This window comes from Abramis brama, assembly GCF_963993115.1.
Source record: "Abramis brama genome assembly, chromosome: 20".
NCBI lineage: Eukaryota > Metazoa > Chordata > Actinopteri > Cypriniformes > Leuciscidae > Abramis > Abramis brama.
In genome coordinates, this window is record NC_139982.1 from 33,775,214 (window position 1) to 33,886,185 (window position 110,972).

The window sequence follows — 110,972 nt, forward strand, 5'->3', positions numbered from 1 at the left end:
AACTTCAGAGAAAATACAGCATCAGTTTCTGCTGGGAACACACACTATACAGCAGAAGAGCTTCAATCAGTCTGAATCATTTATTTAGTTTATTCATTTATTAGTTAAAGCCACATCGGCAGAAAAGGTTATTTTTCATGGCAAACTAAGAGTAAATTACACACACTTTTACAGCTACAATTTTCCCAGAAGAAATCGTTTTAGAAATGTCCATTAATGACGTTTCTGGATAAATCTGTTGCCTAAAATCATGTAAAGCAGGACAGTCCAATAAAATCTGCGTTATCATCCAAACTGAACCATCATGTGATTCTGACTTCAGTGAGCGTTATTGTGTTCTGGTGAATGTTTAAACAGGCTCAGAACTGAAGAGTTTTAGTTCTGATCAATGTAAATGGATTCCTATGGTGTCTGTATATCTTCAGCTGTGTGTGTGTGTGTGTGTGTGTGTGTAATTCAGCAGCTCTTCTGTCTGAGGAATAATCTGATTTCATCTGAAGAGAAACACTGACATCTGCTGCTGAGACTCACACACTACACACGTTCAAGCATCATCCAGAGGTAATCATTGGATCATAATTTAAGGGCTTTTTAGTTCACAAAAACGCCACGCATGTGTTTGGGCAACTGTTTCAGTGACTATATTTTGATGGACCAAAATGTTGACAGTCCTGTATCTGGTTTACAGACCAGATATCAGATGATTTCTCCAGTCATACACACACCTCAGGCTTATGCAGCGGGCCATTTAAGATTTTATTTTTATTTTAAGTTTAATTTGGTTTGCAGCAGTACACATACAGCAATGAAGAGAAGAATGACACCTCAGGTTAAAATGAAAGAGCATATATTATACATATTCAGAATGTATCTGTTACTATAAAGGCTCTACAAATATGAGAACTGAGCTGCGGAAAAAGTGAGACACAAGAAAAACATTTATGTGATGAATTTAATGATTCAGGCCAGAATAGATAACACAGTAAAACTGTTCAAAATTACTTGCGATTAAACTAAGGTTAGACTAAAGTCCCCCCTTCATGCATTATGTGATCATTTCTAGAATTATGAACAGGATATTCTGGCAAACACCATCCAAGTGTAATAACAGATCAGACCAGTTATATTTCTGAAGTCTAAGATCAAAGTCACATAAGCATTCTCAACAGTTATCACAGAAGTCAAAGCACATGTGTGTACATTTTTAAAGTAAGAGTACAAAACTAAAACTAACTTTACAGTGCTATATCTGTTTGACATACATGTGTGGATTATATTGTAAATACGAAATTGTGAATTTGATGTATAGTAAGTTATTTCTGCTGAGATCTGAGATCTGGGTGTTGTCACTTGTTTTTCATGAAAAATAAATCTATTCTTGACATCCCTTTAAAAACCACACAGCAGCAGAGTAATGCCACTCATCCCAGTTTACACTGAGGATCCTCCAGTATATGTGGAAGCTGCTTCACTCCTGAGTCTCTAAAGTAATTCTCACTCAGGTCCAGCTCTCTCAGATTTGATCTCAGAGCTGAACTCAGGTCAGCCCAACCTCCGTCACTGATACGACAAGATCTCAACCTGTTAGTGTCTGAGAAACAGATTAACCCTTTCAGTCAGAATACAGTGAGGATCAGATCATCAGACAATCACACACAGACATAAAGATGTACAGTCATTACATTAACAAGTCTTTATCAACTATCAGAGTATCCAAGCAAGTCTATGTGGTTTATTTCTTCCCATTTGTTATTAAATAGATACATATTATACATGTCCAGTCCTGTTTATATTTATTATACTTTATTACTGGATTATACTTTATTAGAACATTTACTTACACGTATGAATATGGAAACTTATGTAAAACAATCAACAAGCACATTTATTATGTATGTGTGTTCAGCGGGAATCACACCCATGATCTTAAGTGTTTAGCACTCTTCATTTGAATAATCTAATACTGGTGTAGACCCATGCAGCATTTCTTAAGACATTAATGTCATAATGTAATAAAATATAATATAATGTCTTTAGCTCATTTCAGTTGCATTCTTTATCTTTTACATGAACAAAAATACAAATACGTGCAAAAACACATGATTTTTACAATCTTGCTTAATTTTTATTTTTATTTTTCCAAATAAGCTTTGGTAGTGCAGCTTTAAAGCACAATTTAGGTATGATTTGACTATTGTAGGGTTAATTATTGGTCATCTACACCTTATAGAACACTTATCATAAATACTTTATCTGTAAAAAGCTGGTAAAGGGGGACTGAATCTCAGAGCTGATCTCAGAACAGCACAGCTACAGAAAATCAGACACAATGTGGTGAAGAATGTGTGTCAACATGCATGGATTTACAATGCCAGAATTAGAAACGTACCCCAATTTCTCCAGTTTACACAGAGGATCTTCCAGTAGAGCTGAAAGCTGCTTTATTCCTGAATCTGTAATGGCATTCCCACTCAGGTCCAGCTCTCTCAGATGAGACGGGTTTGATCTCAGAGCTGAACTCAGATCAGCACAACCTCGGTTACTGATATAACAAGATCTCAACCTGTGAGTGTGAAGAAAACACATTACATGATGACTAGAAAAATGTATGGGAAAAACTACTATAACTAAAGGTTAAAGTACTTCCAGTCTTTACTGAAACAAATATATGTAATAAAGCTAGTGACACTCACTCCAGTTTCTCCAGTTTACACTGAGGATGTTTCAGTAGAGCTGAAAGCTGCTTCACTCCTGAATCTGTAATGACATTCCCACTCAGGTCCAGCTCTCTCAGATGAGATGGGTTTGATCTCAGAGCTGAACTCAGATCAGCACAACCTCCATCACTGATATAACAAGATCTTATCCTGTGAGTGTGAAGAAAACACATTAAATCCTGATGTCTAGAAAAACTGTATGGGCTTTCCTGTAGCTCAAACAGTAGAGCGTTGGAGCTAGCAATGCCAAGGTCATGGGTTTGATTCCCAGGAAAAGCAAGAACTGACAAAATGTAAAATGTGTGCCTCGAATGCAGTCGGTTTGGATAAAAGTGTATGCCAAATGCATATATATGTATATGTAAAAACTATTATTACTAAAGATTATAGTATTTCCAGTCTTTACTAAAACTTATTTATGAAATAAAGCCAGTGACACTCACTCCAGTTTCTCCAGTTTACACTGAGGATGTTTCAGTAGATCTGAAAGCTGCTTCACTCCTAAATCTGTAATTTTATTCTTACTCAGGTCCAGCTCTCTCAGATGAGACGGGTTTGATCTCAGAGCTGAACTCAGGTCAGCACAACCTCCATCACTGATGTCACAAGATCTCAACCTGTGAGTGTGAAGAAAACACATTAAATACAGATGTCTAGGAAAGTATAGGGAAAAACCTTAACATAACTATAACTAAAAAATGAAGGCAATCCAGAATCATAATCCATACAACAGGCAAAGGGTCAAACACACAGGTAAACCATCCAAACATTAAAACAATGTCCAAGACACAGGCAAACAGGGAAATCCAGGAAGAAAAGAAGATCAAAACCAACACACAGGGAACCGGGATAACGCTCAGTATTGCAATGACATTAAACAAGACTTCGCAATTAATGACTGAGTGAACAGGGTTTAAACAGGCAAACATAAATTAGGTGGCAGTAATCAGAACATGAGTCCAGGCAGTGGATTATGGGAAGTGTAGTTCATGATGGGAAAGCACTACAGGAGACGGAAGGAGTGCCCTCTGGTGGTTATCCTGGGCGTAACACTTCCAGACTTTACTAAAACCAATATATCAAATAAAGCCAATATCACTCACCCCAGTTTCTCCAGTTTACACTGAGGATTTTTCAGTAGAGTTGAAAGATCATTCACTCCTGAATCTGTAATGATGTTCTCACTCAGGTCCAGCTCTCTCAGAGACAGGTTTGAACTCAGAGCATAACTCAGATCAAACTTCAGAAAATAACAACCTCTTTTATTGATATCACAAGATCTCAATCTGTGTGTGTGAGAGAAGCATGTGTTAATGTCCTGTGAGAGTCAAGATTCAAGTAATTATTAAGCTCTAATCTACAATAATGAGAATCAGGCAAGTTCACCTCAAACAAACTGTTTATCAGATTCATCATTAAACCTATTTTGTCTCTGTTGACATGTTGCTTTGATATAATGAACAAGGTGAATAAATCTGTCTATAATTATTGAAATTAGGGGTCAGCAACCTTTTTGTCATTAAGTGCCATTTTAGTTGTTTCTAGTTAATCGCTGGACACACACATTCTTCCTGCCTTATATCACATATACACATTTATAATTATATAAATATATTGTATACAACTATTTTTAAAGGTTAAAGTGTAATAGAAAAATCAACTAAATCTCAAACTTGCTTATTTGATTAGTAATGCAAGACTGACTATTATTTCTGAAGCAATTTTTGATGAAATGTTTAGTTACATTTATTCTAAAAACAGTTTTGCAGTATGGCCGTACTGAACCCCACCACATGCATTATTGCTGTAGTTTGTGCATCTCCTGACTTGTGTGTGGAATGCGAAGGACGTTATATACCTAGTTAAAAATCTCAAACATTGGTATCAGTAATTTATTTAGCTTTGAAAGCTCCAGCAGATCACACTGTCCTTCACTCAATCCCGCAGAGTGACTGAAGCGAATCAGACTTGTGTGATTCACACTTTAAGTACTGCTCTGCAACCTTGATCTGTGTCAGTTTCAGCGGCTCATGATGTGCAGCGCTCGTGCAAACGGTTCGTCAGTGTTTCCCAATCCTGGAGCCCCAACACTGTCCATGCTTCTCTAATCTGACACCCATCTGAGGCCTTTGAGTCTTTACTAATGAGTTGATCAGGTGTGTTTGATTTATGAGACATCAAAACTGTGCTGAGGGAACTCCAGGACCAGGATTGGGAAACACTCCCGGAACTGCTCGCTTCTGCTGACTAACAGGTTAATTCACACACTTTACAGATGATGACGATACATTTGATTTATATTGCACTTTTCTCAAACCCAGAGCGCTAAATAGTATTTATAGCTCACAAGTTGAGTTAGGATGTGTGTCTATGAGAAAAGATTAACTCTAAATGTATATCTAAATGAGTAAAGTTAACCCTGTGTGTGCTGATATTGGCATGTGTGCCACAGGTTGCCGACCCCGAGCTCTACATAAACAAATTGTTGATTCCATCTAGACCAGACAGGATCTTAATTACTCAACTCACACCAGTTTCTGTAGTTTACACTGAGGATCTGCCAGTAGAGGTGAAATCATCTTCAGTTTTGATTCTGTAAAGTTATTCCCACTCAGGTCCAGCTCTCTCAGAGACGTGTTTGATCTCAGAGCTGAACTCAGAACAGCATAATCTCCATCACTGATATCACAAGATCTCAACCTGTGTGTGTGAAGAAAGGGGGAAAAATGTTTTTCCATCTTCATGTGTATCTGACAAAAAATATACTTTCAAAGAAAATAACCTACTTGTTGAGCATAATTAACAGGTTCACTCTGTCTTCATTCAAACAGATATACAAATAAAGCCAGTAACACTCACCCCAGTTTCTCCAGTTTACACTTAGGATCTGCCAGTAGAGCTGAAAGCATCTTCACTCCCAATTCATTCTTATTCTCACTCAGGTCCAGCTCTCTCAGAGACGGGTTTGATCTCAGAGCTGAACTCAGAACAGCACAACCTCTGTCACTGACATCACAAGATCTCAACCTGTTTTAAGTGAATAAAGTGATAAGACAATGACAAACTCACTCAGAGAGCAAAGTGTGTGTGTGCTAGACTGCCAAGATATAATCATTTACACAATATAGTATCTGTGTTCAAATTGGTAACACCAGTATTAGTGCTGGCTGGACATTATCTGGTGTTATGAATTACAGTTTTTTTTTAAATTTGAACAAAAATTTTAAATTAAACTGAAACAATAAAGGAAATACAATGTTTCATTTACATACTTAAAGGACTTATTCAACCAAAAATAAAGGAAACATGAGCAGTGAGGTGTCAAAGTTTGTGGAAATATTAATGAACTGCTCGTGTCTCTACTTGTGTCCTTAAACCAAATCAGCAGTTCAATCATAAACAGCTATTAAATAATACAAACAAAGAGTAAATTCATATGCACTCAACTAGCAGCTCTTAAACAGGGCGTCTAAAGCCTGGAACACACCAAGCCGACACCGACGAACTAACGCTGATGAAAGCCGACTGTGTTGTTGCCTCGCGTCGGGGGAAAAAGCTGCACTTGAACACACCGAGAGAACTACAGCCGACTGTCAGCTAGAATGCGCGTTCTGCGCCTGCGTGTGAATGAGACAACTGTCTATTTCTGCAGATCTATTCGTCCATATTCGTCATTCAGAAAGGGAAACCGACGCTGCCGGCTGCAGATACACAAACCGTAAACAAAGCAGTGCGTGCATACCATTTTGAATATCAATCCTGCTAAACACTTTCTTTATTCCACTCCTCTCGTGTTAATATTGAAATATTCGCCAAGAACATTCAGGTAAGATGATGTAACATTAGAACAGCCTTCTATCTGTACCGTTTCGACTTTGCTCGCTGTTTTGCTATTATTTCCGTGCACTGACTCATTCACTAAGCTGAACAGCCAATCAGAGTTCCCTCTTTCACTGACAGCCCTAGTTTGAACGTCCCGTCGTGTAGATGGTGCGTGCCGAGTTTAGAGTGAATCAGACAAACGGCCTATGAGGAGTTCGAAAAAGTATATTTTTCTAAAAAAAATCCAAGATGGCAGAAAAAAATTGCATGACAGAAATGAAATTAGATAAATATTTTTTTCATATCTCCTGAACTCTAGGTGGCACTGTGCCAAAACTGGCCAGGTAGCCTCAGTTCATGGTTGTCATAACACACACCAAGTTTGGTCAGAATACACTAAAGCATTACTGAGATATACCTTCACATTTATTTTGGCGTGCTCTTCATCAAATTCTTTTGTGAGTTACCCAAGAAGGGTTTGACAAATTAACTTGAATTTCATTATATCTGTGAGCCAAATTTCATAACTTTGCCGCAAGCGGTTCGATGGGCTGCCATAGTATGGGATCAATTTCCCGCCTAAAGTATTGCAGTCACGACAATTTTTTTCTGCTTGAAAGTCTTTGTAAAGTTAAATTAAACTGTCGTCTTCCCCTGTACAAGTAAGCATCAGTAGCCACGAGTCGCATTGGTGTGACATCAACTCCCCTCTTCGATTGATTGGCATGAGGAGGAGCTGTCAATCTAGAACTAGTGGACCAATGGTGACGCTTAAGCCCGCCCTAATTTACATGAAACTGGAACTGCAACATTTGGGAAAGCAAGCACAGAACATAGAAGGAAGAGTGAAGAGAAAAACAGCACAAGCGTACAAAAGAGTCAAATATGAGCAGAGAATGTAAGAGAGCAAAAAGTACACAGTAATAAAACCAAGGAAAACATACTTTTTAAGAAAGCATGACCATAATTTTAAGTTTTGTGCAAAATAACTTTTAATGCGTTTAAAGTTTTTATTCATGCTTGTTATTTCTTGATTCACGCTTATTCTAATTTGATCCGTGACCACGTTGTTTGCTATTCTGATCATTTTGCGTTATTTTTTTCAGTTTGTGCAATTTATTTTTACATGCGTTTTTAAATCTTTGATTCACGCTTATTATTTTTTGATCTGTGGCTGCAATACTTTAGGCGGGAAATTGATCCCATACCATAGACTCCCAGAGCGGGAGAAGAAGAAACGGAAGAATAATAAGAACACAAGCGGATACAATAAGTACATACACATCTTCGGTTCTTGGCCCACATTTACAATAGGGTTTCAGCATTTCATTCTTGAACCCCTAAAAATACATTGAACAGTGACAGATTGTGTTATTTTGTATTAACAAATATGCACAACACCACTCACCCCAGTTTCTCCAGTTTACACTGAGGATGTTCCAGTAGATCTGAAAGCTGCATCACTCCTGATTCTGTAATGTTATTCTCACTCAGGTCCAGCTCTCTCAGATGAGACGGGTTTGATCTCAGAGCTGAACTCAGAACAGCACAACCTCCATCACTGATGTTACACGATCTCAACCTGAGAGTGCGAGAAATACAAATATGAAGTCAGAATACAATGAGAACCAGGTAATTATTAAAAACAATTGTTGAAAGGTATTTTAGAGACATAAGTTCACTAAATATGAAATGGTCAATTTCAGACCAATGCATTATGAAGAAATTAAAACAGCTGTTTCAAATATACTAATAATTTATTGTTACGGCTTTAATTTTTTAAAAACCTATTTGTTCAGAATTTTCTGATTTGTATGGTGAGGTGTTTTGACTGTGTATATATATATATATACATATATACAGTCAAAACACCTCACCATACAAATCAGAAAATTCTGAACAAATACATTTTTAAAAAAATTAAAGCCGTAACAATAAATTATTAGTATATTTGAAACAGCTGTTTTATATATATATGCAGATTTACACTCTCAGACCAGTTTTTAGCAGCTGATATCCACTCCAGTGGAATTAAAAAACAAAAATGCAAACAAATGTATCCATATTCCTAATATACTCAGCCAAAAAATAAATGTCCTCTCATTTTCAACTGCTTTTAATTCCAGCAAATTTCTTAAAACCTTTTACAGACATTTGACAAACAGATATGGAAAAATGAGTCCCTGAACAGGGATTTAAACCAGTATATCATTTCATACTAGTATCATCTATTATACCAAGCATAACTTGTATTACCGTATACCATGGCAAGCTTAGTGACCCCCACTCACAACCACTGTCCTTCCACTTTTTACTTTTTTGTTGTTTTTCACAGCAAAATATAAACAACAAAAGTATTCCTTGTGAAAAATTCATGACCAAAAACAATACCACTCACCCCAGTTTCTCCAGTTTACACTGAGGATCTGCCAGTAGAGCTGAAAGCTGCTTCATTTCTGATTCTGTAATTTTATTCTCACTCAGGTCCAGCTCTCTCAGATGAGACGGGTTTGATCTCAGAGCTGAACTCAGATCAGCACAACCTCCATCACTGATATTACAAGATCTCAACCTGTGAGTGCGAAGAAACACATTAAGTACAAATGTCTACAAAAGTATAAAAGACAAATTACCTGTCGTCATCATTGCAAATCTGGATTATGGACTTCTCACTCATCTGCCATCCACCACCAGCCCGGTTGCCCATCGAGGTCCCTGCGTCACTCTCCTGCCCTGTGTGTCGTGTTTGTGTAGACCTGACCTTCACTGTTTATTTATAATAAACATCTTTTACCTGCATCTTGCTTCCTCCAGCATTCATGACAGATATATCCTTCATTCAGGTGTTAACAAAAATGTATTCCCCGCACCCCCAAATAGGTATCCCTATACTTATACAGGGCTGGATATAAATGAGTTTTGCGGAGGGACGGCGTTCCGGGGAACGGTTGCATGTATTCCGGTGTTTTGTGAATGGCCGGAATACATGCAACCAATGCTTTTCTATTGTCTCCATCAACTCATCCTTACAGAACCTTCGACTGACAAGAGTTACACCAGCTCAGTCACTAGGTGCTGACTTTTCAGCTGAAGATCTGAACGGATACCAAATGCATACTATAGGCTTTCCATATGGCTGATAGAACTAAATAAGAGCAATGTTTAAACACTGAATTAAAAATGTTCCTGCTGGGCTACAGTACATAATCAATTTCAAACATTTAGACAGTTAAAGGAAAGTTATTATTTTATGCATTACACAGCTCATATGTATTTACTCACTCATGTTCTCCAGATGTTTTGACGGCTGGTCGAAGCTTCAGTTCCTCTGATTGATGATATTTAATCTCATCCAGCTTCTCTTCTGGGTTCAGCAACACACTCATCAGAGCTGAAGACTCATCAGGAGAGAGTCTGAGTCCAGATTTCAGCTGTGTCTTTATCTCCTGGATTAGATAACGGTCATCCAGCTCTTTCAAACAGTCGAACAGGAGACTGCATTCGACTGCATTTTCTGAAGAGGAATTCATGATCATTGTTTTGATGTGTTGAATTATTTCTTGACTGGATGAAGAGCTTCTTCTCTGTGTCAGGAGATCGGACTCCAGTCTGAAACCCAGTAAGAAGCAGAAGAAGAGATCCATCTGTTTTTGTAAAGCGATGTTCATCACTTTCTGGAGTGAATCGTAGTCTGTGAAGCTCTTCTCTCCGAGCTCAAGCTTCAGACTGGAGAGATCTCTGAGCTGGAGTGTGTTTCCTCCATTAATGACATCAGCCGCATACAAAGCTGCCAGAAACTCCTGTGTTCGGTGATTCATGAAACAGAAGAACTTTCTTTTTTCATCTATCACTTTTATGATTGATGAGCTTGCTTTAACACGTTCAGCACTGAGTTCATAATCTTCATCACAGAAGAGAGAGTTGTCCTTTACCAACAGGTCAAACGCTATTTTCCCCAGAGCGATGATGGTCTCTCTTCTCTCTCGACTCTTGTTCATCTGAGCTAACAGGAGTTTGCTGTACATCTGAGTGAGAGTCTTGGGGAAATCTGAACCGCCTGTACTGATGATTTCCTCTGGAATCGCTGCGATGATTCTGCAGTAATCTGGTGAATAACACATGCTGTTGATGCGTGGAGATTTCTGGATATGACTAATGACTTTATTGGCCATTCTGTGATCACTGATGCTCTTTCTGAAATACTCCTCCTTCTGCTCATCATTAAAGCCCTGGATCTCTGTCACACGATCTATAAACCTTGCAGGAATCTGATTGGCTGCTGCCGGTCTGCTGGTGATCCAGATCTGAGCGTTTGGAAGCAGATTTCCCATCATGAGGTTTGTCAGTAGATCAGAGACTGAGGCTGGTTTGATTGGATCTGTAATCTTCTTTGTGGTTTGGAAATCTAGAGGAACTTTAAACTCATTTAGTCCATCAAAGATCAGCATGATCCTAGACTCAGGATTCAGATGTTCAGTGTTTTCCCAGCATCGCTGCAGAAGCTCCATGAAGCTACACTCCTTCACCGTCTCTATGATAATGTTCAGCTTCTGGAAAGGGATCAGAAATATATATTCAATATCATGGTTTGATTTCTCTTCAGCCCAGTCCAGGATGAACTTCTGCACAGCCACAGTTTTGCCAATGCCAGCTTCACCCTTCATCAAAACGGTCCTGATTTTCTGGCTTTCGAAAATGTTGTTGATTTCTTTATTATTATTGACAGGATCTTGTTCCTCTGTGATGTGCCGCTCAATGAAAACATCGTTCAGTAGTTGTCTTCGACCAGGTGATATTTCTTCACTCAGATACCGAAACTCCTCCATCAGTCTCAGTTTGAACGTCTCTGATATTACAGAGACACAAACACAGTTCAGCTACTTTCACCTCACATGCTTTTCATTTATCACATTTACATCAGTAACATGATCTAGTCTATATAAAGAACTTTTTTTCCTAAAGACTAGGGAACATAAAACACTGAACTACAACTTCTGTGCTACTAGAGTTTGGATAAAAGACTGGAACAGATGATAACAGCCAACATATTTAACGGAATGATCCATGTTTAAAACTGTATTACTTTCTTCTGTGAAACATGAAGACATTTTGAAAAATGACTCTAAAAAATGCCTTGCAATGAAAGTCAAAGTGGTTTGAGATTGTTTGGTTCCCAGTGCTCTTCAAAATATCATCTGTTGTGTTCTACAGAAGAATGTAAGTCATACAGGTTTGGCATGGGTGAGTAAATGATGACAGAATGAAAATTTTGGGGTGTACTTTCTCTTTAAGCTCTACTGACAGTATTTGTGGCATAATGTGAAGCCACAAGACGTAAACATCCTAGGTATCAACATAGTGCCATAGACCTATTCTGTGCAAAGTGATATCCAATCTATCAACTAATGTAATGCAATCTACCAAAGTAGCAGTGAACTAACCCACTGAAATTATGTTTGGAACATAAGTTTATTCACCTGGAACGGTAGTCTCACCCCAAAAATTACATTTTTATGAAAAAGAGGCACATACTCTGAAAAGATTTATGAGGTCCTGGAGACCAACAGCTCTCGGAGGTAGTAGAAGGGATCGAGTGACCCTCTCCTTTAAAGTCAATGCCTGCAACACACACAAATACAACTCTGTTGTTATTCACAGACCACCACAATTCAACAAAATGTAAAAAAAAAAGAAAAAAAAAAAAGAAGATGGCCAGGAAAAATATATGACTCACCGGTAATCAAACTGCCCTTTTCCTAGAAGAAATATTTGATAATAATTAAAAACCCAAATAAAAAGTTACCGTTTACTCATTCTCATAAAGCTTCTCATGTATTTTTTCTTCAGCTGATAAATTATCATCATACCTCTGTGACAACTTCAGTAACATCACTGTATACGGTGTAGTCGAGTTTCCCCAGCGCTGCACATCTGATCTCATACTCAGTTCCTGCTCTCAGATCAGTCAGAGTAACTGTGAGTTGATCCTTCAGCACAGGTTTAGATCTCCAGACTTTATCCTGCTTACGTTTGTACAGTATTCTGAGCTCCACTGTTTCAGGACATGATGGAGGAACCTTCAGATCCACACTATTACCTTTGACCTCTTCACTGATTGGACAGGCTGGTTTGGATGGAGGAATAAAGCAAACAGCTTCATCACATTCACTTTCATACAGCAGAATGCAGGAACCTGGATTATTCTTCATTTCCTTTGAGGACACAATGAACTTGGCTGGTTTACACTCTTGTGAATTGATAAATTTTTTAAAAATCTTCAAGTTGCTCCTCAGTGTCTTTTGGATCTCAGAAGTGAGCCAAGACTTCTGCTCTGGATCAGGGCTGTTCTCATTTTTTCCTTTTGTTAAAGGATTCAGATAGACCTTTTGTTGAAGAAGCAGCACATCTGAGCAGTTCAATGATGTGAATGCGTAACAGACCACATTTCCAACTTCCAGATCCAGCGAAATCAGATCTATGTTGTCTTCTACCTGTGCACCAGCATCCTTCAGCTGTCTGAGCATTAGTTTAATGACGTCAGACTCTCTTTCTCTTTCTTTCAGCCATTCTGCAAGGTCACTTTGGCTAAATGGAGATTGATAATTTTCTTGTAGAAGATCCTTCAGGTCAGTTTCCTTCATCACGTCTCCACGGATGTTTGGCAGCAGAGAGCTGAGTTTCTCCATGAGTCTCAGTTTGTACATGTCGCAGTTTTGCTTCATTTGCAGGATTTTATCATAAAATGCAGCAAAAGTCGAGGCAGGCGAGTCTTCCAGAAGGTCACTGCATTTCATCTCAGTTATATTCAAACTCTCAATCACTGATTCAATCGCCATGATTAGATCCATGCTGATGTCCTTCTGAAGCTTGGAAGATTTTGAGAGAAGTTTGTCCAGAGGAAAAAGCCAAACCCTCAGAGGAACCGCCAGCTCTTTCTTTTCTCCCAGCAGGTTTGGAAGATCAGGGAAAACCTTCAACGCATCTTCAAAAGAGGTCGGGTTAGACGGTAGCTGGAAGTCACCATAAAACAAGCATGTGAATTTTTGGACTGCGTTCTTCTGAGCGTCATTCATCTTCAGATTAACGTTTACGTCTACTGAAATTAGTTTGAGCTTCTCAAAGGCCACTTTTGCTTCTCCTTCTACTGTCTTTATTTCCTCATCTGAGGAAACTTCTCTATCAAACACAAAGCAGGCGTCTGCTCCATACAGCACTGCTGTCACCACGTGTGTCGCTGCGTCATTATCAAACACCTCGTGATGAACTATATTTTCAGGTGTCAAGTGGTTCATGCTCAGTTCTTCAAACCTGCTGGTTGAATGATAATGAAGCGTCAGTCTCTGCTGTTTGAAAGACTTCTTGGTGTCGTTGAGATATTTGGCTGCTCCAGTGACATTGACGAGTCCACCTAAAACACTTAGTTTCAGAGAGCCGTCAATGTTCAGTAAGCTTGATTTGTCCTTAATGGAGTCTGAAGCTGTGACTTTGAAATTTGTGTTAATTTGGGGACGGACTCGTAGACTCTTCTGTAGCTTTTCTTGATCCCACAGTGTGATTCCTGCAAAAGTATAAAGCGTTTAATACAGCTGAGTCAATATTTATGTCTATAAACACAATATTGATTAAATGATCCCACTCTAGGACTATGTGTATCTGTTGTGTAAAAAAAAAAAAAACCTTACTGAACTAACCCTGAACATAAAAAAATAAAAAACATTCATACACCACCAGCCCAGATCCATGCCCAAACTGCCGGAGGGGACTGACCCAACTTGGGCTCACGACCAAAGACAGGACCAGAGGGCTAGTGTCGCTCACATCCTCCTCTGAGGAGCAGGTCGCAGAGGAGGCGTGAGGTGAGGAAAAACATGATCTCAGGGAAGTGATTCAATGTAGATGCTCACAGCGCTCTAAAATTGTTGAGGATAAAAAAAAACCTGCCGACAACATCAGCCCTCATTCTTTAATTTAGTTTTTTTCCACTATTTAGCACTACTTGCTTTCAGTAACCCCCTCATAGGACGGCTTCCTTAAGAGTAGCGTAGTCATGCCTCCTCTCATTCTAGAGAAATATCCAGTTAAAAGGGGGGTGAAATGCTATTTCATGCATACTGAGTTCACATATCCAGATAAGGCCTTCACTATCTAGAGCTCTTTCTTAAAACAAGCCTGTTGTTAGTGTTGTTAGGCTTTCGCTCATCTATTGAGAGTTGTTTGGTTGAAGCCTCCACTCCCTTGAGCGAACCACTGGGATTGTGAATTCGAATAGCCTAGCTCTCTTTGCTAAAGGCCTCTGCTCTCTTAATGTTGGCAATATGGAGTGGCATGGCTCTCTGTGAGCTTCCTCGTTAAGCAGCCTCAGCATGAGGTAATATTACCTCCTCTTGTTTAGAGAGTCTTCCTGCAGAATTCAGCAATCCCTGACCTCCGCCTGGATAGCTTTGTCCAGTGGCATGATTCTCTGAGAGCTCTGTTTTTGGTAGGGCTGCCTCTAGTATAATACAGTTAGGCCTCCTCTTGTGCAAGTCATCCTGTTGAGTCCTCCGCCCATCAGAGACCCTCTTTTCCAGCTGAGCTCTCTTAGGCTGAACATGGGTGATACTGCCCTTTCCTGAGAAGGGCTGTTATACTAAGTACTCCTTAGAATTATGTGTACTTTTGTATCAAGTAACAACGCTCTCTGTAAGCCTCCCTGATAGGTTGATTCTAGTGTATTAGCTAGTAGTCCCATCAATTAGAGGGTCATTAAGTAGAGTACTTTGTTTCTTAGGGCTCCGCACAATCTGCAGTATAAAGTTGTTAGGCTGTGCATGAGCCTCCATAAGAAACTCCTGTAGGCTAAGATTGGCACTCTGCATACTGAGCCTCTAACAAGGCGAGTACCAAACTTAGCCTACAGAAGGATCTTAAGGAGGCTCACGGACAGCCTAACAACTTGCTCTCTACAGCCCATATAGCAGTATTGTCTAGTGATGGGCTTTCAGCCTCCTGGATGAACTGTTTTTTGGGCCGAGCCTGTGTAGTGCTCCCCTCATTTGAGAGGGTTGGTATAGCTGAGTGCTTCGCTCCCTGAGGATAGTTAATGGTAGGTCTGCTAGGGCTTCCTTTAACAACATAATTATGTCAAATTGAAGGACTTTCTGTAGGCCTCCTTGATAAACTTACAACAGTGAGTTGGTCAGTTCTCCCCTTCTTCTAGAGGCTGATCATGTAGAGTTCTCCTCTGCAAGTCAGAGCCGAGTTTCAGAGTTACTCCCCTCGCATGGAGGGTCGATATGCTAAGTCTCTGCTTTCTACAACAATCTGTCTCTGGAATCCATTGTGAAGTGGTTAATGCCTGTTGCAATACCTTCCAATTAGAGGACTCTGTGAAAGTGCTGAATCTAGAGATTCTGCTTAGGCAGACAGGTTGTAGGCTGAACAGGCTGATGGTGAATCTGGTGAATCTAGGGGTTGATGCTTTAAATCCCCCTGAAGTGACAGACCAGGTCTCTTTGCAAGCCAGTCCATATTCCTTGAAGGAATCTTTCAGTATGTACAACCCCAAATCAGAAAAAGTTAGGACAATGTACAAATTGTGAGTAAAAAGTAATGGAATAATTTACAAATCTCATAAACTTATATTTTATTCACAATAGAATATAGATAACATATCAAATTTGAAATGTCATGCTAAATATTGGCTCATTTAGGATTTCATGAGAGCTACACATTCCAAAATAGTTGGGACAGGTCGCAATAAGAGGCCGGAAAAGTTAAATGTACATATAAAGAACAATTTGCAACTTATGAGGTCAATTGGCAACATGATTGGGTATAAAAAGAGCCTCTCAGAGTGGCAGTGTATCTCAGAAGTCAAGATGGCCAGAGGATCACCAATTCCCCCAATGCTGCGGCGAAAAATAGTGGAGCAATATCAGAAAGGAGTTTCTCAGAGAAAAAATGCAAAGAGTTTGAAGTTATCATCATCTACAGTGCATAATTTCATCCAAAGATTCAGAGAATCTGGAACAATCTCTGTGCGTAAGGGTCAAGGCCGGAAAACCATACTGGATGCCCGTGATCTTCGGGCCCTTAGACGGCACTGCATCACATACAGGAATGCTACTGTAATGGAAATCACAACATGGGCTCAGGAATACTTCCAGAAAACATTGTTGGTGAACACAATCCATCGTGCCATTCGCTGTTGCCGGCTAAAACTCTATAGGTCAAAAAAGAAGCCATATCTAAACAGGATCCAGAAGCGCAGGCGTTTTCTCTGGGCCAAGGCTCATTTAAAATGGACTGTGGCAAAGTGGAAAACTGTTCTGTGGTCAGACGAATCAAAATTTGAAGTTCTTTTTGGAAAACTGGGACGCCATGTCATCCGGACTAAAGAGGACAAGGACAACCCAAGTTGTCATCAGCGCTCAGTTCAGAAGCCTGCATCTCTGATGGTATGGGGTTGCATGAGTGCGTGTGGCATGGGCAGCTTACACATCTGGAAAGGCCATCAATGCTGAAAGGTATATCCAAGTTCTAGAACAACATATGCTCCCATCCAGATGTCGTCTCTTTCAGGGAAGACCTTGCATTTTCCAACATGACAATGCCAGACCATATACTGCATCAATTACAACATCATGGCTGCGTAGAAGAAGGATCCGGGTCCTGAAATGGCCAGCCTGCAGTCCAGATCTTTCACCCATAGAAACATTTGGTGCATCATAAAGAGGAAGATGCGGCAAAGAAGACCTAAGACAGTTGAGCAACTAGAAGCCTGTATTAGACAAGAATGGGACAACATTCCTATTCCTAAACTTGAGCAACTTGTCTCCTCAGTCCCGAGACGTTTGCAGACTGTTATAAGAAGAAGAGGGGAGGCCATGAGATGTGTAGATGCCATGAAATTTAAAATCAACTTATTTTTCCCTTAAAATGATACATTTTCTCAGTTTAAACATTTGATATGTCATTATGTTTTATTCTGAATAAAATATTGAAATTTGAAACTTTCACATCATTGCATTCTTTTTTTATTCACAATTTGTACAGCGTCCCAACTTTTTCTGATTTGGGGTTGTAAATGACTCCAAGCCTCTGAGATCTGCCCTTGGGCCGAGTCCTACCATTTGGCCCTGCAAGGACTTTCCTCAATTAGGGTATGTAGGTTGGTCAATGACTACAGGGAATAGTGTCACTGACAGCTGGCTGGTGCGTACCTTTGGTGAGGTCACGAAAGTCATATTTTTTTAATGCTTCGTCACGGCCAATAGGGCATGTACTCCCTTTAGCATGGCAGAGTCGGTATTTGTTTCCCATAGATGTAGTGCGGGTTCCCATTCAAAGGGAACATCTCGTGTAATAAATGTAGCCTTTTTTCCCTAAGAAGGGGAACGAGACGCTGCGTCTCTTTTGGGCTGCCTGTCCCGTCTCCTTCAGATGAAGAAGGGAATGACGTGTTCCTCAGGAGCCCTTTTAGACTCACGGTCACACTGGTAGAGACGTCATAGGCTGTTGCCGGCCAATACAATTGTCGCTTCAGACATCAGTCACGCTGAAGCGTTCCCCATAGCATCTTGTTAGACATAGTGTCTGGTTCCCCTTCTCAGAGAACCTCATTTACATCTGTAACCCAAGATGTTTTTTGTACCTGGTATCAGAGCATCTTTCCTGCAGTCATACAGCATCCCCAGCTGGAAGGGTCTCCCTAGAGCCGCTGTTTCAATCACGTTCACTCCCACTGTAGCCATTCTAAACACACAAACACACACCAGTTATTGACCCTGAACACTTATTTTACCTCACTGACTACCAGTATAAACCATAGGCTACTGCTGCAACATTAGGCATAGAATTAAAAAATTACTTCAACATATCAGTTGCTGAATTGAGGTGGATGCAGAATTCCAATTCTAGCTTGAATTCAACGATGCAGAATCACAATAAACTGAAATTAAAAGAATTTTATAAAACTAAAGTAAGTGTATGTAAAAAATAGAAACATGTCAAGACAAATTTTGAAGAAAGGATTAATAAAGGCTTGTCTGAAAGTAAACAGAATTAGCCTATTAATACATGTTGAAGTTTTTGAGGCCTTACAGAAAGAACTGTTTGTTTGGCTGCTTCTATACACTGTAAAAAATTACTGTTTGTGATCTTAATGGTAAAAGACTGTAAAAATGCTACAGCAATTATATATATATATATATATATAGGGGTGTCGAAATTAATCGTTTCTATCGATGCAGACGAGGACGATTCGGTATCGGTTCAGTAATAGACCATAACCGATTATAATGTACTGACGCTTTTCTGACGTCATTTGTCGCAGTAGCATTCAATGGCAGAGGGAGGAGAGATGCTAGTGCAAGAAAATTAAAAATGCTCCAACTACTTTAAAAGCCGACATCTGGGCACATTTAGGCTTTCATGAACAACCTGGTGAGCAAAACCTGCAGAAGACGCGCTGTGTGCGCTCATGTCACGCATAAATAGAATATGCAGGAGGTAATACCACTAACTTGATAAACCACGTTAGCCGTTTTCACCGCGAGCTGTTAGTGCCTGGCAGAGTCTGACTGCTTTAGCGGATGAGCTCCAACGCCGAATCCGCAGCCAAAAACAAATCATCCACCCGCCCCAATAACTCTCTCTGATTTAAGGATCCGCACCCGATGGTCAAATTACAATTATTCTGTGTTGTTACGCGTGATTATAAATGGATGATCGTCACCTTCAACAGCGGATTTGGTGACGGTTGATGCGCGCATCTTTAATGGTAACATAATACACTGATTAATGAGCGCTGCTTTTAAATGAACATTTCTTTAAAACAAAATTTATTTGACAGATTTTCCTTTTCTTAATGGCATAAACAAGCTTTACTCCCTTGATACTTAAACTGGAATGTCACTGTTTCTGTCAATGCGTCTTCTCGAACAGGCGAGCACACACGCGCACACACACTCGTACACACACGCGCACCCACACATCACTTTTGAAGAAAAATTTAAAATTGAGGATGTGGTGCATCGTGACATTGAGTTGAACTGAATCGATGACATGATAATCGTAATCGAACCGAACCGTGAGACCAGTGGCAGCTAAACACTGGTACACCCCTGTGCTAAAGGCGCCTTTGACTTTACTCTTCTCTGATTCACTAGATGCACAAAAACTTGCCGCAGCACTTTCCTAAACTTTTTTCTTAAACGCTTTTCAAGATGCACGTGGAAATTTGGCTGATCTGTGACGTGATCGCGAGCAGCAGCGCAAAATAAAAAAATCTAATATTTTATGTTTTTTAAAAGTTGTAGATTTAAATAGCAAATGAGAATCTATAAATTTACATTTTGAGACAAAAGTCTTAATGGTTTTCAGTTTTATTCAAGGTAATTAAAGCAACAGTTTTTCAATAACAGAAGAATATGTAAAAGTATGGTATTTGGGGCAAAAGCACAATAATAAACATGATAATAAATATCTGACTGACTTTTCCAGTTGTGGACATGATTAGATTCAGATGGGAAAAATCATATATTAAGTTGGGTGTCCACCTTAGATATAATACCCATATTTATAATGAAACAATCATATTTTAACCCTTTCATGCATGAATTATGATAACCTCAGTCAGGATTTTTTTCCTATGTGTTTTTATTGCTCTTAGGGCATGAAAAACAAGAATTGATTTTTATTTTATTTTTTTTACAAATTTTTCAAAGAGATCTTCAGATGTCCACTTGAGTGGACAGCATGCGGTTATGGTTTAAACTTAAGATATACTATATTAAATATAAGAAAATAATCAAACAGATAAAGTATGTGAATTTAACAAACTAATCAATACAATTATATAAAATCATGTGAAAACTATAAAATATATTAAAAAAATAAATGCAAAATATTGCAAAGGCTTCATACAACTTCATACAAGTTGCACTTTGCGTATCTTTGATATCAGAACATGAGGACGTGATTCCATCAGAATTTTCTACAGTCTGTCAAGGTACAACTGTGGAAACCACTCAGATGCTCCCTCCAGTGCACCAGAGTATGGAGATTTACCCTTATTAGCTGATAATTCTGATTATGTTCAAGATGGACATGCACATTTCTATCATAGCCCTCCTCTGAGAAAACCTAGCGATACGTTTTTCATCTCATCTGAAATGATCAGTGTTGGGGGAAACGCATTACAAGTAACATGCATAACGCATTCAGATAACTTTTTTGATGTTACAAGTAAAGTAATGTGTTACAAGTAACATGCATTACCTAATCAGATTACTTTTTGATGTAACGAGTAAAGAAACGCACTACAAGTAACATGCATTACGTAATCAGATTACTTTTTGATGTTATTAGTAAAAAATCGCATTACAATAACATGCATTACGAAATCAGATTACTTTTTGTAATCTGATTACTTTTACTTTTTTTTTCATCTAACAAGTATAAGTAATGCATTACAAGTGTCATACATTATGTAATCACATGACTTTTTTCGATGTCAATGAAAATTACATTCTAATAATACAAGTACATTTATTTACAGTAAAAAAAGTCACTGCAGATTAAGTTAAGTTTTAAATTTCAAAAACAATATTCACATTATAATTATGAATTGTAGCTGAAATATAGCCATTGCATGCATGACGTCCACTACAGTGGACATGTGATTAATCAGAGTTTTCTCTCAATCTAAAATCAAAACTTGGAAAATTTTACTGTGATATGACTCATTAGATATTGCTTGATGCGGCAATATTTTTTTTACCTACAAGAGTCTCCTAGGATAGAAGGAATGGGTGGATATTCTGGTGCAACTTGGCATGTCTGACTGACCCATGGCCATCTTGGTTTGGAGGGGGAAATAATCGATACACAAAGGCTTGCCACTTGGTTGCAATTTATAGTATGATGCACCAGGGTCCAATGAAGAGATTGATGTGCAACTTTGCCATAAAAACCCGTGCAAATTCAAGAAAATGCTTTTTTAATAGCTGTCCACTGTAGTGACCACTATGCGTGAAAGGGTTAAAATATGACATTAATCATATCATATAATTCAAATACAATGTATTGTTACTACTGTAAATCTACAGGGTGGGCCATTTATATGGATACACCGTAATAACATGGGAATGGTTGGTGATATTAAAGTCCTGTTTGTGGCACATTAGTATATGTGAGGGGCAAACTCCTCAAGATGGGTGGTGACCATCACATACTAATGTGCCACAAACAGGACTTTAATATCACCAACCATTCCCATGTTATTACGGTGTATCCATATAAATGGCCCACCCTGTATATTAAATTATTATGGGATCTCCTTCAATGCTTTCAAAATCTACTTTTTAAAATATATAGTTATTAACATATTTTTATGATAGTATATTTACTGAACAAAAATGAATTAGCCTATTTTATGTATCCAAAAAACAAAACAGTACAAACTTTGCTAAAGTGATCGTTTTGAACAAATATTAACTTGGACATCATTAAAAACACATTATTTTAGCTACAGTATTTGTCTTAATAGGCTACTGTGTGTGTTTTGCCTCAGGCTGTTTTTTCCTGTGTGTCTGTGGAATAAAAGACAAACCTCGCCACCTCATACATTTATAAGTGTTTTTAAACTAAATTAATCACTATGATTTATTTTCACACAAAATCTGTTGCTCCATCAATGTTCAATACAAACATATTTTTTGTTCTGCATTTGGGAATAGTAAAAAGGCACATTTGTCTTAAGGTGTGGCTTTAGCCCCGTTGTACATTATTTCAGTGATTAATCTTTGAGCCAGTGTGTAATTCTCTCTGAAATTAAATCTTCTTTCATCATGTCTGTTCGCTTAACGTTACCCGTCCTCCTCTTCAGATCTTCAGAAAGTTTATCTCGTGTTTGACGCCTATTTCTTTTTATGATTTATTGGGGAAATTAGTTTACCTAAATCAGAAGATTAACAAATCGCATTACGTCTCTAAAGCCACAAATCCAAACACATATTATTATTGCGTACCTGAACTGTTTTCTTTCCGTGGTTGTTCTCTCCTCGGAGGCTCGGACTGTTTTCTAAAGTGTGTCTTTAATAGTGATGTGTCATGCGCAAAAGATGCGGCTCTGAGAGCCGATGCTTTGTAGTGAATCAGAAGAGCCGGCTCGCATCGAGTGAGAGCCGGCTCCCAGTTTTTTTCCTTTCTCTGCTTTCCTCAAGGCAGAACTTTGTTTTGATTGGTCAGCAATTGCATCGCGGCCAATCAGATGTGAGGATATGGGATCATACCATTATGTAAAAACAGAGAGGTGGGTGAAGCAAAGCAGCACTCCACTGCAAGTTAATGAGTCGTAACAACGTTAAAGGGTTAGTTCACCCAAAAATGAAAATTCTGTCAGTATTTACTCACCCTCATGTTTTTTCAACCCCGTAAGACCTTCGTTCATCTTCGGAACACAAATGACGATATTTTTGATTAAATTTGAGAGCTGGATCACTTCTCCATAGGCTTATAAGGGATTGAAACTTGCTGGCCCAGAAAAGTTATTAAAGAGATCGTTAATATAGTCTAAGTGACTACAGTGGCTCAATGTTAAGTATATCAAGCGACGAGAATACTTTTTGTGCGCAAAAACTAACAAAAATAACGACTTTATTCCACTATTCATTTCCTTCTCTCTGGGCCTCGAGTTAGTTCACGTAGTGTTTTTGCGCAGCGTGTCTGTGTTACACGTCACCACGTAGGCTCACTATTGGCCGACGCTGGTCATGTGTGTGATGCGTGTGTCGTACAACACTGACGCGCTGCGCAAAAACACTACGTGAAAAGACTCGAGGCCCAGAGAGAAGGAAATTAATAGTGGAATAAAGTCGTTATTTTTGTTTGTTTTTGCGCACAAAAAGTATTCTCGTCGCTTTATATAGGATCCCTAGGTTTAAAAAACTTGCATTCAATGACAACAGAGCTGTTTATTTGCTGTTTTGTTGTTAATTTGTGCAATAAATGCATAAAAACACTGCACATGAATGGGTTTTCAACACACAAACCATTAATTTTTGCAAAGTTATGGTAAAATAAAGGCCTACAAAAAATCCTAAATTAAGAGCCTTTCGGGAGTCGAAAGAGCCGGCTCTTCTTTGGGAGCTGAGCCAAAAGAGCCGGCTCTCTGAAAAGAGCCGAACTTCCCATCACTAGTCTTTAACACGTAACAGTAACAGCAGAAACAGAGGTGAAGTTTGACTCTCTCCGCTTCCCGTAGTGACACTCGCGCGGCGTTTGCTTTTTTTTTTTTTTTTTTTTTTTTTCGAACTTTTTTTATTATTATTGTACTTTGTTGTATTATTTTATTTTAATTTAATACTGTGAAGCTGCTTTGATACAATCTGTATTGTGAAAAGCGCTATACAAATATACTTTATTTGATTTGATTATTTTTTATTGCATTTTCAAAATTACAGAATTCAATATCAAGTTTATTTTTGGTAAGTATAACTTGAACCAATAATAAAATAAAATGAATAACCAAAAAAAAAAAAAAAAAAAAAAAGAAACTTAAAGGTGCTGTATGTAGGATCCAGCGGCCTCTAGCGGTGATGTTTCAGATTGCAACAACAGCGCTCGTGCTCGTGCGGGTGCTCAAACTCAAGAGCGCGTGCCGCACTCACTACCGGCCACACTGAGACTTTCAACACAACGGAGAAAGCATCACACAACATGCTGGAAACTCATGTAAACTCCCACTGCAACATTACCATAATAGGCTACTTTTATCAGCTTGACGTATAACTAATGCTCCATGCTCGTACCATGATAACGTTACATTGACTGTATTTTGCCGACATGTGGTGTTATCTAGCATAAGGCATTTCACTAACTATTCGTGTATCTTTCACAATTAGCAATGTCAACATAGGTCAATGAATGATAACGAAAACGGTTAGTCAACTAGACTGAACAATTTCAGTGCAACAATAAGACAGTAGGAAGTAATATTACTGTAGGCCTACTGAACGTGTCTGGAAATGTGTATTATAAACAATATGATCGTAGTGGGATGAGTGACGTTAGACAGTAGATCTAGTACATAAAATAAAAGTTACATCCTAAAGCACCTACTTTTTGTTATCATGGAACAGTCTTTTGTATTCATTTCATGTCTCATGTATGTTGTATTTTACCTTGCTATTTCATTACAGTTTACTATTATTTATTTCAGCATATCTGAAAACTTGTAATTTATCAGAAAAAAAGCCAACTCAGGGTCTGTTTTTATACCTAAAACAAAGCGGAGGTCTCTCCATAATTCAAATGCTCTGCCAATGTTGATCCGTGTTTTCGTCCTGAGTCGATCCGATTGACGTTTGGCCTGACGAGCTTCAGCAGATACATTTTTTTTTTTTTTTTTTGAGTTTGTGTTGGAGTCTGTGTTGTGCTGGAGGCAGGTCGCTTTTTGGTGTTATCAGGCTCCATGTCGTTAGCTGCAGTGCCGTCGCATAGACTGTATATAAAAAGGAGAGAGGCTCGGGAGCGCGCATGCACGTCACATCCGGTGGATTTCGCAGAAAATCCGACCCGGAGACTTCACATAAAAATAGGAATACTGGCCTTCAGAGGTAATAGCAAAACACGAAAAGTGGATCATTGTAATGTGTGATTACAACCCCTTCACAGACAGGCAATAAAAAAAGGATTCATTTTATAAAAAAAGTTACATACAGCACCTTTAAAAATAAAAGTAAGGGGCATCACAAACATAGGCTATGTTCCTAAATTAATTTAGCAGAGATAAAGATCTTTGGGCTTTTCGATTTTTTAAAAACTTTACAGACTCTAAATACATTTTATATGCCGCTTTAAAATGAGCAAACTTGGGTTTTGAGTTACTCCATTTAATTTGATGAATATAAAATTTTACTAATAACAAAAACAAATCGATATTTTTCTTTTGGAAAAGTTATATTTATTTGTATGAAGTAAGACAGATGGCAAATTTAAGACTAGGTTGCAGTTCATTTTAACACCTAGAAATAGAAGAACAGGGACATTAAAAAAATAAGTGCACAATAGACTCTCTTTCACAATTACAAAAACAGCAAATGATAATCAATATCCAGATGAACAAGCTCTAATGTGTCTTTCACAGGATATATTCTGTGAGCAATTTTAAAAGACACTTCTGTGGTTTTATTTGTTACACACCGACTAAGAACTCCACAGAAATATTCCCACTCAAATGAAGGAAACATATGAACCCAAAGGAGGAGAAGAGATATTGACAAAAGCAGATCTATTCCATTGGTTTCTGCATTTATCATTAATTAAATCAAGTTTATCTAAAAACAAATGTTTGTAGAGTTGGAGACTTTTCTTCCTGCAATGTTACACCAAGTGCCCTGATTTAATAGAGATACAATCTTTCAGTAATACTCAGAAACTGACCATCATAACTCCTCAACTGACCAACTCATAGCATATCAGACTCAAACCAATGCCTGAAAAATAAAGCTTTTCTTTGGTGTGTGATATACTTATTATTCCAGATAAAAAAGGAGTGAGGAGAGAAGTAATGTTTAAAAGCCAAACACCATATCAGAAAGACTTGCTTGTGAAAATTAGATAAAGAAAGAGGGATTTCGTTCATTGTCAAACACTATCTGTCTGTAATACTAGAAGCTCTTTCTCACAAATGCTGCAAATTCATCATTAACAAAAAGACTATTATCCAATTTATTTTTAAAGGACTCCATTAAGAAGTGCTGTATTTCAGAGCTAGAATACAACGTTTTATAAAATTCTATATGTTTTGAAATTGTAGATAAATCATCTGTGACAGAATTATTCATGCGTAATTTATTAATCGATAATCTTTCACCATTTCTTTTTTCCAAAGAATATCTTGTTTTCTTCCCCATGCTCGAGCCTCTTTCCTCTGGGACGTATGAAAGCAGATTTGGCCTTTTCCTCACAAAGTTTAATATAAATTCCCTTGTAATTTGATGAGATTTTGAGCTTGTTCCTCTAGATCTGCTCTATCACACACCAAACTCTTGTTCCTCTAGATCTGCTCTATCACACACCAAACTCTTGTTCCTCTAGATCTGCTCTATCACACACCAAACTCTTGTTCCTCTAGATCTGCTCTATCACACACCAAACTCTTGTTCCTCTAGATCTGCTCTATCACACACCAAACTCTTGTTCCTCTGCTAGATCTGCTCTATCACACACCAAACTCTTGTTCCTCTGCTAGATCTGATCTATCACACACCAAACTCTTGTTCCTCTAGATCTGCTCTATCACACACCAAACTCTTGTTCCTCTAGATCTGCTCTATCACACACCACACTCTTGTTCCTCTAGATCTGTCTATCACACACCACACTCTTGTTCCTCTAGATCTGCTCTATCACACACCAAACTCTTGTTCCTCTAGATCTGCTCTATCACACACCAAACTCTTGTTCCTCTGCTAGATCTGATCTATCACACACCAAACTCTTGTTCCTCTGCTAGATCTGCTCTATCACACACCAAACTCTTGTTCCTCTAGATCTGCTCTATCACACACCACACTCTTGTTCCTCTAGATCTGTCTATCACACACCACACTCTTGTTCCTCTAGATCTGCTCTATCACACACCAAACTCTTGTTCCTCTAGATCTGCTCTATCACACACCAAACTCTTGTTCCTCTAGATCTGCTCTATCACACACCAAACTCTTGTTCCTCTAGATCTGCTCTATCACACACCAAACTCTTGTTCCTCTAGATCTGTCTATCACACACCACACTCTTGTTCCTCTAGATCTGCTCTATCACACACCAAACTCTTGTTCCTCTAGATCTGCTCTATCACACACCAAACTCTTGTTCCTCTAGATCTGCTCTATCACACACCAAACTCTTGTTCCTCTAGATCTGCTCTATCACACACCAAACTCTTGTTCCTCTAGATCTGCTCTATCACACACCAAACTCTTGTTCCTCTAGATCTGCTCTATCACACACCAAACTCTTGTTCCTCTGCTAGATCTGCTCTATCACACACCAAACTCTTGTTCCTCTGCTAGATCTGCTCTATCACACACCAAACTCTTGTTCCTCTGCTAGATCTGCTCTATCACACACCAAACTCTTGTTCCTCTAGATCTGCTCTATCACACACCAAACTCTTGTTCCTCTAGATCTGTCTATCACACACCACACTCTTGTTCCTCTAGATCTGCTCTATCACACACCAAACTCTTGTTCCTCTAGATCTGCTCTATCACACACCAAACTCTTGTTCCTCTAGATCTGTCTATCACACACCAAACTCTTGTTCCTCTAGATCTGCTCTATCACACACCAAACTCTTGTTCCTCTAGATCTGCTCTATCACACACCAAACTCTTGTTCCTCTAGATCTGTCTATCACACACCAAACTCTTGTTCCTCTAGATCTGTCTATCACACACCACACTCTTGTTCCTCTAGATCTGTCTATCACACACCACACTCTTGTTCCTCTAGATCTGCTCTATCACACACCAAACTCTTGTTCCTCTAGATCTGTCTATCACACACCACACTCTTGTTCCTCTAGATCTGCTCTATCACACACCAAACTCTTGTTCCTCTGCTAGATCTGCTCTATCACACACCAAACTCTTGTTCCTCTAGATCTGCTCTATCACACACCAAACTCTTGTTCCTCTAGATCTGTCTATCACACACCACACTCTTGTTCCTCTAGATCTGCTCTATCACACACCAAACTCTTGTTCCTCTAGATCTGCTCTATCACACACCAAACTCTTGTTCCTCTAGATCTGCTCTATCACACACCAAACTCTTGTTCCTCTAGATCTGCTCTATCACACACCAAACTCTTGTTCCTCTAGATCTGCTCTATCACACACCAAACTCTTGTTCCTCTAGATCTGCTCTATCACACACCAAACTCTTGTTCCTCTAGATCTGTCTATCACACACCACACTCTTGTTCCTCTAGATCTGCTCTATCACACACCAAACTCTTGTTCCTCTAGATCTGCTCTATCACACACCAAACTCTTGTTCCTCTAGATCTGCTCTATCACACACCAAACTCTTGTTCCTCTAGATCTGTCTATCACACACCACACTCTTGTTCCTCTAGATCTGCTCTATCACACACCAAACTCTTGTTCCTCTAGATCTGCTCTATCACACACCAAACTCTTGTTCCTCTAGATCTGTCTATCACACACCAAACTCTTGTTCCTCTAGATCTGTCTATCACACACCACACTCTTGTTCCTCTAGATCTGTCTATCACACACCACACTCTTGTTCCTCTAGATCTGCTCTATCACACACCAAACTCTTGTTCCTCTAGATCTGTCTATCACACACCACACTCTTGTTCCTCTAGATCTGCTCTATCACACACCAAACTCTTGTTCCTCTAGATCTGCTCTATCACACACCAAACTCTTGTTCCTCTAGATCTGTCTATCACACACCAAACTCTTGTTCCTCTAGATCTGCTCTATCACACACCAAACTCTTGTTCCTCTAGATCTGCTCTATCACACACCACACTCTTGTTCCTCTAGATCTGTCTATCACACACCAAACTCTTGTTCCTCTAGATCTGTCTATCACACACCACACTCTTGTTCCTCTAGATCTGTCTATCACACACCACACTCTTGTTCCTCTAGATCTGCTCTATCACACACCAAACTCTTGTTCCTCTAGATCTGCTCTATCACACACCAAACTCTTGTTCCTCTAGATCTGCTCTATCACACACCAAACTCTTGTTCCTCTAGATCTGCTCTATCACACACCAAACTCTTGTTCCTCTAGATCTGTCTATCACACACCAAACTCTTGTTCCTCTAGATCTGCTCTATCACACACCAAACTCTTGTTCCTCTAGATCTGCTCTATCACACACCAAACTCTTGTTCCTCTAGATCTGCTCTATCACACACCAAACTCTTGTTCCTCTAGATCTGTCTATCACACACCAAACTCTTGTTCCTCTAGATCTGTCTATCACACACCACACTCTTGTTCCTCTAGATCTGCTCTATCACACACCAAACTCTTGTTCCTCTAGATCTGCTCTATCACACACCAAACTCTTGTTCCTCTAGATCTGTCTATCACACACCAAACTCTTGTTCCTCTAGATCTGCTCTATCACACACCAAACTCTTGTTCCTCTAGATCTGCTCTATCACACACCACACTCTTGTTCCTCTAGATCTGTCTATCACACACCAAACTCTTGTTCCTCTAGATCTGTCTATCACACACCACACTCTTGTTCCTCTAGATCTGTCTATCACACACCAAACTCTTGTTCCTCTAGATCTGCTCTATCGCACACCAAACTCTTGTTCCTCTAGATCTGTCTATCACACACCAAACTCTTGTTCCTCTAGATCTGTCTATCACACACCACACTCTTGTTCCTCTAGATCTGCTCTATCACACACCAAACTCTTGTTCCTCTAGATCTGTCTATCACACACCAAACTCTTGTTCCTCTAGATCTGCTCTATCACACACCAAACTCTTGTTCCTCTAGATCTGCTCTATCACACACCAAACTCTTGTTCCTCTAGATCTGCTCTATCACACACCAAACTCTTGTTCCTCTAGATCTGCTCTATCACACACCAAACTCTTGTTCCTCTGCTAGATCTGTCTATCGCACACCAAACTCTTGTTCCTCTAGATCTGCTCTATCACACACCAAACTCTTGTTCCTCTAGATCTGTCTATCACACACCAAACTCTTGTTCCTCTAGATCTGCTCTATCACACACCAAACTCTTGTTCCTCTAGATCTGTCTATCACACACCAAACTCTTGTTCCTCTAGATCTGTCTATCACACACCACACTCTTGTTCCTCTAGATCTGCTCTATCACACACCACACTCTTGTTCCTCTAGATCTGTCTATCACACACCAAACTCTTGTTCCTCTAGATCTGTCTATCACACACCACACTCTTGTTCCTCTAGATCTGCTCTATCACACACCAAACTCTTGTTCCTCTAGATCTGCTCTATCACACACCAAACTCTTGTTCCTCTAGATCTGCTCTATCACACACCAAACTCTTGTTCCTCTAGATCTGTCTATCACACACCAAACTCTTGTTCCTCTAGATCTGCTCTATCACACACCAAACTCTTGTTCCTCTAGATCTGTCTATCACACACCACACTCTTGTTCCTCTAGATCTGCTCTATCACACACCAAACTCTTGTTCCTCTAGATCTGCTCTATCACACACCAAACTCTTGTTCCTCTAGATCTGTCTATCACACACCAAACTCTTGTTCCTCTAGATCTGCTCTATCACACACCAAACTCTTGTTCCTCTAGATCTGTCTATCACACACCACACTCTTGTTCCTCTAGATCTGCTCTATCACACACCAAACTCTTGTTCCTCTAGATCTGCTCTATCACACACCAAACTCTTGTTCCTCTAGATCTGCTCTATCACACACCAAACTCTTGTTCCTCTAGATCTCTCTATCACACACCAAACTCTTGTTCCTCTAGATCTGTCTATCACACACCAAACTCTTGTTCCTCTAGATCTGCTCTATCACACACCAAACTCTTGTTCCTCTAGATCTGTCTATCACACACCAAACTCTTGTTCCTCTAGATCTGTCTATCACACACCAAACTCTTGTTCCTCTAGATCTGTCTATCACACACCAAACTCTTGTTCCTCTAGATCTGTCTATCACACACCAAACTCTTGTTCCTCTAGATCTGCTCTATCACACACCAAACTCTTGTTCCTCTAGATCTGTCTATCACACACCAAACTCTTGTTCCTCTAGATCTGCTCTATCACACACCAAACTCTTGTTCCTCTAGATCTGTCTATCACACACCAAACTCTTGTTCCTCTAGATCTGCTCTATCACACACCAAACTCTTGACGATGGCCTGCATTTTGGCCCGTTTATTTAAGCTAAACTCCTCACTTTATACTTCATAAAATCCCACGGCAGCCCATATTGGTTATTAATTACACCCTGTTTATAGTATTTATCAATTATTTTTAAGACCTCACACTTAAATTCATCATTTAATAATAAAGAATTGTTTAAAATCCAGTATCCACTTCTTTCTATTGTCATTAGTGGTGATAAAGATGTGATTTGTGGTCAGTAAAAGCTGCGGGATCAGTTGTTGCGTTGATGTCGACTCCTCTGATATTAACCATAAATCTATTGGAGACCGCAAAGATAAATCACTATTTTGCCGTGTATACATGAGTTTTCGGGGGTTCATTTTCCACCAGATATCAACAAGACCGAAGTTATAGACCCAGAGATAATCTGCTGTCATCTCTTACACTTTTGGGAGGTCATCTATCTGTTACTATCTGACTACATTAAAATCATCCTCAAGAATACATTTTGCATTCATGTATTTAGTTTTTCTGCAATTCGTTTTTGTAATTCATGAAGTAAAATCAGATTTGTAGATTTGCAATAGTACCATAAATATTAGCAATAATGTATTGATTTTGAGAGTCCTCTAATATGATCATCAGCCACCGTCCATTATTATTACTCTCCTTATGAAGGATTTTGCCCCTGAAATGCCCTCTGAGAATAGCGCCCCCTGCTGGTGTATTTGTACCATGACTCAACACATGTCCTGACCCCACTGACTCTTTATAATCAGAACAAAAACTGTCCATGGATCTGGTTTAACTGTTTAGCACCTCCCACATTGTATAACATTATATAACAGTCTAAACAAATGAGTTATTAACACAGAAATGTCATTAAGACGTTGCGTCAGCTGTCGAACTTCAAGGGAGAAATCTGTTTTCACTCCTTTCTCTCTTCTGCTGCTTGCTTTGGGTCTCTAAAACAATAAATTCATCAGATCTCCATCTTTTCATCGACTCCGTGTCTCCAGCGTTCCTGGCGCGCTCCACCTCTGGCCACCGCCGCTGCTCCATCAGCGGCGTCACATCTTCCTCGAACTGCAACTGGTTCCCAGCAAACACAGAGCGTTGGCACAACGTCCCCAACCTTCTAACAGCGTTTTAACAACATGGCCAAAAGGTTGCTATAACTACGTTGTGTGGTGAAGGTTGTCACAGCGTTGTCACAATGTTGACATTGAACCACCGTTCAGGGCCATTGCTTAAGGTTGTGCCGAGGGTGTCTGGACAACCACTGGACGACACATGCACTCATCACTGCCCTGAAGAGCCAATCAGCCTTTTAGATTTCAACTGACCATTGGGCCGTCTCTCATTCTTCATCCAGCAAGAATATGTGAGAATTGCGTTGAATTTACCTCAGCTAAATAAGATACGTAATTATTCAAACACAACCTACAACTTTCTTGTCTAATGTGACATTTATTTGAACATCTTCTGGTCAGGTATGACACATTTTTTAAAACTTTATGCCAAAAGTATGAAGCCAAAATGACTTTAATGATGATGGTATTGATTTCAGCGCGTAGTACTTGTTGCACGTTAATGCTTTTTTCCTTTTTTTTGGAAATGCACAGACAAAAAAAGGTTTGTAAATGATCGTGAGATGAATCGAACAATCACAGGCTCGCTGGTTCTCACTGTTGAAAATAGATAACTTGTGTCTTACTCTCGGGGATACTCGTTCCATCACTCTTACTTTTCTCAGCATTAGAGTTCTTTGCGTAGGAATAATGTACTTCACTTGTGCGCGCTTTTCTCCTTTCCCCGCATGACTAGCCCAACTCTGCACGGCTCAGGCAAACACTTCTTAGAATAACACGGCGGTTAATTGATTAAAAAAATTCAACACAAAGTTCATGTAAAATATTTTTTTTTGTCTTCAGTTCATAATAATCCACTTAGAAAAGCTTGTCTGCACCGCCATCTCGGCCCACCGCAGTCGAACTGGATTAGATGTGTAATATCTGTAAATGTAAAGTCTAGAATGATTAATGTCGAGTGCTGTTAAAGAGCAGCGTGTCTGATCATTTATGATCCACAAATCTGTGTTCAACAAAGAGAGTGAATAAATTAGTTTGGCTAATTTCACTGACATTCTTCTATTGTGATTTAAAATTACAGCCCTGGCAAAATTGTTCAATTATTTTTTCTTACAGTGTGGAAGGCTTTGCGTGACACACATTCAACAGGATAGAGTAAATCACGGGGAGAAGCAGCGCATGAACAATCGTCTCTTTTACTCACTCTCATCGCTGAGAAAAACACCAACTTACAGTTCAGCCCATAGATATCATATAAAGGCTAGATGTCTTAAGGCGGAGTCACTTCCGGCATCACCGGCGGCCATCTTACCACAGGGAAGAATTAAGGTGAGTGATCAGCACGCACACAAATCCTCTTATCTCGCTGAAATCTTGACGGATTTACAAACGGTTTGGTTTCTTACAAACGTCATTAACGTGGCTATAATTCTTTCATATGGAAGTCCATTGTTATCCACTGCCTTTAGGAAGTGAAATAGTTCCAATGCTCTTTCTGTTTGATTAGGACCATCACCCATCAGAGTTTTAACAGAGACTAAATCAACTCCCAGAACGTTTAGACCAATGAATAACAATCTCCTTTCTTCAGCATATCTCGGACAGAACATGATGACATGCTTGACACTTGCCGTCCATGTGCTTTCCCACCAGAAACAGCCCACTTGCCAATCCACAATGACCCAGTCTTAGTCAGGCCAACTTAATCTGCTCCGTCCGAGGCAGGATAATTGAATTCCCAGGGTTGACTAATGGTTTTATGTCATAGAACTTCCTCCCGCTAATGTCTTTACTAGGGATGCACCGATCCGATACTCAGTATCGGTATCGGCTCCGATACTGCCATTTTTGGCGGATCGGGTATCGGTCAGACAAGGCCGATCCAAATCCGATATTTTGCGTATACTATTCAGTGTTATTGTTAAGCCCCACAAAAGGCGCACAAACATTATAAAGCACCATAAGTTTTCGTGCACAATATTATAAGTGTTCTGAAGCCATTATATAGTATAATGTGAGATATAAATTAATATTTAAGTCGTTAAATTCAAGATCACGTAAACGTTTCCCTCAGCTGCGGCCGTCAATCATTCTTCATTCAGCATTCAAACGCGCGCGTCGCGATCGGTCAGGACAGTTAACACGATGAAACTCTCTCCAAGATGATTACTATTATTATACTTGATCTGTAGATAAAGGTCTATGGTTTTGCATAAAACAACTTTATCTTGCTGGACTTTATTGCTGTAGCCTACCTTAATCATGTTACTTTCTACCGGGTGTCTGTTAGATTATAACACTGGAGTAAAGTCAGGTAACTTACTATATGTTCTTCACGCGCACAGTAACTGAAATTTAAAACTGTTAAAAGAAAATGCTGAATAGACTATTGCATAGATAGATACTGTATAATACACTACCCATCAATATGTATTGTCTTTGTGCTTTAAACTTTTCATTTGCGGACTCGACGCGCTGCGCGCTGTGACTCATGTTGCTTCAAGCGCATCATTCTGCGCTCGGGATGCGCATAAGCGCTGTGTGCCGCACTGTATTGGAGCCTTTCATATCATAATACAGTGACGCAATGAAAGATTATTAATAGCCGTTCTTGTTCTGTCCTATCTATTATGTTGCTACCTCATTAAACAGCTGTGCTATACATTTAAAAAATGTCTCAATTTTATAGTAGGATATAAAATAATTGCTATTTTTGATTTTTATCTTGTTTTTCATGAATGTATTTTACAACAATACAAAGAGCAATGTGTAAAGTTTTACCAGATTTAGTGTTACACTTATTGTCTCTAATTTGTTCCCCACTAAACATTTTTTTTTCACAAAATGTTCAGATTTTATACAATTATTGTGCACTCGTGATTTTTCTAGACTAAATTTTACTGCTGAATTATCCACTAATCTAGTTTATAATAGCATTTATGTCAGATTATGATCATATATTTTTTGTTGTTGTTTTTCTTTTTTTCAGTTCTTATTATCAGTTTAACACAGAGTTATAGAAATTCTACTTGATTAAAAAAAAACTGCGCTGGTATCGGTACGGATCGGTATCGGCTGATACTCAGAATTTTTGGTATCGGATCGGATCGGTTCTGAAAAAATGGTATCGTTGCATCCCTAGTCTTTACTCCACTCGTGCTGCTATTGTTGTGTCAGTCTTTCCTTAATGATGCTACGGCACTCTAGTCTGTCAAATGGCACCTCCACCTCCACATTTCCCCTAACTAAACTTGCCCTAGCAGCCTCATCAGCAGCCTCATTCCCCTCAACCCCCACATGTGCTGGAACACACAAGAAACCCACACTACACCCCCGCCTCTCTAATATATAAACACTTGTTAAGATCTCCCCGACTAAATCTGACCTAGCCCCTCCTCTTTCTCCCCCTATCGCCATCAAGCCAGGTAAGTCCCGCCCCTTCCGCTAACCCCACTGGACCTCTAGGCTGAAAAATCGTCAATGCAAGTGAATGGGAGAAAATAATTAAAATAATCTGGTCCCGTTTAAATTTTGCCATGAATGTGAACATATGTTGTCTGTGAATTTTTAATATAATTTTTCGTGTGAAGAATGCTACAATTTAGCGGGTAGAAGTTTGATACGGTTAGACTTTGTGTGAGAGCACTTTATGGACTACAACTCTTCGCTGCTTTCGACGGGAATCTGAAGAAAGAACAGCCCATTTGGTTTGAATGGTGACATTTGGGTACAAAACACACAGGCATCTCGATCTGTCTCCATAGATTATCGCAGCATTTGCACCGTGATTTGACAAGTGGAGGGAAATGTGTTATGGGGTGACGTCACATAGGCGACATGTAGTCTTTCTCGTTATGTCTTTTCCACAACTGCTAGCCAAAGAAGCATACAATATACTGTCAATCTCGTAACATGAAAAATTATATAAAAAATTCATAGACAACATATGTTCACATTCATGGCACAATTAAAACAGGACCAGAAAATAATTATTTTCTCCCATTCACTTGCATTGACGATTTTTCAACCTAGAGGTCCAGTGGGGTTTTACGGATGGGCGGGACTTACCTGCTCTATAGCGAGTCAGAACAAATGATGGCTTTCTCCACCCCACCTTCTTCCACCCACCTCAGAGCCCATATGACTGCTACAAGTTCAGCTGTAAAGATTGAAAGACCATCAGGCAATCTATGACACTGTCTAACATGGAAATGCGAAACATATAAACCAAAGCCCACTTTCTTACTCTCAGGGTCTCTAGATCCATCGGTATAAATATCTATAGCTATTCCATAAATTCCTAAGATGCTCCTGTACATAGTAAGCAACATTTCCTACACTTCCTTCCTTTGTTCAGCCAATCAGAAAACACAAAAGACGAACACTGAAGTAAATCACGTTTTTTGAACAAGAACACAGATTCCACACTTTAACCCACTGTCTCCATTTATACATAAATCTCCCAATTATAATTTATAATACATATATTTAACCTTACACATCTCTAATACCACAGAAGAGAAAAGTGTTAATTAGTTCATCTGTGAGGCTGAAGACTTTAATGAACACCAGATGCATCTTTAGTCCCGCTTCATTCTCTGACACTAATTCTGCTGCATGAATCAGGACTCAGTGTTCGTCTGGTTAGTGTTGGTGCCCGAGGCCAGATATTAGATCTGCACACACAGATAATACAGTTCAAATCAATAAGTGCTGCTGTTAACATCCATATGAGCCATTCAAGCTGCTGTCATATAAAAGCATCTGCCCTTTGACCTCAGGATTTAATAAAAATGTGTCATGCAAATACAGTATAATGCAGATAATATGTAGGATGTATATATTTCTTGATATAATGCATATTTCTGTTGTGGTTGATACATTAATAAAGAACATGTTCATTTTACAAATAAATCATTTCAGTTTTCAATAAAAAATATATCACCATATCCATTTAAATATGAAGTTCATGAATTGAATTGTGTGAAATGACTTTACATTAGGATTGTGTTTGCTTTGCATGTTAATGTGTGTAAGCTCAGTGTAATCTACTGTAAACACACAAGAGAAAGGTGTTTAATTTGATGATCTGGTACTAGAACACTTAACTGAACACCACTATTACACGCTTCATTGTTCATTAGTGTTTTAGACCTATAAGAGGACTAAACACATACAGTATAATGTCATATATAATGTCACGCATGCACAAGTTTAAAACTCCAGCATAACATTACAGGACAACACACATATTGAAAGTAGAAACTGATTTACTGGCCAGATTGAGTGAAAGATTAACACTGAATGTCAGGATGAATGTGGCCCAGAATATCTGAGCATCTCCTGAAGCAGACGAAGAGATTTCACTGTCATGATGACGGTCTGGAGAATGACCAGTAGATGAAGCTGTTGCTCAGGAAAACACCGTCACACACACACACACACACACACACACACACACACACACACACACACACACACACACACACAAGCAGAGATTATATAGAGTTATCTAGAGCTACAGAAGCTGTGGAGCTGAACATGGGACTGTGAAATACTAAACTTTATACTTTCTGATGACCAGGACTCTCAGATATGAGGATCTCCACTTATAACCGTATATAGGCTTTAATATCTTTAGATATACAGTTGCGGTTCAGAACGGGTTGGAGGTTCAGCGCTCCATCAGGACCAGAATTGGATTGTTTGTAATGAACAGTAAACTCCTGTGATTTAAAGAGTTGAAGGTGAAGTTTCTCCGGGTGTAAAGCAGCGCTGAGTTCTTCTGCTCCTGATCTTCTTCTGCGTGAGAGAGTTTTAATGCATGGATGCCTTGAGCTTTAGCGGCCTGCAGTTACTCAGAGGCCAGATGCATGATGGGATTGAATGGACTGATCTTCACACTCATTGGTTCAGTTCAAGCACAGGTCAGACTCTTTAACTAGACTAACCTGTCAGTGAGTAATCTATCGGCCCATGTGTGTTAATGTCCATCTTCAGGAAACAAACACAGACAGTAACGGTTTAGGAACAGAGAAAGAGTTTTCAAATTATGAATCACAAGCTTTATTTAATGATCAGATGAAAGTTTCATTTCTTGCCTTGCCTGTTGAATCTGTTTTGTGTTTGAGAGACTCTGGAGATGATCGTCTCTGGTTGGTTTCTGTGTCTTCTGGATCTGAAAGAGGTTTTAGAGGAACTTGATCAAACCCAAAGACTCTTTACACACACACAATATATCTGACTAAATGACAGTGTCAGTAACGACTGTTGAACATCTTTACAATCTACAACTGCATTATATTCAGAGTCCACAGACCGAACACTGCTGAGTAACAGCAGAATATCACTATTAAATATCAGGAATTATAATACTGGAACATTAAGCACCAGTTATCAGTTATAAAATACAAGGTTCAGATTGCATCTAAATCTAAAAGAAAACCTTAATTTTTGACCCAACAGATTGAGGAAATATGGTGTCTGTCCAGTTCTAAGACAACTCCATTTGAACAAAGCATTAAATTACACAAAAATAAAGCCAAACAGGGAGAGATCACATGACATGAGCAATAAAACATGACTGAGAAATCTGAACTGAAAACATGAACAAATCTAGATGGACTGATACTTATGAAAGTGGACAAAACATAACAAAAGCTTCACTTTATTTTCCAAACAAACTTTGTTTTGGACTTTGTCCTACAGACTGCAGAGTTTGAGATCATGTGATAATAGCCGACGGACACAAGAACCACAGCAGAGATGAGGAACAAGCAGCAAGATGTTTATTTTTAAAAGCAGGGGCAAATAAATGGTGTCAAAGCATTAAGTTAAAATTAAACATTAAGTGCATTAAGTGAATTAAAAGTACAGAATATTAAAAACAGTCTAAAACTAATTGGAACATACCATTTTACTAAAACTCACTGCATCAATACATAATTACACTTAAACAAGAGGTAAAAAAAAAAAATGGATAAAACCAAACAATAATTTTAAATGGCTAAAATGAGCTTGCGCTTCTAAAACAGGGAATAAAACTAAACCCCATAATATAAAAACAGTTCAAAACAACAGTAAAAACAGTGGTGGGAGGAGATGGAGGAGGTGAAGGAGGTGGTGAAGGAGACAGACAAGGAGATGGAGGTGAAGGAGGCCGGACGAGGAGATGAAGGAGGTGAAGGAGGCCGGACGAGGAGATGGAGGTGAAGGAGGCCGGACGAGGAGATGGAGGTGAACGAGGTGAAGGAGACGGACAAGGAGATGGAGGAGGTGAAGGAGGCTGGACAAGGATATGGAGGAGGTGAAGGAGGCCGGACGAGGAGATGGAGGTGAACGAGGTGAAGGAGACGGACAAGGAGATGGAGGAGGTGAAGGAGGCTGGACAAGGATATGGAGGAGGTGAAGGAGGCCGGACGAGGAGATGGAGGTGAAGGAGGCCGGACGAGGAGATGGAGGTGAACAAGGTGAAGGAGACGGACAAGGAGATGGAGGAGGTGAAGGAGACGGACGAGGATATGGAGGTGGTGAAGGAGGCCGGACAAGTAGATGGAGGTGAAGGAGACGGACAAGGAGATGGAGGCCGGGCGAGGAGACGGAGGAGGTGAAGGAGGCCGGACGAGGAGATGGAGGAGGTGAAGGAGGCCTGACGAGGATATGGAGGTGGTGAAGGAGGCCGGACGAGGAGACGGAGGAGGTGAAGGAGGCCTGACGAGGATATGGAGGTGGTGAAGGAGGCCGGACAAGTAGATGGAGGTGAAGGAGACGGACAAGGAGATGGAGGCCGGGCGAGGAGATGGAGGTGAAGGAGACGGACAAGGAGATGGAGGTGAAGGAGGCCGGACGAGGAGATGGAGGTGAAGGAGGCCAGACGAGGAGATGGAGGTGAAGGAGGCCGGACGAGGAGATGGAGGTGAAGGAGGCCGGACGAGGAGATGGAGGTGATGGAGGCCGGACGAGGAGATGGAGGTGAAGGAGGCCGGGCGAGGAGATGGAGGTGAAGGAGGCCAGACGAGGAGATGGAGGTGAAGGAGGTGAAGGAGACGGACAAGGAGATGGAGGAGGTGAAGGAGGCTGGACAAGGAGATGGAGGTGAAGGAGGCCGGACGAGGAGATGAAAGAGGCTGGGCGAGGAGATGGAGGAGGTGAAGGAGACGGACGAGGATATGGAGGAGGTGGAGGAGGCCGGACAAGGAGATGGAGGTGGTGAAGGAGGCCGGACAAGGATATGGAGGTGAAGGAGGCTGGACAAGGAGATGGAGGTGATGGAGGCCGGACGAGGAGATGGAGGTGAAGGAGGCCGGTCAAGGAGATGGAGGTGAAGGAGGCCGGACGAGGAGATGGAGGTGAAGGAGGCCGGACGAGGAGATGGAGGTGAAGGAGGCCGGACGAGGAGATGAGGTGAAGGAGGTGAAGGAGGCCGGACGAGGAGATGAGGTGAAGGAGGTGAAGGAGACGGACAAGGAGATGGAGGAGGTGAAGGAGGCTGGACAAGGAGATGGAGGTGAAGGAGGCCGGACGAGGATATGGAGGTGAAGGAGGCCGGACGAGGAGATGGAGGAGGTGAAGAGGCCAGACGAGGAGATGGAGGTGAAGGAGGCCGGACGAGGAGATGGAGGTGAAGGAGGCCGGACGAGGAGACGGAGGAGGTGAAGGAGGCCGGACGAGGAGACGGAGGAGGTGAAGAGGCCAGACGAGGAGATGGAGGTGAAGGAGGCCGGACGAAAAGATGGAGGAGGTGAAGGAGGCCGGACGAGGAGACGGAGGAGGTGAAGGAGGTCTGACGAGGAGATGGAGGTGAAGGAGGCCGGACGAGGAGACGGAGGAGGTGAAGGAGGCCGGACGAGGAGATGGAGGTGAAGGAGGCCTGACGAGGAGATGGAGGAGGTGAAGAGGCTAGACGAGGAGATGGAGGCATTGAAGGACGCCGGACGAGGAGATGGAGGAGGTGAAGAGGCCAGACGAGGCATTGAAGGAGCTTCAGACCTGCCAACCTGTACGCATTGCGTAGCGAATACGCATTTTGACTTCAAAGTACGCTGGTACGATTTGTCACTCTAAACTGCGCAAAAACCTGGTGACGCCTCTGTGCACGCACTGTCCTCAAATCAAGCAACAGCTAAAGAAGAAGAGTTCGACCAATCATAGCGCTGGGTTCATTCCCCAAATAGCAAGCGGGGATGATTGACAGATGCGTAAGGCCTATAATTAAAAAGAGACTGAAAATCGACACCATTAAAGAATCCCGCTCGATCCCCCTTCCACTCCCGCGGCCGCCGTCTGACTGATGTCATAAGCGAAGACAGTACAGTACTCCTCAAGGTAAACGGCGTGGGGTCGATGTGGAAAGTTGATTGTTGAGTTAACTTAATCTTATAGATTCGATGATCACACAGAACGCATGGATTATCTTAAAATACTCTGTTAAGTTATTCATGGTCACTCAGAAAAGAGGAAGACATCATTCAGTCATGCAAATAATAAAATGCTCAAGTAATGCTGAACTATAAATCTTGAAATCGCTATGGCTTAACGTTAGTGATTATGAAAGTGCTGTGATTTGTGGATTAGCCTACTGAAAAGCGCGAGTCTGGAGAAACAGGCGTTTATTTATTCATTCTCAGTGTTGAGAAACATGTGTTTATGTTATTGTGTTAATTAAAAAGTATTGTTGTCTCAGTGCTGCGTGAGCTCTCACAAACACGGACACGCGCACACAGAGCGAGAAGATAATTGTCAAATGAAAATTGACGGGGCCGGGCTAAGTTTAAAATTTGTTCTTGCTTGTTTTTTGTCAAAAATAATTTTGGATTATCCATCCCTGCTTTTAAAATTCGTTAAATGACGGACGTTTTACTGTTAACACAGCCCTCATTTCATTATAGGCTATGTCGGATTCGGAACTTATACTTTATATTATTTTTAGAATAAGTGATTCGTTATGCTCTTATTGGACTCCTGTCTATTCATCGTCAACTGTTTTATATAAATATGTTTGTATTGGCTAACATTTATTCAGCCAATGCGTGTCCTGTTTAAAATGTGCAATGTTCAAATGCAAAGACAGCACGTCACAGATAGAAGCCCTTTTCCCTGTGGTATTTAGTATCATATTTGGATATTGGAAAATAAATGAATTAGCCTATCTGAATTGTACACAATGTTCCTATGCTTTTATCTTTTTTATCTTTTTTTACTGTGTTCTAGGGGTTTCTTAATTTTAGACTAGTTGACCAGCATATATATATATATTCCAAACCCATATTAAATGTGTTCCTTGTGTCTGTATACTGTATATCAGTTTGGTGTGTGTGTGTGTGTGTGTGTGTAATTCTGCAGCTCTTCTGTCTGAGGAATAAACTGAATGTGATTTCAGTGGAAGAGAAACACTGACATCTGCAGCTGAGACACACACACACACACACACACACACACACACACACACACACACACTCTCTCTCTGTGGTGAGATCTGGTATTTATCTCATTATCCTGAATAACCCCTAGTATCACAGTTGCTAGGTAGTCTTTTGCTGTCAGGTCAGAATAGGATGATATTCTCACTAGCTTGTTTAATTTATACCAGCTAATCTAGGAGTGTCCCTACACTCTCGTGAAACAATAATAATCATTGGCGACTAGACATATGGATCAAATTCATGCTTACCCTCCAACAGAATCGTTTCTGGAACCTTTGTTGTCCTTGGTCTTGCAAAGATTATTATAATGCTCTGTCTATCACTAATAGAACTGTATTTGTAAGCTGAAGTAAAACTTAACAGTCTTTAGAAATAAAAATTTATTTAAACAAAAGGTAAAATACTGGTAACACAAGGATTAATATTTGTAGCAAATCATAATATTTGTAGCAAATCATAATATTTGTAGCAAATCATAATATTTGTAGCAAATCATCAAAAAGTTACAGGTTATAAAACTTCAGCTTATTCAATCTCAACAGGGCAGTCCTGTATGAGTGAATATTACACAGGCTAATTACCTTGAAGCAGTTCAAGAAATAGATGTAAAAATAACTTGCTCTCATCCGAGGTTTCTCAAGTTATAATAATACAGCAGAGCAATTTAAACAAAAAGAATTTCAGTTAAAAAAACTGAGCTAGAAGAGAACTAATTTCTCACTGGGGATGCAAGCGACATCAAAAATGCAACAACTAACAGTCAAAAATGCAGTCATATATATATATATATGGAACTGGGTTACATATATATATTAACTCTCTCTCTCTCTCTCACACACTCACACACACACACTCTCTCTCTCTCTCTCACACACACACACACACACACACACACACACTCTCTCTCTCTCTCTCTCTCTCTTTCTCTCTCTCTCTCTCTCTCTCTCTCTCACACACACACACACACACTCTCTCTCTATCTCTCACACACACACACACACACACACACACGATTATCAGACGTGCTGCTCTTTAACACTCAGAAACCAGAGCTTGTCAAACTGAGCTCTACAATGAAGGATCAGAAGATTGTCAAAGGTTTCATAACAATATGATTCATGCATTATATTCCACATATGAAGTCAAATGAAAGCTCAATTCTGAGTGTGTGAATGAGTGTGTGTGTGTGTGTGTGTTTGAGTCAGTGTGTGTATGTTTATTCAGTCATAAACACAAGTCTGAGACTAATAATGTTTGGGTTTAATGTTCTCTTTTTTTTCGTAAAAGTTTCTACTTGTTTATGTCAATCTTGTTGGTTTCTATATTTTTCACATTAAAGATAAAAAATGTAAATCTATTTTTCTTGGATTATTTGTTAATGTGAAAAACAGATGTGTGCAGGTGTTTTACAGCCACTGTTCATCTAGAAACACAAGTAATCATGAGTGACATGCACAATCTAATTATTTTTATACATTTAGGAATATTTTAAAAGACTGTAGAGTTGAGTGTGTGGTTTAGATTCTTTATATTCCCGTGTTCTGTAGAATAAAGTTCCTGCGATCTCTGCAGGTCCAGATGAAGAAGACTCAGATTCGGTCACACAGGATGAGTTTATAAAGCCGCTCCTGACAACATCAACACACAAAACACTATCACAAAACACATCAAGGAAAAGAAAAGAAATGGCTCATATATGCTCAAGTTTAACATTGTATTTTTACAGCTGGTTATGGCATATAGCTGTGAACGATTTATGTGGGTCTGTTTTAAGTTTATTGTCAATATTTCACTGCAGAAAGCTTTCAGACTGAAGTACTGTGATACTCACACTGCTCTCCGTGTCTGTACAGGAGTAAACAGGCTTCTGAACTCCTGTGGAGAAACACACACTTTAAGATCTGCTCAGATATGAGCTCACAGAAACATTAATATCTGTCATGAACAAAGTCTCTAAAGCTGCTGTGATCAGAAATAAAACTGATACCCGTGTGTGGAGCTCTCGTTTCTGAAGACGCCGTTCAAGAAACTCTTCAAGGAAAAAATAACATGATGTAATTATATAAACTCACTTATGAAAGATTACATACACTAATACTCCAGTGACACAAAACTTGTGCATCATTTCCAAATATATATATATATATATACCTCTGATACACTGCGGTCATTAAATCGACGCCAGATTCCATCTTCACATCTGATGTCTGCATAATACTGTCCACAATGATATGAGCCAGAATGGTTTATTATGGCATAGAGTTCATACTTGTGGAGGGAAACCTGCAATATAACAGGAGAAACTCAGTCAAAAATAATGCAACTGTGTCAAATGTAATATTACAGCTTTTTTATTGTTTATAATTAAACCCATTACAGTATTTTAATCAAGTCAGACAGTTCTCAGTAACTGGGGGATGGATTCACAATCCCTCTCCTGGAACTATATAATGAATTGGAAATCATATTGTTACGAGTCTTTTTAGTTTCATTGTGTTTTGGTTTTCCCTGTTCCATCGGTTCAGTTTTCCCTGTGTTCCTGGCCATTATTAGTTTATCACACACATGTTTCTGCTCCAGTTAAGGGGATACTTCACCTCTGGAAAGATGAATGTGTATTTAAAATAGGTCATTTATGTAGAAGAAATGTGAAATTATTTTTTAATTTGGAGCTTTCTAGACTGAGAAAAGCCAGAAAATGTATTTTTGGCTCATGTGGATGAAAGACAACAACTCCCAGAATGCACTTGCTTCGCTGCCCTACAAGGCCACTCCCAAGCCACGCCCACCGGTAAGAGAGCGCAGTTAAACAACTAGGCTAGGCTACGAGTGAGTCTCCGTGACAAGTCTGCCCAGGATTTCGAGATCGCCAAAAATGTCCGGGATTCGGCTTTTGCGTTCTACAGTCGCCATTCATCATGTTTACTGTGGCGAGCAGGACGAGGCTGACGGCTGCGGGAGAACGGCGCGAGGCCGGTGGCGTCATTACTGATGAGCGACTGTGAGACGCATCGTCTCGTATCTCTCACAGAGGAGTGGGAATTTTCTTAGCAATGTTAAAACACACATCAATCAATCACTTGTTTAGTGTTCATGTAAACACTACATTCAGATTCACCAATCAGAATGAATTCAGTTAGATTTAAACAAAAGGTGTGCATGTAAACAATGAATGGCGACTGCAGAAAGCAAAAGCTGAATCCCGACATTTTGGACGATCTCGGCGGCCGGACATGTCCAGGAAAAAGAGGATGGTAACCCCTACTACTCAGCTTTCTCCACAGAACAAGAGCCTGCTAGCTTAGCTTCCAAATAAAAGACGGCTGACACTGTGTACATTCTGTGAGTGAGATCCCTCTATGGATGGGTTGAACACATGCGGGACAGCTCCTCCTACTGGCTGGAGTCTCTCGCCTTTGGCCAAAAAATCCTCAGATGATGCAAAATTACGATTTTTGCAGACAAAAAATACATAAATCTCTCGTCTCAGGGGGATATGAGGGAGGGAAGCACGGTAATTCGAAAATACTACAGGTTTTCTACTGATATAAAGCTTAATGCTTAATCCTGAAGTATCCCTTTAAGTAGCTGACTTGTTTCTCAATACCAAGTACGCAAAGTTTGGACTTGCCAAGTTCGTCTCAGGAGAACAAACTTCCAAGGACGGGAGGGTGAAAGTCCAGTAATTCTGCGAATGGAACAGCAGCGTTCTTGATAACGTCACACAGCTCGCACTGGCTACTCCGGTTATCTCTGTATGTAGCTATATTTTAGGCAACAATAAAACAAAATATGCTATAAAACACAACTCTATCTCTTTTCGTTTTCATTTTAAAAATCTTAAACAACTTTAATATGAGGTTCAGGCAATATGTGCATTATGATATGTCATAAAACACAACCCTGTCTCTTTCTGTTAAATGTCAGTTTTAATGATCAATAATAGCTATTATAAAAGTAAAAGTAAAAGGTATAAGCAGCTATATAATAAGAAATAAAGCAAACAATTCAGTCAAACAGACAAAGTCAGCGCTCTAGTAGGCTACAGCGGTAAAGTTAAATAGCCTAAATATATAAAGTTATGAAACTTCACTTTGCCCTCAGCAAAAACTATTGGCACAGAAACAAATGAGAGATTCAGAGAGACTAAAGATCGCTCCTTAGATATACACAAGACGAATTATATCGCATGTACTGTCACCTGCCCGTATACGGGCAAACTAAATTTACTTCACTATATTACTATTAAATCCTAATCTAGTCATGACAAACTATATATCGTTGGAAAGGTCTAAGGCTCCTTAATAGATATTTCAGCACTGTTTTTTGTTACAATTTATGCAGGAACATTAATAGATGAATTTATGACAAGAGCGCACCTCAAAAAAAACTACATCATAACAGGAGTTCTGACCTTTGTCACAAAAAGTCGACGCACACACTTTTAATAATTTAAACTTTGGTTTTCATGCTAAAAGTTCATAATAAAACATTTAATCTAGTATTTGTCAATAAAAAAATATAAAAAAATATTATTTTCTAAAAAGTATAATATATATATTATCCTGTAAAATATAATATTATCTTTTTTATCGCCTTTTTTATTACATTACATATTTTAGTAGTTATCATAAATTAGGTATCATTTGAAAGCTTCAAACGATCTCAGAATTCATCCTGTTAAAAGTGTTTTGAAATTGGACATTGTGTTACCATAGAAACGGTACTCTAAATTATTGTATTAGGCTCCTCCCCTTTTGGGCATCATTATGTTTCATAATTTATGATCAAAATATTTTCTAATCTTGACAAAACACATATTGTCAGAAAGGTCTGAGTCTCAAGGTTACATATTTTGTGACAGAAGTGATATTTGGACAGAAATTTATTAATTTGTAATGGTAGAATGCATACAGTTAAATTCAATGGAGTTCAATGACACCCGGTGGCTATTTTTGGTAATTCGCCTAAACAAAATCTCATGGGAACTTCAATTTTTGTGATATCAACTTCAAATTTGGAACACAACTTGGTTAGATATATGGCTTTGATTTGATAGTAATTTTTTTGTAAAACATATTTTGTAAAATATATATTTTATATAAAATTTAAATATGAAATAAATTATATTTGATTTAATGTAAATTTAAACTTCCATAACTTTTTCATACTTTAATTTTTTGAAGTGCTTTCACTTCTGCAATAATCTGCTATTTTTTCCCTTTAAAACAAGACCAAACTTAGGTCTATACTCCAAAGCATTCTTGAATTACAACCATTTAAGCTTGAATAGTGCATTTTAATGTCCATTCTCAAAAAGGGGGGTGACAGTTAAAGGGTTAACCACTACACTACAACCACCACTGTACTTACGTACACAGAACAACAAGTGTCTTTAAATGACCTCATTTGCGTAAAGAACAGAATACCATGTTCAGATGCTGCTAGAATTATATATACTGTTAACCTGTCAGGAACTGTAGAAATGACATTCACTGATTATCCATAGAACTATGAGTACTAGTGTTTCTGTATCCTAAGTTAGTTCGAGGCTGGATACTCTTCCTCGTTTTCTATGGCATATGAAAGTGTGGAGAACTTCAGTAAATTCTCTGTCAATTGATTGAACTTCAACTTTGACTCCAAGTCTTCATTGAGCACACTGGTCTAGTTATGGGGTCTAACTGTGATTCACTGCAGTGCAGGAGTAGTCAATCTGTTCCCCAGCACTGCACAGTGAGGGTGTTTCCTTTATTGGACACATGCAGCTCGGGTCATCGATCCCTCTACTGACCAGCCGATGAGTTCATTCAGCAGGGTCAATAAGGGAGACATCCAACACGTGCAGTGATGGCGAGGCTCCTAGAAAAGCTTGATACCTAAATCACAGGTGTCAGTCTCTGTTCCTGGAGGGTCACAGCCCTACAGAGTTTAGTTCCAGCCCTGCTCCAACACACACACACACACACACACACACACACACACACACACACACACACACACCTGTTGTTTTCTAATAAGACTGAAGGACTTGATTGGTTGGATCAGGTGTGTTTAATTAAGGTTGGAGCAAAACTTTGCAGGGCTGTGGCACACTTAACTAGGGCTGGGTATCGTTCAAAAAATTTCGATACCAATACCGATACCGATACCTTGATTTCGATACCGGTTCCTGAACGATACTTTTTTCGATACCAATTTTATGAAATCCATTTTAACAAGATTACATAACATATTACCTCAGAAAAACTTTGGTTTTATTTTTTCAGTTTGACTCATGCTCCTTTAGTCAGTGCACAAAGGAACAAAAAAAAAAAAAGCACAAAGGAACAAAATATTCCTTATACATATACATAAGGAACAAAATATTTTTTTTATAAAGAGCTCATGCTCACCAAAGCTGAATTTGTTTGATCAAAAATACAGTAAAACTTGTAATATTGTGGAATAGTATTACAATTTAAAAATCTTATTTGAATATATTTCAAAATGTAATTTATTCCTGTGATGTCAAAGCTGAATTTTCAAAAGCATTACTTCAGTGTCACGATCCTTCAGAAACATGAAAACGTGAAACATGAAACATGAAAATGATATGCTGATTCTTTGATGAATATAAATTTCAAAAGAACAGCATTTATTTGAAACAAAACATGTGTAATGTTACAAAAGATTTCTAAGGTCATTTTTGATCACTTTAATGCATCCTTACTGAAAAAAAATTCTGACCAACACATTTTTGAACGGCAGTGTACATTCAGTAGGTCATCATTATTGCAATATAAACACTGTCAGAGTGATCAACAAGGTATCTCTTCATTTACCAGTCAAAGACGGAGCAACTTTCTGCTCTTATGTTTACTCCGTGCACTGTCAAGGGCTTCATCATATCTGTCGCGGTACCGGTCTTTTCAGCAATTATTTTACCGCAAATACTGCATCGCGCGCTGTTGGCATCGAGCCTGGAGAAATGTAGCCACACTTTTGATCGACTTTTCCACATCTTTAGGGTATTGTGAGTGTGTGTGCTCGCGTCTCATTGAGTATGTGCGCGAGTTTGTGTATGTGTGCTCGCGTCTCACATGAGAATGTGCGTGGACAGTTTGAGTGCGCGCGGGCGTCTCATATGAGTATGTGCGCGGAGAGTTCCGCGCGTCTCGTGTGTGTAGAGTTTGCGTGTATGTGCGTGAGCGACTTTAGGCGTGTCGTTGTGCATTTCATATGTATTTGTTTGAGCACTGACGTTGACGAGTTAACCCCTTAGGTATCGAAATCTGGTACCGAAAAACAAGTCATTTTTCGATACTCGATAGTATCGATGCAATTCGGTCGGTACCTAAAAAGTATCGAACTCGGTACCCAGCCCTACACTTAACCCATACATTAGTTCAGTACCTTAATATGAGGACGAATGCTCACTTCCAGGTCACTTTTTCTGTAGCCATCTGAGGTGCTCTCAAACCTCCTTAACTGAATAATCAGTATTTCTGGAAAGCTGATCATCACACTTTTCTGTTGGGAAAACAATTTAGATCATAAGACATGGCAGTATTTAATATGAAAACAACCCAGCATGAATGAGTTGTGCTATCTTTCTTCAATATATTTATGAAGCAAACATAGCATTTAACAATTAAATGCGAAAACAAATTATTACAACAAACCAAAGCATATGTCACAACTACATGGACCTGTCACGGTTTTCAGGTTCTCTCTCTCTGTCTCTCTCTCTCTCTCTCTCTCTCTCTCTCTCTCTCTCTCCTGATTGAGTCATCTTTATCACCTGGTCCTCAATACCACTAATCTGTGCCTTTTCTGTTCTGTGTTGTGTTCCAGCTCCCAGTTGTTCCTCAGTCCTGTTCCAGTGTGGATGATTGCTAGTTCGGATCGGGTTTATGGACTGTCTGTTTGCGGCTCTAATTGTTGCCTGGATCCCCTCGACTCTCCTTACAAGTGTTTAACTGGCTTTGACCGCTGTTCCCATTTGTGTTTGGCTAATAAATTCACCTTACTGCATTGGGCAATTTCATCTGTCTCGTTCATCCCGTCTACCAGAGGACTTTGTAACAAATCAAAAGAGAAAAGGAGTATTTGCTTTATCATGAAATGGATGATTTTTTATAACTTGGCTCAGGATAGAAAATGCTATTGTGTATTTTCTTTTTTATTTAAAGTATGGAAAAGTTTATGTACTCCAGTTTTTAACCCAAATTAAAATGATTTACTTAAATGTGGATTAAATACAAACTATATTTCACAATTTATCTCACATTATAACAGATATTACATGTAGGAAATATACTTGCCTTTTCCCAGTCTGTCGTGTTTTTACAATCAAAACAATACAGCGGATACTCTCCACACATTTGATCAACATATTCCTTTAAAGCATTTTCCTACATTGGAAGAAATATTAAATAAATAAATAAGATAAAGCACAGTTACACTGTTCATTAAATTAATGTGATGTGCTTGTACATGAATATGCATTTAAATACAGACATTTATTCATCAGAGTCCCACTGAAGCCGTGTTTCAATAGAACTCTATAGTAGATACTGATACCTTTGATTAGCAACAGAGCAAAGATACATGTTGATTTGATAAGAAGCTCTAAATATGTCATTTTGAGTCACATCGGCTATGCAGCACCATACGCAACAAACTGCGATGCACTGTGTATTCATACACCTTTCTATCAGAACAAGCATTAACTTCTTTAGCAATTTGAGCTACAGTAGCTCGTCTGTTGGATCGGACCACACGGGCCAGCCTTCGCTCCCCACGTGCATCAATGAGCCTTGGCCACACATGTCCACTGTTCCTTCCTTGGACCACATCTGATAGATCCTGACCACTGCAGACCGGGAACATCCCACAAGACCTGCAGTTTTGGAGATGCTCTGACCCAGTCGTCTAGCCATCACCATTTTGCCCATGTCAAACTCGCTCAAATCCTAATGTTGCCCATTTGGCGAATACTTGCCACACAGATATGAGAGCAATGTCTGTAGAAAGCAGAAAGTGGCTATTTTTTGAAGACAGTCATTTCGAAAACAAATATTAAATATTAAATAGCCAACCTTTCATTGAATATTAGAATGTTTAGACCACCTGAATATCTGCTCAAACGTAGATGTTTATAATGTGCTAAACAATAATGTTTCATAGAGTAAATGGTCTCCGCGAGCACTGTGAGTTTGAGTACGATGTGCATTTGAAACATTACATGTTTTTATTCCACGTTTAACTCACTTCATAACTTCCATTTGCCTTATTTCAGTGACTTAAACAAATAATCACCAACCACGCATAAACATAATTTTGTCAAAACTACAAACTTTTACATTCATGCTGCACACATATTATTATAGCAGAGTTTGTGCTGAAAACAGTGTAATCAGATAATAACAGAAATGAGCACAAATGTGAGGGCATGTCAGAACACCTCAGACGTCAGAGGGTTAATGAGCGCAATTTGGGTAAGAAAAAGCGTTTAATTGTTTACTGGACGAAGTGTTTAAATTAACTAAATTAAATGTTATATTTATTCATGTTGTTGAATAAAATAATCACTTTATCAAACTTCTAGTTGCCAAGACATGCTATTAAGAACAAATGAGACAATATTTAGAATATGAATCTAACTTTCACTATTAGCTTCATCATGGGAATGACGAATCTCTCAGTCAAAAGTATAAACCACTGACAGTAAGCATTAGTTAATCAGATATATTTGATCAGACATATTCAGAAGAGCAAAGATATGCTCACCACTTCCGGAGAGTTTTGAAGAGACACTGGCAATGAGAGAAAATACTCCTCCGAGGTTTCTTCTGGTTTGTGTCTGCATGACCATTTTTTTGTGGTCTTCATAGCGCCCTTAAAAATCTACACAGATGTGAAGAAATCAGACTTTAGTGATGATCCACAGATATACGTGTGCTTTCACTGTTAAAATGATCATTCTCTGCAGTTCAGCCTCCAGCACATTAGACTGCTGATAAACCTTTAATTGTGTCTCATGCCAACAAATGATAGTCAAGGATCCGAGTGAAGTGCGTTTGTAGAGGAGATCTAAACCAGATATGAGGCAATAATGTCTCTGAGCGTTCTCTGAGAAACTCTTCCAGAGCTGAACTGCTGTGAGATGATGATAGATGGTCCTCATGAATGAGACAAAAGATGACAGTGTGGCATAATGAGCCAGAAGCCCATTTGTCTGTTCTAGTAAATTCTGTGACGTCATTAATCTGCGCTTGCATTTAGGCTTGAGCACGTCTTCGGTGAACTCTCGCCTCTATGTTTGCGTTTCTTGGTGCTGCGCGCTGCTGTGACTGACGCTCCGAGCGGGATACTGCTGCGACCCATCATGTTCCACTACAAACCTGGAGTTGACTTCCTCCATCTTTTACCGGATGGCTGCCGAGCGGGTGTCTGTGCCCTTCAGGTGCGGGTATGACCGGCTTTAATGCATTGTGGTTGCCTTGATAAAATGTAGCAACTGTTTAGATAGCAACTCTCCTGTAATGTTTTTTTTTTAGTTTGTGAATGACACTGCTGTGAACTATTAAAGGGATGTCTATTTATGTACCTGACCCGCAGCTATGTGACGAGGACTGTAGTTGTGCAGTGATGTCACCGCTGTTTTGACGATGTTCTGATACTATGTTCAAGTCAAGTCAAGTCATCCTCATTTATATAGCGCTTTTAACAATGTAGATTGTTTCAAAGCAGCTTTACATAAATAAACGTATAATTTAAGGTAACAGAGATTGTTTTGGCTTTATAGCGGTTCTTTAATAAAGTTATTTTCCAGCTAAAGTTAGTTTTGATTGATTCTTTTCCGTCGCAACGATCATTTTTTATTAAATTAGCGGCCGCTAAGACGACACCATTCTCTCTACACAGACTTTAAACGCAAACCTGTGAGAAACGCTGATGGCGTTCACATGCGCATTAAGAATATTACCTGCTTACACACGCTTCGATTACTTCACTTGGATGCTTTGCCCATATTTAAGATTTCAAACTGGCTTGTGCTCTGCTTAGTTTGCTAGGATTTTTCTTGCTTTGTCGTCTTGAGGTTTTGTTTTGCAAAAGGATTAAGTTCCATTTTTTTTTTTTTTTTTATAATTGTTCCCATGTTTTGAACTGTGTATTTTTGGTAAATATATTATTTGTGTGAATCTTGATTTATTTTGTATATTGTTAATTCATTTGAAATGTTTTTGATTTGTGTATGTGTATAACATACATACGTTTCTATTTTTTTTATGGGGGTTTGGTTAAAGATTATTGGATTTGGTTATTTTTATTATCAATTATTTTCGTTATTGGATTGGGCCTATCAAGGGTTGACATTACATTTTATACATTTTTTCCTCTTTGTGTGGCGTGTGTGTGAGGTGTGGAGAGTGTGTTTTCTTTTTTGCGGCCTTTTTTTGGCATAGGAAATTGATCGTTCTCCTCCTTTTGGTGGTGGTGGTGTCTACACCGTGTGCCGTGACTGATCACTTCACTGGGGCTCTTGTGCTGTGAGTGTGAGCGTGTGTGTGAGGGGAACATGTATATCTCTTGCAATGGCACAGCTTTCTTTCTGTTAACATTGTATTTGAATGTTTGGGGCTTGTCCCCTTTCTGTGTCTGTTTTTTTTTTTATAAATTATAATAAACTTTTGTAATTTTGCATGAATACCTGTGTCCCCATGTCTTCCTGTCTTTAGTGGGGAACCTATGCATGGATAATACTCTCTGGGTGAAATTCCCAGGGTGGCGTAGTCTAGATCAAAACATATGTAGTGTTCTCTTTCCCTCGTGGTTGCCACAACAGAATAACCCAGAAGAAACTAGTTACCTCAGAGGATCCAGGAGTCTTTTCAATGATCAAATGTAGAAGTTCTGCTGCGTCTTGTTGAATACCAACTTTGGGTTTGATGGAGAGAAACCAAATAACAATCAAACACTTGTATTGAGTAACTTTCATCAGCAGAAACACTGACTGAATGCTGGAAACAGCAATAAAGAGACCAACCACCTGTAATGCCGAGGCTCCTCATGACTCCAGCTGCTGAAACTGCAGTTCTCTGTTGTGTTTCTAATTCACTGAACAACTTCTTCAACTCTTCAGCCAAGTGTCCATCAGATGAACCGACTCGTCCGCCCAATCTACAGAAGACATTGAGTGTTTATCGATCGGCTGTTTGTCATGTTGTTTCCACTGCTGGAAGTGAAAGATGTTTCTTTACCTCTGGACATGTTTCCTGAATCCCTTCGTCATGAAGAGCGTCTGAAGAACTGCATTCAAGCAGGAGAAGGACCCTTGATTCTCCAGCCCACAGTATCCTGCTATGAGAAACACATTAACACTGGACTGACGTCCATCCAGCTGACCAGAGAAACTCCAGAAACACATCCGGCAGATCTTACAACATACAGAGCCATCAAGTGTCCATCGAGATCAGAAACTTCAAAGCAAATGTTGGCTAGGTTTAAAAGTAAGTAGGTCTGGATATAAGAAAGCATGTCCAGAAACATCGCCAAGCTCCGGAACATGATTCTGTTTCTGATGCAGAAAGTTAGTTCATGCTTTCATGACCTCTAGACTAGATTACTGTAATTACTAGCCGGTTGTCCTTCATCCTCGATAAACAAGCTACAATTAGTTCAGAATGCAGCCGCTAGAGTTCTTACCAGGTCAAGAAAATATGATCATCTCTACACTGGTTACCTATTAAGTTCCGTATCAATTATAAAGTATTGCTACTGACCTATAAAGCCCTAAATGGTTTAGCTCCTGTGTATTTAACTGATCTTCTATCGCCCTACAATCCATCACGCTCTTCAAGGTCACAAAACTCTGGGCTTCTGATAGTACCCAGAATATCTAAGTCCACTAAAGGAGGGAGAGCGTTTCCACATTTGGCTCCTAAACTCTGGAATAGCCTTCCTGATCATGTTCAGGGCTCAGACTCACTCTCCCAGTTTATACCTAGATTAAAGACACATCTCTTTAGCCTAGCATTCATATAATGCATCTCCTAACCTTATACAGTTATACCAGATCAAATGCACATGGTTATCCTTGATTAATGTTACGAACAGCAGCTACGTAATTATGTTCTATTTGCTTCTGTGTTTTATCTCGGGACGCCCATCAGAGGTAACTAGAGAGTATGTCAGCTCCAGTTTGGATCCAGCCTCTTATGAAGACTTCAGATGACACCAACTCTGAATCAACATCACCAATGCTGCATCTTTCTAAATTTCATAATCATTTGTTTACAAACAAGTATTCATTACTTCAATTAGCTCGTTGTTTCTGCCTTATTATTACATTGTTTAAATTAATAAATGTTTCGCTAACTGTGATTTGTATATGAACATTTCTGAAATCCATAACTAAGACAGTTACCGCTGATAACAGATCACTGTAAATTGTAATCTTTGGACTCGTGCATTTTCTGTAAAGCTGCTTTGAAATTATGTGTATTGTTAAAAGCGCTATACAAATAAATGTTAATTGATTTAAATTGAATATCAATCAATATTCATCAGCTTTGACAGCAATGAAATGAAATGTGAGAAAAGTAGTAATCTATGACTGTGTGTTAATAATGTCCATCTTCAGAAAACAATCCCAATATGAACGGTTGTGTGAACTGCAGAGAACAAACTCACTGAAGATCAGACTGTTTCTCACAGAAAACAAACCGGATCATTGTGACAAACACAGACAGTAACGTGAGATATCAGTAACGTGAGACGTGACGCTTTTCCACTACACAGTACCAGCTCGCCTCGACTCGACTCGGCTCTGTTTGCTTTTCCACTGTGTAAAAGTTGTACCTGTACCAGCTTCCAGGTACTTTTTTCGTACCACCTCCGGCGAGGTTCTAAGCGAGCTGAGGCGAGCTGAGGCGATACTAAAATGTGACGTGAAAACACGGCAGACTGCTGATTGGTCAGAGAGAATCATCACTATTCACTGCGTCATCATTGCATGCGCCAGACGGAGTATCCTGAATAAAAAACAGCAAAACAAAAACAAAAACATCCAAAAACAGCATACACTCGATTTCCTCCATTGTCCTGTGTGTGTGGGTAGCGGGTGTGTCTCGCGTAAAATATTTAGTCACAGCAGTTTCCTGCGGCATCGCTATGACGACCAGGTACTATTGTAAAGGTACTATCTGCAATGGAAAACGGAGCGAAAAGCGAGCCGAGCCGAGTCGAGCTGGTACTGGTAATGGAAAAGCGCCAGAATCTTCTCCACAGGGTTTCAGGGATGGAGAAAGTGTTTTCTTTCAGTACAGCTCTACTCTAATCATGATTCACACGCTCTTTACTGATGGAGATGTTCAGATCAGATGAAGGGATCATGTCTTACTTCTGTTCTCGGCTGTTGAGTCAGTCTTCTTTGTGTTTGAGAGACTCTGGAGATGATCACCTCTGGGTTCCTGTGTCTCCTGGCTCTGTAATATGTTTTAGAGGAACTTGATCAAACTCAAAGACTGTTTACACACACAATATATCTGACTAAATGACAGAGTCAACAATGACACTTGATTGAACATCTTTACAATCTACAACTGCATTATATTCTGTGTCCACAGACCCAACACTGCTGAATAATAGCAGTATAACAGAATATCACTATTAAATTAAATGTATAAAACGTATAGTTCCGGTCCTTGATTCTGATTGGTTGAGCCGCGTTCAAAGCCGTTGGGGCGGCAGTGGCTCAGTGGTTCATGTAGGCTGTCTACAAACTGAATCTCCCGACGAGCTGGATGGTGCCTTGCATGGCTGACACCGCCGTCGGTGTATGAGTGAATGGGTGAATGTGAGGCTATGTAAAGCGGTTTGGTGGCCATGGGTCTGTGAAAGCGCTATATAAATGCAGTCAATTTTTCCATTTGTAAATAACTCCACACACACACATACTGTGCCCTGGCCCTAAAAGCAGCCAGGGCTGCGCATCTCCGCAAACTAATAGAAAATAACCAAAATAATCCAAGGTTTTTATTTAACACCGTGGCTAGACTAACAAATAAACAGACGTCACCTGAGCAAAATTTTCCGATACAGTTTAGTTGTAATGATTTTATGAATTTCTTCACTGAGAAAATAGAAAGCATCAGAAACACAATTGTAAATGTACAATCTTTAATGGTGTCTCATGATTCAGCCTCAATTATCACCCCTCAAGAACAACTACAGTGCTTTACAACTATAGGACAGGAAGAGCTAAATAAACTTATCATTGCATCTAAACCAACAACATGTTTATTAGATCCTATACCCACTAAACTACTGAAAGAAGTGCTACCTGTAGTGGAAGAGCCTCTTCTCAATATTATTAACTCGTCTTTATCTTTAGGTCATGTTCCAAGAATATTCAAGTTGGCAGTTATAAAACCTCTTATTAAGAAACCACAATTAGATCATAATAATCTAGCAAATTATAGACCCATTTCAAATCTACCTTTTATGTCTAAAATACTAGAAAAAGTGGTGTCCGCTCAACTGGGCTCTTTCTTGCAAGAAAATTTTTGAAAAATTTCAGTCAGGATTCAGGCCGCATCATAGCACAGAAACTGCGCTCGTTAAAATTACAAATGATCTACTTCTAGCTTCTGACCAAGGCTGCATCTCAATACTAGTTTTACTCGATCTTAGTGCTGCGTTCGACACTATAGATCACACAATACTCTAAAAAACTACACTGGTGTTCATGGACAGGCATTAACCTGGTTTAGATCGTACTTATCAGACCGCTACCATTTTGTCTATTTAAATGGGGAAAAAGTCGAAGATAACGTCAGTAAACTATGGAGTGCCGCAAGGATCTGTGTTAGGCCCTCTGCTATTCTCAATATATATGCTGCCGCTTGGTAATATTATAAGAAAACTGTTATAATAAAGTTATGCTGATGACACTCAATTATATATTTCATCACAGCCAGATGAAAACACTAAATTATCTAAATTGACAGAGTGTGTTAAAGATATAAAATACTGGATAACGTGTAATTTTCTGCTTTTAAATTCAGATAAAATGGAGGTATTACTTACTGGTCAAAAAAACTGCCCACAAAACCTCTTACAATACAATTTTAATTAAGAAGGATGTCCTGTTACTTATACACTACACTACAGTAAAAGACCTGGGTGTTATATTAGACCTGTCTTTCGAAAATCATATTTCATGTTACAAGAACAGCCTTTTTCCAAACATCGCTAAGCTACGTAACATGCTATCTGTTTCTGATGCAGAAAAGTTAGTTCATGCATTCATGACCTCGAGACTAGATTACTGTAATGCTTTATTAGCTGGTTGTCCTGCATCCTCAATAAACAAGCTACAGTTAGTGCAAAATGCCGCTGCTAGAGTTCTTACTAGATCGAGGAAATATGATCATATAACACCAATTTTATCATCTCTACATTGGTTACCTATTAAGTTCCGTATCAATTACAAAGTATTGCTACTGACCTATAAAGCCCTAAATGGTTTAGCTCCTGGCAGTGGCGGTTCTAGGATTTTTCTGTAACAGGGGCCATTAAGGGGCCACATGATACATTCAGGGGCCAAATACAGGGTACATTCAAGCACACAAAATAATTTATTCAGTACGGTGCAAATACATTTCGGCAGTCATTCCTTTTTCAAACGCTCTAATAAAAAATTATGAGCCAGTTAAGTTCTTAATGATTTTTTTCATTTATTTATACTGTGCATAAAGGACACAATAATGCACTTCTTTCTGAATTCCACCTTTTAAGTTTCATAATCATGTCGTCGCTTATAAACAGTAAATTATTGTTAATTGTTTGGGGGTGGAATTGCATCTGTGATCGTTGTGAAGAATTATCCGGTTGCTCTTCTCGTCGACGACTGATGGGTGGGAATCTCTAGTCTAGGCACCTCAAGATTCGATTCGATTACGATTCAGAGGGTAACGATTATCGATTATTAACGATTTCTTTCTTTTTTTTACTACTTGGTACTTTTAAAGCAAAGTATTTATGATGACCCATAACGAACTTATTTCCAATAGTTCCTCTATTAATTTTATTAATAAAACAAATGGAAGTGATTTGGCAAGTCAACTGTAAGGTTACATTTGCCAGCATTTGTCCCAACATTACAAAGAACCAACAGGAAAATAAATGTGTGCCTGTACTGGCAGCATACTTGTAATAAATTAATACAAAATTCAGCATATTCTGAATCTCTAGCATTTAATAATAGACTTCTAACCAACATCCTCTTGTTATTTCCAATGAGCAATATAATCCTTCAGACAAAAAAAAACAAACATTTTGCTGTAGCAAATTCACAAACAGTTTTCGTTCAAAAATATAGAATTATGTACCAGCAGCTCTCATACTAACATAATGCTTGTGGACTAATGCATATTCTGAATAATTAGTAACATACAAAGCCGCTCTTATACACAACTAAATAATAAAGAGTTATGACTTGAAATGTTTGCTGTATACCACAATCAAAAACAGCTTATACAAAAAAAGTGAATGAACATCTGCAGAGAGTCAAAATGTAACTTTTTGTGACTGGCATTGCACATATTGCAGGGCACGTATTAAAAACGTATTAACAGATCGGTTTAAAGCATATTGATGTGAAAACTTAATACAGAAAGCAGCTCTCATACAAAAAATACTAAATAGGTAACAATGAAATTGCCAATTTTCCATACGTTAACTTTTAACGAAGAGGGTGCCGTTCAAATTTGGCGCTCAGCCATCATGCATCTGTTATGTGCGCGTCTCTGTTATGTGCACGCCACAGACTGTCCGCGCACTACACGTCCGCTTTAGAGTTCCGCCTTTTGCGTTCCGTCAATATTACGTTATTAGGAAAAAATATATATATTTTTTTTTAGAAAATCGATTTTTGACATTTGTGAATCGATTCTGAATCGTCCACGTCCGCATCGCGATGCATCTAAGAATCGATTTTTTCCCCCACCGCTAGGAACGGGGGCCAATCAGGGGCCAATCAGATTTCAGCAGGGGCCAGGGCCCCTGTGGCCCCGCCTCTAGAACCGCCAATGGCTCCTGGGTATTTAACGGATCTTCTATCGCCCTATAATCCATCGCGCTCTTTAAGATCACTAAATTCGAGGCTTCTGGTCATTCCTAGGATATCTAAGTCCAGTAAAGGAGGGAGGGCGTTTTCACATTTAGCTCCTAAACTCTGGAATGGCCTTCCTGATATTGTTCGAGGCTCAGACTCGCTGTCTCAGTTTAAAACTAGATTAAAGTCGCATCTCTTTAGCCAAGCATTCACATAATACTTACCTTTTATACTACAGTTGAATCAGATTGAATGCATTAATATTATGAACAGCAGCTACGCTAATTATTTCCCATCTGCTTTTCTGTTGTTATCTCGGGATGCTAGTCCAGAGGTAAATAGAGATCGTCAGCTCCAGTTTGTATCCAGCCTCCCATGGACACTACAGATGCCCCAACACCCGTGCAGAGACGACTAGAAGCATGTGAAGAGACGACTCGACGCTGGCGATATGTTTATGCCCTAAATTAATACATGATTAACTAACTGTATTTTTCTATGTACATTTCTGAAATGCACTTTCTGTAAAGCTGCTTTGAAACAATATGTATTGTGAAAAGCACTATACAAATAAATTTGAATTGAATTGAACTCTGAGCGCATTACATCAGTGTTACTGCACAACTGCCGTTCGTGACTCTCTGTTGCTGCATTAATATGAATTTTATGAATCAAATAAATATTAAAATTAATATTTTTTATGGAGTAACCATTTTATAAAAGCAATAAGCCTCTTGAAGTGTTTCATAGTGAATTTAGATTTATTTCTGCTTCTAACAACGGCCCTCAGCTGTTCTAAACTCACTGTAAAACACGGCTTCAAGGCTTATTGCTTTAAACTACTGTAACAGTAAAAAATAATGGCATGTCAAATACCAATTATCTGTAAAATATCTAATGTAAAATTATCTGTATAAAACAAGCACACGAAGCACAAACGATGTGTGTTCACAATGAAACCCCTAATAAAACACACACAACCTTTCCAGCAGCATCTGGGGTCACTTTACTAGCCATCATCAATCGCTGAACTTCACGTCTGTGGAGGAAAATAAAACACTCTTTTAAAATAGCAGTTGATAAAACGAGTAGTTTTATCCATAGTAGGAAAAAAAGTGGTCCAGTTAACCGTTTGGTTACTGACATTCTTCTAAATATCTTCCTTTCTGTTCAGCAGAAAAAAAATAAATTCATACAGGTTTGAAACAACTTGAGGGTGAGTGAATGATGACAGAATTTTCATTTTAAAGTGAAGTATCCCTTTAAACATTCCCTTCCCACTCTTCCCCCCATACTATAGCCTACATAAAATAAGTCAGCGCTCATAATAGTTCCACTCTCCCGGGAATTTTATCATTTTTGATCAAAATTCTCTCTGAAATGAAATATTTCATAATGTTGTTCGCTTACCTGTCGTCCTCTTCAGATCTTCCGCATCAGCTCATGTAGAACTAGAAATTTTTTTCTCGTGTTTGACGCCTATTTCTATCTAAAGATATTTTTATGATTTATTGGGGAAATAGTTTACCTAAATCAGAAGATTAACAGAAGATTAAACTCGCATTGCCGGCTGTAAAGCCACATCTCCAATCACGTATTATTATTACCTGAACTGTCTTTGCGTGATTTTTCTCTCCTCGGACTGTCTTGCTTTAGTCTTGCTTTCAGTCACTCTCTAAAGTGTGTCTTTAACACGTGACCAGAGTGCTCGTCGCCGCTTCGATCAGTGAAGTGGATACAGTGTTGTCTTGTGGCTCGCGCAGTCTTCACTCTTCACACGGACGCGCGCTTCAATCCGTTGTGGAGACATATGGGGTGAGATTTCGGACACAATTCTGCGCGCGCAAGATCACATTTTGACCGCGGTAAAGTTGGTTTTATATTGGACATTCGTTTGACATTCGGAATTTCCTTACCTTTACTTAAATAAACGTGCTGGAAGTGACCATCTCTACGTTGATATAATGGTATGATGTGATAGTTGTATTGTATATTGTTCTTTCTTGTTAAAATGCCTTTTAAACGTGTGAAGCCTAAAATAGTTATCTCCGCCTATTGAACAAGTAAGGGAGTGTGGCAAAAATGCAACACTGTCTAATAGACGTTTGTATTTTGTGACTTTAATTATAGCCTATGAAGAGTTCAGATGCCTCTAAGTGCCATCTGAAATTTTCTTCTAGAATTATCTCTTTTTTTCAAGCTTTTACGAGCTTGATAAAAATGATAATTAGAAAAAAATTCTAGGCCTATAGGCTATATATATTTATATACGTGTGTCTATTTCAGACAATGCTTTTCTTAACTTTCTGTTCATCAAATAATCAACACTGATAATAATCATATGTATTTCTTGAGCAGCAAATCACCATTTAGAATTTTTGAAGGATCATGTGACTGAAGGTTTCCCTGCTGTTAAACTTGCTTGTCTTCATTTTTTTTTTTTTTTTTTTGTAGATTCATCAAGGAGAGAAGAGAAATTCCCTTGTCATCACTAATTCCTTCAACATTGAAACAGATCAAATAAAACATTTTATATATTTGTTCTTTCTTTAAATATTGTAATTGCTTGTTGTTGTTTTTTTTTGTTTTTTTTTTTTTACTTTGAATAAAATTGTGTTTTAAATTGGTATGTTGTATTGTGGGAAATAAAGTAGGCCTTTTATGTAATGTTTTGTCTCTTTTTAAAGAATTTTAGGAAGACTTTTTGTATAAAGGTTGTCCTTTTTCTGTTTTATGAATTTTGAATTTCAGACAATTATGTAAATCTTGTGTTTCTCCAAATTATTCCATAAAATAAGTATATGTATATTGTATTTTTGTTTTTTAAAAAAGGTTGGTTTATAAATGGTCTTAATATGTTGTGCTGATTGCAGCCACCGGCATGGGAGCACACTAAACTCAACAGTTTGTCATTTGTTGGTCACAAGACAATCTAAAAGCAAATGAGGATTACCTTCAGGGTTTTCTGGCCTCAGTTATGGACCCCTACCCTTTCACGGCCTGGGATGATGTGTTTCAACATTACAGTAATATTTCCATTTAGTAAACAATCAATAGGCTATCCATCTTTTTTTTTTTGACACCATTTAGGCCTACTTCAGGGGTGAGGTGGGGTTGATGGTCAAGGATGGCCCCTATATGTTGTGTAAATTGTGTTGTATTACCTTTGCAGTATATCTAAAATAAACAACAAAAAATAAATAAACAAATGATAATGAGCCCCCCCCCCCCCCCCCCCCCCCCCCCCGCCAAATGTATGTGATTATAATATAAGGTTTTGATTGTACTTTATTGTACACTTTATTACTCTTTTTTGTTGTTGGTTAAATTAATGTATAAATTAAATAATTAAAAAATGTCAGAAAACAAAACAAAAAAATAGAAATAATAATAATCAAAATTACCGGTAAATGAATGAACAAAAAAATAAATAAAAGAAATCATTTAAATCTGTTAAAAATTACATCTTTGTTTTGCTCTATCTCCTCAAAAAGGACATTAATTTGATCTTTTTGACAGGTATATTTTCGGTTTTTTTTTTTTTTTCAGCCATTTTGTCAGTGCCGGTGCTTTATATATACTTGTCTTGATTGCTAATCCACACCAGATGACAATTATTAGGTTAAACGTTCAGAATACGATTCCATATAAGGTTATGTTTCAGCACTTCACGAATGGACAGCGACTCTTAAGTAGCACGTAGAGCGCGTTCTCATTAAGTGCATTTTTGGGAAACGCTCGTGGAATTGCTGCGAGCATTCGTAACTTTGCACGTAGAAAGCACTCTTAAGAGCTAAGATACGGCCCGGGTTTCCCCATAACGATGCATCTTAGCTCTTAAGCCCGTTCTCTACAATTCCACGCGCGTTTCACAAAAATGTAGCCTACTTAACATGAACGCGCAAGAACGCATTATAAGAGTTGCTGTCCATTCGTGAAGTGCTGAAATATAATCTTATATGGAATCGTATTCTAAACGTTAAACCTTCATTTTTTGTCGATTAGCAATCAAGACAATTAAATCTATAAGCACCTACAGGTGGAGGCACTGACAAAATGGCTGAAAAAAATTCAAAGAGATGGAATTAATGTCCTGTTAAAGGAGATAGTGAAACAAATATATATTTTAACAGATTTAAAGGACACCATACAAATAAGGAAAAACGAAACATCTGGGAGGACATTGCAAACTAATTAACTAAGGGTTCTTTTTGATCAGTCTTTGGAGCATATTTCCCACATTACTTCTTTTATGATTTTTTGTTTATTCATTTAATTTAGATGCCTATTTCTATTTTCTCCCCTTTTTAATTATTTAATTTATAAATTAATTTTAACAAAAATGGTTCAGTGTAGTGGTTCAGTGGTTCATGTAGGTTGTCTACAAACCGTAAGGTTGATTCAATACCCGGTTCCACCTGACCAAGTGTCGAGGTGTCCATGAGCAAGACACCTAACCCCAGCTGCTCCCGACGAGATGGATGGCGCCTTGCATGGCTGACACCGCCGTCGGTGTGTGAATGGGTGAATGTGAGGCTATATGTAAAGCGCTTTGCCGGCCATAGGTCTGTGAAAGCGCTATATGCAGTCCATTTACCATTTACAATAGGTTGAATGACGCGTCTGTTTATGTAAAAAAAAAAAAAAAAAAGTTGAGAATGGACTGAGTTGAGAATATGAACGCAACGCGTTGAAATAACGAATGTCGAAATAACTAATTATGTCTAGATAACTACTTATTATGTCAAAATAAGATATTATATCAAAATAACAAGATAGTTTTTTTGTTTTATTCACCGTGAGGTTCAGGGCTTCCATAGAATACAGCGTGGATATAATTGCTTGCAGAAATATCTATTTTTTTTGTGGTCTTATCAGGGTGTTTTGGTCTTTCTTGTGGGTGCTTATAGCACCTGCTAGACCCTCCCTATAGCCGCTCATGCTCCTATAAGGAGCTTACGAGTGAGAGACAGGTGGAGCAATTAACTGAACCAATAATCACCAAACACCAGAGGTTATATGAACGTTGTTTTTGTGGCCGACTTCATTTTGTGAAAATGTGTTTGGTAAGATGGGCAAGTAGACAATTAGGCTAGTCCAGTCATTTTAAGCCAAAATGGGGGTCAACCTTGAACAAACTGCAACAGAAGCAAACTCAACTGATTTTGTATCTTCAATATGTCCTGGGTAAGGGAGAAGAAAAAAAAGCCCAGAAGAATCCCATTAGGGAAAAGTTTAGAAAAAGACCCAAATATAGCCTATTCATACACCTATTCATTATTTTGCCTCATGTGATTAGAGTAAAAATTTGATTCTTTTTAGAAATCACCATAAAAATTACAGAGATGATTACTTGCATAAAGATAAACAAAAAAAATGTATTACAAGTTTTTTTTAAATTGTTTGTTAACATGGGCAAACGGAGCTGCTAATTTGCATTAATAGGGTAACATTGGGTATAGCATTGGTGAAAATGTCTTGTTGAATCTTGTTACCATATAACAGTAAAATACTTAATGTTAAGGTCTGAATGTAACCCATTTTGGCTACCCATCAGCATAGAGGCAGAAATACGTACTTTAAACCAGCCTTTATTAATAATTATTGCAGAGATGGGGTTTGGGGTTTGGGGCTGGGGCTGTGAGACTGTTTCTGGGGTTTCACTTTTTATTTTACCTATACCTTTTGTCTTCTGCATTCTCCTTACCCTTGTTCTTCCCTCAGACTCATCCCCTAAAAACAGTCCCACGGACCCATCACCAAATGCCATCTCTGCAATAAAAATACTGGTTTAATACACTCAATAATCAATACTGTTTTAAAGTACTTCTTCCTGCCTCTATGTATTTATGCTTATGGGTAGCCTAAATGGGTTCCATTCAGACCTTAACAATACATTAAGTCTTTTACTGTTATATGGTAAGATTCAACAAGACATTTCCACTTGGTTATATCCAATGTTTAGATTGTGCTATTTTTGCAAATTAGCACACAAGTAATTATAGATTATGCTCTTTTTGCCCATATTAACAAACTATTTAAAAAACTTGTAATACATTTTTTGTTTGTCTTGATGCAAGTAATCAACTCATTCATTTTCATGGTGATATCTAAAGATTAATTTTGACCTTATTCACATGAAAAAATAATGAATAGACGTATGAATATAGGCTATATTGTGGTCTTTTTCTAAACTTTCCCTAATGGAATTCTTCTGGGCTTTTTTCCCTTACTCAGGACATGTATGATACAAAATCAATTGAGTTTGCTTCTGTTGCAATTTGTTCAACCTTTTTTCAAAAATGACTGGACTAAATAGACAGAGAGCACATAGCTTGTCATGTGTTTCCTGGTGCCATGTGTTCACAACAAACATGACTAAAATAAGCATATGGCTTGTGATTGTTCTTACACAAAACAAGACATGAACAGAACTATGAGAAAACTCATAGTTTGCATAACGCATGCAGCCAGCGAAAAAAATCCAGCTGCATACTACATTGTACTAGATAAAAACACACCATTAAAAAAAATGCTTGCTACACAAAACACAACATTTTGACCTCTTGGCCTGGCCAAAAAAAAAAATAACCAAGTGCTCACAAAACACACAAGAACATTTTGGGTTAAATTTGGACCAACCCAACCATTGGTTTAAAATGTAATTTACAATTGTAACTCAACTGTTGGGTTTGTCCATATTTTACACCAGCATTTCTTTTTAGTTTAGCCTTGAGGTCACAGCTGATTTATGCCTTAGATATGCATAATGGTGACAGGGTGAGCGTAACCTGTTGCCACTTTTTTAGTTATTATTGCAGATGTTGAATGACCATCACCTTTAATATGCTACAGACCATTGCCACACCTGCTACAAATCTTTTCAAATTTTAGGCCGTGGGTTATAAAGGTGCCACATAGTGTTTCAGTTTTATTAAGTCAGCCACTAAATTGCATGTGCAATTGTTGTAGTCATGGCAAAAACGAAAAGGGGGAAAGGGGCTGCCAGAAAGGACTTGTGGACGGCAGCTGGCGGAAAAGAGGTAATGGTTAGGTTTTTCAAGACAGCAAACATAAATCAACAAGACACAAAACAAAATGCACCCATCTGGCATACACTTTCAACAAACATATTTGGACAAAACACTCAAAACAATAGACAGTGGCTTTATGTTGTGTGGAGATACAACAGGAGGAACATTAGAGAAGGTGTTCAAAAGGATGATTATTCTACGCCCTGTCATACAAGAGCAGATAAACCAGTGAAACCTATGGTGTGTGAAGCTGAAGATGATGTGCCTCTTCCCAGTGAGCTAAGTGTACGAAGTGAAACTGATGATGATGATGATGATGTGCCTCTTCCCAGTGAGCTAAGTGTACGAAGTGAAACTGATGATGATGATGATGATGTGCCTCTTCCCAGTGAGCTGAGTGTACGAAGTGAAACTGATGATGATGTGCCTCTTCCCAGTGGAGCTGATGTGCAATCCCCATTCGAGTTTCAGAGTGGTGAAAATAAAGGTACAAAGGTTGACTTTCGGAAAATATCAACCCCCCCACCAAAAACCTTTAAATTGGTCATAGAACCAAAAATTTGGAAAAGAATATCACCTTTGAAAGGGATGAATAAACTTAGACAGCCATGGACTCACTACATGTATCAAAAGTTTCGTAAAATCACTCCTTGTTGCCCACTCAAATTTACCTACCAACACGTTCGTGTGACAGGAAGCCGAAAAAGGAACTGTCCGTACATAACTGTGCGGGCCAAATGCACCTTCCCTTCATGTTGTGCTAATTACAAGTTCATCATCACACACAAACCCTTGCAACACCAGTTCGTTCCAGTGACCGTGTACCGTTCTGGTGAAATACTTCATCGAAAATCCCATAAGCGCTTCCGACAAGCAAGTAACATCAGGCGGGGGGCTATAGCCAGAAGTGTCATTCAAGGCGTCAGCAAAGAGTACTATAACCGATTGAAAAACACCCCAGTGGAGGAGCTTGTGGCAGGAAACATAACCCATAGCCTCAATAAAAACATCCTGAAGGGAATCTCATACGAAATAAAAAAAAACCTGAAACTTCATGACAACATTTTACTGGAGACACAGCTGACACAGTCCATCATTAGGGCAACGGATACAGAATTCTACCACACACCAGGATATGTTCACAATTTTCAAGCTGACCCATTTGGGGCCCACCTTTATACTGAAACTGGGATGACTATTTTAGCAAATTGCTTAAAAAAAAAATCAGAAGTAACTCTCTATTTAGATGCAACAGGGAATGTAATCTCCAGTCTCCCAAAACAAAAGAAGAAAATCCTGTACTATGCTCTGGCTTTACCAGGAAGAGGAAGAGGTGCTCCACCTTTGCCAGTGAGTGAGATGATTTCTTCAGAGCATTCTGTCCCGCCAATAACATTCTGGCTCATGCAATTTTTGCTGAAATTATCTGCTTTTACTACCGTAAAAGTACACCGTGTAGAGACGGACTACAGCTGGTCACTAATGCAAGCGGTTCTTCTATCTTTTAACAAGGAATCAGTGCTCGCATACCTCAAAAGTGTGCATGAGATCTGCCAAAAGCAGAAAAAATGGTCAGAAATCAAATCTAAGACCATTTTGCATCTCTGTGCAGCACATGTAATTAAAGCAGTGTCTTCTGCTTTTCACAAAAAGACCAGCGATAAAGACTTGGCAATATTTGCTACATTTGTCTTTGCGAGGTTGCAAAACACGGTGTGTGTTGATGATGGGCTGCACATTTTTAAAAACCTGTGCGTTGTGCTGCTTTCAAGGCATGTCACCGAAAGTGTGTCAAGCAGTGTAGGATTCTTGCAGGAGGTGATAAATCAAGAAGTAGGCCTACCCATGCTAGAAACAATCGAAGAGTCCCCAAACTGGGAAGTTGATGAAAAAACATCAAGAACTATCACTGGTGGTTCTCCATACAGTAGACTCTTCCGAAGCATCGTCGAAGGGGTACTGGACACTTTGATGGTCGAAAAACACGAGCAGTGTGAACCAAATCCGAGTTACTGCCCAGGTATGGTCACATTTCTTTTAGAGAATTACATGCCAATATTCCCACTTTGGAGCGGCATACTGTTGGGTGACCTAAAAAGGTATTCTGTGGATTTTTCTGTGACTCTGCCACCTCCTGAAGACCTATGCCAAACAAGAGACACCAACTGTCATGCAGAAAATTGGTTTGGGATTGTGAAAAATTCCATTCTCTGCAGAAAGCATAACCTCAGACCAGCAGAGTTCATTACCTCCATGTACACCTCACTGAAGGGACGATACAGGGAATACATCTTAAATAATAGTCTTCCCCAAGATGTACTTACCCGACCTAGGAAGTCATCTAAAGATGAATCGTTTGCTGAAGAGAGGTGGTCTAAAAGATCCAGGAAAAGAGGCAGACAAACCTCTCGCTATTTCAGTGTCCCATATGAAATGGCAAAGTCAAAATGGACCTCAAGGAAACCTTCACCTCAACCCCATAAAGATGCTGCTGAAAAAGTAATTGCAGTTATCCAAATATATTAGAATGCACAAAAAATGTTGTGTTTTAACTTGTATTGTTTTTTTTTTTAATCTTATTTATTTTATTTTTTTACAGGCCGCAACAGTCCAACTGCCTGCTACCAAATTACCACCCAAGCACATCGATCCATCGAAAGATGCAAATAAAACTGCTGCTCAAGAGGCAATGATAATAATAATAATAATAATAATAATAATAATACAGAATTATTTTATTCTGGGAATTAATTTAAGTTCCAACATTTTTTTCCAGATCGAAGCTGCCAAGGTTAAACTTAAGCATAAACAGAAAAAAACACAGACATCAGTGGAGTACACAGACCCAGCCACTGCGGGAGAAATGGAAGGACAAATTGCAGATGAGGTATAATAACTGTCATTTATAATAACTCTGACTGCAAATTGTGCTTAATTTAGTGTCCTGCATTATTATATAGCCACACACACACACACACACACACACACACACACACACACACGTGTATGTGTGCATTTTACAAAACAAAGAGTACTGTAAATGGCTTTACTGCATCGTATAGGAAATAAGAAAAAAATGTGAAAAGTAAATCCAATAATATTTACATTTTGTACAGCAAGTAGGTTTTCATTATGTAAAAAAAATAAAAAATAATTAAGCCTATGGTTCATTAATGCCAAATAATACATCTACAGGTTGAAGCCCTCTGGCGATGCAAAGCAAGCGAACAAGTTGTTGCTAAGGTAAAAGCTGTGCCTTACAAACTGACTATTGTTTTAAGGCACACAGACCTAGTTACCCTGCGACCACACGAACTTTTAAATGGTGAAGTAAGTGCATATTTATTATTCTATGGCTTTCAGAAAGAGTAGCTTGCAGATGTATATAATTATGTTATTAATATTCTGTAGGTTATGGAGAGTTACATTCGGGCAGTCCTCAACGAACACGATAAGACTGGGAGACTGTACCAGCTAAACCACTACACCACCGGTGTCATTCTGTATGGACCGAGACACCAGGTCGCTAGACAAGGGTTGAAAAGCGTAAGTAAATTATGGAAACAGACGTGTAATGTAAGCTATACATTTAATATAGTCATAAGTATAATATATATATATAAATATATTTTTATATAAAAAAAATCATGCTCCTGTCACATTATGCAGGTTAATTTTGAAAGCTTTGATGGTGCGATTTCGTTTGTGAATGTACGAAACAACCACTGGATGTTTGTGGTAAGTGAAGAAATCTTGTTTTGTATCTGTATATTTAGGCCCTTTCTAAATTGAATAAAATGTAGGTTTTATGTTACCCAAAAGCAAAAACATTCGGCTATGGAAGGCGCACCTGTGGTGATCGCTGGGTTTCTGTCCATGGTGCTGAATTGTGCAATGCCAATATGTTGCTAAAATTCTATTTTGCCCATGGACCCAAATCATTATGTCATTATAACATGATCACACATTATAATTAAGAGATTTGTTTTGCAGTGTAGACAGCATAATTTATTGTAAAGGAAATGTATGATTAAATTCAATTTAAATTTATTTAGTGCTTTTCACAATACATATTTTTTCAAAACAGCTTTACAGAAAATGCATTTCAGAAATGTACATAGAAAACAAGTTAGTTAATTATGTTAATTTAGGGCATAACATCGCCAGCGTTGAGAATAATCTGTATGAGTGTCAGCTTTTTGAAGGGACCGCTCTTTGGCAACTTTTAGGCAATATGTAATTGAAAAATGGAATAAAATAAGCTCTATGAAATATTAATAATCAATAACGGGTTACAATTGATTGTGAATATTTAGATCAGTTAATATTTAACTTAATGTTGTAAATTAATCAATTAAAACAACTAACCTGGGCCAGGTTTCCAGATAACAATGTATCTTCTTAGCTCTTTTAAGAGCGCTCTCTACATGCAAGGTTACGAACGCTCACAGCAATTCTACGCTTTCTCAAAACATGAACGCGCGAGAACGCTTTCTACGAAGAGAAGAGTCGCTGTCCATTCGTGACGTGCTGAAATTTAAACTTATATGGAATCGTATTCTGGACGTTTAACCTAATATGTTGTGGGTTAGCAATCAAGACAAGTCTATAAAGCACTTATCACTGGCGGGGGCACTAAAATGGCTAAAAACAACAAAGATCCCTTCAAAAAGAGATCAAGAAGAAATTTATAGAGAGCGAAATCTGTTATTTTTAACAGATTTAAAGGACACCAAATAAGGAAAAACAAAACATATGGGACTGTTTGCAGTTAGTTTGGTATTTCTGCAAACAGGGGTGTTCAAAGATCAGGGAAGGAGGTCAGCAAGAAATGCCCAATACATGTTTTCGAGCACGTCAGTCAGCAAGTCAGTGACATATATATATATATATATATATATATTTTTTTTTTTTTTTAATTCATCCCTAGTTTGGCCAGTCTTTGAAGCATATTTCCCACATTACTACTTTTATGATTTTTATTTTTGTAGGCCTACATTCATTTCATTTAGATGTGTATTTATATATTTTTTTCTTTCCTTTTTTAATTTCATTTATACATTCATCTAAACAAAAAACGAGTAGTAGGTAGGCTACAATAAAGTACAATCAAAACCTTATATTATAGCTACTCACGTTGCAGTGTAGTGTTATCTAGATAAAAGTGTAATCTGCCGGTTGTCAGGTGTTAAGGGTTGTCTCATAAATCTGTCTTCTTACGATGCACTTGGGAATTTACGATTACTCCAAAGCACTCGTAGTTCTACAAAGATTTTGAAAGCCTACTTAAGTTATACCGCTTTTGGGAAACAGACCATAATACTAAAATATCGTTTTTACGAATTTTGGGAAACGCAGCCCTGTTTGTCCCGATTACACTTATTAATTGTTTTTTTTTTTTTTTTTATTACATTTCCGGCGCATAGGACATGTCTTTCATACTTTACAGTACTACTAAGAGCAAGTAGTCAAATATTATTTAGGACTCCAGATATGAGCTTGAGACACGGACAACTTAGAAACTTCTAGTTCAGCATCATCTTCACATCAGGATTCCATGGACTAGAGAGCTAAGAGGAATGATCTTGTGATCAGTGATTTTTAAAGCGTGAAGGTGTCACACCCTCTGGAGGGTTGTGAGCCAAAAAGAAGGTGTTTAAGAAAAGAATTCAAGATTCAAAGTTGAATTTATAATTTAATCGATTCACTTAAATCACTTAAACTCTCTCATTAACTCACTCGTGTATATAACATGAATAGGACCTTACAATATATAAAATGTTATTCTTAACTATTCTTTTTTTTTAGTATCTTCATGTTCCTTCAAATTCAGTTTTTATTGTGGATCCTGCGAATGATGAACCCGATATGAAGCTCCTTACAGCTGCATCTCAAAAATTCAGGTAAAACCTTTTATTTTCAGGATTTCTGACACTCAAGTGAACACACACACATTAATATGAAATGCTTTGCACTAATTTTAATTTTCTTTTGGACACTTTAAAAACTGTGGTAATTGTTTTCACACATAGGCAGTATTTCAGGATGCGCCTGAACCAGCTGGGAAAGGAGGGATGGGTCAACATCCAATGGAATCTTGGACACATTTCCCACACGGTCCAAAATGATTCGACAAGCTGTGGAGTGTTTGTCTTGCAGGTATTGGTTTAATGAAAAGGTTAAGGTTTCAAAATTACAATTAAATAATTTGGGTCACTTTGGATAATTGACTTCTAAAAAGTGTTAAGACCGTGTTCTGTCTCTTTTCTTTTTTATGCTGATTGTTATAATAATAATAATATATCTTTTAAAGATGGCTAAAGAAACAATAAAACAGTTTCCTGATCTCCCAAAAAGATTCGAAATTGATCCATCAACAGACAATATAGAAAACCTAAGAAAGAAAATGGCGGTGAAAATTTTCCTTGCATCAGGTTAGTTGCTCCAAACTGTGAAACAATTTTTGTGTAATGGAAAAAAGTGTAAATTTCAGTTAACTGTTAAATTATTTCCAACTATCCATTTTAGAATCAAAAGAGGACTACTGTTCGATCTGTGCTTTGAAAGACCTCCCTCAAAGGACAAGCACAGACATCATAGACTGGGTAATTGTGGATGGCACGGGTGTGAGGGCCTTTTAATTACTGCTTGCAACTTTAATATTCCTGTATATTTCTGCTTACTAATTGTTGATATCTTATTCGTTAAATTAGAATAGGCCTAAACCATGACCCAAATGCATCAGCATGTGGGATAATCCTTCTAAACGGAATAATTTACATTTTCTTTGCTTATATATGTACTTTATTAACAACTAAAAAGAGCACAGAGTTTTTCTGTCCATCAGAGGTGAAATAGATATACATGTCTGCTAAAACTGTTCCTATTGTGCTGTAAAGAAGAGTCATTTGGTTATAAATGGACAATGGTGAATAATTTGGACAATTTGTGATTTTGGGGTTAAGTGGTATCCTAAAATGCTTATCGCACATTGTAACTTATCATAACTTGTATTATATTTTCACCAACTTTCATTCTCCTGCAGGTTCAGTGTGAAAAATGTGCACGATGGTTTCATAGTCCATGTGTTGGTTTCAATGCTACACAGACCTCGGGAATGGATTCACCATGGTTCTGTAAATTGTGCACCATTTGAAAGGTAATTGTGAAAGTCAATTCAGTCTCTCTCTCATATAAATTCATGCTGCTACATCATGTATAGATTGTATAGCCCATCTTACTGCATTTTCACATTGATTGAAATGTATAATGTCTTGTGGTTTAACATTTCCTCTTTTTTTTTTAATAGATAAGCTGAAGGTGTGTGATCTGACATCAATTATATTTTGTGCTCCGAGAAGATTTTATTTCATTCATATTTCTAAGTTGTTGGGCTGTCTGTGAGAAAACAGAATTTGATTTATAGTTATTATTATTATTATTTTTTTTTTTTTTTTTTAATAAAAAAATTGCTACTGTTTGAAAAATGATGCTGTTTGTTCATTTTGAACTGAATTTATATTGAAAGTTTTTCAACATCTGCAGAGATTAGTAAAATCTGCATTTCCTTAACTGTTATTGCACTTTCCAATTTGCTGGGTTCTACTCATTATTAAAATACATTAAATTCTCCATGCATTTGCTATCATTAACATAATTGTGTTTTTATATATAAATATATATTATTAGAACATACTAGAGAAAACCAAGTTTGAGACAAACTTTAAGTAGGCTTGAGAAAGACAAACTTTAAGTCGGCTTGAGAAAGCTGGACCAGAGAGTTTAAGTAGTTTAAAGTTGCTAGGGTGTTCTGGGTATGTTTTTTTGAGTAGTTACTAGAGCATTTCTAGACATTGCTAGGGTGTTCAGCGTGGATTGCTAAGGTATATTTAGTGGTTGCTATGGTGTTACTAGGTAGTTGTCACAGATTGTTACTATGGAGTTTCTTAAAATCTTTAATAAAGAGTGCATTTAGTACAGTTAGCTACCTATGACCGAATCACAGCAGTGCTGATATACAGTGCTATGCATAAGTTTAGACACCCATGCTAAAGTTGACTAAAAAGAGGAATAAAAAAATCATCTTTTGGAAATTGAACTTAATGCCTTAATTTAAAAAATTAGGAAAAATCCAACCTTTAAGGACACCAATTTTCTTTGTGAATGAATAATGTATCGTAAATAAATAAATGTTCTTCCTTAAAATACAGGGTGCATAAGTCTGGACACCCCTATGTTAAATTCCCATAGAGGCAGGCAGATTTTTATTTTTGAAGGCCAGTTACTTCATGGATCCAGGATACTATGAATCCTGATAAAGTTCCCTTGGCCTTTGGGATTAAAATAGCCCCACATCATCACATAGCCTTCACCATACCTAGAGATTGGCATGGGGTACTTTCCATAAGATCATCTCTCAATGCAAATCAAACCAGCTATTAGGCTAACTGAAATAAAACCATGCCAATCTCTAGGTATGGTGAAGGCTATGTGATGATGTGGGGCTATTTTAATCCCAAAGGCCAAGGGAACTTTATCAGGATGCATAGTATCCTGGATCCATGAAGTAACTGGCCTTCAAAAATAAAAATCTGCCTGCCTCTATGGGAATTTAACATAGGGATGTCAAGACTTATGCACCCTGTATTTTTTTATTTTTACCTGTATAGAACATTTATTTATTTACGATACATTATTCATTCACAAAGAAAATTGGTGTCCTTAAAGGTTGGATTTTTCCTAATTTTTTAAATTAAGGCATTAAGTTCAGTTTCCAAAAGATGATTTTTATTCCTCTTTTTAGTCAACTTTAGTATGGGTGTCTAAACTTATGCATAGCACTGTATTTGTCCAAGCCAAATGTTCTATTTTTCTACAAATCATTTTGCCTATAATGTAATGTTTAATACTTGCATTTGTATGGAAATGGGTATTTCATGTTGCTTGAATTATAGAATGAAAAAATGTCCTTATTCAGCAACACAGATCCACATCATTCAACCTCTTTTCACAGTCAAACACGCAACATTTAAAATAGGAAGAGGGGTATTATGTTATAAAAAAGTGAATGACTCCTAAGGTGTTTATATATTGTTGTGTTATAATGCAGTTTATTCTATGCTAATTGTGCCTTCTGATATATATAGGCTATACTTATGTTGTATTTAACCACAATTATAACTTTGTTGAGAAAGTTTTGTATAATGTAAGACACTTATAATGGTAATCATTTATTGAAGAAAATGTTTTATGAAGGAAAACACTGTAATTGTTGTTGTAAAATCATTTAAAGATGATACAGAAAAATAATAAAATACCCCACTGATGTTGTAAGCATTTATTAAGCAAAATAGTAGAGAGAAATTGACTATGTACTGTATTAAAGCATTTACTGAATATTAAGAAAAGGATGCCAGTATTGCAGACTGATGTGTTGCAGATGAGATGCAGGAGAAAGCCTAGAATCCGAGCCAGCAGAAAAAGGAAGAAAATATTAAGAGTTTTAAATTCTAAGGGTTTAAGGGTCTTTCCAGAACTAATGACAGTTCAAGACTTCGGATTGGACAGATTGTCTGTAAAGGACTGAATGTGTGTCGAGGGAATGTCCAAATGTCAAAAATTATGATGGACTATAAAAGAACTGTATAAAGGAATGTCAAAATTAGACCCAGCCGCATCGGTGTTAGATGTATTTGCTGTTGTGAACTCTGCAGTCGAAGTTTGTAAACTGTTTATTTTTTTATTTAATGCTTTATATATATATATATATATATATATATATATAGTGTTTCCAACAGAATTGTGTATACTTTACCTAACCTGAGAATAATTAAAATAAGGTAAAAGGTGTTTTATAATTAAGTATAGATGTTTAAATTACATTAACTTTATTTTAAAGGTGCAAAGAGCAAGTCTCTGAGTTTTTGCAGACTCTGAGTTTTTCCTCTGGCGACAAATGAAACTGCAACACTGCAACTGAACGCGCATGACGTCACGCCCAGCCTCAGATTCGGCCCGAATCCCTCTTATTTATTTTACTGTACAGGATTATAGAGGCAATCGCAGTGATCAGAGAAGGGCTCATTCAGCCCATCAGGCAATTGTTTAAGCATGTATGGGTTAGAAAAACAGGTATTTTTAACATGAAAAGTTGCTTAATGCACCTTTAAGGTGTCTATTTTAATGTTGTTACAGTTTATATATTTAAGTATAATTAACAGCATACTTCTTATCATAGGGTTAGGGTATGGATTAGGGTTTGGTTAAGGGTTAGTTGCATGTAATTATGCATAAATTACTGTTATTACTATGGTAACTACATGTAACGTGTAACAAGGACACTGTAAAATAAACTGTTACAAAAAAAATCTGTAATTACAACTGTTAAGGCTTCTGAGTCGTGTATGATGGACAGGAAATGCGTGTGAACAAAGTACAATAGCCGTGATGTCATCGGGTCACATGACCAGGAAGTGTAATAGCTTTGAACGGGGGAAAAAATTCTTAAAAATACAACGATTGTTCTTTTGACCATATGAGTCGTGTATGATGGACAGGAAATGCGTGTGAACAAAGTACAATAGCCGTGATGTCATCGGGTCACATGACCAGGAAGTGTAATAGCTTTGAACGGGGGAAAAAATTCTTAAAAATACAACGATTGTTCTTTTCACCATATGAGTCGTGTATGATGGACAGGAAATGCGTGTGAACAAAGTACAATAGCCGTGATGTCATCGGGTCACATGACCAGGAAGTGTAATAGCTTTGAACGGGGGAAAAAATTCTTAAAAATACAACGATTGTTCTTTTGACCATATGAGTCGTGTATGATGGACAGGAAATGCGTGTGAACAAAGTACAATAGCCGTGATGTCATCGGGTCACATGACCAGGAAGTGTAATAGCTTTGAATGGTGGAATTTATGTGACAAAATGTTGTGATATAGCTCAAACAGTAGAGCAATGGTGCTTGCACCTTCTAGGTTATGGGTTCGAAACCCAGACAAAGCAAAAACTAATTAGAATGTACATGTGCACCCTGAAATGCAATGTAGAAAAGTCCCTATTGAAAAAATGGTCTGTTAAATAAAAATATATATGTTTAAACAAGTTGAGTAGTGGTAGCGTGTTTGCCTTTAATCGGGAGACATCACAAGGACCCGAGTTCAAATCCAGCTATTAGGTCAATGTAGAATTAATGTCCTTGCTCTGACTCTATTTCCTGTTTACAATGTCCTATAAAATAAATATTGCAAATAAAAATATATTTTTTATAAACAAAGCTATCTAAGGTTTGTAACATGTGTGTGTATCTGTGCAATGTATTGCTGTTGTTCTTGCTTAAGATAGCCTACATAAAAAGAAATAAATAAAAATAAAATATAACTTGTTTTATGGTGTGTAATTTTAAACACCTTTTAGCTTATTTATTTTTTTATTCTCAGGTTAGGTAAAGTCAAATCTGTCCTAAATAATAGGCATATGATTTTCCACACTTATACAATATTTAGATCACAGAAAACTTCACCATGTTTAGTTCAGCTCAATTTTTATCAAATACAGGTAACAAGTTTACATGAAAGGTAAAAAGGTACAATTTTTATTATAAAATAATAATAATAATTTACAAGCTTTAAAATTCATTAGCCACAATCCAAGGCATATTAACACAGCTCTCGGTGAATCAGTGTCTGCCTGGACGTCATTCCAACTCTGTTTTAAAGTCCATCAACTTTTTGACATCTTCAGAAATGCCCTCCTGGACTTGTTGATTAGAGCCTTTGCCTCTTCGTCCTCCTTCTTCTGGACCCTTTCTTCGTCACACATTCTGAATCTCGTCCGCAACACAGGCGGTAGGCGCTTGCATTTTTCTTCTTTCTTTGGCAAAGCTCTTTCTAATACATTTTCAATTTCTTTCTACTCTGCAATATGCCTAAAAATGCTTAGCCTATAACATTCAGTGTGGTAAGTTTTTCTTTATAAACCATTTTCTCGATAAATTATTTTACAACAATAGCAGTGTTTTTCTTTATAAAACATCTTATCAATAAATAACTTAACAACTTTTGGTGTCTTGCTGTATAAAAACACTTTCATTAGGCTATAACGTTGTTGATTCAATACATAATTGCTTCATACACAAAAAGGAATATTGATCATAAAAAATAAATGTGCATGTACCCAAAACACATAGCCTACATGTTAGCTGCAGATACTAAATACTTTTACTTGTATATTTTTTTTGCTGTTTTTATCCGTTTCACACTTTAGAAACGCTCCCTAAGTTTTCAAGCCGAATGTCAAACGAATGTCCAATATAAAACCAACTTTACCGCGGTCACATTTTGAGCGTGGAAAAGGGCATTTCGCACGCGCGTGAACTGAGTTTTGCGGAGAAATGTTCGTCTCGCAGATAAGAAAATATTGCGAGCGAACGAAAATCAATTTTGCATTTAAAATAAGTATTTGGATGTGCGCGGACGTTCTCTTTCGCGTGTGCAAAGTTTCACTTTCTTGCTCCTTTCATACCAGCCGTGAGCGCTCTCTAAGCGCAGACGGTTCGCTTGCTCAACACAACCCAGCGTTACAATATGCCATAATTCCAGCCAATCAGAGATGAGACTGCTAAATTCTGATTGGCTGGCTTGAAAACCAATCACAAGACTCCCTGCATCACCGACTGCGGAAGAGAACTAGTTTTTTATTTTATTTTATTTTATTTTATTTAGTCAGTTCAAATACAAAAACATTTCAGTACAATGCAAAAAAAAAAAAAAATGGTTACAAAGTATTGACAATACAGCTCAAAATATTTTACCAAAAAAAATAAATAAATAATAATAATTATTATTATTATTATTATTATTATTATAAAATAAACATAAACATAAGAACAAATACAAAAATATAAGTATAAAATATCAGGGCATTTATATGTATTTGAAAAGCTTTAATATTTGTATTGTTTTTATAAGCTTTTTATTTTGTGATCTCATGTTTGAAAGAGTTTCAAAATATATTGTTAGATCAGTGTTATAGAAGGCAATATACCGTAGGAGGTTTTCTTTTGAGTTATTCTTGTCTTATGAATATAAAATTTCGCCAAAATGATAAAAAGATTAATTATATAATTTTGTTTTTCAGAAAAAAAGGGTTTTTGAAACAAAGTAAAATGTCATGAGGGTCTAAATCAAGACATCTGTTCAATTTTTTTGTCATATCTATTTTAAAGTCAGTCCAAAAGGAAATTGAACATTTATTTTTATATTGCCCTTTTTCTGTCTTCAAGTGATGTGTTACAAAAAGTGCACTTATCACAAACAGCGTGAATATATCTAATGGTTGCATTTACAGGATAGCATCTATGAATAATTTTATACATTACTTCTTTGACTTTATTAGGAATAATAAACTTATAGGACATAGTCCAAATGTTGCGCCAAGATATACAATAAGGTTTAAGCCACTTGGAGGACATGGAGGACTGGATCCAACATTAAAGGAGTTTCTTATAAAGTTGTTATTAAAACCTTTATCAAATAAAGAGAGACCATTTACAAAGAGTTGAGGATTTTGTAAAGATGTATTATTGATATCTACATCTGAAAATTTGTTTAATATTAGTATGCCATTAGGAATAGCCTTAATTACTTTGTTAAATTCTTTTTCATTTACAAATAAACCATATTTTGAAATAAAATTAGGGTAGGTGTAAAATTGCCCATTTTTGACAATTAGTTGGCTAACAATTAAAATGTTTTGTTGGACCCAATTCTCCATGTACAAAGATTTTTTTATTATGAATGATATTACTATTGTTCCATATAAAACACCTACTGGGAGAAAATTTGTGTTTGTACAAAAGGGACCAGAAAAGTAATGTTTGTCGGAAGAGAACTAGTGCAGTTGAGTAAAGTTGGCAGTAAATTCACAGATTCGATTGTTGTATAACCATCAGGACAGCAGTGATGTGTGAACTGAATTTAGCAACAATACAGTGAATTACAGTAAAGATATGTTTCATAAAAATCATAAAAATTATACATTTACAATTGTATAAAATTTAAAATATATATTTTCCCAAATTAAGTGTTGTAGTATAACCTTCAGGACAGCAGTGATGTGTGAACTAAATTAGGCAACAATACAGTGAATTACAGTGAAGTTATTGAATATTTTCATAAAAATTATACATTTACAGTACAATTGTATATACAATTTAAAATATATATTTTACCAAAATAAGTGTTGTTGTATAACCATCAGGACAGCAGTGATGTGAACTGAATTTGCCAACAATACAGTGAATTACAGTGAAATGATTGAATATTTTTCATAAATAATAATCATAAAGAATATATGCAAAACGATATTTATACAAAATAAGTGTTGTAGTATAACCATCAGGACAGCAGTGATGTGTGAGCTGAATTTGATGACACTACAGTGTGTGACAGTGAAGTTATTGACTGTTTTCGTAGTAACGCTTTTCGGGTTATGCACTTTTCAGACGGTCCCTTCGGATCTGCCTCTCTGCCGCCTGCGCATAGAAATCAATGTATTTTGTCCACTGCGAGGGAAAGCTCGTTTGGAGGAAAATTAGGTTGTAGCTGCTTGTCTACATTACTACGATTAAAAAAAGAGGTGTCATTTGTGCAGTAACAACGTTTAGCTCACGAGTTATTGACCCGGGATGTTCGAATCTGTGAATTTACTGCCAACTTTACTCAACTGCACTAGTTCTCTTCCGCAGTCGGTGATGCAGGGAGTCTTGTGATTGGTTTTCAAGCCAGCCAATCAGAATTTAGCAGTCTCATCTCTGATTGGCTGGAATTATGGCATATTGTAACGCTGGGTTGTGTTGAGCAAGCGAACCGTCTGCGCTTAGAGAGCGCTCACGGCTGGTATGAAAGGAGCAAGAAAGTGAAACTTTGCACACGCGAAAGAGAACGTCCGCGCACATCCAAATACTTATTTTAAATGCAAAATTGATTTTCGTTCGCTCGCAATATTTTCTTATCTGCGAGACGAACATTTCTCCGCAAAACTCAGTTCACGCGCGTGCGAAATGCCCTTTTCCACGCTCAAAATGTGATCTTGCGCGCGCAGAATTGTGACCGAAATCTCACCCCATAGGTGACAGAGCTATTCGTTTTGTTCTAGTGAAATCACAACAAAATGTGCAAAACAGACCCACCTACCCACGATGACATCATGAGTCCATGTCGTTCGTCCGCCATAGTGGATTGAACAGAAAGCGAAACTAAATTTTCACAGGTCACAAATTTGGTCCGAACTTCACGAAACTGGACGTACATGATCCTCGGACCAAGCCTCACAAAAGTTACTAGAAGGATTTTTGATTTTCGGAAGCGTTTGCCCGTCACAGCCAAACGAAATCAGCGGCGTAGTCGCCAAACAGGAAGAAGTTCATATTTCAGGAACTCTGTCACGTATCGAAACCAAACTTTATACATGAACTCGGGACTCCAATGTGAGGATGCACAAGATCTTAAATTTTTTATTTTATTTTTTATTTCAGGCTAATGGGACAAACCCATTTACATATGTCTATGCAAAAGACCTCACACTTTTAATGTTAATGCATTTAGACAGTAGGTGGCACTGTTGTATTACATTTCACAGAGCAGCCAAGTCAGTGTATACTGCATTCGTTTTTACTAGGTTTGTCTTAATAAATGCAAGGCCTGAATTTCGTTTTTTGCATCGGTCTAATTTAATCATCTTCATTTATACAGATTTGTATGCATGAATTGTGCATTTCCAGTTCTCAAAACAGTTAATAAAAAAAAATAATAAAAACTTTATACAAAATACATCATGCTCTTCTTTGCTAACCGAACAAACAATTCATTGTCTGTGGCTGTGTTTGTGTTTGAAATATGCTGCGCATAACAATAGAAAACAAGGAGAATCAGCACCTCCAAATCCGAGGCCATGGTCCTCAGTCGGAAAAGGGTGGCTTGCCCACTTCAGGTTGGTGGAGAGTTCCTGCCTCAAGTGGAGGAGTTTAAGTGGAATAAGAACTAGAGGCACAGTAAATGGAAACTGTATAGCCGCAAAACGTAGAACAACATTTGGTCAGACATAATTTTCAGTAAGAGGCATAAAACAGTGGAACGCCTTACCCAGTGGTGTAGTCTAGTTTTTTGTAGTGAGTATACTCTAATATAACACCCCCCCCCCCCCCCCCCCACACACACACACACACACCCCCCGCCGCATACTCACCCATCCCAGAGCGTTACCCCATAAGCACCACCACACTCACTAATGCATACAGTATGCATCGACATGTAATTGAGAGCATTATGAAATACTAAGTGTTATCAACATGTCAATTTATTATAAGCAACACAAGACTTTAACAGCCAATGACATTTACAGCTGGGGAGACTGGACTGATTTTCTACTGTTTAGTGTTAATCACCAGCTAACTCAGATGTTATATGAATATGGTCCCTGAAGCACAGGTTTTATCAGTTGACAATTTTCAACAAATTTTTTTTAAAAACATTATAGGCACAAATACAAATTTACTTTTAGAAATGGTGTTTTTGAAAAAAATGTTATTTTAAAATACCTTTTACTGTGCAATTTCTTTCTAATTAATTTGAGTTAGATCGAACTTTTATTTTGGTGGGTTTTAGACATTTGAGTTTCTGTGTGTTTTAATAAACTATTATTATTATTATTATTATTATTATTATTAGGCCTGAAGTATACTCTGTGCAATAGTAATATATTTCTGTTATAATTTCTTCAAGTTATACAGAACTTTTATTTTGACAGGTTGTCGTAAAGACATTTCAGTTTCTATGTGTATATGAAACGAATGAATGGCGATAGTTTTATCAAATGAAATGGTGAAATTCTCATCAAGTGACTCTCATAGCAGCTCTGCGATGAAATGCACATGTGTAGCTTACATCATGTCTCAATACAGTGAAACGCTGAAAACACCACGAGCGTGAGTCACGCGTGCTTCTCTCTGTGTGTGTGTGTGTGTGTGTGTGTGTAGTGGAGCACACACTGAGCGCTCATTCCCAGAGACGCGTAGAACAATTGCAGTCTCTTTTAGCTTTAATATTTATAGACACTAGTCCATATCGAGATTTGATTCATTGTACAGCAGCTACTTTTGATTTATTCATTCAAAAATAGCCAACTTCCGTGACGTTCTGCTTTATATAGCAAGTTCCATTTGTGACTGGATTCCGCGATTCGATCAGTCGCTTCGCAAACACAGACGGGATGAATTTATGAATGAAAGTGTGAAAGTTCTGACACAAAACGAAGTTGATACGTATCCTCACGCTTTTTTTAAGTGGGTATACGCAAATCCTTGGCCTTTTCTAGTGGGTATACGGCGTATACCTGCGTATCACGTAGACTACACCACTGGCCTTACCATCAGAAATTAAACCACTGACAGAACTCAAGGTTTTTAATACACATTTAAAGCAATGGCTAAAACTGAAACAACTCTGTGAACACTGACTGTACAGGATACAACACAATACATACAAACATAAGGTTGCATATGTTAGCATGCATGGACATATGCATACTTTTGTGTTTTTGTATTGTTAAATGTGTCTAGACTCTGTTTTATAGTGATTTCTACATCCATTTAAGCCCATTTCTTATTTCGTGTATGGGATGTATTTATTGTATGTACTTTAATAGTTAAAATTTTTAATTCAATACTCTGTAATTTCTGTTTTAATTTTTCAAGCCTAACCAGGGACAGGGGTTGCAAATTAGTCATGGCTATAAACCTGTATGCATGGCATCTACTTTGTATTCTTTATAAAGCAATCTTCTATGCGTTTGTCGCTGTCAAATAAACATAAAAAAAAAAAGTATCTTGGGGTTTTGTTCACGAGTGAGGGAAGGATGGAACGGGAGATTGACAGACGGATCGGTGCAGCTTCTGCAGTAATGCGGTTGATGAACCGGTCTGTCGTGGTGAAGAAGGAGCTGAGCCGCAAGGCGAAGCTCTCGATTTACCGGTCAATCTACGTTCCTACTCTCACCTATGGTCATGAGCTGTGGGTCATGACCGAAAGGACAAGATCCCGGATACAGGCGGCCGAAATGAGCTTTCTCCGCAGGGTGGCTGGGCGATCCCTTAGAGATAGGGTGAGAAGCTTGGTCACTCGGGAGGAGCTCAGAGTAGAGCCGCTGCTCCTCCACATCGAGAGGGGTCAGCTGAGGTGGCTCGGGCATCTGTTCCGGATGCCTTCTGGACGCCTTCCCGAGAAGGTGTTCCGGGCGCGTCCCACTGGGAGGAGACCCCGGGGAAGACCTAGGACACGCTGGAGAGACTATGTCTATGGCCTGGGAACGCCTCGGTGTCCCCCCAGAAGAGCTGGAGGAAGTGTCTAGGGAGAGGGAAGTCTGGGGATCTCTGCTTAAACTGCTGCCCCCGCGACCCGGCCCCGGATAAGCGGAAGAAGATGGATGGAGAAATGCGCAGTCACATGCTCAAACAATCAACAACGTCGCTCTAGAGGTGCGTTGTGGACTGCGAAGTGGACTTCACAGGGTTTTCCGCCATCTTAAGTGAGATTCCAATCCGAAGGGAGCGAACATGTTCAGTTCGAAGGGCACTGCGCACGGCATAGGGAATAAGGGAACATCGATACATCACTTCACAGGAAGTGGAGAGCAATGACCACACAACTGTCATTTCGCGCACCACGTCATCACCAGTCATAACGGTCATAACTAACGATGGAGGAGTTTACGTATGTGTGTAAGTATTCATACATTTCGCCATTGTTATACAAATGACAGTATTTTTAACGGTTATTGTTGTGAATATTACATATACTATTTTTGATGATTATAATTTACCTCAGTGAATGCAGCCAGCTTAGCTAGTTAGTGAAGTAAAGTGATTTTATTTTAGGTAGTTGTAAAATAGTGCAATATAATTGTAAATATATAATATAATAATAAAAATTAAAATATGAATGTAGTCCTATATATATTTATGTTATATCATAATCTGCGCGACCCCGTCGTTGACTTTCTTTGATGACGTTTGCAGGGCGTTTCAAATGAGCGGTTATTGTCAGTGAAGTCCTCTTCAACTGATATACCCTGCTCAGGGAGTAGGGGAGCAGTGAACACTGCGTATGGACCCTGTCGAATGGAACGCACATTAGATGTGTAAAAACAAGTGGAAAGCGCGAGCGCGTCTCCTTTCCACAAGCGCTTGCTCTCCCGTGGCGTCTGTCGTTGCTATGCAACCATGAACTGCGCTCTCCATGATGACAAGGAAGTATCAGCAAAAGATTCATTGATTTCTAGCCCTTGCATTAGCTTTACTACTAGATATATTTATGAAGATGAAAAATAATAAGGTACAGCTATGATCAGCTGTTTGGGCCGAGCATTCAATGTTGTTACGCTGCAAGCTGATCAGTTGGTTCGTTGCTGCCGCGCTCTATCACTCGCACACCATAAAGAGCAACATGTTTTTTAATGTTTCAATTTCGTGATTAAAATGACATAATTTGGAAGCGGATAATTTCTTCACAAACAGCTCATTATGACTCAATGTTAGAATGCTGCACCTACACTCGATAGTGTGAATAAGATCAGCGCAACGCAGACCACTGCATTGACAGCGTGAAACATATGATCTGTCTACGGCCAGGGCTCAGCGGAAGACAGACAATGACGGTCCAGCGCTGATTGAGGAATTAAATACGAAAATAAAAGACAGTTTTACATCTTTTTTCTCGCATCTGTGAATTTATTTTTGAATCATTTGCTCTGAGATGAAGCGAATATATTTGTGCGGTAATTTCTCACACTATAAAAGCTAACCTTAAGGGAATGGTTTAAATTATGCGCAATCCCCACATTCCCGCACCGAAATTCAAGCCCTGAAATGGCAGCGGGATGTGTAACTCTAGCATATGGCGCATATGTCATATAAAGTAAGGCAAGGCCAAACAGCGTTATCCATGTTGTTGCGATTGCATCGCTAGGGTAAGCTAATAGTGAAACTGATAGTGTTTTTCATTTAATTACAATATGAGGACTGACGGTAGGCTATAAAAATCAGCGTTTCTGTGTAGGTGATGACAACCATCTTGACAGCAGCAATCAAAGCATCGCTAATTACGGTAGACCTTAATTTGAGATAGTAAATTTGTTCCTAATCAAAGGGAACACTCAACCACAGAACAGCTGGGCGAGTTTTGTATTGGCTTATTGGATACAGTAAATGAAGACTTCTAAATATCAACTTCTTTTCAATAGGCTACTATTTCATCACCCAACACACGCTCGATGGTGTTTTAAGCCCCCAATGGCTCCTTAGAGGCAGCTAACCCTACCCTCAACCTTAAACCTACCCATCCCCTCGCTGCCTGGAAGGCGCCGTTGGGGGCTTAAAACACCAAGTGCCCCAACACACTCCCACTCTCTGCTGTATATTCATAACCAAATATTTCAAAACCAACAACCAAGCCACATAAACAATGCCATTGGCACTAGTCTACATTGCAGACATGTCTCTTAATGCACATAACTTTTCACCTTTTTGCACAATCTTGAAAAAAGTACTATTGTTGAAATTCTCAGATCAAGCAAACTTCAACACACCCTTACCCACTTCCTGCTCATGTTAGTGCACTGCACCCGAGCAAGTTTCCTCCGGAAATGCATTCTAGCTGATTTAGCAGCTGCTTTTATTCAGAGTAACGAATGATGAACAGCATCAGCTGATCTTAAAGAGTCGATAAACATTGTAGTACCCATTTTGTAAAAATGAAATTTGTCACTGGTGTCTCTTTTTCTTATGGGTGACACCAGTGACACCAGTGACTCACATTTATAGATAAACTTTATTCAAAGCTATTCATTTAGATTGTATGCCAAATGTAACAATTTAATCTCATCTACTTAATTATAGTTGAAGAATAATGATCTTTGGTCTTACGCATGTCATTGGTGATTCATTGTGTCACTGGTGTTACTGTCTTTTCTGTCACGTTAAATAAAAGGACACATGTGATATGATAATAATTTAACATCCATTTAATTCTACTATATTCAAAAGTTAAGATTTAAAGGACTGCATCATTACTTGATTTTAACAGGTTTTTCAAATATTTTCATTGTTATAGCAAACACATGGTAGCGCAGATGAACTAACATCATTCAAGCACACTTTTAACAAACCTGATTAAAATAAATAAAACATAATCTCCTATTTGTTGCACTATTATTATTATTTTCTGTAACTCTGACTACATGTGATGAAAAATAATTGTGGTGTCATTGTTTGGGTTTGATCTTTCTTTCACGCGTTCTCCTAGAACAACAGGATGGGGGACAGCTCCCCAGAAAGAGGGCGATTTAGCTTATCAGAGCAATCACTGGATAAGAGTAGCTTATATCAAATGTAACTTCCTGGCTCTTTTGTTTTGATTCCCTGACTTTTTTAATCTCTCCCACAGACATTATGGACTCTGCAACGCCATCTGAAAACCAAATTTATGGCAGATCTATTCATGTTCATAATTTCATCATTCTGCGGACATTATCCTGCTATAATAAAAACACCCCCCGAAAAACATTCACTTCCTTGTCACACCAAGCAGAATGTCATAAACACATATCCATAATGAGATGCCAAATGAAGATAAAGATGTGTTCTGGCGACTGACGTGTTTATTGGACCAATCAGATAAGAGTAAATCGAAAGTCAGCGAGGAGCTCATCTGATTGGCTACATGATGAAGGTGGCCCCGCCCACCTCTTCCTCAGTGAGTGAGGCCCGTTTACACGTACATGGGTTAGACCTTTTCCCTTTAATTTACGCTTGCAAACTTATGTACACTTCCACAGATCTTACCCTGCGCATGCAACTCTATGGCATCATATTACCTTCATACTAAAGGAACAAAAAATATGAAATGGAAGGAAAAATAATGTCAATGCTCTCGAAAAATGTTTGCGTTCCCCGAGAAACATTGACTTTAAGTGCAATGGCAGGATATTTATATTAAGTACATAAATATGTAAATACATTTGTAGTATACTGTAGATTTAAAAATCTTGCTTTCCCCTGTTGTTTGATATCATGGAAACAGACACCAGTGATTTTGCCAAGAGATCTCTTATTTTATTTTATTTTATTTTATTTTATTTTATATAAGACACAGGAGGAAGAGACAATGGACCAAACAAATGTCTTCATTCAGCAGCCTTTCCATCTCTTCCTGATTTTCGGACAAACTCTTGTTCCTCTGCTAGATCTGCTCTATCACACACCAAACTCTTGTTCCTCTGCTAGATCTGATCTATCGCACACCAAACTCTTGTTCCTCTAGATCTGTCTATCACACACCAAACTCTTATTCCTCTGCTAGATCTGTCTATCACACACCAAACTCTTGTTCCTCTGCTAGATCTGCTCTATCACACACCAAACTCTTGTTCCTCTGCTAGATCTGCTCTATCACACACCAAACTCTTGTTCCTCTGCTAGATCTGCTCTATCGCACACCAAACTCTTGTTCCTCTGCTAGATCTGCTCTATCGCACACCAAACTCTTGTTCCTCTGCTAGATCTGCTCTATCACACACCAAACTCTTGTTCCTCTGCTAGATCTGCTCTATCACACACCAAACTCTTATTCCTCTGCTAGATCTGTCTATCACACACCAAACTCTTGTTCCTCTGCTAGATCTGCTCTATCACACACCAAACTCTTGTTCCTCTGCTAGATCTGCTCTATCGCACACCAAACTCTTGTTCCTCTGCTAGATCTGCTCTATCACACACCAAACTCTTGTTCCTCTGCTAGATCTGCTCTATCACACACCAAACTCTTATTCCTCTGCTAGATCTGTCTATCACACACCAAACTCTTGTTCCTCTGCTAGATCTGCTCTATCACACACCAAACTCTTATTCCTCTGCTAGATCTGCTCTATCACACACCAAACTCTTGTTCCTCTGCTAGATCTGCTCTATCGCACACCAAACTCTTGTTCCTCTGCTAGATCTGCTCTATCACACACCAAACTCTTATTCCTCTGCTAGATCTGTCTATCACACACCAAACTCTTATTCCTCTGCTAGATCTGCTCTATCGCACACCAAACTCTTATTCCTCTGCTAGATCTGCTCTATCACACACCAAACTCTTATTCCTCTGCTAGATCTGCTCTATCACACACCAAACTCTTATTCCTCTGCTAGATCTGCTCTATCACACACCAAACTCTTATTCCTCTGCTAGATCTGCTCTATCACACACCAAACTCTTATTCCTCTGCTAGATCTGCTCTATCACACACCAAACTCTTGTTCCTCTGCTAGATCTGCTCTATCGCACACCAAACTCTTGTTCCTCTGCTAGATCTGCTCTATCACACACCAAACTCTTATTCCTCTGCTAGATCTGTCTATCACACACCAAACTCTTATTCCTCTGCTAGATCTGCTCTATCGCACACCAAACTCTTATTCCTCTGCTAGATCTGCTCTATCACACACCAAACTCTTATTCCTCTGCTAGATCTGCTCTATCGCACACCAAACTCTTATTCCTCTGCTAGATCTGCTCTATCACACACCAAACTCTTATTCCTCTGCTAGATCTGCTCTATCACACACCAAACTCTTATTCCTCTGCTAGATCTGCTCTATCACACACCAAACTCTTATTCCTCTGCTAGATCTGCTCTATCGCACACCAAACTCTTATTCCTCTGCTAGATCTGCTCTATCACACACCAAACTCTTATTCCTCTGCTAGATCTGCTCTATCGCACACCAAACTCTTATTCCTCTGCTAGATCTGCTCTATCACACACCAAACTCTTATTCCTCTGCTAGATCTGCTCTATCGCACACCAAACTCTTATTCCTCTGCTAGATCTGCTCTATCACACACCAAACTCTTATTCCTCTGCTAGATCTGCTCTATCACACACCAAACTCTTATTCCTCTGCTAGATCTGCTCTATCACACACCAAACTCTTATTCCTCTGCTAGATCTGCTCTATCACACACCAAACTCTTATTCCTCTGCTAGATCTGTCTATCACACACCAAACTCTTATTCCTCTGCTAGATCTGCTCTATCACACACCAAACTCTTGTTCCTCTGCTAGATCTGCTCTATCGCACACCAAACTCTTGTTCCTCTGCTAGATCTGATCTATCACACACCAAACTCTTGTTCCTCTGCTAGATCTGCTCTATCACACACCAAACTCTTGTTCCTCTGCTAGATCTGCTCTATCGCACACCAAACTCTTGTTCCTCTGCTAGATCTGCTCTATCGCACACCAAACTCTTGTTCCTCTGCTAGATCTGCTCTATCGCACACCAAACTCTTGTTCCTCTGCTAGATCTGCTCTATCGCACACCAAACTCTTGTTCCTCTGCTAGATCTGCTCTATCGCACACCAAACTCTTGTTCCTCTGCTAGATCTGCTCTATCGCACACCAAACTCTTGTTCCTCTGCTAGATCTGCTCTATCACACACCAAACTCTTGTTCCTCTGCTAGATCTGCTCTATCGCACACCAAACTCTATCGCACACCAAACTCTTGTTCCTCTGCTAGATCTGATCTATCACACACCAAACTCTTATTCCTCTGTTAGATCTGATCTATCGCACACCAAACTCTTATTCCTCTGCTAGATCTGATCTATCGCACACCAAACTCTTATTCCTCTGTTAGATCTGTCTATCACACACCAAACTCTTATTCCTCTGCTAGATCTGCTCTATCGCACACCAAACTCTTGTTCCTCTGCTAGATCTGATCTATCACACACCAAACTCTTATTCCTCTGTTAGATCTGATCTATCGCACACCAAACTCTTATTCCTCTGCTAGATCTGATCTATCGCACACCAAACTCTTATTCCTCTGTTAGATCTGTCTATCACACACCAAACTCTTGTTCCTCTGCTAGATCTGCTCTATCGCACACCAAACTCTTGTTCCTCTGCTAGATCTGATCTATCACACACCAAACTCTTATTCCTCTGTTAGATCTGTCTATCACACACCAAACTCTTATTCCTCTGCTAGATCTGCTCTATCGCACACCAAACTCTTATTCCTCTGCTAGATCTGCTCTATCGCACACCAAACTCTTATTCCTCTGCTAGATCTGATCTATCGCACACCAAACTCTTGTTCCTCTGCTAGATCTGCTCTATCGCACACCAAACTCTTGTTCCTCTGCTAGATCTGCTCTATCACACACCAAACTCTTGTTCCTCTGCTAGATCTGCTCTATCGCACACCAAACTCTTGTTCCTCTGCTAGATCTGCTCTATCGCACACCAAACTCTTGTTCCTCTGCTAGATCTGCTCTATCGCACACCAAACTCTTGTTCCTCTGCTAGATCTGATCTATCACACACCAAACTCTTATTCCTCTGTTAGATCTGATCTATCGCACACCAAACTCTTATTCCTCTGCTAGATCTGATCTATCGCACACCAAACTCTTATTCCTCTGTTAGATCTGTCTATCACACACCAAACTCTTATTCCTCTGCTAGATCTGCTCTATCGCACACCAAACTCTTGTTCCTCTGCTAGATCTGATCTATCACACACCAAACTCTTGTTCCTCTGTTAGATCTGATCTATCACACACCAAACTCTTATTCCTCTGTTAGATCTGTCTATCACACACCAAACTCTTGTTCCTCTGCTAGATCTGCTCTATCACACACCAAACTCTTGTTCCTCTGTTAGATCTGATCTATCGCACACCAAACTCTTATTCCTCTGCTAGATCTGCTCTATCACACACCAAACTCTTGTTCCTCTGCTAGATCTGATCTATCACACACCAAACTCTTGTTCCTCTGCTAGATCTGATCTATCACACACCAAACTCTTATTCCTCTGTTAGATCTGTCTATCACACACCAAACTCTTGTTCCTCTGCTAGATCTGCTCTATCACACACCAAACTCTTGTTCCTCTGTTAGATCTGATCTATCGCACACCAAACTCTTATTCCTCTGCTAGATCTGATCTATCGCACACCAAACTCTTATTCCTCTGTTAGATCTGCTCTATCACACACCAAACTCTTGTTCCTCTGCTAGATCTGCTCTATCGCACACCAAACTCTTGTTCCTCTGCTAGATCTGATCTATCACACACCAAACTCTTGTTCCTCTGCTAGATCTGCTCTATCACACACCAAACTCTTGTTCCTCTAGATCTGCTCTATCACACACCAAACTCTTGTTCCTCTAGATCTGTCTATCACACACCACACTCTTGTTCCTCTAGATCTGCTCTATCACACACCACACTCTTGTTCCTCTAGATCTGCTCTATCACACACCAAACTCTTGTTCCTCTGCTAGATCTGCTCTATCGCACACCAAACTCTTGTTCCTCTGCTAGATCTGATCTATCACACACCAAACTCTTGTTCCTCTGCTAGATCTGATCTATCGCACACCAAACTCTTATTCCTCTGTTAGATCTGCTCTATCACACACCAAACTCTTGTTCCTCTGCTAGATCTGCTCTATCGCACACCAAACTCTTGTTCCTCTGCTAGATCTGATCTATCACACACCAAACTCTTGTTCCTCTGCTAGATCTGCTCTATCACACGCACACCAAACTCTTGTTCCTCTGCTAGATCTGCTCTATCACACACCAAACTCTTGTTCCTCTGCTAGATCTGCTCTATCACACACCAAACTCTTATTCCTCTGCTAGATCTGCTCTATCACACACCAAACTCTTATTCCTCTGTTAGATCTGCTCTATCACACACCAAACTCTTATTCCTCTGTTAGATCTGTCTATCACACACCAAACTCTTGTTCCTCTGCTAGATCTGCTCTATCACACACCAAACTCTTATTCCTCTGCTAGATCTGCTCTATCACACACCAAACTCTTATTCCTCTGCTAGATCTGCTCTATCACACACCAAACTCTTGTTCCTCTGCTAGATCTGCTCTATCGCACACCAAACTCTTATTCCTCTGCTAGATCTGATCTATCACACACCAAACTCTTGTTCCTCTGCTAGATCTGCTCTATCACACACCAAACTCTTGTTCCTCTGCTAGATCTGCTCTATCGCACACCAAACTTTTGTTCCTCTGCTAGATCTGCTCTATCGCACACCAAACTCTTGTTCCTCTGTTAGATCTGTCTATCACACACCAAACTCTTATTCCTCTGCTAGATCTGCTCTATCGCACACCAAACTCTTGTTCCTCTGTTAGATCTGTCTATCACACACCAAACTCTTGTTCCTCTGCTAGATCTGCTCTATCACACACCAAACTCTTGTTCCTCTGCTAGATCTGCTCTATCGCACACCAAACTCTTGTTCCTCTGCTAGATCTGCTCTATCGCACACCAAACTCTTGTTCCTCTGTTAGATCTGCTCTATCGCACACCAAACTCTTATTCCTCTGCTAGATCTGCTCTATCGCACACCAAACTCTTGTTCCTCTGTTAGATCTGTCTATCACACACCAAACTCTTGTTCCTCTGCTAGATCTGCTCTATCGCACACCAAACTCTTGTTCCTCTAGATCTGCTCTATCACACACCAAACTCTTGTTCCTCTGCTAGATCTGCTCTATCGCACACCAAACTCTTGTTCCTCTGCTAGATCTGATCTATCACACACCAAACTCTTGTTCCTCTGCTAGATCTGATCTATCGCACACCAAACTCTTATTCCTCTGTTAGATCTGCTCTATCACACACCAAACTCTTGTTCCTCTGCTAGATCTGCTCTATCGCACACCAAACTCTTGTTCCTCTGCTAGATCTGATCTATCACACACCAAACTCTTGTTCCTCTGCTAGATCTGCTCTATCACACGCACACCAAACTCTTGTTCCTCTGCTAGATCTGCTCTATCACACACCAAACTCTTGTTCCTCTGCTAGATCTGCTCTATCACACACCAAACTCTTATTCCTCTGCTAGATCTGCTCTATCACACACCAAACTCTTATTCCTCTGTTAGATCTGCTCTATCACACACCAAACTCTTATTCCTCTGTTAGATCTGTCTATCACACACCAAACTCTTGTTCCTCTGCTAGATCTGCTCTATCACACACCAAACTCTTATTCCTCTGCTAGATCTGCTCTATCACACACCAAACTCTTATTCCTCTGCTAGATCTGCTCTATCACACACCAAACTCTTGTTCCTCTGCTAGATCTGCTCTATCGCACACCAAACTCTTGTTCCTCTGCTAGATCTGCTCTATCGCACACCAAACTCTTGTTCCTCTGCTAGATCTGCTCTATCGCACACCAAACTCTTGTTCCTCTGCTAGATCTGCTCTATCGCACACCAAACTCTTGTTCCTCTGCTAGATCTGCTCTATCGCACACCAAACTCTTGTTCCTCTGCTAGATCTGCTCTATCACACACCAAACTCTTGTTCCTCTGCTAGATCTGCTCTATCACACACCAAACTCTTATTCCTCTGCTAGATCTGCTCTATCACACACCAAACTCTTATTCCTCTGTTAGATCTGCTCTATCACACACCAAACTCTTATTCCTCTGTTAGATCTGTCTATCACACACCAAACTCTTGTTCCTCTGCTAGATCTGCTCTATCACACACCAAACTCTTATTCCTCTGCTAGATCTGCTCTATCACACACCAAACTCTTATTCCTCTGCTAGATCTGCTCTATCACACACCAAACTCTTGTTCCTCTGCTAGATCTGCTCTATCGCACACCAAACTCTTGTTCCTCTGCTAGATCTGCTCTATCGCACACCAAACTCTTGTTCCTCTGCTAGATCTGCTCTATCGCACACCAAACTCTTGTTCCTCTGCTAGATCTGCTCTATCGCACACCAAACTCTTGTTCCTCTGCTAGATCTGCTCTATCGCACACCAAACTCTTGTTCCTCTGCTAGATCTGCTCTATCGCACACCAAACTCTTGTTCCTCTGCTAGATCTGCTCTATCGCACACCAAACTCTTGTTCCTCTGCTAGATCTGCTCTATCGCACACCAAACTCTTGTTCCTCTGCTAGATCTGCTCTATCGCACACCAAACTCTTGTTCCTCTGCTAGATCTGCTCTATCGCACACCAAACTCTTGTTCCTCTGCTAGATCTGCTCTATCGCACACCACACTCTTGTTCCTCTGCTAGATCTGCTCTATCGCACACCAAACTCTTGTTCCTCTGCTAGATCTGCTCTATCGCACACCAAACTCTTGTTCCTCTGCTAGATCTGCTCTATCACACACCACACTCTTGTTCCTCTAGATCTGCTCTATCACACACCAAACTCTTGTTCCTCTGCTAGATCTGCTCTATCACACACCAAACTCTTGTTCCTCTGCTAGATCTGCTCTATCACACACCAAACTCTTGTTCCTCTGCTAGATCTGCTCTATCGCACACCAAACTCTTGTTCCTCTGCTAGATCTGCTCTATCACACACCAAACTCTTGTTCCTCTGCTAGATCTGCTCTATCGCACACAAAACTCTTGTTCCTCTGCTAGATCTGCTCTATCGCACACCAAACTCTTGTTCCTCTGCTAGATCTGCTCTATCACACACCAAACTCTTGTTCCTCTGCTAGATCTGCTCTATCAGACACCAAACTCTTGTTCCTCTGCTAGATCTGCTCTATCGCACACCAAACTCTTGTTCCTCTGCTAGATCTGATCTATCACACACCAAACTCTTGTTCCTCTGCTAGATCTGCTCTATCACACAACAAACTCTTGTTCCTCTGCTAGATCTGCTCTATCACACACCAAACTCTTGTTCCTCTGCTAGATCTGCTCTATCACACACCAAACTCTTGTTCCTCTGCTAGATCTGCTCTATCACACACCAAACTCTTGTTCCTCTGCTAGATCTGCTCTATCACACACACACCAAACTCTTGTTCCTCTAGATCTGCTCTATCACACACCAAACTCTTGTTCCTCTAGATCTGCTCTATCACACACCAAACTCTTGTTCCTCTGCTAGATCTGATCTATCACACACCAAACTCTTGTTCCTCTGCTAGATCTGCTCTATCACACACCAAACTCTTGTTCCTCTGCTAGATCTGCTCTATCGCACACCAAACTCTTGTTCCTCTGCTAGATCTGCTCTATCACACACCAAACTCTTGTTCCTCTGCTAGATCTGCTCTATCGCACACCAAACTCTTGTTCCTCTGCTAGATCTGCTCTATCACACACCAAACTCTTGTTCCTCTGCTAGATCTGCTCTATCACACACACACCAAACTCTTGTTCCTCTAGATCTGCTCTATCACACACCAAACTCTTGTTCCTCTAGATCTGCTCTATCACACACCAAACTCTTGTTCCTCTGCTAGATCTGATCTATCACACACCAAACTCTTGTTCCTCTGCTAGATCTGCTCTATCGCACACCAAACTCTTGTTCCTCTGCTAGATCTGATCTATCACACACCAAACTCTTGTTCCTCTGCTAGATCTGCTCTATCACACACCAAACTCTTGTTCCTCTGCTAGATCTGCTCTATCGCACACCAAACTCTTGTTCCTCTGCTAGATCTGCTCTATCACACACCAAACTCTTGTTCCTCTGCTAGATCTGCTCTATCGCACACCAAACTCTTGTTCCTCTGCTAGATCTGATCTATCACACACCAAACTCTTGTTCCTCTGCTAGATCTGCTCTATCACACACCAAACTCTTGTTCCTCTGCTAGATCTGCTCTATCACACACCAAACTCTTGTTCCTCTGCTAGATCTGCTCTATCACACACCAAACTCTTGTTCCTCTGCTAGATCTGCTCTATCGCACACCAAACTCTTGTTCCTCTGCTAGATCTGCTCTATCACACACCAAACTCTTGTTCCTCTGCTAGATCTGCTCTATCACACACCAAACTCTTGTTCCTCTGCTAGATCTGCTCTATCACACGCACACCAAACTCTTGTTCCTCTGCTAGATCTGCTCTATCACACACCAAACTCTTGTTCCTCTGCTAGATCTGCTCTATCGCACACCAAACTCTTGTTCCTCTGCTAGATCTGCTCTATCACACACCAAACTCTTGTTCCTCTGCTAGATCTGCTCTATCACACGCACACCAAACTCTTGTTCCTCTGCTAGATCTGCTCTATCACACACACACCAAACTCTTGTTCCTCTGCTAGATCTGCTCTATCACACACACACCAAACTCTTGTTCCTCTGCTAGATCTGATCTATCACACACCAAACTCTTGTTCCTCTGCTAGATCTGCTCTATCACACACCAAACTCTTGTTCCTCTGCTAGATCTGCTCTATCGCACACCAAACTCTTGTTCCTCTGCTAGATCTGCTCTATCACACACCAAACTCTTGTTCCTCTGCTAGATCTGCTCTATCACACACACACCAAACTCTTGTTCCTCTGCTAGATCTGATCTATCACACACCAAACTCTTGTTCCTCTGCTAGATCTGCTCTATCACACACCAAACTCTTGTTCCTCTGCTAGATCTGCTCTATCGCACACCAAACTCTTGTTCCTCTGCTAGATCTGCTCTATCGCACACCAAACTCTTGTTCCTCTGCTAGATCTGCTCTATCGCACACCAAACTCTTGTTCCTCTGCTAGATCTGCTCTATCACACACCAAACTCTTGTTCCTCTGCTAGATCTGCTCTATCACACGCACACCAAACTCTTGTTCCTCTGCTAGATCTGCTCTATCACACACCAAACTCTTGTTCCTCTGCTAGATCTGCTCTATCGCACACCAAACTCTTGTTCCTCTGCTAGATCTGATCTATCACACACACACCAAACTCTTGTTCCTCTGCTAGATCTGCTCTATCACACACCAAACTCTTGTTCCTCTGCTAGATCTGCTCTATCACACACCAAACTCTTGTTCCTCTGCTAGATCTGCTCTATCACAAACCAATCTCTTGTTCCTCTGCTAGATCTGATCTATCGCACACCAAACTCTTGTTCCTCTGCTAGATCTGCTCTATCACACACCAAACTCTTGTTCCTCTGCTAGATCTGCTCTATCGCACACCAAACTCTTGTTCCTCTGCTAGATCTGCTCTATCACACACCAAACTCTTGTTCCTCTGCTAGATCTGCTCTATCACACACCAAACTCTTGTTCCTCTGCTAGATCTGCTCTATCGCACACCAAACTCTTGTTCCTCTGCTAGATCTGATCTATCACACACCAAACTCTTGTTCCTCTGCTAGATCTGATCTATCACACACACACCAAACTCTTGTTCCTCTGCTAGATCTGCTCTATCGCACACCAAACTCTTGTTCCTCTGCTAGATCTGCTCTATCACACACCAAACTCTTATTCCTCTGCTAGATCTGCTCTATCACACACCAAACTCTTATTCCTCTGTTAGATCTGCTCTATCACACACCAAACTCTTGTTCCTCTGCTAGATCTGATCTATCACACACACACCAAACTCTTGTTCCTCTGCTAGATCTGCTCTATCGCACACCAAACTCTTGTTCCTCTGCTAGATCTGCTCTATCACACACCAAACTCTTGTTCCTCTGCTAGATCTGATCTATCACACACCAAACTCTTGTTCCTCTGCTAGATCTGATCTATCACACACACACCAAACTCTTGTTCCTCTGCTAGATCTGTCTATCACACACCAAACTCTTGTTCCTCTGCTAGATCTGCTCTATCACACACCAAACTCTTGTTCCTCTGCTAGATCTGATCTATCGCACACCAAACTCTTATTCCTCTGTTAGATCTGATCTATCACACACCAAACTCTTGTTCCTCTGCTAGATCTGCTCTATCACACACCAAACTCTTGTTCCTCTGCTAGATCTGCTCTATCACACACCAAACTCTTATTCCTCTGTTAGATCTGTCTATCACACACCAAACTCTTGTTCCTCTGCTAGATCTGATCTATCGCACACCAAACTCTTGTTCCTCTGCTAGATCTGCTCTATCGCACACCAAACTCTTGTTCCTCTGCTAGATCTGCTCTATCACACACCAAACTCTTGTTCCTCTGCTAGATCTGATCTATCACACACACACCAAACTCTTGTTCCTCTGCTAGATCTGCTCTATCGCACACCAAACTCTTGTTCCTCTGCTAGATCTGTCTATCACACACCAAACTCTTGTTCCTCTGCTAGATCTGCTCTATCACACACCAAACTCTTGTTCCTCTGCTAGATCTGCTCTATCGCACACCAAACTCTTATTCCTCTGTTAGATCTGTCTATCACACACCAAACTCTTGTTCCTCTGCTAGATCTGCTCTATCACACACCAAACTCTTATTCCTCTGTTAGACAATGGGACAGCGGAAGATGGCCAATGTGGGAATGCAAATTTGAAAGATGGTGCATTCATAAACACATTTATGTGAGCAGGTGTAAATGGAATCTCAGAAATCAGAGCTAGAGTAATATCAACTAAAATAGTCTACTACATTTTACAGATGTTCTCCTATTAATTTAACTAATTAATTGTCCATAACGCACAATAATACTTGATACAATCAACTGTAGGCTATCATTGGAATAAAGCGAGGAACATTGGAATGGATAACGTCTTTCGAGGGATTAGACAGCGGCAAAAACGGTGTTGCTCCGAATTTCGACTCCCTGACAGAACTTGCCAGGGAGTTTGTGATGCACTTACATTTTTTTTTTTTTTTATCACTTTATTTTCATTTTCTTAAAGACAACAAACATGTACAATGACACCAAAATAGTATCTATACAGGAATATATCTAAATATACTTTAGGCAGTACCTTGTACATGCTACAATGAGCTAAGTACTTGAATTAGAACACCCCCCTCCCCATATTGCAATGATTGTAGAAGGTTTCTTCAAATGCTCTACAAACAAAAACCTTTTGTACATGAGCAAAGAGTGAACATATACAATCTTTTATCTTAGTGAGCGACAACAACAGAAATGAAAATAATGTATAATCAGACAGCTTTTTTAAATTGAAGTATTGTAAAACAAAAAGAATAAAAACAAAATAATAATAACACACATAAAGCTTGTTCAGTCCACCTTTAAAAATGTTCTTATTAGTTTCCAAATCTTAATGAAAATGGATAGTTTGTCTTTTAATATAAATCTCAGTTCTTCCAAGTGCAACATATTTCCTAGCCCACATCTCAAAAGTGGGTACAGAATCTGCTTTCCACAACTGCAAAATAAGTCTTTTTGCAAGCATCATACACAGCGAAATGGCCTGTGTCTGATATTTATTGCAAGAAGCATTCTCTGCTCCTAAAAGTCCAGTGCAAGGCTCAGGCTCTAAATCAATAGAGTTTGCTTCAGAAAGAAATTTAAATATACATTCCCAAAATGGCTGAATTTTACTACATGACCATAAAGAATGAAACAGTGTGCCTTCTGACATTTTACACTAATTACAGAGTGGAGAAATCGTGGGATGAATTTTATGAAGTTTTGACTTAGAATAATGAAGCCTATGAATTACCTTGAACTGAATCAGATTGTGTCTAGCATTCAGAGAACATGCATGTATGTTTCTCAAGCACTCATCCCACATGTTTTCATGAATGTTTAGACCAATTTCCTCCTCCCAGTCTTGTTTTATTTTCTCTGTGTTATTGTCCACATTTTCTAGCAGTAATTTGTAAAAGTATGACACACTACCACTCATACCAGGGTTAACATTAACAATTCTCTCTAAAGTGGGATTCAAATTCACAATTTCAAAGTTTGGAATGTGCTTTCTTACAAAATCTCTAACTTGCAAGTAACGGAAAAAATGTGCAGAAACAATAGCATAGCTTTGATTTAGCTGCTCAAAAGAGCTGAATGTGCCTTCCCTATAAAGATCTTGAATTGTTACTATACCCATTCGTTTCCATTGAAAAAACAGCTTATCGCGTAATCCCGGAGGAAAAGCATGATTATTACAAATAGGAGTGTCCAGATATATATCTGGATTTTTCAAATATACTTTAATTTGTTTCCAAACCTTGATTAGATTAGAAATAACTATGTTTCCGTTGATACTCTTGACATCAATTTTAATGGGACTATTAAGCAGAGCCGGTAATGAAGTCTTATTACAACAGGCTTCTTCAATTGCTAACCATTCTGGCTTGTCACCTAACTCCGCCAACCCAGATTTCCTCCACCATGCTAAAGTATTTAAATTAGCTGCCCAATAATAATATTTAAAATTGGGAAGCCCAAACCCTCCTTGATCCTTAAGTTTGTTTAGATGTTTCTTGTTGATCCTGGCTGTCTTATTGGCCCAAATGAAGCTGCTTATAATAGATTCTAGCTGTTTAAAATGATAAAGGGGGATAAAGAAAGGAATACATTGAAATACATACAAAAATCTTGGAAGTACAACCATTTTTATAGCATTTATCCTGCCTACCATGGACATGGGGAGAGTCTTCCAAAAAATTAAATTATCTTTAAGCTGATCAATTTTCTTTTTCCAATTCAATTTCAATAACATTGCAGGATTTTTAGTGATCATCAGACCCAAATATTTAAAGGAGTTGTTTGCAATTTAAAATTTGGTGCTGGCTAAAAAATTTGTATCTAGATTGTCAGAGACGGGCATTAATTCGCTTTTTTCCCAATTTATCGTGAATCCAGAGAAACGGCCAAATTTTTCAATAAGCTCAAGTAATGGTGGAATAGACGTTTCAGGTTTAGAAATGTACAGTAGAACATCGTCCGCATACAGTGAAAGATGTTGGGGTCTGCCCTCGATCATTATAGGTGCTATGTTAAGATGTTGCCTGATCCTTGCTGCCAAAGGTTCCATCGTTATGGCAAACAAAAAAGGAGATAGGGGGCATCCCTGTCGTGTGCCACGAGATAACTGAAATGAGTTTGAAATATCTTGGTTAGTAATAACAGAAGCTACTGGATGCGCATAAATAGTTTCAATCCATTTAACAAATTCTGAACCGAATCCAAATTTCTTTAAAACAGCAATCATATATTTCCACTCTAATTGGTCAAATGCTCGTTGATCGTCTAGTGAAATTACACGTCTTTAAGTTTTTCTTGTTATAAATTATGCTAAGCAGCCGTCTCAAATTGAAATATATATGCCTATTGGGCATAAAACCAGTCTGGTCTTGATGAATTATCGAACAAATGTACTTCTTCAACCTATTCGCAAGAATTTTGCTTATAATCTTAGATTCAATGGGAATAAGGGAATTGGTCGATAGGAAGACATCTGCAATTTATCCCGTCCTGGTTTTGGACTTAATATTATGCTCGCTCTGTACATTGTTGGTGGAAATTTACAATCTGTTGTTGCATTTTTAATCAATCTTTGGATTAAAGGTACAAGATTATTCCTGAATTTTTTAAAGAATTCAGCACTAAAGCCATCAGGTCCTGCAGATTTATTATTAGGTAACTGAGATATTACTTCATTTATTTCTTCCAGCGTGATCTCTTTGTCTAAAAACTGTTTTGCTTCAGTGCTAAGAATGGGAAGGTCCAAATCAGAAAAAAATTCTTCTATTGCTTCCAGGTTCGTATCACATTTTGATTCATAAACTTCTCTATAGAAATCAGCGAAGCAACGATTAATTTCCAAAGGATCAACAATTATCTTCCCATTATCAGATTTTATTTTATGTATTGCACGAGTTGCCTGAGAATGCTTTAATTGTCGTGCAAGTAGTTTTTGGGGTTTATCACCTATTTCAAACTGCCTTTGTCTGATATACATGAGTTGTCTTGAAATATTCTTAGAAAGAAAAGAGTTATATTCACTTCGCAGTGCAACTATTTTCTTAAGAATAGTTTCGCAACTGGTTGATCTATAATCCATCTCTAAATGTGTTATTTGTGTGTCAATATCATTCAATTTGGCCCTATTCTCTCTATTCTTTGCAGATTGATATGCTATAATATCACCTCTAATAACTGCCTTCATTGCCTCCCATAGGACAGAATCAGATACATCTGCTTTATCGTTGTTTTCTAAAAATAATGTAAACTTGTTCGAAATATATTCACAAAATTTGACATCATTTAATAACATATAAAATTTCCAGGCATAATTTCCTTTACTAAATTGTATTTTTGAATTAAGAGAAACAGGGGCATGGTCTGATAATAATCTATTATGATATTGTGTTGAAACTACACTTTGCAACAAACTTGAATCTATTAGGAAAAAGTCAATTCTTGAGAATGTTTTATGGACTGAAGAGTAAAATGAAAAGTCATGATCCGTGGGATGTAAAGCTCTCCAGCTATCTATTAAATTTAACTTTTGCATGTAATTGCTTAATACACCAGCCGATTTACTTGTTATGGTTCGACGGGGATGCGTGTCTAACCTAGCATTTAACACACAATTGTAATCACCTGCTATGATGACTCGTGAATGCGTAAAGTCTGGTATGGTCTTAAAGACTTTTTCAAAAAATGAAGGGTCGTCGAAGTTAGGACCATAAACATTCACTAAAGTGATGGGTAATGAATTTATTTCCCCACACACAACCAAGTACCTGCCATTCACATCCTTAATTGTTTGTTTATGTATAAAGGGGACAGATTTCTTAATGATAATTGCTACTCCTCTAGTTTTAGTAGAAAAATTTGACTGGTAGACCTGAGACATCCATGGAGCCTTAACGCTAAACTTCGCTTTACTTTTAATATGCGTTTCTTGTAGAAAAACTATCTCTGCACCCAATTTCTTAAGATTCGCATAAACCTTTCCTCTCTTAACTGGACTATTAATTCCTCGCACATTCTAACTTAATAATTTCAATGTCCCGCCACCGGAAGTGTTCACCCTATTACTCATTAAATGAAACAAAACATGTTTTGCCTGACCCGCTTAAATAAATAAAAAAGTGCATGAAACCTTCCAGCTTAAATTCAAAAAATGTAACCTTCCCATGAAATAGAACATTATGAACCATGTAAATTAGAGCAAAACCTCCCTCCCAACCCACCCCCCACCCACTACTGCATCCCACGCGAACATTATGGATGCCCATCCCAGAGAAATTAACATTTGCATCTGTCAACTCACCCTCGATGCCACCTGGCATTCTTCCGTTATTAATATAGCCCCAGTGCTCGAATTGAGGGGGGGCTGGGGGGATCCGGGACCCCCCATAAGGTATTAGGGACCCCCCATAAGAAGTAAAAAATAGAATTAGGGGGGTCCCTCGGATATTTTTATTTTAGTAAAAATAATAATGACAAATCAAATGTCTCTCGCTATATATCTTTCTACTTTATATCTAACAGTTATCCACTCCATGTCGGGGCTTTTATATTCCTAGCATATATTGGAAACATTTAGGCTTACGTTACTATTTTTTTCATAATTAACAGTCCTGGTTCTACAGGAGTGCTAGTGCTAGAGATCTCGATGAAGATGGATAACAGATTTTTAGTAATTATAAAGGGAGCGCTCGTTGTCCGCTTTCTATGCTTTCTAATATCCATTCAGAATTTGTATTTATTTGTATATGACTTGTTTTTCATGCTGCTAGGACCAAAGGCTGTATAAACACGGCAAAGTTTTGGGAATTACATACGCATTTATGCGGGATTCACTCTTGAAATAGCAATGATTTATTTTGATTGCCATAGTATTGTTTGTTTATGAATAAAAGAAGCCTTTTTCACTGAAATGGTTGAATAGTCTGCTGACTCACTCACTCATGACAGTGCTTTGCCGCCACCTTCTGGACGTAACTATTTAAAAAAAGTATGTGCTGAAATAGTTGAAAAATCCCAACCAACACACAGGCTGACAGCCTGTTTTGCCACAATTTATAATAAACAAGTTTCATGCATTTAATCAAGTCTTTTGGAACAAACATTATCACAGTGTCACATCAATCATCCAGTTGTTTTTAGGGTAAATACTACATTGGTAAATAAAGCTAGAATCATTCTGTTGGATGTACACTATTCAAAAGTTCAAGAGTCTCTTCTGTTCACCAAGCCTGCATTGATTTGATCCAAAATACAGAAAAACAGTAATATTATGAAATATTATTACAATGTAAAATAATAATACAATAAAATATAATTTATTTCTGTGATCAAAGCTGAATTTTTAACCATTGTTACTCCAAGTGTTCATCACATGATCCTTCAGAAATCCTAATATGATGATTTGATGCTCAACAAACATTTATGATTAATATCAATGTTGAAAACCGTTATTTACAGTATTTAAAAAAAAAATTTAGTTTGATGAATAGAAAGTTTATCTGAAATATAAACTTTTGTAGTATTATACACTACCATTCAAAAGCTTGTGGTTAGAATATATATATAAAAAAAAACTTTTATTCAGTACGGTTGCATTTAATTGATCAAAAGTGACAGTAAAGACATGTATAATGTAACAGAAGATTCTGTTTCAAATAAATGCTGTTCTTTTGAACTTTCTATTCATCAAAAAATCCTGAAAAATAAAATGTATGACGGTTTTGGCTTGCTCAGTTGGGAATATTTTGGGGATATTTAATTTTATTCTATCAATCAATAAATTCCACTAGAAACAAACCTTGTTGTATTATTTTAATTTAATACTGTGAAGCTGCTTTGATACAATCTATTGTGAAAAGCGCTATACAAATATACTTCATTTGATTTCCACACAAATATGAACTGTTTCCAACATTAATAATCATAACTGTTTGTTGATCATCAAATCCTCATATTAGAGTGATTTCTGAAGGATCATGTGACACTGAAGACTGGAGTAATGATGCTGAACATTCAGCTTTGATCACAAGATATAAATTACACTTTACTATATATTCACATAGAAAACAGTCACAATATTTCACAATATTACTTTTTATCAAATAAATGCAGCTTTGAGCAGAAGAGACTTCTTTTTAAAACATTTTAAAAATCTTATCGATTTCAACTTCTGAACGGTAGTGTATATTTCATTTCATTATGTGTATTTATTTAAAAAAAATATTGAAACCAACACATGGCATTAGTGTGCAGGTAAAGAGGACCTCCACTAAGGCAAGCACAGTCCATTCCAGTTCAGCAGAGGCCAGTAGCAGGAGCTCAGCACAGGTTAGCTGCGTCAAGATCTCAGAAGAGGGCAAATGCAGTGATAACAGCAGCTCAGCACAGATCAACGAAAGCGAAGAGCAGGTCAGCAACAGCTCAGAACAGCTAACTCCCACCAACAGCTCTGAACGGCTCAACAAAAACAAAAACTCAGAGCAATTCAGCAGCTTCTCCAAGGAAGTTGAAACCTGGAGAAATCAGTTAGAAATATGGAGGAAACAATACTCCCCATGGCTGTACATAAATGAAAACAAAATTGGATGTATTGCATGTAGAGATGTTAAACGAATGTGTTCAAACAAAAAAGGTGTTCAAGTGGCAGAAGAGTGGGCTTTAGGGAGGGTCCAAGCAATGAATGTACGTGCCATGAGGAAAAAAATATACAAACACCGGGACAGTCAGGCTCATCAGAGGGCTCTAGAAATTGAAGCCCAGAAAGAAAAAGAGATCCTCCCCACACTAACAGAGAAGTTTAACGATGAGCTTGTCAGAGAAACAGCCAACAGTATAAGAACAGCCTACTTTGTGGCAAAAGAGAGATTAGCATTCAGTAAAATGAGCAGACTGATAATGCTACAAGAGGTCAGTGGAGGAAAAATGGGCCCTTCACACCGATCGGATCATACGTGTATCGCTATGATTGAACACATTGCCACTAAAATGAAAAAGTCAATGATATCCACATTGAAGTCCAATGATTCTTTTGTGAGTTTGACAGTTGATGAAAGCAGTAACTTTGGCAAAAGCTATTTAATAATTTACTTGAGAGCAGATGTGACAGGCAGAGATGACATTGAAAACATTTTCCTTGATCTTGTAGAGCTAGATAAGGGAACAACAGCCGAAGCATTGTATCAAGCTCTTAAGAATACCCTTTTGACAGCAGGCTTGGATGATGAATATTTAAAATCACACCTGATCAGTATTGCCACAGATGGAGCATCAGTCATGACAGGAAGAGAGAGTGGACTGATTGCAAAGTTGAGAAAAGACTTCCCTTCATTGAAGAGCATTCATTGTCTTGCACACAAGCTAGAGTTGGCAGTGCATGTGTTACGAACTGCTCCGAGACACGAAGGTTGAGGATCCAAATGCAGTTTATTTAAAGTGTTATTCAGAATCGCAGTCAAAATCCAGGCAAAGGTCATACACAGGCAGGCAATCCAACAAACAGACAAATCCAGAGGGTGAGGCAAAAACAGGAAAACCAAGACACGGGCAGAGATCAAGAACCAGGAATAGCGACAACAAAGGAAATGCTCAGAAATGCAGAGGAATAACGTACAAGACTTCGTCGGGAATAATGATGTGAACCAGGCTTATATAGGGTGAACTAAACAATATAATGAGACACAGGTGAATGTGATAATCAGGGATGATGAGTCCGGGCAGTGAATTATGGGAAATGTAGTTGTGAGTGAATCATGATAGTCTGGTGTGGAGTGCCCTCTTGTGGCTCTCAAGGGCACTCCAGCTGGTGACCGTTACAGCATGATGCATGCAAGTCTGTAACTGGATGTAACCACTTTGAAATCTTTATTTCAAAGTTGTATACGTTTTACCACCAATCTCCAAAAAATGCCAGACTGCTCTATGATGCTGCCACTCATGTTAACATCTCACTGCTGAGGATTGGGCAGATTTTCTCCATTCGCTGGGTTGCCAGCAGTTTCAGCACTGTCAGAGCTGTTTGGCGGGACTTTCCTGCACTTGCCACACAAATGCAGAAAGCTTCTGTGGATGTTTCCCGCACTGATTTGGATCGACGAAAATGCAGTGGACTATTGAGGAAACTCAGCAGCACAGGTTTTGTTAAAGACCTTGCACTGATGAAAGATGTGCTGCGCGAGTTACAAAGCCTCTCTCTGAAACTGCAGAATCGAAACACATCTCTCACTGATGCCAGTCGGTGGACTCTTTTGACTATGGAGGTCCTGGAGGCCATGAAAACAACACCAGGAAAGTCACTTGCAAAGGCAGAAGGGAGGATAACAGCATGCATGTTCAAAGGCATCACACTACAAGCCTCCAAAGAGAACATCAACAAGGGGCTGTTCCTACAGGCTGTCATTGATAATCTCTCTGTACGTCTCCCTGACTCAGAGCTTACTGAGCTTTTGACTCCACTCGAACCATCCTGTTGGCCCAAAGATCAAAATTCTCTTGTCCTGTATGGTGAAAAGGAAATTCATGACCTTGCTAAGCATCTAGGAGTAACCACCAGAGCTGCTGTTGAAGAGTATAGGTTGTGGAAACTTGAAGGCGACAGTCCTGGGAAGACGATCAAGAGGCTGATAACAGCTAGCAAAACCTACCTGGCCACCTCAGCTGAATGTGAACGTGGATTTTCAGCCATGAGTGATACCGCTAACAAGAGGAGAAATTCCCTGAGGGCCAAAAGCCTTTCTTCTGTCCTGTTTCTAGACGTCAATGGCCCTCCAGTGGAGCAGTTTGACCCAAAATCATTTGTGCTCTCTTGGTTGAAAGACGGCCATCGGCTGTCAACTGCAACCAAGACAGGAAGGCAAGCACAGACAAAACCAGACAGACCACTGTGGTCTGTTCTAGGTGGAAAAGTTATAGATTAACATTTATTCTTTCACCGACATTGCCTGTCACATGTGAACTCAGGACTTTGCTCTGACATCTACCTTGTTTGCTTGCTTGCGCTTCCCAGAGCATTAAAGAGCCACTCCTGATGCTTGTTAGTAAAGCATTTGGTGTACTGGTAAAAAATAC

General features: G+C 38.8%; 3 protein-coding genes across 5 annotated transcripts; all 3 read right to left on the bottom strand.

Annotated features, from left to right (window-relative positions):
- Positions 1 to 1,391: 1,391 nt before the first annotated feature.
- On the bottom strand, positions 1,392 to 11,240 carry LOC311071293 (NLR family CARD domain-containing protein 3-like). Of its 2 annotated transcripts, XM_084095626.1 has the most exons (7): positions 9,822 to 11,240; positions 5,247 to 5,417; positions 3,821 to 4,003; positions 3,161 to 3,334; positions 2,694 to 2,867; positions 2,390 to 2,563; positions 1,392 to 1,591 (listed from the first exon to the last, which is right to left on the bottom strand). In XM_084095626.1, exons 1-7 carry the CDS (start codon positions 11,201 to 11,203, stop codon positions 1,585 to 1,587), a joined length of 2,265 nt encoding a protein of 754 aa, XP_083951752.1. In that variant the 5' UTR covers positions 11,204 to 11,240; the 3' UTR covers positions 1,392 to 1,584. The 2 variants fall into 2 exon arrangements, with proteins under 2 accessions (XP_083951752.1, XP_083951753.1); XM_084095627.1 differs by lacking the exon at positions 2,694 to 2,867.
- Positions 11,241 to 11,370: 130 nt separating this feature from the next.
- On the bottom strand, positions 11,371 to 62,741 carry LOC311070401 (stonustoxin subunit beta-like; the record flags this gene model as incomplete). The annotated part of the gene is made up of 6 exons (XM_084094227.1): positions 62,694 to 62,741; positions 22,553 to 22,569; positions 18,175 to 18,275; positions 12,407 to 14,097; positions 12,072 to 12,158; positions 11,371 to 11,385 (listed from the first exon to the last, which is right to left on the bottom strand). The coding sequence occupies exons 3-6, from the start codon at positions 18,272 to 18,274 to the stop codon at positions 11,371 to 11,373; spliced, it is 1,893 nt and encodes a 630-aa protein (XP_083950353.1). The 5' UTR covers position 18,275; positions 22,553 to 22,569; positions 62,694 to 62,741.
- LOC311071301 (uncharacterized protein) lies at positions 43,405 to 62,558 on the bottom strand. 2 transcript variants are annotated; one of them, XM_084095648.1, is made up of 13 exons: positions 62,483 to 62,549; positions 62,054 to 62,111; positions 57,356 to 57,440; positions 55,215 to 55,311; positions 55,004 to 55,134; positions 54,824 to 54,891; positions 52,741 to 52,857; positions 51,273 to 51,362; positions 50,362 to 50,478; positions 45,118 to 45,249; positions 44,954 to 44,997; positions 44,798 to 44,841; positions 43,405 to 44,594 (listed from the first exon to the last, which is right to left on the bottom strand). In XM_084095648.1, coding segments are annotated over exons 2-13 (966 nt in total). In that variant the 5' UTR covers positions 62,093 to 62,111; positions 62,483 to 62,549; the 3' UTR covers positions 43,405 to 44,592. The 2 variants fall into 2 exon arrangements, with proteins under 2 accessions (XP_083951774.1, XP_083951773.1); XM_084095647.1 differs by having other exon boundaries at positions 44,454 to 44,594; positions 55,215 to 55,314; positions 62,483 to 62,558.
- Positions 62,742 to 110,972: the final 48,231 nt, after the last annotated feature.

Bases quoted from the DNA above. Each gene is read 5' to 3' on its own strand.
- LOC311071301 (XM_084095647.1), bottom strand. From the start codon at position 62,092: ATGATGGCTAGTAAAGTGACCCCAGATGCTGCTGGAAAG. The intron at 51,363-52,740 runs GTGAGCATATCT...CTTCCAATGTAG, and splicing joins TTCAAAACTCTCCGGAAGTG to GAAAATGCTTTAAAGGAATA. The intron at 45,250-50,361 runs GTACTGAACTAA...GTTATATTGCAG, and splicing joins GCATTCGTCCTCATATTAAG to GTTTCCCTCCACAAGTATGA.
- LOC311071293 (XM_084095626.1), bottom strand. From the start codon at position 11,203: ATGAAGGGTGAAGCTGGCATTGGCAAAACTGTGGCTGTGCAGAAGTTC. The intron at 3,335-3,820 runs GTGAGTGATATT...TCACACTCACAG, and splicing joins TGTAAACTGGAGAAACTGGG to GTTGAGATCTTGTGACATCA. The intron at 2,564-2,693 runs GTGAGTGTCACT...TCACACTCACAG, and splicing joins TGTAAACTGGAGAAACTGGA to GTTGAGATCTTGTTATATCA.